The sequence below is a fragment of the Pholcus phalangioides genome, unplaced genomic scaffold (assembly GCF_987345545.1).
Source record: "Pholcus phalangioides strain wild (caught in Gottingen) unplaced genomic scaffold, Ppha-v1.0 ptg000022l_1, whole genome shotgun sequence".
In the NCBI taxonomy this organism is placed as follows: Eukaryota; Metazoa; Arthropoda; class Arachnida; order Araneae; family Pholcidae; genus Pholcus; species Pholcus phalangioides.
Genome location: NW_028301615.1, coordinates 22,968,265 through 23,112,443, shown reverse-complemented (window position 1 = coordinate 23,112,443; position 144,179 = coordinate 22,968,265). Strand labels below are relative to the sequence as shown.

The 144,179-nt window shown below is 36.1% G+C and overlaps 3 protein-coding genes across 6 annotated transcripts; 2 read left to right on the top strand and 1 right to left on the bottom strand.

The window, feature by feature from the left end:
• The first annotated feature begins 35,476 nt into the window (after positions 1-35,476).
• Btk (tyrosine-protein kinase Btk29A) lies at positions 35,477-91,025 on the top strand. Of its 3 annotated transcripts, none has more exons than XM_089249703.1 (13): positions 35,477-35,952; positions 83,889-83,969; positions 84,850-84,914; positions 85,274-85,339; positions 86,496-86,624; positions 86,867-87,066; positions 87,154-87,218; positions 87,443-87,549; positions 88,237-88,325; positions 88,432-88,630; positions 89,005-89,123; positions 89,830-89,987; positions 90,771-91,025. In XM_089249703.1, exons 1-13 carry the CDS (start codon positions 35,824-35,826, stop codon positions 90,846-90,848), a joined length of 1,485 nt encoding a protein of 494 aa, XP_089105829.1. In that variant the 5' UTR covers positions 35,477-35,823; the 3' UTR covers positions 90,849-91,025. The 3 variants fall into 3 exon arrangements, with proteins under 3 accessions (XP_089105829.1, XP_089105830.1, XP_089105831.1); XM_089249704.1 differs by lacking the exon at positions 35,477-35,952 and adding an exon at positions 43,687-43,879; XM_089249705.1 differs by lacking the exon at positions 35,477-35,952 and adding an exon at positions 63,630-63,857.
• An 842-nt stretch (positions 91,026-91,867) lies between these two features.
• On the bottom strand, positions 91,868-118,714 carry LOC149070019 (polyprenol dehydrogenase-like). The gene is made up of 7 exons (XM_089249463.1): positions 118,465-118,714; positions 118,160-118,267; positions 112,681-112,752; positions 110,995-111,096; positions 100,958-101,165; positions 99,691-99,883; positions 91,868-99,588 (listed from the first exon to the last, which is right to left on the bottom strand). Exons 1-7 carry the CDS (start codon positions 118,580-118,582, stop codon positions 99,364-99,366), a joined length of 1,026 nt encoding a protein of 341 aa, XP_089105589.1. The 5' UTR covers positions 118,583-118,714; the 3' UTR covers positions 91,868-99,363.
• Positions 118,715-123,048: 4,334 nt separating this feature from the next.
• Positions 123,049-143,775, top strand: pix (ATP-binding cassette sub-family E member 1 pix). 2 transcript variants are annotated; one of them, XM_089249205.1, is made up of 17 exons: positions 123,074-123,123; positions 125,067-125,126; positions 126,648-126,779; positions 126,897-126,982; positions 129,230-129,327; positions 129,458-129,575; positions 131,534-131,671; positions 131,821-131,890; positions 132,066-132,162; positions 133,410-133,499; positions 134,349-134,470; positions 134,947-135,096; positions 135,351-135,482; positions 135,581-135,750; positions 137,457-137,722; positions 140,221-140,332; positions 143,541-143,775. In XM_089249205.1, the coding sequence occupies exons 3-17, from the start codon at positions 126,671-126,673 to the stop codon at positions 143,586-143,588; spliced, it is 1,806 nt and encodes a 601-aa protein (XP_089105331.1). In that variant the 5' UTR covers positions 123,074-123,123; positions 125,067-125,126; positions 126,648-126,670; the 3' UTR covers positions 143,589-143,775. The 2 variants fall into 2 exon arrangements, with proteins under 2 accessions (XP_089105330.1, XP_089105331.1); XM_089249204.1 differs by lacking the exon at positions 125,067-125,126 and having other exon boundaries at positions 123,049-123,123.
• Positions 143,776-144,179: the final 404 nt, after the last annotated feature.

The following is a 144,179-nucleotide window of genomic DNA, read 5'->3' as shown; positions in this document are numbered from 1 at the left end:
CCCTGAAAATATCAAAATTTTACCAGAAGAGCCATCTTCGCTTGAGAAAACTGCTCAGAAGAGATTCGCTTTCTATCTGCTCTCAACCATATTTACCCAAAGCCTAAACCTCATGTATTCCTATTTCGTCGTCCTTAAGACACTGCATTCGTTAGCGAAGATTGTGGAAATCCTCTTCAAGAGAGATTGATCGTGTATATATATATATATATATAACGTTGTTTATGCAGAAAATAATCCCGCTTGTCGGAATCGATTCTTGGAGAAATATTTCCTATCTATAGTTAAAGCGATGTTGTTGAGCAGTGTGTTTTCCGTTTCGATTAACATCCGTGTAATGATCGATTTAAATGATGTACGTACTGATTTTTTTTTTTTTTGAATTGGATTGGTAGTCTTCATAGTTCGATAGTTTTCTATTGAATAACCATGGGGAGTATCTACAGGTTGTTCTAATATTGGACCGACAAACTTCGTGGGTTGTTAGTAGACATCAGGAGGGACAAAAACTGCAATGGAACACGGTGTCGCAAACCCAAACCACGTTGAGAGGGTGGAAATCGCGAAAAACGCATGCAGGCTCCAAGTCCAGAGGAGACGAAAGGTAGATGTCAGTTGATCGTGGAATGCGTTCGTGGGTTCGCTCACTATATCAGACGTAAGCAGCGTCCGCGGAACGCTTCTTACTCTCATACTGCGGATTGTCGTCGCTCCGGCAGACATTAAAAGCATATCTGGTATATTCGTGCGCGTCCGGGAATCGTTTATACATCGTTGTAGACTGTACAATGGCGTCAGCTGCCGCCACTTCCAACAACTCTTGCAATAATTAATGAAATAAATCCTTTTATTGTTATTATTGCACTTTTTGCCGTTCCAGCATGACGTCGAAACTTGCATGCGTTTTTCACGATTTTCACCCTTTGAACGTGGTTTGCGACACCATGTTCCATTGCAATTTTTGTTCCTCTACTAACAACCCTCTGAGTTTTCGGTCCATTATCAGAACACCCTGTATAATCCAAAATATAAATATTTTTAAAAAATACTAGAAGTTATGATACTATTGAAACAAAGGCCTCCAATGCATGGCATTTCGACTATATGTGACCCTCGAAGCTATTTATAGTGCCCCGCTAACAAAAAAAACTTACATAGTTGCACCATTTGTAGAAATGGTGGGAAAAAGCCGCTATATATATATATATATATATAAATTTTATTTCAGAAATTGGTGAAAGAAAATTTCAATTTTTTCAAATTTCTGATCTCAAGAGAAATAATTTCAGAATTAATGGTAGATAATTTATAAAATTTTTGAATGACATAATTTTAGAGTTAGTGAGAGAAGTTATTTCATAATTGTTTATGAAGGAAAAATTTTAAAATTGATGGTAAAGTTATTTCGAAATTCATTAAATTTTTCAGAAGTATTGAAGGAAATAGTTTCATAATTAATTGCCATATAATCATATACAATAAAAATAATAATTTCACAATTGATGAAAATCCATATTTAATAGAAAAAATATTCCTGGAATAATGAAAATTAATTAATATATAATAAATTTTCAATGGGAAAATAATTTTAGAACTGCTATTCGATGGAAGGAATAATTTCAGAATAAATAAAAAAAATGGAAATCAAAAAGTCATTGTGGAAACATAAAAGAACGAATTGCAAAAATTCAAAAATAAATAAATCAATGAAGACAAAAAAAAATCAAAGAAAAGAGGGGGAATTTTAAGAGAAAAAAAATAGTGAAGAAAAAGGAGGAATTAAAGAAAGAGAAGAATAAGAAATAGAAGAAAGAGAAAAGGAGGAATTGAAGAAAGAGTAAAAAAGAGTATTTGGAAAAAATAGAAAAGGGGAATTGAAGGAAGACTAAAGGAGGAATTGAAGAAAGACTGAAGGAGGAATTGTAGAAAGAGAAAAAAGAGGAATTGAAGAAAGAGAAAAAAGAGGAATTGAAGAAAGAGAAAAAAGAAGAAAGAGAAAGGGGAAATTGAGGAAAGGCAAAAGTAGGAATTGAAGAAAAACAAAAAAATTAATAAATAAAAACCGAAATCAGAGAAACAAGAAGGAATCGAGGAAAAAGAACTATAGAAAAACAAGGAGAATGAATAAAGAATAAAGCCATGGAGAAATCGAAAAACAAAAATAAACGATGGAAGGAAAAGGAGAAATTCAAGAAGAAAAGAAAGAAAGAAATGAAAGAAATTAATTAATTTAAGAAAGAAGAAAAGGAACTGGAGAAAATAAAAAAAGGAAAATCAGAAAAAATGAATAAAGACATAGAGAAATCGAAAGGAAAGGAAAGAGCAGAAGAAATAACAAGAATGAATTGGACAAAGAAAGAATCAAAGTAAAACAGAATAAAGCTATAGAGAAATAATTCAAGACAGAAAAAATTGGCTGAAGACAAAGAAAAGCTCAAGAAAAAACAAATTACAGAAGGACATTATCAAAGAAAACAAAATGAATAATAACCGGAGAAAATTCAAGAAGTTGAACATTATCAACATAATCACAATTAAACAAAAGTGTAGAGGATCTGCTGAAAAGATAAATAGGAAATAAATAAATCAAAAGAGAAATATTCCTATTCTTCTAATCCACATTCTTTTCATCCAAAACAAGAATCTTGAGCATACGCAAAATTTGTTAACAGAAAAGTGTTGAAACTTTCTGGATCTCGTCGGAAACCGCATCTTTTGAGAAGAAACGAGAACTAAACGCGTTGTAGTTATATAAAAGAAAAACAGTGGAAGGTGAGAAAAAAATGAGCAGAATACTGGAAGAACTATTCGTATCTGACAAAAGTCATGGTCTTTGAAAGAAAAGCTGCTGCAGCTATCCATCATTCGGTCTGTGGAACGACAGTCATTCTTTCTCGAGCATTAATGACTCCACCAAGTTGATTGATGGTCTCTCAGCATCGACCATTCCTCCTTTTACGGTACGAAATCCGTAAAAAAATACACTGTGAGGTTTTTTCGTGGCAAAATTAAATATTCTGTGATCAAACTTTTGATTTAGAGAAGCACTTAACGAATCTTTTTCGTCGTGGACTCCCTCGGACAACTTGGTGTGTGTCATGGACCCCCATTTATAGCAGCAGAAACTGCAGTCGTCTGACAGCGAGAATGTTCTCGAACAATGGAGGACATTGTTCGGCCAGTACTGTTCCATCCAGTAATAGTCATAGGCGGGGATAGATTTTAAAGTCTGGGAGGAGGGCATGATGATGTCAATTCACATATACGCATGTACAGTAGATCAGTCGGCTTCACTTTTGACATTTAGGGCATAATCCCCACCCCCACCCCCACCCGTATCTCCGCCCACGGTACCAGTGAATACTATACGATAGCAATGCCTTCTGCTGGACTACAAAAGTACCAAAGGAGCTAAGAACAACGTTTCATACTCCTATCGAGAGATGTCGCACAAGTATAATTTCCATCGAATCAAAAATATTGCTACTACAGTCCACTGACGTTGCCGCGGTGCTTTTGCACGTTAATTTAATTGAAGCTTTTCTTTTTACGTAATTTACTTATGTTTTTTTTTTGGTAATTCCACAATTGGGCCATGGAACCCTGGGGGGTCCAGGTACACGCATTTTCGAACCTCTTATTTAGAGAAATGCGTGTTTATAACATATAATCAAATATTCTTGAAAACATGCTCTGAAGAAAATAGATCTAACTTTAATGATTTTTTTTTTGACAAAATATACGAATATGTAGGCTACATACATAGTTTAACAACAAGCTTTGTAAGTAATTTCGAAATTCTGTCTGAATTCAATTAAGGCCATACGATATTTGTTTTTCAACTACTTTTACGTCATCCTGAAACATGTCAACATCATTCTGGCTTACGTCGTCGTCTTCAGAAAAAGAAATATCGATTGCCGGATAAAGATCATTACGCATGCTAAAATACTCAGCAGACTTCATTTCATTACCCACCCCAATTCGAAACAACAGAAACAACCTCAGATCACGACACATCCTCCTGTGGCTTGCACAGTAGGTGCAATAAAATGGGTTACAACCTTTTACGGCCAAGCAATGCATCAACATTCACATCGATGCCATTTTCATTTCCTTAAAGAAATACATTAATTTCTACCAATCGTATTTCATTCATCTCGAGCATATCTTTGATTCTCTTTCGTTGAATTCTAATGATACATTAATATTACGTTGTAGTCTCAGCTAACAAAAATGCCGGGTATTTAACATGTCCCACCGGGAACGACCGCGTGTATCGCGTCAATTAATAAAGATGAGCTCAAGATGAGCTTCCACATTCTCCATTAACGAATTGCTGGCGGAATTCTAGAAACGTCTGGCCTCATGAGACGATCGTGATTCATACAAACTGGCATCATCCTAATACAGTTCTCCCCCCGCCATCGCAGTAGACGCAATAACAGCGTGTCGCACGTAAATGAAAATCATACACTCGGCATTTGTTCCTGACCGTTGCTCCATTAGAGGAGAGCAACTTGAAACTGCCTTATCGTATTACTCGAGCGGCATTCGGCTCGGCTCGTGTTTAGTGTGTGGAAGAGCGTGTTTGTGTGGTTAGATTAGTTAACTAGCAACTTACTCCGTGTGTCATCTTCGCTCAGAAAACTTGCCTCTCACGTTACGTTATTTTTGCCCATTCCTAGAGCTTTAGTTGCATGCACACGTCCTTGTATGTATTACATCATCAACCAAGCAAGGGATTAATGCTTTAATTCGTTGAGTGCATGTTAAAGAAATCCTACTGCCGCAATTGTCCCGTTTTATCTCGGCAGTGTAGCAACCTGATTAGGTTAGAGTGCATTGTATAACTTGTAAGCAAGATTTTTTCCTGGAAAAATACAGGGTGAATATAATTAAAGTTCCCGTACTCTGAGTAGTTTTCCTCAGAAACTGCTTATCCGAATGCAGCCAAATTTTAAGGACATCTTAATGGCACCATAGGGAGAGTGATTTATGAAATTGAAAATAAAAAAGTTCAATTTTCAACTACCAGGTGAAAAAAGTGGCGCTTTTTTCATTACATTTCCTTTTTTTTCCCCCATGGTCCATATAGCGGACATATACAAATTTTCAATGAAATGCGTCCTTCAGAATGGGCTCTTTATAGATCTGAGTAGTTTCAGTATGTTTGTAGTTTTCGGACTAATGTAACACACGTCAGTATACTAACACTACTCCTACCTATGTAGCACCCGTTCTGGAAGGCGTATTCCATTGAAACTTGGTATGTACGCTGTATGGTCCACGGGAAAATGTAAAATTCAATAAGAAAAATTCGCTACTTTTTCATCTAGTGGTTGAAAATTGAACTATATTTTTTATTACATAAATCTCTCTCCCTCAGTCTTATTAAGATGTCCTAAAAATTTGGCTGTATTCGGATTGGAAAAACTACTTAGAGTACGTTAATTACATTCACTCTGTATATCATGCAAACAGTTCCAAAAATTGTGACTATAGTTTAAACCATGTCAATGAATACCACCATAATTCTTTGCTACAGCTTCGGCTATTAACCATTTCAAATAGTTTTCAAAAAAGTGTCTGGTACATGATCCATCCACAAATATGTTCCAAAAATATGAATCCTTCTAGTGCTGCTAAGAAACGTGTGATTTTGGTCCTAAATTCGTTTTTTTCAACGAAGGAAGTAATTTGGTGTCTGCAACTTAATGTAGGCTTTCACGTAATTTTCAGAATAATTCTGAAAAGATTGGTTCAGAATCAGTTTCTAGTCTCAACCAAGACGAAATGTGGCAATTAATGGCCACTTTCGGCTGCCAAAAATATTGCAAACGGAGAAATTTTCGCATGCAACGGTAAAGTAAGTGTCGAAGTATTTCTCAGCATTTAATATCACTGACTCTCCGTTTATTCGTACATTTTTATTCTTTATTATGTTTTATAAACTAATTTTTTGTGCACTTTATGTTATCATTATAACTGTTATCCAACCCTGGCTGCGTTATTTTTGCAATGAGAATGATTAACAAACAACTAGGTAATTAGTTACATACTATCAGAGTCATGACGATATTTTCTTCTATTGCTCAAGTTATAGAAACCAGAGTAAGATATCACTCGTAGAAAGTGTATAAGAATCTAGCATATTTATATCACGCAGAGAAAAATATGCAAATATTTTTAGAGTAATTTAATTTTCTTCCATGCAAATATTCTTATGAATAACTTTTTTTCTAATATTTCGTCTGAAAATATATTTTTCGTATGCCTGATTTTGAATGAATTCTTCCATTTTTCCCAAGATCCCTAAAAAAGGAGAAGATGTCTCTCATGGTAGGCTCAACGTCAGCGAAACATCATAGTATCTGACATCAGATGAAGAGGGGAAAAAAAGTTAGAAAAAAACAGGAAAAGTTCTTGATTTATCCCCCAAAAAAAATCCTAAAGAACGGAACTAGATACACCGTTGCTGTCAAAATGTCATTTTGGCTGGAATACTTTTCTTCTCTTTCTAGATCTATTATAAGACTTCTTTATAATTTCAGTACATACGAATATTACGTTATAAGATTTATTCAAAAGAAGTATAAATTTTAATTAAATTTACATAATGAACAGTCGGCCTCTATATAATGATCCCTGATTTAATGAATTCCTCTATTTTACGAATAAAAACGTCTATTTGACTCTCCTAGTGATTCGTTAAATCGGGGGTTTGATTGCATTATCAGATTTGTTCAATAAAATATTCTCCAAATAATAACATATAGTATAGCATGTACAGTGTAGTCCCGTGGGGAAGATGTCTGACTCTCATCAACCTCGTTACTTCTTCTTAACAATTACGGAAATCAGTCCAGTTACCAAATATCCTTGAGGTTTGTATAAGATTTTATATTTATTATATATATCTTTATTTATTATGTAAACCGTAACAAATAATAACATATATAGCGTATGTATAACAAAATTCTTAACATATTCTTACGAAAATTATGTAAATAGTCATTATTCATCATTTATTATGTCATCTTCCACCTGTAAATAGCAATTAACGCATTTCTTTGTAGATCCGGCCAAACTGACGACAAACTTGGCGAATTTAGCTACAATAGAATTTAGCTTGGCGAATTTACCCGATGATTTGGCGATGTCATGACGCCAAAAAGTATTCCCAGAAGCTTCCCGACTTTTCTCCTGCAAAAGCACCAGCAAAGGAGAACTATGGAGAGTTTTGATGAGTTTTTTTAAACCCGAGATGTCTTGGATGTGAGAGAAGTCACTTATTCAGCGTATTTAGTCAAAATCATATTATCAAATCAAATTTGCATAAAGCATTACGTTATGAAATTTATAATATTTAAAAATATATATTAATATAAAAAATAATAAAAATGTTATGTAATAAAATTTATTCATAAAATAATAATTAAAATTATTATCATGAATTAATATTATTAGAATTATTATCATGAATTAATATTATTAGAATTATTATCATGAATTAATATTATTAGAATTATTATCATGAATTAATATTATTAGAATTATTATCATGAATTAATATTATTAGAATTATTATCATGAATTAATATTATTAGAATTATTATCATGAATTAATATTATTAGAAAATTATTATCATGAATCAATATATTATAATTATTATTAAATCATTAATTTATCACGTAAATTTTCAATCAACCAGTACATCACCAAGTACAGGCATCACAGCCTCTAGGTGATGAATATGTTTTACAAAACTAATGTTAAATCTCTGTATGTTGAAAATGAATAAAATTTGATTTGATTTGAATTCACGTAAGATATATCACGTTATCAGATTACTTAAAAAAAACTAATTAAAATATATATACAGTCAAACCTCGTTAATGAGTAACTCTTCGGGGAGCAAAAATATGACTTAGTAAGCGGAGTGACTCGTTAAACGGAGTAAGCCATAGCTTGCCAATTCCTGTCTGAGGACAATTGGGACTTCCAAAAAAGTGATACGGTAAGCGGAGTGACGTGTTAACCGGGTGACGCACTAACGAGGTTTGACTGTATATACCTTATACAACGTCATCTGATTTATTTAAAAAATACTTAAAGATTACATAAAATATATTGCGTTATCAGATTTATTATAAAATTTAACGGTAACTAAAATTTACATAAAGTAATTACGTTATGCGCTTCACTCAGAAAAAATATTGATCACAATTTACATAAAAATATACGTTACTACATTTATTCAGAGAAAAAGAATTATAATTTACATAAAATACTGCGATATTTAATTTATTTTTTAAAAATTAATTAAATTTTACATCAAATATGTTATCTGATTTTTTAAAGTGTTACCTAATTTATTCAAAAATTACCAATTTGAATTTACATGAAATATTCATAAGATAACAAATTATACTTCGATTAAGTAACTTAAAAAAATAATATACGAGTTACAATTTTTAAATAAAATATTACGTTATCGGATTTATTCAGAAAATATTGATTGTAATTTACATAAAATATTGTTATCAAATTTATTCAAAAGTAAATTTATTAAAGTTTACGTTAAATATTATGCTAACAGATCTATTCAAAATTAAAATTTACCTTTTTATATTATCGGATTTACAAAAAAAATGGAATTAAAATTTACATGACATATTAGATAATAAGATTTATTCACAAAATTAAAATTTACTTAAAACATATATTTATTATTTATATTTATTTATTATTTATATTTATTTATTATTTATATTTATTTATTATTTATATTTATTCAAAAAAATATAGATAAAAATTTACATCAAATGTAATGTGTTGTCAGTTTATTCACAAAAGAATAACGTAATATTTATATAAATTTTAATTATCAGATTTATTGAAAAATAATAATTAAAATTTGCATAAAATATTACGTTGTGACACAGATTTAGTCAAAAATATTATTAAAATTTACATAAAATATGGCATTTATTCGCAAGAATTAAAAAAAAAATTATTTACAAAATGAAAATTTACTCTAACTTCTTCAAAAACGCAAAAATATCTTACTTCTGCAACACCAACACGAGAGGGATCTTCGCTTGTGTAATAACTGAACATGACTTGGCTATTACCGAAGATGCTGTAACTGAACTGTCTGTCTTCGACAATGTTAAAATATCGAATTTTCGGTTATAACTTGCACTTCGTGGATAAACTTTACGTCAATGGCAATCAAGTTATGCTTGCAACTTTTAAGAAATGCTTCAAAGCGTCCCAACTAATTAGGTTTGCTGGAATAATGATAATCTCATGATTGTCCAAATATTATTTTTCGATGTTGTTTCACTTTAGATTATATATTAGCTGTTAAACGCGGCTTCGCTCGCATGGATTTGGTAATCTGAAAATAACTGGGCTATGATTCACCCATATAGCATTTGAACTTATCATAATCCCCTTGGGGGTTGAATTTTCAGAAACACCGTCTTAATGGGTGTCTACATTCTATAGTATAATACTGAGACCAAATTTCATATTTATAGCTTCAGCGGTTTCAGCTCGGTGCCATGATTGCCCCATATGGTCTTCGAATCACCTTATAACACGCTTGGAGGTTGAAAGTCCCTCCTTATTGAGTCTTCATATCATAAAATAAAACAATTGACTAAATTCCATATTTACACCTTCAACGATTTCGTCTTAGCGACTATTCTCTATATAACCTGTGAATTCCCCTTAGGGGTTGAATTTTGAAAAATATTTTTTCAGTGAGCCTCTACTCTACAAAATAAAAAATACTGACCAAATTCCAATTTTTCACTTCAGTGTTTCGGCGCGGCATGATGCCTCTGTATAGCCTGTAACCCCCTTGTGACCCCTTTAGGGGTAGAATTTCGGAAAACCCTTCTTTGATGAGTCATTGCGTCGTGAAATGGGACCAATGACAAAATTTCATATTTGTAGCTTCATCGATTTCAGCTCGGTCTGATCTCTTTGTGTAATCTTTGAACACCCTTATGACCCCCTTATAGGTCGAATTTAGAAAAAAAACATGCCTTTTTAATGAGTCTTTACGTCATGAAATAGAACTACTGACCAAATTTCATGTTTATAGCTGATAGATTGTGATCTCGCAACTGATTTTATTCTTAGATTGTGATCTCGCAACTGATTTTTTACTTAGATCATGATTTTTCTAGTTCTTGTGATTGTAATGTATATTTTGTAATGTATGCTTTTTATGAATAAATTGCCAGTGGTATCCAGTCCGTGAGGACGAGCCGATATTGCCATATGGCTATGTGGCCTGGGTATCTTTCGGTTTGACGGTTTCGGCTCGGCGATGATGAATCAGTCAGTCAGTCGGGACGTGTTATTTTATATGTATAGATTACATCGTTGTGATCTTTCTATATAAATATTTTGTTTTGCCTCAATATGAGGGTAACCAATACTTTTATAATGTAGTATAAGTTAACTGTTAGTCATAAAATATTTATTGCAAATGACCATGAGCCTGCGTAAATGATACCTCATAGAGGTTACTGTCAATTTTTCGATTCCGTAAATAATTGGTTATGTTACGAAGAACGAAATTTTTCTACAAAGACGGCAAAAAAGAGCTAAAGACAAAATCGTCCTCCTCAGAGGACTACGTACGGGAGTAGGAGGTATGCGTACCGGCACAGGAAATTTTCATACCGCCTAGCTATGTACATAACACACTTGTTTGGGCTAAAGCCATGCACATAGTGAGGCAACCAGGAGGTACGGGAGTGTATAATAGAGATCAGCGGCGAAAGCAATTTTTTGTATTGCTTTGTTCCACACAGCACATACTTGAGAAGCGATGCGGAAAAAGAGAGAAAGAGGCGCGGGAGTTGAACAAACACGTTTGTTTTCACCTCGATCTGCTGATTTTCACTACTTGTGCTGATTGATTTTCTCTACCTGCCTCTTCTTTTACTTTGTACGGACATATTTTCTTAAACCTTCCCCCCCCCCATATGCATTTTTAGTTTAAAAACCCATAAAAAATTACAGAAACGGTATATTTCAATGTGATTCGCAAAAAAATTAGGGTCTTTTTTTTTTTTTTTTCGTGAAAAAATGAATTGGTTGGAATTTTCGTCGATAGTGAGCGCTGCACGAAAACAAATCATTAGAAATATGCAAATCAGAATCCTATAAAATGCGGAGCGTACGATAAACAGCTCATTTTCTGAATTTTTGTGTCACTGGCACACGCATAAGGTTTTCATTGTGATGTTGATATTGGTTTATAAATCAATACTGGTTGAAGTTGTTTTACAGCAGCCACGAATCTCCAACTGAAGCTTCACAAACGTTTCGGACACAGAACAGATATAAGAAAACTTCACGTCCTAGCATTCCTGCCACAGGCATTGCACCGCCTTCTATCGCAAAATTTTGACCCGAAACCTTAAGTATGCGCCAATCACAGTTAATCGACCACCCTGCATTTCAAATCCACCGATTTGCATGTGTCCAAAGATTTGTTTTGTGTGGCGCCCTCTGTAGACGAAAATTTAATTGTTTTCTTTCTGTGCCAAAAAATACACATTTATGAGAAAAAAAAATTCACAAACCCCATTAAAATGTACTAATTTTTTTTAATTTTTATAAATTATTATACTATTTACAAATTTATGGGACACCCTTCATATAATCACTGATTATTTAGATAATATATTTAAAATGTAAAAACAATTTATAAATAATTATGAATGTTTTTGTTCACTTACGTATGTAGTTTTCATTGACTCTTCAATGAATACTTTGAGCAAGTTACTTTAGTCCATGTGATTAAAATAATGAGTATGTACGGAAAAGGGGGGGGACACCTCATGCACCATGAGACATATTATTGAATGCCGGTTATTACAGGTTTAAAAAAATTGAATTCATAAATAAATTTCAATAGCATAACCGCAAGAAAAACAAATATTTTCGGAGAAAAATCTTGAATGAACATACATATTATTATAAGTAATCGTCTTAAAATCCCATGAACATAACTCATGTCAGAGAATGAATTTTTCCGAAAAATTTCAATAAATTCGGTAAATTTCAAAAAACAGTTCATTTTCTCCCCACAAAATTAATGGCATTGGCTCTTTTTCTAGTTTTTGAACGATTATAATAATCTCACTTTTGAAAAACATGTGTTCATATAGCGAACGAGTATTTAATTAATATCAGATTATTATCAATTCAACTGAATATTTTTCAGTTTTAAAAGAAATTACGGTAAAATAGAAAAATCGAATCAAAGACGAGGAACTAATGACGTCGAAATTTTTCTTGTGAAATTTTCCTCTTACACCGTTTTATTAAATTTTTATTGGAGAAGTAATTTGTAGTGATTAATGGCAAAATGGAACTGGACATGGAATGATAATCAGAAAACAAGTCGTGATCTGAATATTAAAATAAATATTTGTTTGTTGTTTTTTTGTCTTTAACGACGAATGAATCAAAAATGAATTATAATGCTATTTTCGTTTGAATTCAATTTACATATGCAAACCATAATCAGATCCTAATGGTCATGTTAATATAATTCCTATGACTTCATTTACATTTACGAGGATAATGGATATTTGTGTCATAAATTCGTCATTTAAAGATTTAGATATTTCGATAATTTGTTTGTGATTTTGAAAAATGTATACTCTCTGGGTGGATAAGATCAATTTTAAGGAAGATTCTTAATTATATAAGAAATTTTTTATAACATAATTGAGAAAACTGCGTATTTTTGAACACATTACGGGATACACAGAACGGGTAAAATGTTCGTTAAAGCTTCAAACATTAATTTAAAAGCAACCATTGATAATTATATCTTAGATAAAGTTTAATATGTAGTAATAATTTAGAAAATAATTAATGATATAATAATTAACAGTTAATAGTATATTAAAACTAAGTAATTGATATTAAAACTAAGTAATTGATATTAAACAGTAGATTTAAATGATAAATGTAATAATTAAATATAATAAATTGAAATATAAATTGTTTAATTAATTAGAGTCACAATGTTTAATCCTTCATTTAACAATAATTGTCATTTGTTTAGAGACGGATATATATTTTTGGCGTTTTTCACCAACTTTTATTTTGTCAACAATTGGTAAATTATCATTTCTCTTCCAGTTTCGATGTAGCTTATCTGGATTAATTTGTGTTATCAATCAGTAAGGCCATTTTTAACTTCAATCGTTTATATAATTTTAAAGTTTTCCTACAACGCTAATTGGTCGATCAAAATTATAAAATGAAAGTGTTGGCATTGCAGCATACCATTACCATTTTTGTACTTTTTCAACCTTGAAGTTGCAAACAATAAAAAAAACAAATTTTTGGCAACTATAATCATCATTAATGATTTAATTCAATATCAAAATACATTAAAAAGTCATTCCTTATAATTAAGGAAGAAAATTTTTGAGTCACATTTTTAAGTCAACAGTAAACTGTTTGAATCGAACATTGATTGTCATTATTAATAATTATATGAATTAATTAATTGAACTCGCCAATTATTTCTCATGGTTTGAAATTTATTAAATGCATTTTAATTCAATGCATTTAAAATAATTTTTTAACCCATTTAATTTTTATTCATTGAGGTTCTTATTCATTTCCCGATAATTGGAAATTATGTGGTAGCATTTCTAAATATTCGTGAATTTCATTCCTCTAATCACAAGATAACATATATATGTACGTTTCGCACACCTACAGCAAAAAAAGGGAAAAATAAATTTGCATAATTTTACGAAAATCGCAACTCGCGATAATCCCAACAGGGTAAACTACTAATATTTTAACATTGTTACAGCTAAATTGGAAATCTCGTGAAAAAAGAAGAATATTAGCAGATTACAAACACAATTACAAACAAAATGATTAGCCCTTTCCTCGGCATAGCTGAAATCACAAAAACCCACAAATATAAAACGTTTATTTTGTTATGAAATAGCTTTTCTTCCCATTATCAGCAGGTGCATAGTAATTGCAGAATGGAAAAATTCATTCCAATGGGAAATCAGCTTTGCAAAATGTCTGGGCTTGTTATTACTGAAATGGAAAAGCTTCCAAGAGACGAGATATCTCGTCAGTGTGGTTAAACGGTTGAGGATTATTTTTATCATCATTTAATTGTTACAATATCAATAAACCAATCTTTATAATTTAGGTTAAAACGCATTTAATGCGCATTGAAAAATGAATTATTATAATATAATTAAATCAAGCGTAAAAATGCTGCGATTGAAATTTAATTGCGTAATTATTAATTATATCAAATATTAAATATATTTAACTCGTAATTATATGGTAATTCATCGCACTCAGATATAGTTTAATCCTTCATATCGTCGTAATTGTCGATTGTTTGGTGACGCTATAAATTTTGGCGGTTTTTATCAACTACAATTATGTAGACAGCCGGTAAATTAACATATCTGCCAAATCAAAATATCTATTCCAGTTTTCATGCCTTCAAAATAATTTTAAAATGATTAAAGTCTTTGACCCTTGAGATATACCACTATCATTGTTACGCCGTTCGAGCCTTAAATTTGGAAATTACAAAAATGGAATTTCATCCTACCGCAATCAACAGTAATGAATGATTGAATATAATATGAAAATATCAAAGTAAAATTATCTTTGATGATTAAGAAAGATTTTTATTAACACTGAGTTGTTACAATATCATATTTAAATCAACCATGAAATATCTTAATTAAAATTGAATTCGTCGTCTTTATATGTGTTTTCTTAGAAGATGAATTGCCTAAGTAATTAATGTTTCAATTTATAAGAATTCCACCTGAATTTGAATTTACCATTTTGTTTCCGATTCGTAGTTTTATTCCAGGAGGAAATTTAATAGATTTTTCTTCCGTCTAAAATTACTTCTCACTAAAACTAAGGCAAAACTTAATCATTTTCGTGTTTCGATCCGTTTTCATCTCCTTCGGAAGGAAACAAAAATACGACATATAACTCTCAGAAAAACTGGATGAAATTACGAATCGAAATGAAGGTATTAGTATAATTGCTCTGAGAAAAATGTCATGTAATTTTTCTCCATAAATTAAGATCAAATCATACTAATGAAAATTTTTTTCTTCTCCTATTGATTTTTGCATTTAAATCACCAAAAACTAATTAAAACGATGATCAGATGGGAAATGAAAATGTCGTTTCTTGTCCCGACCACAAAAGGATATTAATACACGCGGAGAAATGTTTTGACATTTTAGTAATTGCCTGAGGTGTGACATTTACAAGAATCCGAAATTAATTGCCGAGGAAGAATGATTTAAGAAAAAAAACCTCATTAGAAGAAATTCCAGTTTTCGGTTGAATTTAAAACTGCGATGTTTCGGTGTAAATTTTTTTTTATAATTAATTTATATTCGGAATGGTCATTTATTAATTGTCGATTGTTTTCGTAATGAAAATTGTTCATTCATTATTATTCTGTTCTTAATCTTTTCTATTAATTTCGATTGTCTTTTTTCGTCATCGTGGTTTCAATTATTGTTCTTAAACGTAATTAAATGTTCAAATTTATTTGAGATTAAACGTTTTAAACAAAGGTGGTTTTTATAGATTCTGCTTTTCTCAATCAAAAACAATCCTGTATATTTCAAAGCACATTTTATTCTGATTTGAAAAAAAGAATTCTAAAGCTACAAATTGTGAACTTCGATGTAAATATTTCATGTAAAGTAAACTATTCTAGAAATCAACGATGTTAAAAAATATAGCCCATGTTGAAACCCATCTTGTTTGATGACGGATATCTGAACTTTGATCTAACAAGTACTACTTACCTGTACATGCCATGCACCTCGTAAACAGTCCTCTGGGGAAGTTCCAAATTTTAATAGTTTATAATATAATTGATCTTAGCTGCTTCATTGTTGATTCTATTATTCTGGAATCGGCATCACTGCAGAATTTCCGGACCATGTTCAAAGCTTGATTTACGGAAACAGTTAATGAGATCATCTGTTATGAAACCGTTTTTGGCAAAAAAAATATTGCTCTTTCTTCGGATCCTCTCCGAAAATGATCTTGGCTTTTATGCATTTTTGGCAAAATAGCTCTTATATGCACGAAGATATAATTGTTTCTTATAAAAATTCCGATTTTCATCCCATGTTTCGTGCTTATAATATGTGGAGTTTTGAACCAAACTTGCAGAGAATTTGACATTGCAAATGAGACACGCCGTAAAGAAATTTGAAAGGCAACAATCTAGTATTCCGCGAGATATGAGAATTTTTCAAGTAAATGATTCTTAATTACGCATGAGCAGGAAATATCAATTTTATATTCCTATAATTTGGTTGCCAGATTACGTAAACATTCCCGTTGAATATCGCGAAAATTCAGAACGATATCGATGATACAGTGAGCAATAATTTCAGTTACTTTCTGGAAGTAGCTGAATTTGATTTTCCAACAAATCAATAGGTATTTATATCACATTTGTGAAAATGTGTAAAACCTCGTTAAGTCGTCACTCCGGTTAAGCCGTCAGTTTTCTTCAGATCCTTCCAGCTTTCATAGACAACAATGTTATTAAATCGTCGTTTACTCGTCGCTAATTTCGGTTAAATCGTCACGATGAAAAAGTTTGAGAAAGAGGAACAGACTATTTTTATGGCTCACATTAAAAAAATAGCTCGTTAACATCATTGTCATATGTTTAAAAGTCACCATAAAATCCTATATACCCAAACGGAACAGTTTAAGTAACGAAAATTATGCTGTGGAAGTTCATTTGCCAACTAAGATTTTTGGAATGTTAGGAACTGTTCGAGCTAGATCTCATTTCTGCATGGGCCCTACTAATTTATTGCTTCAAATTTAAACAAAATATCTTCGTTGAAAAAACCAGACATTCTTTCCCAAGTTGAGGTCTTCTGTTTACTTTCCCCTGCCCAGGGCCCCCATCTCAAGTCAAAGGTGTTCGAGATTACCTTGTAGTTGTATCATGAACTACTGATGAAGAATTAAAACACTAAAATATATATATATATATATATATATATATATATATATTAAATTTGATGTATATATATGTAAAATTAATGTGCAATAGAGAGTTCTGTTATGAAGAAAAGCTACCTATATATATATTCTAATAGTTGCTTTAGTCTATAAATTAAAAATTACTAGTATAAATCAAAGTGTACAGTGCATTTTACCACAATAAGTTAAGTAATAAGAAATCAAAAAAAGTAAAAAATTGCTATTACTTTTGCAATCTATAAATTTCATTAATATTGTTATTTTGATTCATACTTCAAAATAAATGTCATATTGCTTTAAATTTATACGATTTTCAAAAGATTGCACACTAAAACCGACAGCACTCCGCTTAAGCCGTCATAATTTTTCGATAACAAGGTGACGACTTATGGAGGTTTTACTGTATTTTGATATCCAATAATGAGCAATTTAAAAAAATGATAATATCCATTCAAATACATTACAAATAAATGTCAATCCAAATTTTTATAAATTTAAAAAAAAAATACTATCATAACCATAGAGCACATAATGTATTAAAATTTTCCACGAATTGCTGCATTTCTTCCAAATGTTCATAGATCATATAACCGAAAATTTTCTATGCAGATATTCAGAATAACTGAAAATTCTAACAGAAATGCGATAAAAACGATACTTCCATCACCATCGAGATCAAAAAAAAAAATGCACTGATGGTAAGTATATTTGAGTAAGAAGTATGCTGTTGGCAAATGAGTTCAAAGGAAATTGATATCTCCACCGTAATCTCTTCAAGATACGTACTGTTTGCTTTCTTATATCAACCAAATGCTTTCTTCCCCCCCCACCAAGGAAATATGAAGCAAAAAAGATCGTGAAATTCCTTGTCAACTGCTCCGGTTCCATTACGTTTATTAGTTTTTCACTTTAGCGCAGAACGATCATAAAAAAAAGCTCGACAGCAACGAGCTCTCGTATCAACCAAAGTGAATTATAGGCTACCGAGGGGAAAAAGAAGTAAAAGTTCATATAATGAGTGGATCAAGATGAAAGTTAGTTCACATATAGATACACTTCCATCTACGAAAGTATGAGGAAAAATATTCCCGGCATCCTATGGTGACAGCCTGTCAGAACTGCCAAAGAAAGTTCCATTGGACTTGGTCGGGATCAAGAGCAGATATGAACTTCTCTTTTTATTATTATGTCTTGCTATACCACATCGCCACTGAAAATTAAATCTATACCCCATTTTCTCTCGAATTAGAATTCGCGGCCTTATAATACGTCTATTATTTAATTCCAGCCAGTCAATTTAATTAGTTTCCATCAATATCAAAAATGTATTCAAATGCACATGATACTTGAATTAATTTCTTGGATATTTAATATTTATCATGAATATTTAATATATTATATTTAATATTCATTATAATTACATTTAATATTCAGGAAGTCCTGACCTCTTTCGGAAAAAAATATCTAAACAAAAAAAATATATTAAAGATAGAGGCAAACGACTTGAAGCGGTGGTTCTAAAACTGTTTGAAGCGCGACCTCCCGTTTCGACAAATTTTATTTGGCGACCGTCAAAATTTAATCGATAGATGGCGCCGCACGGATATTATTCATATTTGCATAATCAACTCTGCATTTTTTTTTTGTAATTTTGTTTTGAAAAGCCGGCATTTTGATCGTGGTTGTATATGTGTTGTCTATGCAGCGGATACACCAATCTGCTTTCGCCAACCAATGAAAGCTGAATGAACGTAGGGCTTTCTATCATCAAAATCTGCAACTTTGTGATTTCGTCAAACATTTCAACAGGGGCGGCTCGTGAAGGAGGCGCGACGGCAAGCCCCCCTCTCTGAAAATTTCAAAAGTCACTAATTTAATAATTCAAATGCACTTTTCACCAATACCATTGAATTTCTTTTTTTTTTCAAATGAATTTGTTTTTGTGGCTCCGACGCCACTGTTTGGAACTGTGCCGCGGGTCATTCAAGTGATCTGCAAATATGCTGCCGATAACTTGAGAATTCTGTGGGTACTCAGACCCGTGTCACAAATTACCGTGGGTACTCTCCGACTCCAACGCCAATGTCTGGAACTGTGCCGCGGGTCACTCATGTGATGTGGAAATATGCCGCCTGTAACTTGAGAATTCTGTGGGTACCTAGACCAGTGTCACAAATTACCGCGGGTGCTCTCCGACGCCAGTGGGTGAAACTATGCCACGGATCATTCAAGTGATCTGCTAATATATCGCGGATGACTTAAATAATCTGCAAATATGGGCTGGCCGCTTGTATGATCTGGAATTGTGACGCCGGTCACAATTACTGTTCTGGAAATGTGCCGTGGAACAACGCAGTGATTTGAAACAGTGCCGCCGGGGTCATTTACGTCATATAAGTAAAGATGGCACGTATATGTGTGTATATATATATATACTAGCTGATACCCGGCGACGTTGCCCGCCCCGTAAAAAATTTATATATGTATAGCTTATTAATTACTTCTTAATCAAAAAAATTTCTGCATCAAGTAAGAAAAAATTACTTTTATATTTAAATATTTTAATTAAAATCTTCAGGCAATCGCTTGTGGATACACTATATTTTTTCTTTTTCCATCTGGTGTGTAGATGTACAAATTTTTGCTATTACCCGAACAGGTGACGAAAAGGTGTCCGCGTGAAAAACAGGGCTCAAGTAGCTTGATTCCTGCCACTGCTAACAACTGGCCTTGCACTTTGTTGATTGTCATGGCAAAAGCTAAACGAATCGGGAACTGTAACCGCTTGAAAGTGAATGGCATTTCTTCGGTGATGAGTGGGATACGTGGAATGAAGACTTCTTTTTCTTTGTAACATCCAGTTAGAATCGTTGCTTCAATGATGCAATTGTGCAATTTCTTCACGCAGAGTCTGTTGCCATAGCAGAGTATCGGTTTCTCCAAGTTTCTTAAAAGCATTATAGGTGATCCGACTTTGAGGGTCAAATTGTGTGGTGGCACACCCGGAATATCCAAAGAGTTCAGAAATTCTGCAGGATACAGAGCTGTCTGCGCTGTGTCTGTGACAGTGTCAACCGATTTGTAAGATGTGGAGTCTCCCGGAATAATTTTTAGGATTTTTCCGTTGATCTTGTACACACTCATTTTTCGGTGCCAGAATCGCACTCTCACAAAGCCACTCATGCTATCGGTGATTTTGTTGAATGTTTGGGAAGACTTTGTCTGCAAGTTCTTGAACTGAGTTTATATATATAATAACTGGCAGAATCCATTTGGGAACGTTATCAGTCCAGTGCTTGGGTCTACGGGAATTCTTCCATTGCCAAGTTTGATCAACTAATGTGAAAATGGTAGCAGTGCTGAGTCATTTGAACTCGCATGTTGGTGGATAATGATAATTTTTTAGCTTCCTGCCAGAGTGTTGATGTCCTAACAAACTCGAGGCGACCACCGATAGACAGAACCTTCACTTCCAACCCATCTCACTAATGGCAGTAAATTGCAATGTAGCGATATGGCCAGAGTTGGTGTTTGGTGAAGTAGAGTGCTGATGATTTGAGGCAAGCATTGAGTTCATCAGCTGGCGTAGAACATTTTTATTCCCTGTTTTATCGTCGTAGTTGTTGTTCTCTGTTGTTAGTGACGTCAGATATCCAGCTTCTGCAGCGAATATTATTCAAACTCCTTTTAAGCACTTTTTAAATTGAAACTATACCTCAACGATGGGTGGTTGATGAGATAAAGGCCACATTAGCACTTACAGGACACCCTGTATACATGCAAGCAAAAATATCTGGCGCTTCCAGGGTTTTCTTCAATTACTGGGAGTATTGGAAAAGAGCCAAACCATTATAAAGGAATAAACTGTAATGATGGCAGCGTTAAAGATGTGACAAACCATTGTAAAGACATATATTCCCGTCTGAAATGCATTGTTGGGAACCACGGTAACCAAAGTAAACGTTCCGAAAGTGATTGTTGAGGCCCCCAAAACCATTGTTGCCCGACAGTTTTTCGCCCATTTCGGGCATTTGCCCAGCTCTGACGAACTTTTAAAGTAGCCTACGGCTCAATCCCGGTCCTGTTTGGTATATATGCAAAATCTGGCGACGATCGGTCTAAAACTGTAGATTTGTATAAAGAGCATACATACATACATACATACATACATACATACATACTTTCACATTTATATATAAGATTTATTTATTTATTTACTGATGATAAGTGAATATGGCGCAGGCCGCATGGAGAGAATCTGGAGATGTGCCGCGGGTCACTTAAAAGATCTGTGTATGAATCGATTTTTTTAAATTTTACAAAATTAGGTTTGACTTAGCCCACGGGCCATGGGTCGAGCACGTATGATTTAGGTTATAAACTGGAAGAACGGATTTATTGGAAAAATTCTTAGAGATTATATTCCATAAATGACTTATTTATATACTCGCGACAGAAAACTAGTAAGTTTCTCTGACAGAGTAGTATTCAAAAATTATTTGTTCATACCCGCCTTTCGGATCTTAATATGGAAATAATTCAGTTTTAACGGAAGTAAACTCGCTGCGTAATGACAAGATCCCAGTTTGGAAACTTTGTTCCGGAGACTAAATAGATTCGATATCGGGGGGTGACAAAATGTGTTCGAACATAGACAGAGAGAGAGAAAGTTCAAAGTTCGAAAAACTAGAGAGAGCGACGGACAAAATTAATTTCGGGGATTTGCAAAGTGCATTAGCATATTTCCTTTAACGAAACAGGTGTCTTCAATAGCGTCGAAGCGTGTCCTTTAATTAGTGAAACTTCGGAGAAGACATAGAGATTGTGTTTGGACACTTGCATCTGCATATTGCATTAGTTATAGAGGAAAAGACGTTCCGATGTTGTTTAACGAAAATTTGTATAGTAGGAAGCAAGTAAGTATACATGGTGATTCAGGGAGGAATAGGTAATTTTGAAAACAACAATTTTCCTTAACAGTTGCAGAAAGGAGGGTAACGTAAGTGGTATGTTGATGGATAGGCCGTAAATAACAACATTTTCGGAATTCAGGCCATTAGTAAATCCAAAATCATGGATTTAAATATTTAAAAAATTCTTGTAAAGGAAACACTTAATCGGGTAACGGACAAACGGATATCCCGCTTATAAGGATTTCTCCCATCGAGACATTATTGAAGATTCCCGCTTAATTCAATAATTTCAAAAAATACATAAAATTCCATGCTAGATCAAATATTGGAATTCACGTCAAAATCAAATTATATATGTTGCCCCGGCTTTAGAAATTACACTAGAAATGATATATTATTTGCCTCCCTCCCCTGGAAAAAGTTGAAATGACGGCCCTGAATCTTATATCTCTTCCTCGAGAGAGAACGGCGGGCCATGATCTGGTAAGCAGGACGTAACCCTAAATTACCTGGTACAGCCGACGCTTGTTTCAACAAACCTGCCACGGCATAATCAATTAGTTTATAAACAGGAATATATTCTGGTCTATGTGAAAGACGAAGTTGGCTATATTCTCAGGGTGAACAGGAGACTAATTGTTGGCTATATTCTCAGGATATTGCATTTTTTGGGACATGCCTGTATTTTCGCGTAATTTCGGCCATTCCACCTTTTTTGGTAAAAATGGCCCATTTTTTCACGTATTTCCAACAACGCCCTTTTAAATATTTATTTATTTAAATCAAGGATAGAAATTATTTCCCAACTCATAAATGAGATTATGAAAATTGCAACTATAAATAAGAATATACTCACATCTCACATATATTTGTCATATATACGTTTTTTTTCGTGCAATTCATTTCAATCCACCGCAATTTACAATAGCGGTACCTCATTACCCGCCATTTGTGGCTTTCCAGTAATTTTAACAATAGTTGGCAACTTCACTCACCTACGAGATCATTTTTGGTGGTAATTGGGAATGTCTGGTATTTTCCCTTATTTGAAAATCCGTTTTTCCGTCTTTTTTTTTTTGCCTAGAAGAAATATGGTCAGCTCAGTAACTCTTGTCATCTTGCCTGATTTCCTTTTAGGCATGGGTCATACCTAAAACAAGCTGACCATATTTCCTTGAGGAAAAATACGGGAAATTAGGGTTCCAATACGAGAAAATGGGACATCGCCAAACCTGACAAAGTTGCTAAACATTGCTGAAATTACGGAAATATCTCAATGGCGGGAAATGAAGCATTACTGCAAATTGCAGTGGATCAAAATGAATTCCACGAAAAAAAAAAACGTTCACTAAGACAAATGTGGGAGATTAATATTCTTATTTATAGTTGTAATTATAATATAATTATGAATTGAAAAATAAATTCAATCTGACTTCAAAAAAGAATAAAAATTCATGTAGGCTTCGTGTAAAAAACGGAAAAACCCGAGACACCTTTGCCTAAAAGTCGGGACGACGAGAGAAACAAAAATGCCGGGACTGTCCCGGAAAATACGGGACGTATAGTCACGTAGCATACGGGATGGATAGTTGCAATTTTTTTTTTTAAGAACTAAGCACAGTGATGTGAAATTTAAAAAAAAAAGGAAAATTTTTTTTTCTCCGGAAAATGAAAAGATCCATCAAATAATTTTGGAAAATCAAGCTGTGAAATTCGATATCACGTGAAATTCCCCTTTTCTCTATGTGCTGCCATCTAACGAAGAAAAACAGAAACTATCATTCAGTAAATTACTCCACGATATTTTAATGACATTTTGCGATTCTGAATATATTTTTAATTCAAAATTATTCAGAAAAATATTTTTCATTACATAACATAACTTTTAGCTGTCACGAAAATAATCTTATTGGAAACTTATCTTTTGTGTGAAACAAAAAGGAATATGACGAAAGTTTGGTGCTGCCATCTACTGCTAGTAAAATCTAATTAAAAGTGATTAGTTACGTTTCTTGACTAGAACAGCGTTTCTTAACCTTTTTTTGCCTGTGGCCCCCTTTAAAGCATATTTTTTTTCTCGTGGCTTCCCCTGTCTTACCCAGAGTCTTCGACCCTCATCTAGAAGCAAGATCCTTTATACGTATCGAATTGATTTTTTCAGTGAATTTATACTGAATGAAAATTTTGCAAATAAAATTGGCCTCCAGACCACAGGCCTAGAATTTATTGAGCTCTCCGCGAATCAGAGTTCTATTCAGGACCGTCTCAAAATCATGCCCCTCCCCCCCCCCCCCCATCAGCCAAAGTGACGCTATGGTAGTCCCATACTTACAGCCGGAAATAAACAGCCTACATATTTCCTACTTATTTTCAAAATTACTATAAAATATCATAAGGTGGGATCACTTATGGACACGAGACCCCAGGGCATGACCCCTCACAAGAGTGGGGAACCTGCTGAAAAATGTAGGTGGTGAGGCCCGGGTGGGTTCATGCGCCCTAAGACGGCCCTGGTTTTGTGAGTGTGTTTTGTTGGATTCTGTAAGTGTATAACAGTTTTCATATTAGTGACTAATATAAAAGCATCATTTCTTCACACCTTAATTTTTCTTCTCAGCTCTCTGCAGCCCTCCAAACCACCTGTCATGGCCCCTTTCTAAATTTACTTCCGTGGCATCATTGAAGTATCCCAGTACCACTAGGGGGGCAATATGGCCCCCGGTTGAGAACCACTCTACTAGAAAAGTAAGGGGCCGGGAAACGACGTAGAAGTTAAATTAGGTACGTAGAGAGCAACACCATTTACAGGGTGATTCAAAATTCAACGTATAAACTCTTACGAGAGGTATAAAACACAAAAACAAAACAGAAACACATTGGAATGTACGACCGGAAACGATCAGCTACGTCTTTAACAAACACCAACTCTGGCGCCATATCGCTCTATTGCAATTTACTGCCTAATGAGATGAGTTGGTAATGAAGGCGCTGTCTATCGATGGTCGCCTCGAGTTCGTTAGGGGTCATTCAAGCATACGTCAGCATCGGGGGAAGAAGGTTTCGGATTTGCTGACTTTTGATGACAAGTGGGGGGGGGGGGGGGTTTGAAGGTTGCTTACGTCATCAACCACCCCTTTTTGAAGATATGAAATATTCTAAGCTGCTGACGAAATTTTGCTGACGGGGAGAGGTTCAGAAATGGCTGAAAATCCGCTTGCGTAATGCTTGAATGCCCCTTAGGGAAAACCTCTAACCTGTATCCACCCTCGGGTTCGAATCCGGGGCAGCAACCTTCACTTTGGTAGACGAGCATATTACCACCACGACACTAGGGCGCTGATCAGCTGGAGGATAAACGAAGATGCAGAAATGACAAGCCAATAATGGGCGGAAGAACTCGTTATTTAGCGGTACTTTACACGAGGACAGTGCGTGTACACGTTCCAATTTCGTTTGTCCTCCAGCTGTTCGAGTTGGGGGTTTCCGGTTATACATTCCTATGTGATTCTATGTTGTTTCTGCGTGTTCTACCTCCCCTAAAAGTTTGTACGTTGAGTTTTTAATTACCCTTTAGAGCAGATATTATAGATGGTGTTAGTCAGACACGGGCATCCGCATCTTCCCGAAATTGACTTGTCCGTCCCTAGCACGGGCATCGCAATATTTGCCTCTGAGGGCGCTAACGAAAAGTAAACATTTAACTAAATCTGCACAAACGATATGGCTTCACTAAGCCACATCGTTTGTGCAGATTTTGTTGAATGTTTACTTCCCGTTAGCTTACTTCATTGCCCATCTCGACCTGTTTTGTAAAATATCCCGTTGTTCGCTGTATTTTCAACAGGGCTGATTTGAATTTGTATTCGTTACTGAAATCAAGAAATTGGATTATTTTCTTCTTTTTTATGTCCAAGTGTAAACACTCCGAATATTATGTATGAATCATGTTAACACATGCGCTGGATGTTCCGGCTTTCTTGAACATGAATATTTTATTTTAGTCGGAGATAACTTCCCATTTGCCGTTGTTATGTGTTACGGAGAGCAGCATAGCGTACATATAGCAATTGGGTCATCGAAGCCATCGGATGGGCGCAACACACGGTCCATATTGAGTTACCTGATCATTTTCACGACTTATAAATTATATTATGATAATTATTGACCCCTCTAATTATCATATAAATATATTCATGTCATTAAACATACTTTTTTTTGGTCACTTACATTTTTAATCCATTGCGAATTGCACACACAGTAGCCCTAGCTCCTACTTTCTCCGTCATTGGCGATTTTTCAACAATTTTTAGCGATAGTTAACAACTTTAAAAAATTTTGGTAATTTTTTGACTGTAATTTGCAACTTTACTTACCTTTGACAATGTTTTTGATTATAACAAACAACTTTATTTGAATCTGACAATTTTTTTTTTCTATAAGTGGAAATTTTGCTTAAATTCAACAATTTTTTAGCTTAAAATTGGCAACTTTACTTTGCCTTTGACATTTTTTTTTTAATTACTGTAATTGGAAACTTGACTTTCCTTCCAGTTTTAAGCTGAAGTTTGTAACTTTACTCAAATTTGACAATGTTTTTCGCGATAATTGGCGATGCCTGGTATGGAGACCGATTTTCCCGTATTTTTATGAAGGAAACATGATCAAATTAGTTTTTTCATCGTGGCATGTATTGTTATGTTGGAATGTGTTGATACTTTTCTACCAGAACACTATTCATGGGCCGGATGGAGCCATTAGGCAGCCCGCATTCGGGCCGCGGGCCAGAGCTTGTGTACCCCTGCTGTGCATAAACACTGAACAGGACTATGCAGTGCCTTTCTGACTAATATTGTTTGTCTTGATGTGTACTGTCACCATTCCCATTTTCACGGTAGAGATCGTTTTTAGCTTTTTTTAATGTGTATAGACGTTTGTGAAGCATAAAATTCAATTAAAAAATTAAAAGAAAGAAATCAAAATCATAGATATCTAACATTCAATGTCACTAGCATGTAACCAGTATGCAATTGGACTTTGCACAAGTGGCTCCTATATTGGCAAAGTTATTTTACGACCACCCTGTATGTTGAAAAATATTTTTAATAAATAAATGAGAGAAATAATTTGCAGGCTGGGAAAAAATGAATTAATGGAAGAAATATATTAATAAATATTTGGGAGAAATATGTTAATAAATTAAATGCGAGAAATACTTTCATGATAAAAATAAAATAAACAATCGATTATGAATTTTATCTGATTTTTATTATTGATTTCATTATGTGATTTAGGACTTTATATTCGAATTAAGATTTAATATGGAATATATACGATTATACAGTATGCTTGATTTCCGATTGTATACGTAGATTTGTGATCTCACAATTGATTTTATACTTAGATTATGATTTTACACTTAGATTATGATTTTACACTTAGATTATGATTTTACACTTAGATTATGATTTTTCACTTAGATTATGATTTTACACTTAGATTATGATTTTACACTTAGATTATGATTTTATAGTTGTTATGATTGTAATGTATATTTTGTAATGTATGCTTTTTTATGAATAAATTGCCAGAGGTATCCAGTCCGTGTGGACAATGAGCCGATATTGCCATATGGCGATGTGGCATGGGTATCTTTCGGTTTGACGGTAAAAAATAGAAAAACAGGAGAAATAAATCGCAGTCATGCGCTGACAGAATCAGGGCTAAGCCAGAAATAAAAACCAATATAGAGACAGTATAATATTTATTAAACTAAAATTACATAACAGCTACGTAAATCGGTTGAAATGCTTCGAGGACCGGTAGGGAATTTCCACGGACCTTCACCGGTCCTCGGACCATCGTTTAAAGAACACTGTTCCAATATACCATTATTACCGCACAAGTGCGCTACTACGCGTGCGGCTGGTACATTGTTTTTGCGTTTTTTAAACCAGTTTTGTTATTTTTCTTTAAAAAACAGAAATAAATCTTCACACACAATCACTTTTTTTTCAAGGATCTTTTAACTTAAGATTGAGTCGAGCTAATATAATGGAAGACAAAAAAGGAACTCTTACGATAAAGACGGCGCATAAAACGGTCTTCAATGGAGTCATCGTCATCGTCGTCGCTTCACTTCCTTGAAAAAATGGCTTTTAATTTTTTTTTTTCTCCTTTTGACCTGGTTTTTCCTTTTTCACAATACAAATAACAAAGAAAAATAATGGACATGAAAATAAATATAAAAGAAAACCACTTTCTTACATTATGGTCTGCTGTCAGCTCTTGGAGAATAAGGGGAAAGGAAAACGAAATGGTCTGACCACAATTTCTTTTCTTTTGTTTATGGGGAAATGAGATGACCTTTGGTCTCTCAGAACTCTTTTTTAAAAAAAAAAAAGAGGCTCCGTCTGGATGTGGTGAATGTGGTTTAAAGGCATCCCATTTATGAAAGTGTTCGTGAGTTGTTTTTGTGCGTTCCTGGTAGCCTCCACCATTTCCTGCCGTTGTGCTATATGGCGTGTTTGTTCGATACCTCCTAGATGCGAGCACCTCGTTCACTACGAGGGTTTTTTTTTTGCGTCAGACCAAAGGGACCTCTAGACCAGCGCCACTCAACGGGGGCCATATGCATCCACCCCTCGAAGTCCTGGGTAAAAGTCAGTTGAAAAGGGAGCCATGACACAAGTGGTAAAGGTAGGCGCAGAGAGCAGTATTCCAGTGTGAGCCAATATGATGAGATTTCTCAGTAAAATTTTCGGCACTACACATAACAAGCATTACACAGAAACAATCTTCATGTTAGGTTCACAACATGTACCAGTTCGTTAGAAATTCGGTAGAGCCTCTACGGAAAAACTGTTCTGTTGTGCGGTTCCCAACTTCGAGGCGCGAATGCGAACAGAACTCTCCGTTAAAAAGTCCCGCCACAGAGAGCAACAGGACTACAAAGGCTCATAGTTCGAAAAGTAGTCGGCAGCACTATAACAACAATTACGCCGAAACAAACTTCACGTTACTTTCACAACACACACACGCACATTCCAACATGCTCGCATTCGTAAGACGTTTTGCAGGGGAATGTGGACGAGGTGCGTGGAGTGGTTTAGCAGTAGTAAAAATTTTGTTGATCGGCTGCAGTTCCCCAAAGAGCAAGCAGACCTTCAACACGCTACTTACGTAAAATTAAAATTCAAACACACACACACATATACCATCTTCAATTCAAAATGTGGAAAACAGATGGCAGACCAGCAATGGATACGAAATAATCACAGCTCTGACAATATACATATACATACGTGGAACACACATTCTGACATTTACAGATTTCTGAGAAATGTACGATCGAGTAGTAGTGATATAATTTTTGGGGAAAAGGGGGTATGTAAATGTTTAAGCTGTTACTTTCAGCTTAAATTATGTTCTGGGTCCCCAAAACGTCATTTTGCCTAAAGGTCCATGATGTTGTGACTGCATAAGAATAGGACAAAAAGAGGGAGAGAGAGAAATTCATCGAACTCTACCCCTGGGGTCCAGAGAACCTACCTTATTCTCTTAACAAAGTTTTTGCTCTCACTATAAATTTCCTGAAAAAAAATCAATGAGTAGGGAGGGTTTTGCTCCAGGAGGGGGGAATCGACCCTGGAAAAAACGGAGGGGGCGAAAAGAAGATATGGTCCGGAATGGGGCATGAGTGAAAAGAGATTTAGAGACACTGTTCTAGAGACTAGAACATCTGGAAGACCATCTAGCTGACAACTCGGAGGAACTAAGGCATCCTACATTACACCATCTAAGAGATAATGCAAGGAACATCTAAGAATAATCAGCCTCCTACACTGGGGTGGGGGGGGGGATTTGTTAAGGACAGCTTGGGGTAGTCTACTTAGATTTCATGGGGTCCGTAAGCTTGTACGTTTAAACAGTTTACTCATTGTTTGAAATAACTAAATGCTGAATATTACCTTGTGAAGGGGTCCGTGGCTTTAATGCACAGTGAGTATCCGTGGGTTTCATTTTTACAAGGGGTCCATGTAACGTAGAATATTAAGAACACCCAGTCTTGCAGCACCATCTAGGAGGCCATCAGAAATATATAACCAAAGCCTCGTTATATAGAACGAACGTATCTTGAACGAACAAAATCCTCCTAGTTTACAAAAATCTTGGAGATAATATGGTTTCCATGATTGCCTTCCAGGTTGATCTCAATTAAATGAAATGATTACAGGAAATCGAATATGATTGTTATTGATTATCCATAATACGAAATCAGAAGTGATTGATCACCAGATGGCAATAAATCTTTTCGAAGAAGGCTATGATTTGGGTGAAAAATGAAAAGGCAGTTCCACCTTCCATTCCTTTTGAAAGAGCTACGTCAAAGAAAAGAACCAATTCGTGAGACAGCTGGAACGACAGGGACTATTCAGCAACCACGAAATAATTCCCAAGGAACGACCTGGAGACCTTTTTATTCGACTATATCTATTTTTTTCTGATCAGCGCACAATTTTACGACGATTGTCATAAAGATAGATAGATAGATAAAATCGCTCACAACTTCGGACTGATGCAAAGCACCATACCTCAAAAGAGGCAGAGTTGTGTCGGAAAAGTTAGCAGAGATTTATAGTGGTGGCTCCCCTTGCTCGAAAGTATCGAATTACTCGCGTCGTTCTCCCCATGAAGACAGCCATCAACTTGATGCAACGCAGAAGCCATTTGATTGTCATAAAGGTCTAATCTAAACGCATCATGTGAAAGACTAACGTGACGGTTAGAAAAATTTGCATAGACTATCTCGCGGTGCCCTATAGCCCTTATCCTTTCAAAATCTACTCTCTTTCAGCCAGAACAGCCCTTAAGAGTATGTGGCAGGTGCGGTCGCTCCGGGCCGCGTGGTTCGCAGGACATGTATATTGTGGGCTAATGCATGGACGCCGATTCCCCCCAACAAAATATATAAAATCGGAGCTAAGGCGCCTCGATATTATTTTGGCATCGGGCATCGCATCTGATATTTCGGCTCTGCTTGCTATCAGCCTGTGTTATTCCCCGGAGTGAAACATACGGATGGGATTATGATTACACTCTTCGTATCACAATTTTCATGGCAAAACAAAGGAATGTAAAAACAAATCCAAAGGAATGCTGGATGTACTGTGTCTCCAGATGGGTGCAATGATGATAAATTAGATGACCTTGGAAAACGACAAACAAAAAAAATTCCTTAAGCTCCTTTAACCCCGAGTCCATTCCTTTTAAGACTTTTTCTCCCTTTAAAAAGTGAAGATAAAGGAGAAAAAATTCCTAATGGGGTTAGAAATTTCAACGTCGCCCATCAATTTGATCTGCTTCGTTTTCTTTTTCCGTTTGTTTCCCCCATTTTCAAATACCGTCACGTTTCCTGCGGTGGAAAAAAACTTTTCTCTTCTTTCCATCTTGGGCAAATAATTGGAGTTTATTTCTTTTATATATGTTGTGATGGCAACAACACAAAATGTTGAATTCCTTTTGCTTTTCCCCTCCCCTAAATTGCACGTAAACATATAAATTTTAAAAGATAAGTATATCGCATTTTAGAAATGTTATTCCGAGTTAATGAGTAAAGAAATAAAAGTAAATTGATGGCAATAATCTTAATCTCAATGACAGGAGGAAAAAAAGCCTTTGAACTCTTAATTCAGGGGACGTGGTTGAAAATCTGATAATCAACGTGGTTCAATGATCCAGTTTCTCGGTGTTCTGTGGTTCTGTTTTCAATTTTTATTACATTTTAGGTATTTACTGGACTTGAGTTCAAGTTCTTTCAAGTTCGAGGTGTCCAAAAAATTCATAAGAAATTAAGGAGTTGGTATATCGCAATGCGGTTTGAGTATGGGAAAAGTTATTATCACGAAAAGGTTTTCTTTTTGGTACAGAAAAATAATTAGTTCACGTTTTTGTCGATAGAGGGGCGATGCACGAAAGTGAATCGCTGGAAATATGTAAATCAAAGTCATAAAAAATGAAGGGTGTACAATTAACAGCTGATTTCTGAATTTTCCTGTTACTGGTGCTTGCATAAGTTTTCAATTGTGATGTTGACATTTGGTGTATAAAGCACTGTTCTTCTACCTCAGCCACGAACCACGAATCCCCTGCTGAAACTTTACGAGTGTTTGGGACACAGATATGGATGAGAGGTTCAGCTCCAATCACTACTGCATGGGCGGAGATACGCGCGCCCCCCCCTCCTAGCGTCCAAGGTGGAGTCGACTGATTTGATGTATATATGTATATAAGAATTGGCATCATCATCATCGGAGTATTGCCCCCAGAAATAGTGGCCGTGCCCCCCCCCCCCAGACCTCAAAGTCTATCTCCACCTATGCACTACTGTCAGACATGCTGAAAGAAAAAACACTTGAACTAATTTTCTTTTCGTTGCAAAGAATCCCCCCCCCCCTCTTCGTGAGAATAACTTGACAGGAACGTAAACCCTATTCCAATGTACAAAGTCCTGCATTTTTTTTGGAATTTGTAAACTATTTATGAATTTATGGGACACCCTGTATACACAGTGCTTTTCCACTTACTTGCGGACCGTTGAAATTGATTGAATAATTTTTGCGTAACGGCTCACATTAAAGGGAGAAATGATCTGCAAACCAGAGATAAACATCAATGTAGGAAAAAAAAATTCTAACCCCTTCTAAAACTCATCATACATTTGAGAAACGAAGTTCAGTTCAGACTTGTGCTGCCACCCATCAAACAAAATCAAAACTATCTGTTATAATACTTGGAATTAAATTTGGTTGTAGATTTAGAAAAAAAAAATCAGTATGCAGCATCAAGGTAAACAAAAATTCGTCTGATGTCATACAGTCAAACCTCATTAATGAGTCACTCTTGGGAGAGTAAAAATATGACTTAGTAAGCGGAGTGACTCGTTAAACGGAGTAAGCCATAGCTTGCCAATTCCTGCATGAGTACAATTGGGACTTCCAAAAAGTGACCAGATAAGCGGAGTGACGTGTTAACCGGGTGACGCAATAACGAGGTTTGACTGTATATTGTTTACTTTCATGCTGCACACCGGTGTTAATTTATAACCCGATAGTAACGGTTGATATGTTTTTATGTTTTCCGCACAACTTCAACTTTGCCATTGGTTTGTTGTCATATTTTTATATTGCGCTATACATTACTAAATTTAAAAAAATATATTTTATTCTTTTTGGTGCGTCTGACATTATGTAGTTGGAACTACCGTGAAATTGGGTATTATTTATGTATAACTTTTATTTCATGTAGATGGCAGCAATACTCCAGAATAGCAATAATAATATCAACTATTAAACACGGATGAAAAAGCGTTGGACTTTTGCTGCCACCTATCAAATAAATACAAAACTATTTTTACAACTTTGAAAGTGAAACTGAGCTGGTTGCTCTTTTGAAACAGGTGCAGAGTCAAAATGAACAACGCACGGTTTGATACTTTTTTTTAATGCTGCAAACCGGTTTAATTTTTTACCGGTTACTATGATTTTATGTTTTGCGTAGAACTTCAGCGAGAAAAACCATCGTTGAGCTGGGACTCCTGCTGCCATCTGTTATTCAGTACAAATAAAACTATCTGTTACAATTCTTCAAATGCAACCTGCTTTTGTGGTTTAAACCGGTGCACAGCATGAAAATTAATTTATGGTACAATAAATCCTTACTTACTTTTGAAAATTATAGTCAGATCTAGTTGCCATAAGGCCCGGCCTTACACACTTGACACTAGACCTAAGGGCCTCACAAGACTAGTTACTTAATTTTGTAAAGTAACTCATTGTTAACCAATCACTGCAGTTTTGTGTACAGTAATTTCCATACACGACGTTACTCTAAACTTCTAAACCAAGGGTGACCAACCGTTAGGAAAGTGTGGGGCACGGTTTGGAAACGTGCCGCGGGCCACTTAAAAGATAACTGAAAAACACTTCCAGATCATTTAAGTATTAAAACAGATCACTAACGTGATCTGTTTTAATACTTAAATCTGGACGTGTGTAGCGGGTCACTTAAGTGATCTAGAACTGCGCCGAGAGCCGATAAAATGCTACAAAGCTGTGCCGCAAGTCACTTAACTGATCTGTAAATATGTTGCTAGTCACTTGAGTGGTCTTTTACTGCAAGGGTGCTCAACTGCTCAAACTTTGGGAAAGTTCGAGTCACTTCATTGGTTTGAAAACGGTAAGTGGGCCGCTTAATTGATTGGGGACAGTTCCGCAGATCACTTAAGTTATCTGTAAATGTGCCAGGGCCACTTGAGTAATCTGGAACTGTTCAGTGACGGGTCACTTGAGTAATCTGGAACTGTTCAGTGACGGGTCACTTGAGTGATCTGTAAATGTGACGTTGGACACTTCGGTGATCTGGAACAGCGCCGCAGTTCACTTCGGTGATCTGGAACAGCGCCGCAGTTCACTTAAGTGATCTGTAAATTTGCAGCGTGTCATTTGAGTGATCTGAAAAAGTGCCCGGGGTCACTTGAGGGACCTGAAACTGTGCCGAGCTTCACTCAAGTTATCTGGTAATGTGCCGCGGTCTGCTAAGTAATGTAAGGTTGTTCAACTGTACTGAGGGTCGAGATGTATATGTGTATGTTGCACGTTACTAGAGTGATCTGACTCAAGTGGTCTGTAAATATGCCACTGGCGAAAAATTAGGTTGTGATCACGAGCCACATTTGGCCCGGGGGCCATGGGTTGAGCACGTATGCTCTAAACCAACAACCATTAAAAGAAACTGTCATTCTAATTTACATTAAGCGCACCAACCGAACTGAAAATTCCATTTCTTCCAAAAAAAAAAAAAAACCCCAGACACATAATAATTAGCGAAGCCTAACCAACGTTAGTTAATTAGTTAGAACCTTAGTTATTATTACCATAATCATCATCATCATCGAGTTCTTCCTGAATCGTCAAGGAGAGAAAGACAAAAAAAATCTCCATTAGAAACCGTCACTACGGCATTTTCTCCGCATATCATTAACCTCCGGGCTTTTACGGGTTCAGACCCAAGTCACACAATCCCTGGGCAAGGTTGCCGTAGAAGAAAACTTCGCAAAATAACCGGGGCGGATATATTATGATGTATTCACATACCCTTTACATGTGATGGATTCCATAATGACAATACAATACGCAACATACAGTGTATTTTCCAAAGCCACCCTTAAATACAATTCCTTTTCAAATGGAGAAAGAAACGACTCATGTTGAAGAAAAAGAATAACAGGTTTCTATTTTTCTCATTTTCTTTTTCAGAATAACATCGAAGCGGATTTAAAGTCGACCCTAACATGGTACCCCCACCCTTGAACTCTCGTGGAGATGTGAAAGTGGTCATGCAAGATGCCATTTTTTTTTTTTTTTTTTTTTTAAGAGATACACCCCGTTATAAAGGATATGCAACTAGTCTTCAGTTTCACCTTGATTCTCTGGAATATACGCACACGCACCACGAGCACACGATGGACCGAACCACTATTGGGTGATGATGATCCTTTACTAGACGAACTGCAACATGCGGAGATCAGTTGGTACAAGAATCCTGTAAAGTGGAACAATGAGAATATATATATTTTTGGTGGATTTGTTGTAGCACAACTTGATCATCATCCATCACCGAAAGCGAACGATTATTGAACGTTTATTTTTTGTTGTTCGTATTAACTGGTATTATCCGAAGGCCGTTTTGGTAATTGAACGTGAACTGTTGTGAGTCGGAGGAGGAGGTGGAAGACGAGAGCACAAATTACATCCGTCGAAGATGGTATTGACGTTTATGGCCAAGTATGTGCCGGCTGTTGCCAAAATGATGTCCAAGAGGAGATCGTCGAGAAGCCCGAAAACTGTGACGTCTTCTCCGGCTGTTGACGCGAGTATTAGCGATGCAAATGTAAGTCTGAGATTTGAATTTACTTAAATTTTATAGTTCGTCTTATATTTGAAAAATATTTCATAATCATTTTCATTGATTAGTCATTTACCCTTTAATTGGCAAGCATTGAAATATACAGAGGAGAAATATTCGAGGTTTGTTATACAGTCGACGCCGCTTATATTAGAATCATGGATAACGTTATCATTCGGGTATTGTTATCGCTTTTGCGACGGACGGAACAGATCAATGTTAAGAAAAAAATCGTTTTTCGTTGTCGGGACTTCGGATAATTTCATCTTTTGATACAAAAATTGATAACGAAAATTTCTTCTGAACCTAAACCAAACGTATTTCTGTATTCCCTGCTCCCCTGTATGCTATGCACCCTGTATAATGCATAGCACAATACAATAACACGAAATAAATATACAGAAAAAACAACACAAATATTATATATAGAAACCTCTCCAATGTATGGAGGCACAACATTCATAAAAACAAAACATTAATGCACAAATGCAAAACGTAAAAAAATATTTATATACACAGTAACGCAAATGTATTACAGACAGGACCGCAACTATTAGATGCTTGGTGCATTCAGCAGGGGCAGGCTCGGATTTAGAAGCCGCCTTGTAATGTTGAAGGAGAGGTTGGGGGATTAAATTTGCACCCCCCCCCCCCGTAATTCAGTGGCCGAGGCTTAAGACCCACCGACTCCTCCCCCCTCCCAGTTGCGGCTGTAATTACAGAACATTAGTTCATTGTGTCTGACCAACACCCCCTATAGATAAGGGGTTATCTATAAAGGGGATGTTGGTCTGACACGCACTTGTTTTTGCTTTGCGCTTGTACATGAGGACATGAGTGGAGATACGGGGGTCATGGCCCATCCCCAGCATCAACTGTGAAGCCTACTGTTCTAATGTATATGCGCATATATGAATTGACATCATCATCATCATCATCATGCTCCCCCCCCCCCAGCCTTTCACGTCCATTTCCACCTATGTACAGTGTGGGCAAAAAGTCCATAGAAACTTTAAAAATTAATAAAAACCGGAAAAATAACCGAAATAAAAAACGGATTTGCACAGGATTAGCATCACTAAAAAGGTCACGGGGATTTTTTTTAAGACAGGAAAAAAACTGGTACGAGCGACTTCGGTGGAAATATGAAAATGAGACAGTTATAAGAACTTTCGCTCCTAATCCACGACCAGTTCACCGTTGTAAACCGTGTATGTGAACAAGGATGCTGAGTGCGAAGGATAAAGCTTTGTTGGGGAAGTTGTTTTACGTGAACCAGGAATCAGCGACCATTGCCTCGCGTAAATTCCGAGTTCAGAAGAACGTGAGGGCTGAAAAAGAGCCTTTAACAGCGACAGGCCTCATAAAAACTCGTTTAGCGGTTTGAGGAAACTGGAACCCTGAAGGACCGTATAAGAGCCGGGCGACTCATGTTTAAGAAAGGCACATTCGCCGCGTGTTGCATCCGAAATGGAAGCGTTAGCTTCCGAACCAGCTGCAGGGACCAGCAGTGCTCCTGAAACTGCCAGACGCTTGAGCTCACCACCATCCTCGATACGCAATATTCTTCCTGGAATCCTCTATCTGTACCCATAAAGATTGCAGTCGGGCCATGAACTTTTACCAGCGGATACCGTACAGAGGGAAGCATTTGCGAGGTGGGCTTGCTCCAAAATCGAACAGAATCCCACCTGGGACTTTAACATCTCGTGGACAGATGAAGCTCATTTTTCGCACCTTGGCGACGTTAATACCTATAACTGTCAAATCTGGACGACATCTAATCCACGCAGACCCATTGCATTTTCTAAAAGTAACAGTGTGGTGTAGGTTCACAGGTTCGTTCATCATAAGATCCTTCTTTGAAACACAATGCCCAGGTGGAAAACGGCTACGGTGAATGCGCAGCGTTATTTAACGCTTCAGCGCGAGAATGCCGTGCTATGTTTGCGTGAATTGATGCGCTTTTTACCGTCACGTTTATACTCCGGTCAAGGCACTCCTGGTACAGACGTTCGGGGGAAGACAAAATCATTAGCAGGCATTGTAAGTTCCCATGGGCCTCCTCAGTGTCCAGATTTGCCACTGGCAGGCTTCCGGTTATGGGGATATTTAAAACCCCGGGTGTATTGATGTCAATCTGTCGGAACTGAAAGATGCGATCCGCCGAGAGGTGTCATGCATACATCCGAACCTGATGCGCTCTGCCGTTGCTGGATTTGTGACTGGCCTGCAATGTGTTATCCCCTAAGGTGGTGGTGTTCATGTGTGGAACACATACTGCTATAATAAACGATTTAGAGGCATTCTGTTCGTTATTTGCGTATCTTTTCTTCGACTTGTGTACGTCAGCGCTACCTATCGGCTGTTTTTTTAGTCATTTTTTTCCTGTCTAAAAAAAATCTCGTGATCTCTATCGATGCTAACCCGGCAAACCGTTTTTTATTTCAAAAATTTATAAAAACCGGAAAAATAATCGAAGTTTCTACGGACTTTTTGCCAACCCTGTATGTATATATATAATTTGGTCAATAGTTTTATTTTGTAATGTGGAACTCACTAACGATGGATTTTTCAAAATTCACACTATAAGGATGACATAAGGGGAGGGGCATCGCTGAGCCTAAACCACTGGAAGCTATAAATATGAAATTCGGTCAGTATTATATTTTTTAATATAGAGAATCGCCAAGACTGGATTTCTGCAATTGCAACACCCAAGGGGGGGTCATGAAATTATTCAAATGTAATTGGAAGGAATCATCCCCAAGCAATTTTCAGATTTAGAGAGATATAGATGGCTTCTTTCTCAGCCATCTATATCTCTCTAAACCGTCCCACCCGGGGGCCATTTCCTGAAGTTAAGAGAGGCTACTAATGCCTCTACTTCAGTGCCTCACGACACAGTGCGTGAAATTAGGAAGGCAGAGTCATGTGTCTCCAGTGGTGTAGATGGTAGCATGCTTGCCCGGTATGAAAGTGGGCCTGGGTTCGAGTCCCGGTGGAGACATGATGACTTTTCTTTCCGAGCTCACCTCAGCACAATATCCGGAAAATAATTGTTTCCTGAATTTTCAGATTACCAAATCCACGCGAGCGAAACCGCGGGTAACAGCTTATCCCTCATATGTGACTAAATTTTTAACCATGCCCATTGCCTTGACAGAAGTTTATGCATAGAAAGTAAAACTGAAATAACTGCTAAATATTACGATATTGTTTTTATTTGATAAATTCCGTTTTAATGAACTTCGATCACCAATGAAAGGGATTTTTAAATTAACGTGATATAGGAAAATTCATGATTTTTTTTTTCATAGTGAGTGTCTGGTAACTCATGAAATTTTAATGAATTTCGATCCTTGTCATGCGATCGATTGCAAAAAAGACCGGGCACAAAGAATCATCTTATAACGGTCACACACTAATTCTTTCATCATGGGTACATTACATCAGGGTCCATCCATCAACTGAAGTCAACGCCCATCGTAATAATACACTACAATATCCTATCAGTTCAATATCCTGAGAAACAGTTCTCTTTAACGAAATTTATCACAAAAAATCAGTTTTCTGGAGAGACTCTCTTAACTTTCCCCTCAATGCTATGGGTGGCTTCATGCGAATTCATAGAAACTGAAAACACAGAAATCATCCTAGGACTGTAAAAACCAAAGATTTTCGCACAGTTCATTCAAACCAGTTCCGGTTGCGGTTTCTTTTCTGCGATTTCTCTCGAAAGCAATTTCTTCAGATTCCTAACAAAAAAGATGGATCAGCATGAACATTGTCATCTTGCAAATATTGCACAGGAGGAATTAGCACGAAAATTGTAGAAATCTATGCAACGAATCGTATAGCACCAATGTTTCACGCTCAGCCTGGGACTACTGAAGAAAAAGTCTAAAGACTAAAGAGAGGGCATGATTTTTTGTGAGGACGAGCGCAGTCGTGTAGCAAAATGTCCATTCGAAAGCATGCTGAGTCTCCTAAATCATGATTTACAAGCTACTTATATTATGTAGCTTTCTAGTGTGTCACTATATTCTGTGGTTTTCCAACTTCTAGGTACGAATGCCAACCTTTCTCTCATTTCTGTGGTGTTTGGTCAGAACATGATACCTCCAAAAAATGGCTTTTTTGATATAAAAGTAATTCTTGCTAATTATAACTAATTAGAAGTGAGATAAATGCACAAATACGTGTGTACGGCTAAACAACATGCTGATGTATGATATGTTTATTTGTATTTGTGTGTATGCTTTATTTTTGATTTTTAAATGACAATGAAAATGCTTATATCTCAAAAATGTGATTTTGGAGTCACCATGTTCTGACTAAACACCACAGATTTGTTAAAATCTCTCCAAAACGGAAATTTTTCGTTTCTCAAATAGATTGAAAACAATACAACAATACTCTCCTCTACTGATTCACAAAACAGTTCTGAAAGAAGCATTCTACTTATCTCATCCCAAAAAAAACCTCTTTAAAACCCGATATTCTTAACATTACTATTCTATCACCCTTCAAAAAACACATGAAGCAACATCTGTTTTCAATCAGAGATATCGGAAGTTTCTTTTGAGATCTGTTTTCCATGCTTCTTATTAAGAAATCTACATTTTTATACGGTCCCCCCCCCCCGTCCTCTCATATCCAATGGGAAAGTTGTTGCGCGCTGTCTTTCATGAGGCCAACAATAAAATTCCAAATTTCTAAGGGCAATATTCTTTCATAACTTTTCTCCGTTTTTATAAATTCAAATATCTCAGCGAATATCGCACTTGGAAACACAAGAAATTTTTTTTTCTCTTGGCCTCAGGAGATACGGGGAATATGAACGGAGTATGAACGACGTGCGTGTGCGGTTTAGTAGTAGCAGTGTGCCGCTATAGAGCAGGCATCTTCGACCTGTTGCTCACGAGCGCCACTGTGCTCCCTGAAGCACCCAGAGTGCTCGATGCCAGTGTCCGATTTCGTGCTCGCGAGCACTTGATCGACGTTCCGATAAAATTCCTTGTACAGATTGTGTTCTAGGATTGAAATCACCCTGATTTCATGCATTTGTATGTCAAATTTGCTGAAAAGGGTGCTCTTTTTCTGATGATAATTACAGGGAGTGCTCGCGACTAGAGTGTAAAAAGGTTGAAGATCTCTGCCTCATGGAGAAGATCTCTGATCTCATGGAGATAGAGGGACGTAAATCTTACTCCATGGACGGTATCCAAACCAAACACCGATCCTAATACCGGCCTCTTGTTGGATAGCAGATTACTGCCGTTGAGTTGAGAGGTTTGAAAAAACTACGTGACTGCCCACTAGCAACGAACAAGGATTCAAATTGGTTCTCTGGTCCAAAGACCGTGGACGGGCCAAAATTTAAATTGGTCCACTCTGCAGCGTCCGTGAATGACATCCCTTGAAATCGGATGCCTGTCTAAATTCCTCTGCGTGTACTTCTTCTTCTAAGGAACTCATTCCGACTTCCTCATCCATCGCCTTGTTTAATTGTGTCGCAACATCGGATACAATCGAACCCCGATTTAATGAGTCAGATCAGACGGAGATTTTTATCCGTTAAATTGAGGAAAAAAACGTTGAAATCGAAACAAATATGACAAACTGTACAACAAAAAATATATTAAATCGAGGACTTCGTTAAATCGGAATTTGTTATATCAGAGTTTGACTGTTTAAATTTGTCTGCCGTACTAATGGGTTCCGTTCGATCTGCTCCAACACAGAATTATCAAAACGCATTTCCATAACTCAGAAGACTGTTATGCACATTCAACGTGTCCAAAAATGACACAAAATTGCAACCTCTGACTCTTGAGATGATGAGCTCACCATTTCACAAATAACAATAATAGAAAATTTTGCAGCGGATGATGATTCGGCACCAAAAGTCATTTGGTGAATTTTGGTCATTTCATGAATATAGTGTTTCTATATATTTAATATCGGTGACATTTACTATGACAAATGACAATTCCATACATTTTTGTAATACAGTCGAATCCCGTTTTAACGAACTCCAAGAGACAGGAGAAATCACTTCGTTATAAAGGAATTCCAGGTTTTTGTATTGTTTCTATGTGAACTTATATCTGGTGGATTAGAAAAGGGTTCGTTAAAACGGGATTTTCGCTATAACGGTACTCGTTAAAACGGGATTCGACTGTATTTCAATTTATGAATTTTTTTTTCTGAGTATTTCAATTTAACAAACGGTGAGTACACATCATATGAAGTTTTTTGGTGTTCGAAATCGGTGTCATTAAAGGACCCCCCAATCCTCTCGTACAATACCCTCTGCAGTTCTTCGAATTGGAAAATTTAATTTAGTTAAATTTTTATTGTGAAATACATTTAAGGTTTCATGGCAAAAGCTGTATTCAAAGCTTGTGGATCAATTATCTCACACCTACATTCACTACCTGAATTCATTATTGAAACGAAGCTATGAGTAGCTCTGTAATCTGTTATGAAAATGGATTTTGTGTATGTCTGTTCTCCATGAAAATCTGCAATTTTTAGACATCTTTTTTAACTGGCCGGCCCAGTTGATCCGGCCAATGTCCGAAATTCGGGCTTTCGCTGATTCCTATATGTCGATACCTTTGCATCCCCATATATGGATCACTAAGCTATCAATATTCAGATGCCTTTGATCGTTAGGGTTGTCATAGCTAACCATAACAATTATGGTTATTATATTGCCATCACTCTGATTTTGTTCTTTTTCCTCATAAATCAGCCTACAAGTTCGATCATGTTACTCTTGGTAAAATTGCGCACGAACATGACGGTGATGGCAATCATAGCAATTATGGTTAGCTATGCCTACTTGTAAGTGACCGTAACTGTCACAAAATATATATATATATACGGATCGATATATAGGGGTCGCCGAAAGCCCGAATTTTGGACATTGGCCGGGTCAACTTGGCTGGCCAGTCCTCGAAGCGTCCAACTTCGGGTTTTGGCAGTAACATATATCAAAAAGGACCCGACTTGAACGATAGGCTAATTTAAAAGTTCGTCAGAGCTAGGCGAACTGCCGAAATGAGCAAAAAAATCTGTGTGTTGTCGGTAGCAATGGTTTCCGTTTCAACAATGACTTTAGGAATGTTTGCTTTGGTTATTGTGGTTCCCAAAACAATGCGTTCCAGACGTGTTTATCCCTTTACAATGGTTTTACAACTTCATCAATGCTTCCAGTAGATGGAGAAAACCCGGGCAGCGCACCGGGTATTTTTGCTAGTAATAGTTATAAAATAAAGACAGAGAAACTGAAATATTTGGAAAATGCTCTCAAGGAAATGACACACATTATTTTTAAAAATATTTCTTATTCCAAGCGTATCCTTCAGTAATAATACCAACGGAATCGTTAGGCACTTACGCAATCGCCGATATGCTTCTTAAATTATTCTCTCCGAGACCTAAGTACGTGTTACGCCTCTTTTTGACGACTGCTCGAAATGTCCATTAAGAACGTGACTGCTCATTTATCCTACGAACAGTCGTTTATTAAACAACAGCAACAAAAAAAAAACCGTCCATTGTCACACGTATATAACAACAGCCTTGAAATCAAGGTTAACCGGCCAAGTTCTGTTTTATTATAACATTAGTTGCACAGCCCGGAGGCATATCTGTCTGTCTGTGTGTCTCTTTCCATCCACTAAATGTGTTCTCGGTATTTAGTTCGGGTCGGTAATAATCTGCAGTTTGCATGTGCGTGAGTGTGTGTGTGTGTTGTTTCCTCTCCCGTGCATGAGAAATATCCGAATATAGAAACATGCTCAAGCTTTTAGGTTCGAGTTTTACGGCCAATTGGAATACTCAATCCTTCAAGTTCCCCACGGAGATCCCGACTTTGAAACGGCAAGACATCCGAGAGGTGATTTTTTTTTTTCTATCATCAAACACTATTGAGAGATTAATATCTATCACGTGATCTTAATATTCTACTGTTAAGGTCTTTCACAAGTCGGAGAACGCAGTCGCACCCCGATTTAAGCGATTTTCAGTTCTTGAATTCAGTGCAATTCGTAAGCGTTATGGGATTATAACCGGGATGGAAATGATATCTTAATTATGATATTGATTGCCGGATAAGAATATACAGTTGAACCAACGCCATCTATAGGTTAGCAAGAGAGCAAGGTTACTCAACATTTTCGATAGTGTGGGCCACTTATGTAAGGCCGGGATTACGCTATAAAACTTTGATAAAAGTTCTTTCATAAAACTTGAAAAATGCATTCGGGCTAATGTAATTAATCAATAAGCTTATTGGCTGGTTTTTCCTAATATTGTAAATAATCTTTTATCAAACTTTTATAGTGTAATAACGGCCTAATCTGGAAATATCCCGTTAGTCTCGTAAGTGATATTTAAATGTGCCGCGCGTCTCTCAAATAATCACAAATGAGCCACTTGAATGATCTGGAAGTGACCTGGGAATGCATCGCGGGTCACTTAAGTGATCTATAAATGTGTCGTTAACTGAGTCGCATATGTGATCTGGAAATATGTCGTTAAATGGGCCGCTTAAATGATCTGGAACTGTGCCAAACAAATCAGAGATGATGATAATTTGCATGTAATTAATGATTTTTTTTTAATTGATATGACTATAAATATCAATCTCATATCTTCGCCATGATTTTTTTTCCGTACCTGCAGACTTGCTGTTGCGCTTGTTTTTATTAATTTGTAAGCAATAATTTGCAATTTCACCGACGATTGGCAAAATTTTCAGCAAGAAGTGGCAATGTCCCGTATTTAAATAATTTTTTAAATTTAAAAATTTAAATAATTTTTTTAATTATAAGTTTGAAGCCTGCTTTTTTTACTGTTTTACTGTAATTTTTTTTCGAAAATACATGCTTTTTGGAGGTATTGGTACCATTTATCCAATATTTAATGTAATAATTTATGAAAAATTGCAACACCCCCCCCCCTCCTTCCTGTTTAAGCGCTTATTTTCAATCTCACCCATCGCGTAACTTAAAAATAGCATTTTTAAGTGAAATATAGGGGGAGGGCGGGAAGAGTGACTGCTTTTTCAGAGTGCAGAAGAACTGCCCATAGAACCAGAGCCATCTTAACGCACCGGCCTATTCAGGCAGGACCTGGTGACCCTAAATGATGTGATCTGGTACTGGAATTTTTTAAAGTAAGTAAATGAAATGTAAACTTTTACTTCCAGCTAATTTTCGGGCCTCCGTGAATCCTTTTGACCGAGCGGTCCATGATGTTGAGAAAGTCCTGTATAGAGTCCTTACAAGAGAAAAACTCACTGAACTCTAAAACACATTGTCGAATGGTCATGAATTCTTGAAACACTGTTGAATTGTCACGGCTTCTTGAAACCATTGTTGAGCGGTCATGCCTTTCCAGAACCCCGTTATTGAATGGTTTTATTCAGTGAATGTGTTATTCAGACATGATTGAAGGATCATAAAAAATGGGGTCGTGTCTTTTAAAATATTGTTCGAAGGTCTTCAATTCCAGAGAAATGTGCAAGAGGCAATTTTGTTTGAAAAAGCATAGACAATAATAAATTCAATAATGAATAAATCACAACTAAACAAAACTAAATTAAATGATAAGTAAATTAAAAATGAACACTCATAAAATGAATGATAAATAAGTTAAAAATAAACAAGATAAAAACAAAGAATAGTAAATAAATGATAATTATAAATCCATAAAAACTAAACAATAATATAAGTAAGTAATAAATAAAGATGTCTTTGTAATAAATTGAATAAATATTGAGTAATAAGTTGAGTAAATAAATTGAAGCTAAATAACTACTACTAAAAACTAATCCTCTACTAAATAATAACAAATTAAATCGCATACAAATTTAGCAGGAAAATTACAAAATTAAATGATGAATATATATATATATAAATTAAAAATTAACAATAACGAATCGAACGGCAAATAAATTATAATTAACACAAAGATTTTGAAGGATTTGAAATTTAATTAACACAAAGACAAATGCAGAACACAGATACATAAACACATAATACATTGCGATATTAATCTAAGGGATCATGCAAGTCGTCCAGGGTTCATTTATGCATAAAAACAATAATAAACGATAAACTGCACAAAAGCAATAATAACAATAATATAAGTGAAATTATAAATAAATTAAAAGTAAAGAATAATAATTTGGATGATAAATAAACAAATTAAATTATGAATAAAATAAGCAAAAATAAATTAATCGATAATTAAGTTCAAAATTCAATAAATTGTATTAACAGATAAAAATAATAGAAATGTATATTATTTTACAAATATATATTTATTTATAAGAATATATAATTTTATCAACTAATAAAAAAAAATTTAAAATTGAACAGTAACAAATTAAATAATAAAACAATTAAACATAAACAATAATAAATTGAATGATAAGTAAATCAGAACCAAACAGTAACTAATTAAATATACAATAACCAATAAAAGAATTAGAAAAGAAAATATTTGACATTATACTATATATATCAAAAGTTATTTTTAAAAATATAATTTGAATAATGAGCGATGGAAAGAAAATTTTTTATGCATGAATAATTTACACAAATGGAAATTAGCCTGTGAATGAATTATCATTTTTGGAAAAAAAAAACCAATTTCTAGCGTAAAATACGCATTTTTCAGCTTAAGACGCGTTAATAACCTTAACGGTCTAGTAGCTGTTAGACAGATTAATAAAATAATCCATTAAATCCCCTGATAAAGAAAGTAGAAATTTCCAAAGAAAATTTTAACGCTTATACGTGAGAAATACGTTTTTGATTTCAAGGAAACTTTCTTGATTATATATCGGCAATAAATTTCGAATTATCAAAAAAATTAGCAAAGTTTTATTGAGTTTTCTTCAAAAATACCCAGAAAGTTTTCCCCCAATCAAATAAAATTAAGAAATAATTTTTCCAGAAAATTTCGTAATTGTGGTTTTTTTTTTTTCTTTTTTACACAGTGTGTCCTGTAAGTGCTTAATGCGACCTTTATTTCATCAATCGTCCGTCGTAGAGGAAAGTTGGGAAAGGAGCGTTGTCCATACGTTTTTCCTGTTTTTCCGTGATTTTTCTCAGATTTTTCAATTCAAATATAGGAAATATTACACTTAGAACCGTGGAATTTTTTTTCTGTTGGCCTCAGGAGATACCGGGCAACAACTTTTTAATTGGAAGTTCGAGGACAAGGGGGATCGTATATAAATTAAGATTTCTATTTCTTCTTTTATTTTGTGACACACTGTATTTTCACTCTCAAAACTGGTAAAAGGAAATTTTTGAAAGCCTTTTGTGTGAGCATTTTTTAAATACGAATCATAACTCTACACCGAACGATTGATGAGATAAAGGCCGTGCTAGAACTTACGGGACACCCTGTATATTACAGCCTTGTGATTGGGTAACTTTGCTGTATTTCTTTTTTAGTTTCTTATATGCAAATTTTCTTCTCCTTTTTTTTTTTTTTTCTCTCGATAATGTCGTTTACTACGTGGACGGCATAAAATTAAGATCATGTCTTTGGTTAGCAATAACTCAGGTTAATGGCCATCTTAGGCGTGGTCGTGGGCTTTAGGGTTTTCTGTATCAGGACATGCGTAGTGATGATTATGGGGGAGAATAATCTTTTTTTTGGGATGTAATAGATCCTTATGTGGGAGGGGAGAGGTTTGTATTTTGAAGGTCATGTTCATGTACCTACGCATACGGGGAAGCGGAAGTCGAATATTTCTACCATGTAAATATTGCTAAAATTACGAACATTTTTATAGGATGTTTCAAAAAGAAATGCTTTAGTTTCAGAGGTGATAAAACACATTCGATAAGTATTTTTTTGTCAGAGAATGAGTGGCTGAATGTGAAGCGATGAATGTAAGTTCCTACGAGGAATGTTAACCATGTGCATGTGCGATTTAATGGTCGTAGCAGTCTGTTTATTTCTACGAACCTCCACTGCGTCGGTCTCTTGAAATATTCGGGGTCACGACCAGGCCTACGAATTTACGGCCCTTCAATTACTTATTCGTGCTGTTCAAACCAGGCATGCAGCAGTGATGGACAAATATATTGCCCGACATGTCCGAGACATGTAAAAATTTTGACTGAGCATTTATTTTTTTCGAACACATTCCCAACGCGGATAAAAATTTAAACACTTCCGTTTTATTATTCTTCGCATCGATGATGATGCAAGTGTTCCTGCAAACATGCGTGAAATTCCATAGAAATGTTTTCTTTGGCAGCCTTGATTCAAATTATCAACGTATTTTGATCTATTTTTGCGGTCCTAACGTCCAGCAGCCCACTGTAGTCATAGGAACTCATATACTGCAACCGGGATTACAGGCCCTCATATACTGCAACCGGGATTATAGGTCCTCATGTACTGCAACCGGGATTATAGGTCCTCATATACTGCAACCGGGATTATAGGCCCTCATATACTGCAACTGGGCTTACAGGCTGAAATCTTTAGCAGTCAGGATTGTTTCCGGGTTTTTTTCTAAAGTTTCTCGGTTAATTTTACCGCTTTAGTTAAGTTTAAAAAGTTTGGTAAAAATACTAAAAGGATTCGCCTAGACTAGTGTGGTCAGACGCCCGGTTTCCAGAGAGAGTCACGGTCCCGAAAGCTTTCAGGACAGCTGTTTGTCCCGGTTCTTTCTCTGTTAATCGAAGATTCAATAAAATCAAATTAGTTTTAGGGAAAAAAATGGAGATGTGGTAGCGAAATATATTGAGAGGGAGACGGTGCTCTTTCCATACCGATAATTTTTGTACGGGATATTGCTTTCACGCTGGTATTTCCGCTGCCACCTATCGGATAAAAAAAATACTGTCTGTTATAATTCTTAAAATAAAATGGTTGCTGGTTTTGAACCATGCAACATCAAAACGAACAACATATGGTATGAAACTATAATTTTTTTATAGCTTTTATGCTACATACCGATTCATGCGCCAAAATACCGGTTCTTATGTTCTGTAATCAGGCTGCAGGAATCGATTTTTCCGTGAACTTAAAACTATAGTGATCGATATTATCGCACATAGAATAATTCTGATATGTGACATAAAATACCAAATTTATAGTTTTATAACATATGATGCTCATTTTTATGATCACATTGGTTAAAACTACTAGTAATTTTATTTTAAGAATTATAACAGATAGTTTTGTTTTTATTCAATAGGTAGCAGCAGTAGTACCAATTAAACGCAGTTTGTTATATATATCGATCGATTTATTTCACATTTATACCAAATGCTATCCTATTCCAGTATAAAATTTTAAATATCTTCAATACTCAATTTTTTTAAAAACTTGTCGAAAAAATGCATTAAAAACAGCTTGTGCGCATGATAAAACTGCATCGAATCAATGTAGGCCTGCCTATATACATGAATAAATTTTTATTCAGTTTTATTGATGTCATGTTATTTTATAATGCAAGTTATTTTTAATGCGGTTTTTTCCTTTAATCTGTAAAAAGTTAAGTACAGTACAACCTGTCAGTGTGGATACTCTATATCCTGGACACTTCCCTATGTTAGACAGTTTTGAATGGAAAAGGCCATTTTTCTGTATCAAAGCATGTCCACAATACTCTATATCTTGGACATTGGACAACCTTTGGGTTCTTTTCTTAGACAGGTACAGCTTATTGTCTTCTGATTATCTGCTTCAAGTGTTGAATACTTGATAGTGTACATGAAGTTGTTGTTGGGAGAGTTCGTTTCCCCGTTTCTCAGGCGGATTAAAAAAACAAGTTTATTGTTAAACTGCAAAATAGGGTGTAATAGCCAGATTATGGTGACTTTTTACAACTCTCTAACATGCACAAATTTTAATGAAACCGTAGGTGTCCAACTTAGACAGGTTTTACCGTATCAGAGATACGTAATATTCCGTACGATAGCATACACAATCAAATATATATATATATATATATATATGGTAAAAATTGGAAATAAATGAATGGATAAATAATATTTTTAATAATATTTCTACTTTAGAAAGTTTTTAAAATGTTAATGGTAGTAGACCCTCCCTTAAAATTTTAAGGGAATAGTTCTTCAAGACATTGTAAATAACGAATTTGGAAAATTTTGTGCAAAAGTCGTTAATTAAAAATAATTATAATAATGAAGACAACCATCACACCACTACGTGATTTGAGACATAATAGGTCATTATTGGTCAAATATAGTTGGAGATGACAAGATAGCTGAAAAGAACTGAATGTAGTAGTTACATTTCCCTGTAATAACAATTGTCTAGTCTATTACAGCATCTTCCGATCAATAGAGATTAGAGATTGTTATTGGAGTCATAATAATAATAATGACCTTCATTATTTTCATTATATATGAAATGAATCTCTGCCATTCCGTGATAAATAGTACTTCCTATATTATCAGTGTTAAACAATGCCGGTAATTGTAAACACTAAAAAAAAAAACGGTTGTCCTACTGATACACGCAGTTGTAGGTCGGCCATGTTGTGGGCGCCAAAACGAGTCAAGTGTTTCTTTACACGTCGATTGTCATTATCTTTCTTCCACGGGGCGTCCTTCGTCCTAAAAGTCCTTTGTTTCCATCACCATCAACCTGTTGTGTTTGTTATTGTGAGGACGTGTGGGAAATGATGACCCATTTCCCCTGTAACCCAGCGGGGACTGCCCATCGAAATAACAATAACAGGTATGTGTGCATATCATTATTTCGGAGGGGAAAAGAAAAGCAGTATCACACAGCGCAGCGTGTGGACCCGCAACACAGTTTCCTCTAATGGTTCTTTTGATATTACTCTTTCTCACGCGTGGTTTCTGGTCCTCCCGGCATTGTTGTTGTTGTTGTTGTTGTTTGCACATTGCTACACTTATGCCGCATAGTCTTTTGTAGAAATTTTATACATACGCAATTTTGAATAATTCAAGTAACTTCATTTCAAAACAGGTTACGGTCGAAAAGTTATCTATTAACATTTAATCACGTGGAAAATATCGTTTGCTATATAAAATAGGTGTACCACCTGTACGATTAGCACATTCTGCACGATCGATCACAACGCCATCTCTCTTAAACAGTCAGAGTTCGTATGTCTGTGTCAGGAGAGTCTCTGACATGAATGTAGTTGTCATTCAATCGCACGAAACTTGGATGGTCTTTTTACTCTGTGACCTAATCTACCCGCGATCATGTTTAATGGACAGAATATTACAAAAATGAGCTCCTCCTCATTATAGGTGGGGTGGAGATAGACATGAATAGCTGGGGGGGGGGCGGCCCGATGATGATGATGATGGAAAGGAGGACGAAGAAGGAGTCCCTAAACCTATGGGTCGTGACCCACGTCACAGGGGCTTTCGAGATGGGTCGTTCAAATCCAATGACAGCGAGCGATTCTTGAACTATATATGTTGTGCCCGACACAAACTACTACTAAGGGGTCATTCAAGTATTACATCAGCATCGGGGGGGGGGGGTTTCGGATTTTCTGACTTTTGATGGCAAGAAGAGAGGGGGTTTGAAGGTTGCTTAAGTCATCAACCACCCCTATTTATATGAATATGATATATGATAGATATGAAATATTCTAAGCAGCTGACAAAATTTTGCTGACAGGGGGGAGGGGGGTCAGTGTTTTGCTGACAGGGGGGGGGGGTTCAAAAATGGCAGAAAATCTGCTTACGTAATACTTGAATGGCCCCCTAAGCCACACATGCACCTCGTGCTCATGCCGCTGCGAAATTTCTAATGAATTGGTATATGTTGGAATGTGCGTGTAAGTGTTGTAAACCTAACGTTAAGCTTGTTATGTGTATTACGGCCATGAATTTTTCTAACTATGAGTAAAGCGGAATTATTGAATAATTGTACCGTTGTAGGCCGATTGCGCTCTGTTGCGAGACTTTTTTAAGGGGGAGAGATCTCTCGCATTCGCACCTTGAAGTTGGGAACCACAGAAAACCAACTTCAGATGACCACCATTATGGTGACGGTGGGGTCCGAAACCGGATCCTAGCGATGCGAGTATATCACTACGACCCGACATGAACTTTATTCGCGGGAACTTCGAGATGGGTCGTGCAAATCCACAGGATCCTCTGATTATAGTTCACGATGCAAACGTATTGGTACGAGGTGGGCCGTACAAATCCATTTACTTGAGCAATGGGTTGTGACCCAAATTTGGTGCTTCCGAGATGGGTCGTTTAATTAAACCCACTTACGGAAAGGAATCCCCCCCCGTACTTCTGCCCATGCTCCTCGGACATGGAGTAACACCCACCACACATTAAGTTTGAAAAGGAGGAAAATTTCCTATAACCTTCTTTTTGTATTTTATCATGGAGAAACTTCGTTGAGGCGGAGCATCTTCTGCCACCTTTTCCATGATGAACACCGGTGCACATTTTCTCAGTCATATAAAAACCAGTTACTATGCTTTTATGCTGACATTTTTGACACGTAGAAAAAATGTTAAAAAACTATTAAGCTAGGACCCCTGCTGCCACCTATTAGGCAAGAACAAAACTATTTCTTATAAATTTTTCAAGTAAGATTGGCTGTTGGTTCTATACCAGCGTGTAGCATGAAAATAAATAGTATAGATATTATAATATCGGGTTTTTTTTTCCTTTATTTTCGTGCTACATATTGGTGTTAATTTTATGCGCCATATAATACCGGTTACTTTTTTAAGTTTACCATAAAGTAATTTTACGGCAAACACACTCACACATAAAAATATGGTAACCGGTAGGTGCATAAAATATTTACTACGGTACGCAGCATGAAAATAAACAATATATGGTATCATACCATATCCTATTTATTTTCATGCTTTACCCCGGTATAAAAACAGCACTCGATTTTATTTGGATAATTCGTAACAAATAGTTCCGTTCTAATTTTATAGATGGCAGCAGGGGTCCCTGCCCAAAGATTCCCTATTGCAATTCATATGTACGCGCATTTCTCTTCTATAAGAAAATACCGGAATGGGAAAGCGAACAGAATCTTTCTCATCCATCAACAATGCAGCGTTCTAATCTTGTAGTTTCAAGCACTTGGCAAAATGTTTCGGGGATGTGGCGAGAAATTCCCCACGGACTGTCACCGGTGCGCAAACCAGCGGTTGAAGAACACTGGTCTGGACTACTATTTAACCGTAGATGCACCTTGTACTCTTTCCTCCTTCGGAATTTCTAACGAGCCGGTGCATGCCGGAACGTGTTGCGTGTATGTGTGGCTCTAACATATTTATGATCTCAGAGTTGCGTTACTTTCGTTTTCTTGTAAGTGCTGTCATCTGTCATCTGTTATTTCGAAGTGGATACTATAAACGCTTGAATTTCCATGTTATGTAAGTATCGTTTTGCTGGTGATCGACTCGCATTCATGCCTCGAAGTTCGAAAGACCGCAAAACACCAACTCCAGCCGAACATCACTGTGCCGCCAGCAGGGTTCGAAAGTTTGTCCTCACTAGAATGGGCAAGTACAAGTACTAGACTATATAGTACTCAGACGCGGATACAGGACAATGTGGAGAAAGGGGGTGAATTATGTGAGTAAATTCGATCATCTCCTATTTTACGGGACAGGTTAATTTTTCCTTATTATTTGACTCTTGGGGGGGGGGAAGCCGTTCCCATTGCCCCCCCTCCCTCTGGATCCACCTCTGCGAGAAGGCAGAAATCTCCAGCTTCGAATGGAACGGATCCAGGCATGTTCGGCTTCAAGTGAAGCGGAGGCAGAAATCTTCAGCTGCGAATGGAACGGATCCAGGCATGTTCGGCTTCAAGTGAAGCGGAGGCAGACATCTTCAGCTACGAATGAAATGGAGGCAGACATCTTCAGCTGCGAATGGAACGAAGGCAGGCATGGTCATCTTCAAATGGAGCGAAGGTGGACATCTTCATCTACGAATAGAATGGAGGCAGACATCTTCGGATGAGCCGAGGTAGACATCTTCGTCTTCAAATGGAACGAAGGCGGACATCTTCGGCTACGAATGAAATGGAGGAAGACATCTTCAGCTGCGAATGGAACGGAGGCAGTCATAGTCATTTTCAAATGGAGCGAAGACGGACATCTTCAGCTACGAATGAAATGGAGCGAAGACGGACATCTTCAGCTACGAATGAAATGGAGCGAAGACGGACATCTTCAGCTACGAATGAAATGGAGGTAGACATCTTCAGCTACGAATGAAATGGAGGAAGACATCTTCAGCTACGAATGAAATGGAGGAAGACATCTTCAGCTACGAATGAAATGGAGGAAGACATCTTCAGCTGCGAATGGAACGGAGGCAGGCATGGTCATCTTCAAATGGAGCGAAGGCGGACATCTTCAGCTGCGAATAGAACGGGGACAGGCATGGTCATCTTCAAATGGAGTGAAGGCAGACATCTTCAGCTGCGAATGGAACAAAGGTAGGGGGAGACATGGAGATGAGCCAGAGAAGTGACTTAATGTGCAAGTGTATCGGATCATCCCGTATATTACTGGGCAGACAAACTTTCCCGTATATTATTCGGCACTTGGGAAGGGCGATCAGCACTTGATAACACTAGAGACGTGTGAATTGCGCTCATGTTGAATTTCAGGGGTGTAATTCTCTCATAGGATTGAGTAACGGTTTAGAAAGTTTTACGCTGCATGGGTAATGATCGAAACAGGAAACTATTCTAGTAATAACAGCAATATATCAGCAATGCTCAGGGACATAATAAATAGTCCCAACCCTGTAGGTCGATTATTTCGTCCGCCTCTCACGGCCTCAGTTTCAAAACAAAAATATATGCATGCATGGGAAGTAAAAGTTGCTCAATTTCCACGCAAGAAAATAAGAGACGAAGAAAATAACGTTATTGGTCAATTAGTGGAGTTGATTTGCCTTAAAATGTGGACCAACCGCTGTTGCGTGCGAGAAAAAATAGATATTATTGGAAATTTTAGTGCTTTAAAATAAGGTCTTTTTCGGTCAGACCTAGAATAGAAGGTTGGTATATTTTAGTGGTTAAAGCTTTGGCTATCCATCAATGTTGCAAAAAAAAAAACAGCGCTATCTATCATTTTATTTTCCTTCTTCAAATACGCCCTATACGGATGGATAGCTCTAGAGATAGCGGAAAACATTATGTTGCAATACAGTTCCCAAAAATATTGTCCATGTTTATTTTCAATATATTGTGCTGTATAGGATGCATTAGAGCGTGGATCCATGGGGGCGATCGCCCCTCCCAAGAGCCAAATAATACAGGGAAAATTTCGTCTGTCCTGTAAAATACGGGATGATCCGATATACAAACACAATGAGTCGTTCTTCCGACACTTTGCCCTGTGGATCCTCCTGCATCAGCTTCATTCGCCGCTGAAGATGTCTGCCTTCGCTCCATTCGCGGCTGAAGATGACTGCCTTCGCTCCATTTGAAGCTGAAGATCGCCATCTCGGTTCCTTCGTCACTGAAGATGTCTATCCCGGCTTCATTCACAGTTGAAGATATCTGCCTCGGCACATCCGCAGCTGAAGATGCCTGCCTCCACCCTCAGCTACAGATGCCTGCCTCCACCCTCAGCTACAGATGTTTGCCTCCTCTCCATTCGCTGCTGAAGATTTCCATCTTCGTTCCATTCGAATCTGAAGATGGCTGCCTCCGTTCCATTCGCAGCTAAATATATCTGCCTCGACTTCATTCGCAGCTGAAGATACCCGCCTTCGCTCAGGCGTCGATCCAGAGGAGGGAGGATGAATACGACTATCCCTCCCAAGAGCTGAATAATATGGGAAATTTGTCGGTTCTTTAAATACGGGACGATCAAACTAACTCACTCAACTCGTCCCTCCTGTCACATCGTTCTGGATCCGGCCTGTATACATTTTAGTGTAAGAGGCCTGTTTTTTTGGGCACGATCGTTAACCTCTGGTTTAACAAATCTCGAAATCTAGTCATGGCCGGCGACTTTGGTGCTTATCAAACAATCTCAATGAGTTTTGATTGGTTTTCAACCAATCTGCCACGAAGCTGCTGTGTGATCATGTGGGCATCATACTGGACTCACATCGCCAGCAATACAGGTTCGAACCCTGTTGGTGGCGCAGTGGTTTTCGACAGAAGTGTGTTCTTTACGGTTTTCATACTTTGAAGCGTCAATGAGAGCCGTTCTTCCATTTAAAATATTCTCTTCACATAGAGCAGGAACACGATAGTTTCATAACATGAAAATTCAAGCGTTTGCCAGTCACGCTCCGAATCACTGTGGTGGTTGAGAGAACACCACTGGCGCTGCAGTGGTATTCGGCTGAAGTTAGTTTTCTGTGGGTCCCAATTTCGAGGCGTGAATGGGAGCAGACTTCCCCATTGAAAAGTCTCGCTACATCTCGCTACAGAGAGCAGCAACATTCCTACAAACGGTACAAATATTCAATCATAACACTTCACTTCTGAAATATAGATGGCAGCACTGAAACAAACCAGACACAACACTAGATACCCACTCAGACTCTTAGGTACACACACACTTACACTTCCGGCACAACTCAATTGGTTGTAAATTGCCTATGGCGATATACCTGGGTTAAGCTTCGTTTTAAAGAAAAAAGAAATTCCCGCATCGAAATATAGAAGACAGATGACGGTGCCATTATAACACGAAGAGGCGTGAGTGGTGCAGTGGTTAGATATCTGTCTACCCCAATGAAGGCTACCATCAAGTCAGCTGGTTTGAACCCGGGGAACAACATAGATGGGTCCTTCCCCGGAGTGAAACAACGTACAATTGTTTCATTGGTTGCAGCAGCCATTCGGACATTTGCACGGTAGAACATTCACAAAAATTCGATATAAAAAGAATAAAAGAATATACAAGGCATTCAGGGTGCGTAGCAAGCGGGTGGAGGGGTTATGGCATTTTACTGGCGAACCGTTGTTCCTAGAGGTATACTTCCACTTAGAAAAAGTTCCCAACTAACGTTCAGTACTCAGATATGTCATCCATGTTTCAAGGGGTTGAATAGTTATTAAAATGAAAAAATTAACTTTTTATACGGTCCCCGTGTGCCCCGAAACCAAAATTAAGAAGTTGTTGCCCGGTCTTTTTTTAGTTTCTAAGTGATTGATATTCATTGATATTCATCATCAATATTCATTCATATCTGGAAAACGGAGGAATTTTGGGGGGAAAACTGCGTTAAATGCTGGTAAAAACGGTTTTTCTGTAAAATTTCCTCCGTTTTTCAAATTTGACTATCTCAGGGAATATCTCATTTAGAAACATGGAATTTGGTTTTTTTTTTGGCATCAGGAGAGATAGAGTAACAACTTTGTAATTGGGTTCTGGGCACACACACACACACACATACAGGAAATGTATGAAAAGTTAATTGTTTTTATTTTAATAACCATTCAACCCTTTACTACATGGATGGCATATCTGAGTATTACACGTTATTTAGAAACTTTTTCTAATTGGAAATATACCTTTAGGTTCGCCAGTAAAATGCCATACCCCCCCCCCCCCCGCTTGGTACGCACCTTGTTATTAGAGGTAGAAAGAACACATTATTAAAAACACGAATACACCAACATAAGTTAGCGGCATGTCTGTGCGGAGATGCTTATACACAGTGCACGCCGCTGAATGTGGAGACATCGGGACTCAGGGTTTCTGGCAACAATAACCGAATGATAATTATATCCGGAAGACAACCAAATACGATCACCATATATCCAGTTTGATTGAACGGGACGTATGAAAACGATAATTTATCGAGAAAGAAAGTCTGGTTCAACCTTATCGTCAAAATACGGAAAAAGAACTTTTGACGTGGGGGAAAAAAATGATAGCATAAACTGAAACTCTGATAACTATAAACGAATTTTTCCAATGTTATGATACTGAGCATAAAGAGCTTTGTGGTGTATATGTTGACGGTGTTCCAAGTTCGGATTGTAGCAGTTACTTTAACGATATAAGTGCTTTGCAACGAAAAAAAGAAAACATCTTTACATAGAATGAGTTGAAATCTATCCAGATTGAAGCTGAATTTGAATAGGTTCATGGCGACTTCTGCACCACCATTGAAGACCGTTTATTTTTGAATCAAAGAATATTAATGATTCGCACATCCACAGCAGAAGAAGAAAAGCGTCCTGGGTGCCCGATTTAAGACACCATTCTGGAAATCATTGAAAAAAGCCACGGTATCGTCATGGATTATCGCAGATCGAAGTTGCTTGCGGTAGCTGAATATTCTCTTCGAATTTCAGTGGAACCAGTTTACAATATTCTCCACGAGAAATTAAAAGTGAAAAAGCTCTGTCCAAGGTGCCAAGATGGGTGCCGGGGTCGGTCATGATCGATCAAAAGCGAACGCAAAAGGCATTTCAAATGAGAATTTGTCAATACTGGCTCATACCACTAGACACTATCGGCGTCACTTTTTGGCAGTGGGGGGGAACATGAATTCATTACTGTACACTAGAGTGAAAATACTTTTTTTTTTATACCGAGCACAACTCAGGTCTATCGCCATAGGCAATTTACTACCTAGCGAGTTGTGCCGGAATTGTAAGTGTGTGTACCTAACAGTCTGAGTGAGTATCTAGTGCTGTGTATGATTTTTCAGTGCTGCCATCTATATCTCAGAAGTGAAGTGAGTGACGTGTAGTGACTGTATATTTGTACTGTTTGTAGGCCTGTTGCTCTCTGTGGCGAGACTTTTTAACTGAGAGATCGACCCGCATTTGCGCCTCGAAGTTGGGAACCACAGAAAACCAACTTCAGCCGACCACCACTGTGGTGACGGTGGGGCTCGAACCCGGGTCCCCGCGATGCGAGTCCGTCACTATGACCACTCGACCACCACAGCGGCGGTGAAAACACTAGATGGAACGTGGTAAAACGGCATTAAAGTGATGGCCATATTTTTTGAGATAGTGAAAACACAATCTCTATAGACTACTTCCATGGCCCCTCACAAGAGGTGGTCTGGCAAGGCTCCAGTCCTGGGGCCCTGGACGATTTTCATCATTTTTTTTGTTTTTTTCACGCTATAAATCCATCATAAAGGGGCCCGTGAAAGATTCCATCCTAGGGGCCCTACTTCCAGAAGGGTTAGACAACAATTGCAGAACATTTTGTCATTCTTTAGGGAAATTTGCAAGAACATCTACAAATGAAACGGATGAAATCGACGCTAATTTAACTAACTAACTATGCTAATCGACGTTGATTTAATAATTTTATTAAATCAACTTGAGAGCAACATTGTACGTGACCGACGATTACAACAATAAGAAGCCGACTATAGTGAATATTATACAGGCACGTAAGAATCTCGGTCTGGCACGAGAGCCAGACATGGTGCGCGCGTCACCGCAGCAATCTCGAGCATTATTGCGCCGCCACAAAATTTTTCCATAAAAACAAAGGTATATAAACACCGTTTATTCCTCTTATTTTATCAACCGGCCCTCGTATAAATGTTATTGGGCTGGAAACACAATTGCAAAAGAAGTATTTTATGATACATACGGGTATTTGCGAAGAGATAATCGTCTATACCAGTGTTGCCCAAAGTGGGCAATATCGCCCCATGGTGGGCGATGGAATGGTCCAGGTGGGCGATAGAAGATACGGACTTAACATAGGATCTATGGGTTCACTTGAGTTAGGGGGCGATGAGAGGAAACAAATTGCTGATGAAGGGGGCGATGGAACAAAAAGTTTGGGAGACTATGGTCTGTACCATAGTTTCCCAACCTTTTTTGTCCCATTCCCGCCCCCCCCTTCTTCAGAAATTTTTTTTTCTCCCATCACCCCCAACGCAATATAACCCATAGAATCTTATGTTATACTCGTAGCTTCTACCGCCCCCCTGGAACATTCCATCACCCCCCCCCCGGGGGCGTTAACGCCCACGATGGGAATCATTGGTCTATACTGAAGTTAGATATGATACAACATACAATTCTAATTTCCATGGTGGCGCCGCGGATTTATCGTTCCTAAGGCAAGGTCATCATGGTGAAGAACATAATTACAAACTCTTTTGGAATCAAATGTAAAAATGTGAAACTCATACAAAATTCATATTCTCGAAATTTGTGCGTATACAGACGCAACCCATTATTACTTCACTATAACAGGCAACATTCCGGGAATAAAATTCGGTGCCAGATATTTTCGGACAAGGTAATAAAAAGCCGGCACATCCCTTGATTCCCCAATAAAAAAAACTGGCTCTAAATGCGTCTCATACACCTATTTTATGGAGATTCGATTCGATAACCATCTAGAGATTTCTATCAACGATAGCAGACATGGCGTCTTGGACATCTCCACGCACTTCCATCAATTATTTACGTGGGCGATTGACTCCTAGAGAAACACATACAATATTCATACGCATATTGCCACATACCGATAACGACATGAATATTTTTACGCCGGCCCACAACACACTTCCAAACGGACAGGCCTTTTATTATCGGAGGCCTATAAGTTACATCACCGCAACTAACTATGCATTATTTCAGGTTTCGATGAACGTGTTGGCATCACTAATGGTTATTTTTCTCCATCTGGGTCGTATGCCAAGAGATCATCATTATCAGAAGGGTGCCAATTTCACGAATAAAGAAACGAATATTTCCCTTTCTATATTACATTAATACATACATTAATCTCCAGGTAAGAAATTGGCGCCCATGGATTGTAAATGGATGTAATAAAAATAAAATAAACCAGCTCTTGGGTTTCTTAGAAACAGGTTCGAAAAAAAAAGCACTTTTCCTTCTACATTATCTCCGTCTGGAGTTTCGGTACCTGTAGAATCACTTCCGCGGAAACAGGTTCGAAACCTTCTTCAACCTGCATTCAAGATAGCAAAAACAAAAACCAAGGTAAAAAGACAACTTGCGTGACTGGGATGCTATAAGAAATTGGAAAGCTCCAATTTGGCGACTTTTGTGTAACCTTAAAACTTTTGTCAAAAACGCGGCTTCTTAGCCTTATTCGTGGTTTGTTAGAGCACAAAAAATGAAAAAATTAAAAAACAAAAGTATTGCAAAAATACAAAAACAGCGCGGAAATACAAACATGCAAAAATACAGAAACAATAAGAAGAAATGTGAAATACAAAACAATGAAGAAATGAAAAATACAAAAATAATAAAGAAATGAAAAAAACAAAAACAACGAAGAAATGCGAAATACAAAAACAGTGCCAAAATGCAAAAATACAAAACTCTAAAAATACAGAAACAGTGCAAAAATACAAAACAATTAAGAAATTCGAAATATAAAAACAATTAAGAAATGTAAAAATGATATTTAGATTAATGCTCAAAACATCTAGCATAAATTCAAAAAACACAAAAGCGGGAAAGGTACAAAAATACACACAAACACACACACACAATAGAATTAGCCCCTAGGAACCGCGACGCACACTTTGAGAAACGCTGCTTCGAATTTGACCAAGGCCGGTATTACACTGTAAAAGTTTGATAAAATCCCTTTTATAAAACTCGAAAAATCTAACCAATAATAAGGTTGTTGGTTACATTCTAGAAAATGCAAATTGGCTGCATTTTTCAAGTTTTATAAAATGACTTTTACCAAACTTTTATAGGGTAATACCGGCCTAAGACTAGTATTACACTATAAAAGTTTTCTAAAAGTTCTTTTATAAAATTTGAAAAATTCAACCAATAAGATTATCAGATGCGTTTGCTCGAATATAACCTGTGAGCTTTATATTGGTTGGATTTTTTTGAGTTTCATAAAAGTTTGTTGATAGATCTTTTACAAACCTTGAAAAAAAACAGCCAATAAGCTTTTGGTTGGTCACATTCACTCGAATGTAACCGATACGCTTATTGGTTATGTTTTTCAAGTTTTATAAAAGAACTTAAATAAAACTTTTTCAATGTAAGTCCGTTGAGTTTTTGGTTAGTCAGAGTGAAATAAATATGTGTTGTTTGAATCGAATCGGGGGGGAGGAGGGGCGTCTAAACAATGGGATCCTGTGAATTCGCTATTTGCCATATAGAAAGAAAGCCAATGAATATATACGTCCCGTATTTTACTGGACAGAACCATTATTCTCATAGGCGTACACAGGATTTTCTCACAAAGGGGTGTTTCATCATTTTTTTTCTTTTCGAGGGAGGGGGGTAATTTTTTACCATAAAAAGCACAAAAATCTCGGCTCGGAGTGGAATACTCCTTGCGTACGCAAGTGATCACTTCCCATTGCATTTTTAGCTCTTTTTGGAGCTATCCCCCATTGCTCATTCCAGATCCGCCCCCGATTGGTATATAGAGCACTTCAGCGCCCGTGCCTTTGGGACATTGAGGCACTTTAGCGTCTGCCTGGAGAGTGACGTAAAAAATTGAGATACTAGACAGCATATTACTAATTACAATGTAATTTACCCCGAAAACGGGGGACGGGACTTAACCAGGAGTCCGCGATCTCCTTGGGTGGTCCTTGGAGAGTGGTCTGAGAGCTTGGATAGGAAAAAAAATTAACTTATTATTTTTATACATCATAATATCAGCCATTTTTGACCCCCTTCCCCCCCTCGTCAGCAAAAGTCAGCAAAACACTGACCCATCCCCCGTCAGCAAAATTTTGTCAGCAGCTTAGAATATTTCATATTTTTATAAAAGATGGTTGATGACGTAAGCAACCTTCAAACCCCCCTCCCCCCCCCCTGTCATCAAAATTCAGCAAATGCGAAACCCCCTTACCCCCCTCGATGCTGACGTAATACTTGAATGACCCCTTATTGGCACAAAGTGTCCGTGGGACGCAAAAGGTTAAGTTACTCTTTAAAATATCGCGCACATTTTATTGGAATCACGCGCCTGCAAAATCCGAACATTCAAATTACGAATGATAATTTTACGTGTAATGAAAAAATAATTTCTTATTTATTTGAATAATTTTTGAATTACATTTCATTTTTTTATTAAATTAAATTTCATTTTTTTATTAAATTAAAATTCTGTTTTTATCAGATTAAAAAATTGCCACTTTGAATTAAATTTAAATTTCTATTTTTTTATCGAATTAAAAATTTTGTTTTTTTATTAAATTTATACTCTTTATGAAATTAAAATTTCCATTCTTTTTATCAAATTCAAATTTCAGTTTTTTATCATTACAATTTGTACTTTTTATTAAATTAGAATTTTATTTTTTAATTAAATAAAAAAAATTTATCGAATGAAAAATTTATTTTTTTGTCAGATCAAAAATTTATTTTTTATCGAAGCAAAATTTTTAATTTTTTTAAATTAACTTTGCTATGAACGTTTAAAAAAAGCAAACTAAAAATTATCACGAATAATTTCAGAGTTTTTATTTGTTTTTTTTTTTTAAATAATACATAATAATTCTTATAATTAATTGTTTTTCATCTTTGTTGTTATTATCTGGTATTCTATGAATTGTTTGCGTATGATTTTCGAATGGGACCTAACTATATTTGGCGAGATTTTTTGGCGAGAATTAATCCAAGCGTGTTTGGATTATGGCAGCTCTGGCACGAAAAAACATTTTTCTTAGGGATTTATTTTGGTTTTTGTTTCGTTCGAAAAGCGGCTGGTGCTTTTTTATTTATTGCTCGTGTGGTCATTGCACGAGAGCCCATCTCACTATTTATTTTCCCCCCTAGTACTAGCTATTTTTTTTTTCAAAACAAAATAAACAGAAGCTATGGAATCGATGAAAAGCAGCACAAAATCCAAGTACTAAGACTCCCTCACAGACTATACTAAATAGGATAGTGCGTACGCAGCTGGCGACGTAAGTCTTAGTTATCTGGTTTATATATGTTTGAATAATTATCGGCTACTCTATCAATATCTTAAGGGGGTGTCATACCTTTTAACAGGGTGAAAACTGTGCTCTAGTAGAAATATCATAAAAAAATACTTATTAAATAGTATTCAAATTTTTTACACACGTTATTGATTTTATACGGCATCATATGCCAGTATAATGTTTTTACATATCTATGGTACTCAATTTTTTTTCGCAAATTTTCAAATAACTGCATCAGAAGCAGCTTGTGAACGTAATAAAATACCATGACATCAATGTAATTGAATATAAATTGATTCACGATAAAGGAAACGGTTCAGTTCATGAAATAGAGCATAAGGTTGAGATTCCATTGATTCAATCTTTTCTGAAATTTCAAATAATAAATATAAATATAAATTTCTTTTAATTTCTAAATTTAAAGTTTAATTTTAATTAAGATTAAGTGAAAGAAATTTCTATCTTTTGCTTTCTTTCATGAACTGAAGTTTTCTTTACAGTTTGGATGAGTTCTTATTCAATTACATTGATGTCATGGTATTTTATCGCGCGCGCTAGCGGTTTTTGATGCAGTTATTTGAAAATCTGCGAAAAACTAAGTATTAGAGATGTATAAAACTTTATACTGGCATAGGGTAGCGAATAAAATCATGAACATGTGTAAAAAATTTGAAATAAATCAATGGTTATAAAAATTGTATTTTTAATGATATTTCTGCTAGAGCGTAGCATTCACCAGTTGAAAGGTATGAGACCCCTTAAACTATTAATCGATTTTAATTGTGGTTGTCATCTTTCCAAATATTTTCGAACGTACTTGAGATAATCGGTACACTCGTATACAAATACAATACCACAACAGATAAAATGCTCAACGAGGTGGCTGAGGAAAAAGATGCCCATAACAAATACGGATGCCGTATATTTCTAACATATAGCAACCCAATTAAAAATAATTAGAAAAACTAAAAACAATATACGTACATGATGAAATAATATATAATGTCTATAAAAGATATTTATGGTTGTCTTATTCTAAATATGGATAGCTTCTTGATTTACCCCATTATGATTATCGTATTTCTTTTTTTATGGTTAATATTTATATTATGTTAATTATTATTAACTTATTTATATGTTTGGAATTATTTAATTTCTATATTTATCAGCTAATTATTTTCGTAAAGAATAATCATTATGTTCGATTCGGAAATAATTGAAAATTCTATTTTGAGGGATGCATCGTGTAGTTTAAGTATTTTCAAAATTAAAACTTCAAGATTTCACTCCTCATTCGAGTTTTAAAACTTAGATGAGAATAAAATATAACAAATATTCAATCATTAATAATTAATGATTGAATATTTGTTATATTTTCTTTTACTTCATTAAGTTTTTCTTAAAATTTGAACAAAAAAAGTTTTTTATCAAGTTCGTGTGGAAAATATACGTATATAAATGTTATATTTAGATAATGTGTAAATTGTAATATATTATTATAAAAAATAATTTTTTCTAATAATTTTCTCTTTTTTGAAGTTATAAATTTGTATCTTAACATTTTCTTGTAAAGTTTTTAGTGGTAATGTGCGGTTTTATTTTTGTTCGGAATTTAATTTGTTTTCAATAAATAGTGCAAAGGATCGTACGTGATTTTGGTAGTTTGAAGGCAATGCCGGGATTTTGACCATTTTATTAAACAAAATTGCTCGTTTGGTATTGTTTGAAGCAATTCTGTGCTTTTGAGATTGTTTGGAAACAATTCTGGGGTTTTGAGATTGTTGGAAACAATTCTGTTCTTTTGAGATTGATAGAAGCAATTGTTTGCTTTGGTGACTGCGGTTTCTATGGTTTTTTTTAGCATTGTTAAAAACGTTCTATTCTTTGAGGCGATTCTGTGCTTTTCAGATTGTTTGAACCATGCTTCCCTTTTCAGGTTGTTTCAAAAAATTCTTCACTTTTTAGTTGGTTCAAGCGGTTCTACAATTATGCACTTTTGGGGAACATTTGAAGTGATTCTGTGCTTTTGAGGCTGTTTGAAACAATTCTGTGCTTTTGGGATTGTTTGAAATAATTCTGCGCTTTTCAGATGGTTAGAAGCGATTCTGCAATTATGTGCTTTCGGGGATTGCTTGAAGTAATTCTGTGCTTTAGAGAGATTGTTTCAAACATTTTTGTGCTTTGGAGACTGTGTGAAACAATTTGGTTCTTTGAAGGTTGTGATTCTAGAGGTTTTTGTCATTGTTAAAAATGGTTCTATGCTTTTTTGCGATTGTTGGAAATGGTTCTATGCTCTTACGATTGTTGGAAATGTTTCTATGTTATTGCGATTGTTGGTTCTATGCTTTTGACATTGTTGGAAATGGTTCAATGCTTCTGACATTGTTGAAAACGACTCTATATTTTTGACACTATTTTGAGCAGTTATGAGGTGTCGGTACTGTTTAAAATAACCGGGTTTCTACATTGTAAAACGATATTTCGTGCTCTTAACATTCATTGGTTGTGGCTTTATTTGAAGCTATTCAGTACTTTTGAGAGTGTGATTTTAGAGCGAAATTTTTCACATAAATTTCGCTCATGAACATTTGTTGATAAATATCAGTTGATTAAATCGCAATTCCAATTTTTAAAATTGATACTAAAAATAATTCCGAGTATAAAAATTTCGAATTTTTGGTACAGGAAAATAGATATAAAGTGAAGGGTTGGGCTTGAGTTAAATTTAAAAATATATTTTTGCACATGCACCGTATATTTATTCTTTTATGTTGCGGTGCTTATTCCGAAAAATGCGGTACTTGCTGTGTTTGGAATGGAGTATAGAATTCCCTTCTTTACAGTCATTGAACAATTGTTGTCATAAATATATATTTTTTATAGTCTCAGACGCGGTAAGCTGGACACAATCGTGATATTATAATCATCTCGTAAAAAAATACCATTTGTGCGGAAACTTCAAAAGGGGGAGGGTGTTCTTACTAGTATTCTAAAAATTAAATAGATAAAATATCTTGAATGAATAAAAGATTTAGTCTTGTGTGACTATATAGTGTTACTGATATTCATTTTCTCTTCAATCATGAAATTTTCACCCTATTTTTATGAAGGGGGGAAAAATGTATAAGAAAATATTGAGAGAGAGAGAGAGAGAATTATAAACTGAAAAAATTAAATGAGAATTTCATTTGTGAGAATTTTCGAACACTGAAAATTTTGATTTCGCAAAATGCTGCAAATAACTCAATTTTTGAAAATTTACTGTAGAGAAATGAGAAATGGTTGAGATCAACGTTCACGTTCGAACAATGCAGACAACGGAGAATTTTCAGACAATGCAGATAACAGAGAATTTTCAGACAATGCAGATAACAGAGAATTTTCAAACAATGCAGATAACAGAGAATTTTCAAACAATGCAGATAACAGAGAATTTTCAAACAATGCAGAAAACGGTTCCGAACGATGCAGAAAACGGTTCCGAACGATGCAGATAACAATTTTTAAACAATGGAAATAGCAATTTCTAAACAGTGGAAATCACAATTTCTAAACAATGTAAATCACAGTTTCTAAGCAATGTTGATAACAATGTCAATGTTGATAACAATTTCCAAACAAAGAAAATAACATTTTCCAAACAAAGCAAATAACATTTTCCAAACAAAGCAAATAACATTTTCCAAACAAAGCAAATAACATTTTCCAAACAAAGCAAATAACATTTTCCAAACAAAGCAAATAACATTTTCCAAACAAAGCAAATAACATTTTCCAAACAAAGCAAATAACAATTTCCAAACAATTCAGATAACTTTGAGTATTCAAAAGGCGCTGGAGATAAATGTGATTATTCAAAACCAAACATGTCCGAACATCGCAGGTAACAGAGAATTTCCAAACAATGCCGATATTTATCAAAAAATTCCGATAACAGTGAATTTCTAATCAATGCAGATAAGAGTGAATTTCATAGACGATGCTAAATACAGTGAATTTCCAAACAAATCAGATATTAGAGACTTTTCAAACGATACAGACAGCAGTGAATTCACGAGCTATGCAGATAACAGTGAAATTACGAACAATGCAAATAACAGTGAAATTACGAACAATGCAAATAACAGTGAAATTACGAACAATGCAAATAACAGTGAAATTACGAACAATGCAAATAACAGTGAAATTACGAACAATGCAAATAACAGCGAATTTCGAAACAATGAAAATCACATTAAAAAAAACAATGAATTTTAACGTGATTCAGATAACAGTGAATTTTAACGTGATTCAGATAACAGTGAATTTTAACGTGATTCAGATAACAGTGAATTTTAACGTGATTCATATAACAGTGAATTTTAACATAATTCAGATGACAGTGAATTTTAACATAATTCAGATGACAGTGAATTTTAACATAATTCAGATAGTGAATTTTAACATAATTCAAATAACAGTGAATTTCCAAATGATATAGATGACAATAGTAAGCTTTCAAACCATTCTAGAGATAGCAGCGGTGAATTCCCCCCCCCCCCGTGATTTCTATTTTTTAGTGACTTGGTGATATTTATGTTTTCCTCGTGATTCCATAGTAAATTTAAAAGCAGTTATACATTTATCAATAGTGATTTTTATCCCAACTCATTCCTGTGAAACCTACAATGAGTATTCAAAGAAAGTCGAAATTCCTTCATCAAACAACACCAAGAGAACAATGACTTCCCGGAACATTTCTATAATCAAGAATGAATTTTTCAAACAATAACGAACGATAACAAAGACTTCCCAAAACACTGTTATAGGTATGTATATGCATGTTGAAGCATTTGGTCTAAGAACATGGCTCAATGATCGTTTGACCACAACGTTAACCTCAGGTTCATCAACCCATTCATTCAACCACATACAAGAAAAAAAAACAGCAATAATGGTATCTCGGACCTTATAATGCATCACTCAAAGTAAAAAAATCGGCATGAAATGGGAGAAAAAGTTAGAGTGTGTGTTATTTCACGGAGAACAAACATGAAATTGCCCGTGCGAATGAGAATCCATCAAACCGTGAGTTTGGGTGAAAAAAAATATATATATTTTTCAGGGAAAAAACAATGGTGGTCAGTCTTGTGTAAAATACACCAGAGTTTTTTGGTCAGAGACCTAAAGAGGAAAATAAGTATTTTTCCAAAAATATACAGTACCATGGTCGGCTTGGCAATTTTTTTTTTCTTTTCTTTACACTTTCAAAGACCATTTACTTACTTAATTTGTTTATTTTCTATTACATTTTCTTGGAAACTTCTACTGAAACGCGTTTCAAGATATTCAAATTATTAAGAAAACATATTTTCTGGATATTATGCCGAGGTCAACTCCGAAAGAAAAGTCACCCGTTTTCCGCCGGGGAACTTTAACCCCACACCCTCTTGCAAACTGAGCAAGCATGCTACCATCTATACCAGTGGTTCTCAACCATTTTTAGCCCCCTTTGGACAATATCCCCCCCCATAACCAGGGCCCCTTACCCTCATCCAGGAGCGAGACCATATATTCTCATTGAATTGAATTTAGTCAACAGATGCAACAATTCAGTCAACATCAACAGATGCAACAATTCAGTCAACATCAACAGATGCAACAATTCAGTCAACATCAACAGATGCAACAATTCAGTCAACATCAACAGATGCAACAATTCAGTCAACATCAACAAATGCAACAATTCAGTCAACATCAACAGATGCAACAATTCAGTCAACATCAACAGATGCTATTGGGGATATTTGGAGGGTAGGGGGGGAAATCTGATTCCCCCCCCCCCAGTTTCTCTTCAATTTCAAAACTTTTAGATGTTCCCGAAAGCTATCAATAATGTTTCTGCAGACAACACACACACGCATCCGCTTTTTCCTCTTTATTCATTTTTTTTTATTATTATTATTATTCTGAATTTCATGATATCAAATTGGCCTATCCCACTTTTAGCACACTGACTTCACCGATATAATCAATACGCTTCATACTTTTCTGCAAGACTGAATGGCGAAAACCAGAATACTGAAGATTGATTTCATGTGCGTCATCAGTTCTTCAATATTCCCAAGGAAATATAAAGTTTAGGTAATCTTGCTACATGCAGCATTCTTACGATCAAAATCATTCAACACGAATTTGCAGATTTCAAAATTCTGTCTGTAGTACATGCAAGTGCAGTTCCCATTTTAAGTTGTGAAAATTCCTCTCTATTATAGGATCAGAATTTCTTGAATTCACTTTCATTTACTGTTTGGTTACGCCACAACAGGCAAAATGCCCAACGAGGTGGCTGATAAAAAGATGCCCATAAAAATATGGATGTCATATATTTCAAAAATACAACAACCCAATTACAAAAATGCAATTAATAAAAATTATAAACAATATATAAACTTGATAAAAAATTATACCGCAGCCTAATTGCCAGTGGCATGAAATAAAGAGCTTCTCTAAAAATTAAAATACATTTCGCTAAGAAAACGTTGAAAATGACAAATATTAATAGTCATAATTTTCATTATATAACTTTTAAGCCGCGAAAATCACCTTCAGCCGTGACTTCAGTAAATATTATAAATTAATGAAAAAAAAAGCTTTATATTGAAAAAAAGAGGCAATTTTCTAAAACAAATTACAAAAAAATCAATCCATTTCTTCAATCTATTGTTTCTTTCATAAACGTCTGAGGAAGTTGCCATGTTGGTTACCATGGAGACGACGGTAAATATGTCCCTCAGACCCATCGCTTAAAGACGAAAATATCACGTGATCAAAACAGCCTTATTGGCTTTTAATTAAGACCCCCCGGACACTACAATCCTTTCCAATTGTGAATTAGAACTTATTCAGAAAAATGATTGGTAGCCACCTATTGGCGCCTCTACACATCTTTGAAGATAAGTAATAAATTAAATTTATAGCCACCGAAAATGAATGCAGAACGACTGGTAGGCTTAGCAAAAAAAAAAAATCAATATGATGCAATTTTGCTTTACTTCCTCAAACTTACGCAATAAATGATTAAAAATTTATTTCAGAGAGGAGTTGTGTTGACCTCTCTCATCGTCATGATTAGCCAATCACGATCGATCGTTTCCGATGCGTCGTATTGCATTATGCATCCAGTTAGGAGAAGCATCTCGTCCTCTTGCCCTCTCTTTCGCGGTGATTCCTGATCTCAATTAATTTCACTTTCCGCGATTGATGACACCTCTACTAACATGGGGAACGCGCGATGTGAATCCTTAGGTGGATAATTCATTTCCATATTTTTAAGATTCAGGTCGGTCACACATTGATGGAAGATGTTACAAGTATAATTATCGATTTATCTATAGAAATCGCCGTCTTTACAAGTATGGATAGATTAATATTCCGTAGACAGTGTTGCGATAGTTCGTCCCGACCCTTTCTATCCAGTGCGTGTTGCTGCGTCCGTAAACTATGGGAATAAAAGTTGGCTTTCTTTTGTGATGGATTTGCGTGTGCGTGTCAAGGAAATTACGGTGGAGAGTCATGCTTGGCTTGGCCAATTTTTGGGTCAGTGCTGTTTTTGACCGCTTGGTCTTCGTTGTTGCTTTTATTATGGGATTGTGTTTGACCCTGCGCCGCCGCCCGGTCATTTTTGTTATTATTTTTAAATTAACTTTAAACCATGCATGACCAGTATTTGGTTACGTAAATTTCCATGCATATAACTCGAAACTGTCTTGATTTCTTCTATATTTTGGTGTGTAGTGTGTGATATGTTTGGATCACCAAATATCTTGCTGGTCTTCAAGCGGTGATAAAAAGAATACGAGGTTATGGTGAACAGTTAATTTTGTATATGTTACGGTAAATGTGATAAATTCGGTTATTATGCATAATCACCTAGCATTTTGGTAAGTTTGTTAAATTTCCGTAAATTTATCACTTTTATCGGTGGTTATTCATAATACCCAAGCGTTGCGACGTTGGTTAACATGATAAATCGTACTATATGATATACAATACATGATAATTCATGCATATATTGTATCATTATATCAGAGTATGATAGTAAAATTTGTTATCATTATATCGGGGTCCGACTATATTCATCGCACATACTTGGCTCATTTGGAATTTTTTTCATACTTGTCAAATTCACATCAGTTACACTAGGGTATTGATATAATGCATAATCACGGAAAAGGGCGATAAATTTCAAGTATTTATCAAGTTTACCAACGACACTTGGTTGTTATGCATAATCACCGGAAAAAGTGATAATGTTTTCAGTATTTATCGACTTTAGCAATGACACGCCTTGTATTATGCATAATATCCGGTAAAAGTGATAATTTTTTTTAGTATCTATCAAATTTACCAACGGTACTTGGGTATTATGCGTATTCACTAGTATAAGTGATAAATTTATCAAACTTACCGAGATGATCAGTAAGTATACATAATATTTATCACATTTGCCGTAACATATATATTATTTGCATGTTTCAAATCTATTTATCTTTGATGTACTTAAGTGTCCCTTAATTAAGATGAAAGTATAGCGAGGTGTATGGTCCTTGATTTTCGTTTACAGGGAGATTAAGAAAGAATCATCCGATTTCAAAATGGTTCTACACACTTGCGGCCTTATCCGTGCCTACCCTGGGCTAGAGTACAATGAAGTTTTTTTTCGTGGGGCTTATATACATTGCCGTCTCAAAATTATGGGTGACGCATGATGTTATTCCTGGGCAAAGTGATGTTCTGTGGCCCCCATACTTAGTTGGAAGTAACAGCTTACGTGTTTACATACCTACACTCAAAAATCTACTAGGAGTTGGGGAAAAAACTACTGCAATTACCGTTTTCACTGTTTGGTCATCCAAATTGGTTTGAATTTGTTAAAATGTGTACCACTTTTTCGTCAAAATGCAAAATAAAGAGAATAGCATCATCCGTAATAGAATTTTTTTTTCATTGCAAGCTCTCTAGGTTTCAAAATTTTTTTAGGAATCCGTGACGTTTGATTCCGCGGAACCCCCCAAAAAAAGCTCCCGGAACTCTGGAGTTCCGCGGAACACCGGTTGGAAATCTATGTTCTAGACAATATTCAGCATAAATTTATGGATAACGGAAGCTACCGTTTAAATTATTCTTCTTTGAGCAAACACGTCTTGGTTTTGGGTTGATTTAATGTATCAACATATAACATCTAAAAAAACATGTGATAATAAGCTTTAAAGCATAGGCCTTCAACCTTTTTTCTAGTCGCGAGCACTGCCTGTACTCATCATCAAAACAAGAGCACCCTCAAGGCAAGTTTGGTTTAGAAATGCATGAAGTAAGGATGATTTCATTCCTTATTCAATTAAAACGTTAATCAAGTGCTCGCGAGCACGGAATTGCACACGAGCATCGAGCACTCTGGGGACTTAAGGGAGCACCGTGGTGCTCGCGAGCAATGGCTTGAAGATGCCTGGTTTGAAGTAACGAGCTGTAGAAAAAACCAAACGGCTTCGAGGCTAGTCTACGCTACGACCACTGAAAAATAGGTTTTTAAAAAAAGCGTATGAAAAACCAGTTTTTAATGTAATCAATATATTTCATTTGCAAACAAACCTCCGCTTCGATAACGGAAGGAAACCTCGAGGCTGAGTATCGAACCAGAGCAGTAAATAGATTAGGTTTGTGCACCTAATGGTTGTACCGAGAGAACGCAATGATGACAATAATAATTGTGCGCGACGTGTGTCTGCGGGGCTCGTAATCAGACATTCTTATTTTCCTGCTTCCTCGTTCAGAGATCGAAAATAAGCGGTATAAACAAATTCGATTCTGTCTTGCCGAGTGGAAGCACTTTCACTGTGATGATGATGGTTTTGGGGGGAATGATACTTTAAAATAAGGAGGAAACTCAGCGGATGTCCAGATTAACACTCAGAATGATGCTGCAGGACAGGAGTGCACAAACCTCCGGTCTGCGGGCTAAATGCGGCCTTACAAGGGATTCCATTCGGCCCGCGAAAGTTGTTCCGGTGGAAAAGTATCAATACGCGCAACACGATAAATACCAAGGGTGACCATATTCTTTCATAAAAATATGGGATATTGATTATAAAAAAAAAAAAAGTGGCCAATTACAGCCAAAAAAATTGTCAAACGCCAGCAAAGTTCCCAGTTACATACAGTCAAAAAAAAAAAAAAAAATGTCAAAAGCAGATACAGTTTCCAGTTAGAACCATTTCATTCATTTCATACCGTGCACCACCCAGGCTCTATCGACCATTGTAAATTTTAACCATTGCCCCGGATGAGGGGGGCTGGGCGTTGTCGGGTGCTTTATTATGCATATAAAAATATAAAATACATGAACATTGAATATAAAAGCACATTATTAATAAAAGTATATACAGATTTAAATATTTCTATTATACAATATACAATTTATTCCGATGAGCTCTTCTGATGTCTTTTTAGCTCTATTGAGCTTGAGCCCTTTTTTTCCTCTCAGTGGCCAAGCGCCAGGTCTTGAACCACGTTTTCCCTCATTGGCTTGTTGGCTCGGGTGAGCCTCCACCGTGGTCAGGCCAAGTCCACGCAACTTCCCTCGTTGGCTTGTTGGCTCAGGTGAGCGCCTCCGCCGTGGCCAGTCCAGGTCCTGGACCACGCGTCTTCCCTCGTTGGCTTGGGTGAGCCCTCCGCCGTGTCCAGGCCAGGTCCACCGTGGCCAGGCCAGGTACTGGACCACGCGTCTTTCCTTGTTGGTTTGTTGGCTCGGGTGAGCCGTCCTTCATGGCCAAGCCAGGTCCTGGACCACGCATCTTCCCTCGTTGGCTTGTTGGCTCCCCAGTTAGAACCAAAAAATAAAATTGTCAAAGGCAGGTTAAGTTGCCAGTAACAGCCAAAAAATTGTTCTTAGATTTTTTTTGTAAAATGTTGCATGGCCAGTAAGAAGATCTATGCCAGTGATTCCCAACGTGGGTGTTAACGCCCCCTGGAGGGCGATGGAATGTTCCAAGGAGGCGGTAGAAGCTACTGGTATAACATCGGATCCTATGGGTTAGATTGCGTTGGGGGGGGGGGGGGCGATGGGAGAAAATAATTCTGAAGAAGGAGGCGATGGGACAGAAAAGGTTGGGAAACTATGGTCTATGCGGTTTTATATGAGATTTCGGAAAGTTTAGCGGAGAGCGTTGATGAGTACATACTTCTCATTCGTAGTATAAGGATTCCTTAGACAGGGTGGTTATAAATAAACTGACACTGCTAAGACATATGTAGAGCCCATTCTCATGGAGGTATATTTCGATAAAACTTAGAGTATAAAGCATATGGACCATGGGGGAAAAAAGATTCAATAAAAAATATTTAATTTTTAGCCACCAGGTGAAAAAGTGACGCTTTTATCGCAGTTATCTTTTCCCCATTAACGTACACACCAAGTTTCAAAGAAATGTGCTTTTATAATACAACGAGTTCTCCGCGCGCGAACAAACTCTCCAAAATCTCACCAGTATCTCTCAACTACTGGACGTGAAACATTTCGCCAAAAAATTTAAGAACAATTCTTTGGCTATTACTGGCAACTTTACCTGCCTTTGATAACTTTTTTAGGTTGTAATTAGAAACTTTTTTTTGGCAATATCCCGTATTTTTATGAAAGACATATGGTCAGAATAGGTATATTTATCGTGTTATGTGTATTGAGATACTTTTCCACCGGAACACTTTTTTTTTCCACTTTCGCGGGCCGAATGAAATCCCTTGTAGGGCCCATTTGGCGCACGGGCCGGAGGTTGATCACCCCTGCGCTACGGTGTCATAGCATGCGTCAATCCGGACTTCCGCTGAGTTTCTTCTGGATTTTAAAAAGCGATAAAGAGCGTCATTTTTTCACCTGGTGGTCAAAAACTCAACTCTTTTTTTATTGAATCTTCCCCCCCCCCCCCATGGTGCATGGTTAAGCGAAGTTCCGACAAAATTCCTCCATCAGAATGGGCGCTACATACGTCTGAGTAGTGTCGGTCTATTTATAGCCACCCTGTATGCACCCACAACCTTGCATAAATTTCCATAACCAGAGATCTTCAAGAGCCCGGAGCTTTTTTTCTTTGCAAGAAACAGTCGCATATGCGATGATATACTTACCTAATATATTATGATGCTCGTGACGATGTGATTTTTTTTCTCGTATTCTTCACGAGATTCACGTTGTCTCAAGAGATTACAGATTCCTATCTGTAATTCGTGTGTCTTCAATGCATTCACTCGAAGATACGTACGCTTGCATTACTTACTTGTTTCGATGACAGGCGACCTCGTGGTTGGTAATCGATATACACACCATTGTTCTAGTGATATGTATAATTTAGATTCTCCTTCAATGATCGTGTGTCATCTGTTTATTGATCTTATATACATTCTCGTATATGAATTATGGCTGATTAACTCGTTGAATTCCAATGACGAATAAAGGTTTATTTTGCGGACACAGTTTGGATCGTCGTTGTTTGACAAATTCGATCGTTCGTTTACCGAACTTTCCATTCTAACTATAGCCCGCTTGCCCCCCCCCCCCGTAAATACGCCTGTGTGTCGGTCAGTGCGTGAAGGCTCGAGCACTCACTTTTTTTGGTTATCCCCTTTTTCTTCGACGAAGCTTTTATTCTTTACCGAATTCAAGAACGAAAAATATTTTCTTATCATAAATTATACAGGGTGGTCCAGAAGTCTGAACCTGTTTTAAAAAAGAAATATAGAATACGACGCTCACGACTGTATTTTCTTACAACGACCCAACGTTAGATTCCATTATAACGACCGGTAGGATAAGTCCCAAATATTTTCGTATAACCACTATTATATATACTGTATATTTTACTTTCGATATAACGACTCTCCTGATATAACATCCGATTTTGACTGGACGAAGAAAGGGTTGTTATGTCAAGCGTCGACTGTATAAAGAAAAAACTGTTAAAAAGATAGAAAACTTTGTCTAGAAAGAGTGTTTCAAAACTTTTTTCTATATGTATCTTTTTTCCCCTGCTTATACAAAATCTCTACATGCGCACCAATGAAGCGAAAGTTATCAAGCCTATATAGCATTTCCTGTCATCTTATTTGTAACATATGTTACAAAATATAGGAGCAAAAAAACCTTTGAAACCTTCTCTTTCCGATGCCTTAAGTCGTTTGTCTTATCGTTAATAGCTTTTTTTTAAATATACCGTATATACTCGTGTATAAGCCGACCCCCCCCCCCTCCACTTCAGGACCACTAAAACCGCAATAAATTGAAAACCCGTGTATAAGCCAACCCCGAAAAATCCGTGCATTTCAGAGAAAAAAAATTCTTATATTTTCATGCAAAATGAATAGCTTACGGAAATTTCCAATAGAAAACGGTTCAAACTTTTTAATCCGTTTCTTCTAAGTCTACAACCTCATGGTAATCCACCAGATCATAATCGGGGATGCGGCATCTTCGTTTTTATCCTCATCTGGGCTGATGCAACACTTTTTGAAGGGTCATCCCTTTTTGTAGTTTCTTTTTCATCGGAACTCATCCATTCGATCTACAAGTTCGTCAAATAGTCTTTGAGAGGCTTGTTGATGCTCACATCTAAAGGCTGTATAATCGACGTTAGCCCACCTGATATCAAAGCCAATGATGTTTTCGATTTCTTTGCCTCGGCTTTGACATTATCGGTTCTGTGGGGTTTGAACATATCCCATTCCAATAATGCCGGTTTCTCGAACACTGCTACAAAAATGACTACTGAATGCGGGGCTCGATATTTTCTCATCAAAAACTGACTCGAGTATAAGCTGATCCCCCCTCTCCCCCCACTTGAGGAACGAATTTTTTCACAAAAAATGTTGGCTTATACACGAAGTATATACGGTATATGTTTTTCAAAATAGTTCAGACTTCTGGACCACCCTATATTATAATTTTGACTAGAAATACAAATGAATACAAATTCATCTCACATATTTGTCATGTTTTCTGCGTTTCATTCGTGAAATACTATTTAAATTCGGAAAACCAAGACTATCGAAGTATAGGTATCCCTCACTTCACGCGATTTCGCTGTAACAAAATTTCACTTTGAGATTTTTTTAAAGTTGATTTTGGGAATTCCAACCTGCAAATTTCAGCTTAGAGTTTAATCTTTCAAATGGGCTTGAAAATTAAGGATATAACATAGTTAAATCCTTTGACGACGAAATACGTTGGATTTGATGATGTAGCTGAGACAAATATGAGAAAAATTCTCGAGTACAACTCACCAGATCTCACTGATGAACAACGTTTGGTTTTGGTAAAGCATTGACAATGACATGCGAAATTTAATCGAAAAAAAGTGATTTCAGTGAAACTTGAATTTTCATATATGCGGAATTCTCTGGTTTCACTACTTTAGTTTTTACTTGCTGTAATAGCCGGTGCTGCCCGGGTTTTCTTAAATTACTGGGAGGAGTGAAAAACCATTATAAAGGCATAAACTATTATACATTAAGGAGTGACAAACATAAAGGCACATACATGTCTGAAACGCATTGCTAGAGAACCACGGTAATCAAAGAAAACATTCCGAAAGTGATTGTTGAGGCCGAGAAACCATTGTTGCTCGACAGTTTTTTTGCCCATTTCGGACATTTTCCCAGCTCTGACAAACTTTTAAAGTAGCCTGTCGTTCGAGTCTTGTCCCATTTGGTATATATGCAAAATCTGGCGACGATCGGCCAAAAGCTGTACATTTGTACAGAGTGCACACACACACACATACTGAAAATCGATTTTATTTACGGGGTATCCCATCAAGACCGCCCAAACTCTGCACAGCCAGATTCCTCGCATGGAATACATAAAAAATGGCCAAAGAATTTTTACCGCCAAGAATTGGCGATATCTCATTATATGGGATCGCAATTTTTTGTATTTTTCTCCATGAAATCTGTTCAGCGCCCTCCGAATTCGATCAAAACATAATTGCATGGCTTATTCACCGCACCACAAAATACCCAGAACGTAGGAGATGTTTTTTGTATATTTCTGGAGACAGAAACGAATAATTTCTTATATTGAATAATTCTCCCCCCCCCCCCATTTCATATTACATTCAAGAAAATCATGTACGGGGTAGGGAGTTTCGATATTACATGCGTACATGCCCAAACATGGGGGAAAAACCAATTATATTCGTCTGCATGAAAAACTACAAAGCTTTTTTGTGATATTTTCTTCAACTATTGCCTTTCTTTTTACAGTTCAATGGCCATCCGATTCATTAGAGCGTTGCATAGGCCTAGACCTATGAAGTAGCCGCCGTGTTCGTCCTCTACCCACGTGGTATTTCAGTAATTGGCTCAGACATTCTTCGATCGACGTACAATAATAATAATAATAAAATCGCGTCTAAGCTGGAGTATTAAGAAGGCGTATTTATATGACTCTTAGATTTAAGAGAAAAATCGGAATGAAATCGAGACTGGAATCGCAAATAAGTTTGAAATAACACACACGGGTTCTCGCGTTGAAGAATTTTAGACTTTTTATAAGTTTTTTTTTTGTTGCTATAATTCTCAGATAAAGATGAGGGTTGTCTTCATGTACAGAATTAGTCCTCGGTTCCTTGAAACGAATCTAATGTCATGGCATTTATCAAAAGGATTTGCCGCTGTCTTAAGCTGAGAATGTGTCTCAATGCATAGGCCTATCCGTCCACAATCCCAGGGCCCTCAAATGTATATGGGGCCGTTCAAGTATTACGTAAGCAAATTTTTAGCCTTTTTTGACACCCCCCCCCCCTGTCAGCAAAATTTCGTCATCAGCTCTGCCCCTCTGAATCCTAACTCGTATTTTCATAAGGGATGGTTGATGACGTAAGCATTATCCAAACTCCCCCCTTGTCATCATAAGTCAGCAAATCGGAAACCCCCCCATCGATGATGACGTAATACTTGAACGGCCCCATAATGGGGGTGGAATCGTTACAGCGAGATTATGTACTACGATTTTATAGAATAAGTGTATAAATAGGTAAGCTTTCGGCAAGGTCCATGATGCTATTATGATGACCTGGCCGTACAAGGTGTTTTAGACTTGTGGGTGTCACGTGGTCATAGTGACGGACTATGAAAATCAAAAAAGGACCGCGTGGAACCGGGTTCAAATCCCATCGTCAACACAGTGGTTGGCTGCAGGTGGTTTTCTGCGTTTCCCAACCTCGAGGCATCAATGAATGTGAGCCGATCTCCTCGTTCATCGGGGACATGGGAATGCCCCGTAAAGTACGGGTCATATGGTGACATCCCTCTTCGTCTAAGTTGTGGTCTGTGATGTTTTTCAGACATTTTACTGGTCCTCGTGTTAAGAAAGGTTGAAAAAAAAAACTGCTATAGAGAGGAATATGGAACGAGGTGTATGCGTGGTTTATTAGTTCATATCTCCTTATTAGAACGAAATCTCAAATTTTTATACTATCATATCACACAGATCTGAACAATAAGTATTGTTAACTATTAGGATTTATATCCCCATTATATATTTTCGTAATATATTTCCTTTCATCAAAAATAAATTCCCCTACAGGCCAAATAATAATACATGGATAATTTCCGCTCGAATTATTAGCTTTTGGTTTTTCTCATAAAAGACTGAAATCAGAGAATTTCCTCTGAATCCATTGATGCCGTTGTTAACTCGACGATTTTCGAACGTCGTTTCGTAATAAGGCTTAAGCTTTTTTTCTTAAGGTATATTCATTCTTAAAAAGGTGTGCGTGTTAAGATTTTTTTCAGGGAAAAAAATGTCGACAGAGTGTCAAAGAAGATTAAAAGCAACATGTGGAGAATTAGCTCACTGGCACGTAACAAGGGGAAAATATATATTATGTACAACGCACACACGAAATCGTAATATATAGAGCGTGAGAAAACACGCTCGATCTTCTATTAAGTATAAGCCGCTTCCTTTGTGTCTTTACATTAACTTTCGATTCTGAACAATAGGCGTGCCTTGAAACATGATTAAATTAATAATTAAAATATGAATCATAATTTCCGTTATAAAACATGAGACACCTTTTCTGCAATACCGTAGAGTGACCATATTTGATCCGCAGAAATACGGGGCATAGAGATTGTCAGTACAAAGGCTAGGCATCACTAATTACTAGAGCCCCCCAAGTTCAGGCACTAAAGTTACTCGAAATAGGCAGGCAAAAAGGTATTTATAATTTATGTCAGGAAGGAAACATAATTAAAAACTGAGGTACGAGCATTAAAGGTAAAGAAACTAGCTGAAAAATTGGTTGCACATATAATCCGTTTACTGTTTCAATTAGAGTTTATAATAACTGCCTTATTATCCAAGTTAAATTGATTTCAAGCCCAAAATAAGGTGTTTCAGGTCCCTCAGGATTAGATCAGTTTCAGGGCCACTATTACCAGATACGGAGCTCGAAGAGAAAATTATTTTTGGAGCTCCCTAGAGAGAGTTGCGCGTAATTCTCGCTTCTTTGATGAATTATTTACAATAATCATAATCATTTTTATAGTTGGGACATAACTACCTTTTGTTCTATTATTGTAAAAAAAAAAAATTATACATATTATCACTGAGGCAAAATATCTTGTCAGGGCCGCCTCTCAGGGACAAATACTGTGATTGGATTTTTTTAGAATTCTTAATTTTTTTATATATTTAGAAAAAAAAAACATATCTGCCTACGATATTTTGAATGGTACCCCCTAATTGGAGAATGCACCACAAAATTAGACTATTTTTTCCATCCGTTAGAATAAAATTTGCTTCACTGAGAAACGTCATCCATCAAATCAAAAATATTTGCTGGCTGTTCACGAACGCCCTGGAGTAAAATCCTTGTTTTCGTCGATTTCAAGTGGCACAACAAATTAAATGTCTCAAAAATTTTCCCGTGTTATTTCCTGTTTATTTCGTCCGAATCGATCCACAAACCGCATAGATCTATATTTAGAAATTTCTAGACAATATGTAATCAATCACTTTTTCTTGTCGATATATTACTCAATTAATTTGGTAAAAACGATCATATAATATCATTTTGATTAATATTCCTTATTGTATGAAATGGGAAACAGAAAATTGTTATTTGCACTTTTTGGAGACACTCTCAGATCCTAATTATTTCGGTCAAAGAATATAATCATTTCATGTTCATTTCGAAAGTTTGCGATGTGTTTGATTCTTCCTAAATGTCTCAGAATGTATCCTTATTTCATGGTAGAACGAATCGCGTAAATCCGCGGTTGCGAAAGTGGATTCGGAGTGTGACTCTAGAAAATATTTATTTTTACAAATGGCGCAATTTTTTGCTCTTTAACTACAGGGTTAAAACTTTTCCGTGAATCCATTCTGTTTGACATTTCGCTCGGATGAGCAAAAGTTGCTTTTGAGAAACTAAATCCCACTTATGAATAATTCATACAAGAAATTCTTTCTGATTTTTTCTACAGCTTTTGATGGTTAAAACGTGTCTTTCGAGTCTTTGCTATCGCAATTCGAAACAGGTTTCCATAACATTCTTGTTTTCTCATAAACATGTAAACTACAAATAGAAAAAGTATTTCAAAAGTTAAGAATTTTAATATTCAATAACACTGTTCAAAAAAAAAAATTCATGTTCTTAAGGAAATTTTAACGGCTTTAGGATATATTGGGACTGTTGATATAAAATCTAGTGTTGGTTTCGCCGAATTGGCTCTGGTTTTTGAGATGATGCATACTCTCAACAATCTTATATGTATGCAGCTTATGCATTACCATTAAAATTTAATTTTCACATCATCTCAAACACTAGAGCCAGTCTGACACAACCAATGCCAGATTCTGAATGAGCGCCCCAAAAAATACCCTAAAATCACTGAAATATCTTTGCCAATGATTTACTGTATTTACGTACATAACGAAATTTAATTCTCACTTTATCGTAAGAGCTAACCTGACAAAACTAATGTCATTTTCGAAATCAGCGCCCAAAAATCATCCTGAAATCACTGAAATAAAATCAGTAATGAGTAGTGTATAATCAATATAGTTGCGACCATCCAATTTTTTTTTTCAATGGAAGAGCCTCGTTTTGGAGCAAAGTCAAATCTCGATAAGTCGAATGTGCAGTGGCAATACCTTCTAGAGTAGAATACCTTCTGCTCTAGAAGGTATTGGCAGTGGCCGACAAAAACTTCGAGTTATCGTTAATTCGACTTATCGGAAATTCCGATTTCAGAGTAGGGTAAAGTAAGATTTTGGCATCTTGACAGTGCTATTTACGAATATCGTATTAGTAAACCATGTCAAACTGCTGGAGGTGAAATTCGAAAAGAAAAGTTATTCTAATTCAATTATCGATCGATTGAGAAGATTTAGAAATAAACTAGACGTGCATACTGCATTGTGGAAACGGACGCGTACACGATACTCGCATCAATGAAAGGAATTAAATGAAGTGTATACAAGATTTTCTGTCAAAAAACGCAATGATTTTTGACTGTCTCTCTATTTCTTGTCCTTCTATAGTGAGAAAGTCGGTCTTTTTTTTGAGAGAAGACAATTTACTAAATTCTATTGCTAAATGCTGAATTCTGTTGCAAAATGCTAAATCCTATTGCCAAATACTGAATTCTATATTGCCAATTGATAATCTTAAATTTCTCTCATACTCGAGAACTTCGACTTAAAGGAAGAAAACTCAACACTAAGAATTATGAGAAAATTTTAACGCTAAAATACGGAAAAAGTTCTGGAACTAAGTGAAAACTTCGACTTAAATAGATATTCGAGGTATCGGCGTTCGACTTATTGCGAATTGACTGTAGTTCCTTTCCTTTTTGTGATTTCAATGTTTAAATACAGATATTTGGACCAAAGATTGATTTTCATTTGTATCAGATTGAATCAACTCTACGTAACCATTATAATTTGATTAATAAAACATCGTATCTTTCTTTTAGATGAAAACAAGCACAGCGAAAATCGTAGTCGCTCTGTACTCCTTTCAAGCCATAGAAGAAGGTGATCTGTCATTGGTGAAGGTACGTTAGATATGAATTTCGTACAGATTGCGTGATGTAAACATGTGATGACGTCTATATGAACGATTGCATCATTAGCTTCATAACTTCAAGGCTTCTTTGAAACTGACTTGAGTTTTAATTATCTTAAATTATGTTCCTATACATAACATTCCAGCTAAGTGACAGGATTTAGAAATATTTAAATCAATATTTTGATCAAATTTTTCGACTTGAAGAAACACAAGTCGATTCAACGAAAACTAGTGATGATCTGTAAAATTAATTTAAAAAAGCAAAGATCCAAGTTGAGAAATTCCAGAATATGACAATCATGTCCAAGCATATCGTCCCCCTTATGCCAGACACATAATTGAGCAAATTATCACTTTTGGGTTTATCAAAGCTGATTTGATCAATTATTTTGCTGTTCAAGTTTGCCAGAAACGCAAGCGTTTATTCCATATCGAAACACGTTCTACAAAACATTCTTAGAGAACAACTTCCATAGAGTTGCATTGGCAGAGTAAAAGTTCAAAAGTCGTTTTCTAAGTTCTACAAATTTGCACATTCATGTTTCTGGAAAGGGGGGGGGGACGATATTAAATAGCTTCAAGCGGGCGACCTTTATTTCTTAATCTATTTGTATATTTGTTTACATCCATTCAGTGGATAGATGCGTGAAATGAATAGAATAAATCAATTAATGTTAAATAGTTACCAACACTCTCTTTGCTATGAATAAATAGCTTTTGAAAATATACGATTAAAATTTGATTAATTGATCAAAGTTATTTTATATTAACCAGTTAAAAGTTTTAATCGATTCTCTGTCCTACTTATTTCAGGAATAAGTTTCGTACCATAATTTAATTCCCATTTATTTTGATCTCATCGATAGGAAGAAGAATATGAAGTCATCGACGATACGCGAGAGCACTGGTGGCAAGTGAAAAATAAATATGGGTACGTTTTTGATTATAAGAGTATGTCAGTGTTTCTCAAATTGGGTTCTGAGCTTGCTAATTTCTTTCAGCCTCTCCCGATCAATCACATATTAAAATACATGAAACAACATTTAAAAAGTAAAAATCAAATAGTTTCGTCCAATAAACACATCGAATCTTGTAATACTTATGTCACAAAAGATAAATATTTTGAGTTATTTTACTGTGACTACGAGTGTGTTCCATGGCTAAAAGAAGTTTTAGAAACACTCATATGTATATAACAAGGTACTTATATCGATTCTCTATCTAACTTAATGAAATGAGCCAAGTGTTTATTTTTTCCCGATTAATTTCATATTCCTGGAATTTTTACAGAAACATTGGATACATTCCAAGCAATTATGTAGAAGAGAAGAAACCTGGTGGTCTTAGACAACATAGGTAAGTACATGAAAATTTTCTGCGTGTGCACAATAACAATCTATACTTGATGAAGATAATACACAAGATTTAGAGGTTTCCAAACGTTTCAATTCACTTTGGTGGTTAGGAGAACTGTTCCGCGAAACCCAAACAAACAAATATTTCTCAGACATTTTTATTGTAACACCAATGAAAATTATACGGTTTCTGATACTGCGTAAACCCAAAAAAAAGCACACATGGAACCTCAATGTTCCGCCGAAGAGCATCATCCTAACCGAACGGTGACCCAGTCCACATTCCAAGAAATTTCTAACTGAAAGGTCACCGCCGGATTATATTTTCCCACGGAGCCACACAGACAGACAAAGAACTGGACCCCTGCCCGTCAACACAAACCCCAGTGCGACCACGAGCACTCCCGAGCACCCACCACTGCTGAATCCGCTGAAGAGCAGTTGGGAACCTACGTACAACATCAGTGCGTCCCAAAGCGGGTGTGATATTGCCCCATCGGGAGAGATTCAATCACAGCCGTATTTACAGGGGGAGCTAAGCGGGCTATAGCTTAGGGCAGCAAGTTCGGAGGGGCATCAAAATGGAACAGAAAAAGGGCAGCAAAATTTTATTAGCCAGCAGGTGGCAAAGCCATAAATCCGCCTCAGGACGAAATGGATCAGGAGGGATCCTGCGGATTAGCTTAGGGGAACTTATAGGGGAAAAAATAATTTTATGTTAAGGGAGGGGATATGAGACAAAATTTTGAAAGACTGTGATCACAGGGAGTTCTTAAACAGGGATCCTTGGAAAGATTTCAGGGGGTTGATGAGAAAACAATTGACTCATTGTTTTTACATTGCTTTACACTGAATATTGTATTGTTAAGGAGTTTGTGGATTTCCATTAATTAGCACAAAGGTTCTCTGGAACACAAAAAGAATCATCACACTAGAACATAGGTTTCCAACAGACTGAAAAACAGCGAAAATTTCCAATGGCATAGCAATAAAAATTTCTATGTTGAAGAAGTGTTAATGCTCGCTTGGATTTTGTGGGACAAACTATCCCACGTAAGCATCAAGGGTTCTGCACAAACCAAAAACATTGGAAATCCCTGTAATAAATTATATATTGCAAGTCACTAATAAATCGACCAATTATTCGATTTTGGCAGTTGGTATGTTGGAGACATGTCGAGACAAAGATGTGAGGTTCTTCTCAAGAGAGAAAGTAAAGAAGGCACCTTCATCGTCAGAAACTCGTCAACGAAAGGGATGTTCACACTATCACTTTTCACCAAAGTGTGAGTATTAATGTCTTCACTATATATCTATTTATCATTTAAATACAATGACAAACACAACTGATAGCATTGCCAATAATAGCAATCGTCAGTGTTATATCCGTTTGACCATTTCAATTCAATTAGTTGTGCTTTTTTATAGCATTTATCTATCAGGTCCTTTATTTATTCATTATTGCGAATTATGATGCAAATCAGAGAAATCTGACAAAGGTGTATCATTACTATTTTTGCATTTGCAGGTCACAACCACACGTTAAGCACTACCACATCAAAACAAATGCTAAAGGCGAATACTATTTATCAGAAAAACACGCTTTCCCTACAGTCGAGGAGTTGATCTATTATCACAAGCATAACAGTGCTGGACTCGCTACTAGACTGAAGCTGACCCCTACCAGCCATGTTGCTTGCATACCGACGACTGCTGGACTTAGTCATGGTAAATTATTTCAACTCTGTTAACGTGCGTAGAAACATTTTTAGTTACTAAACAAGTTTATTAATTATTCGCGGTGATCTTTTTCAGATAAATGGGAGATAGATGCATCAGAGCTGTCATTGATGGAAGAACTTGGAAGTGGACAGTTTGGTGTGAGTTTTTTAAGTTTTGTTTCAGCAGACAACCACTGATATTTGCAAAATAAGCCTTTATAATTCATGATTATATGGAGATTTTATTTTTACATTTAAAACCAAACTTTGTTGAACAAGATGAACTTCAAATATATTCACCATGATGCCAATTTGAGGGTTAATTTCAGTAAAAATGTAGCACACATGTCATTTTCACACTTCATGATATACATTCTGTTCAGGTGGTAAGGAAAGGAAAATGGAGAGCTAGGATTGATGTTGCCGTGAAGATGATGAAAGAAGGTACAATGTCTGAAGATGATTTCATAGATGAAGCAAAAGTTATGACGTAAGTCCCCCTTCTTCATTATTTCTCATCGAATTCCAAATTTGTTCATTAGAAATGTTTTTAAGAAAAACTTCTAAAAGTAAAAATGAAGTAAATTGAATCTGGTAATTCTTTTGATAAATTTCCACCATGATTTTGCACAAAAGGTGTAAAAAATGATGACACCTCCCCGAGAGTGAGGGGTCGCCTTCCATGTTAGCCAATATTTCTTGGTCAAGGGAAATTTCTTGAGAAATTAGTTCACCTCTATCGAGAGGCCCTCTCTCAGAAGGGCTGATTTTCCGAGAGATGGCCTCTCGATAGAGGTGAACTAATTTCTCAAGAAATTTTCCAGACCAAGAAATATTGTCATCGTGATAGGCAGCGCCCCCCCCCCCCTCAGGGAGAGGCTTTACTGTGTTTTCACATGGAAAAAAAGCAGCAGCCTTCCAAATAAAACTTTGATTAATTTGCACATGAACAGACTCCAGTCTTAAAAAAATTCCTGTTTCTATATACTATTTTAAAAATAGTTGAAGGAAATTCACATATTGGAAGCAAAGAGGGATTCAAAAATATCTGTTTGATGCATTCCTAACTCTTCAACAATTGCTTTGAAAATTAAAACATTTAAATTTACATAACTGAAATTTTCACCTGAAGAAAATTTAAACTAGACCAATGAGATAAAAATTCTAAATATTTCAGAAAACTCCAACATCCTCATCTAGTACAGCTGTATGGCGTTTGCACAAAGCATAGATTGATATGTATAGTCACAGAATACATGAAACATGGTAAAGGGTTTTTCTTCATGTACATTTCCATAGAAGAATCTGAATAATTTTAAGGTGAATATTATAAAATAGTTTTAACAAAAAAAAAAACGCATTTATATTCTAGGTTCCTTGCTGAAATATTTACGCAAAAATGAAAGTAGACTTTCATCAAAAACATCTGTTCTTCTGGATATGAGCATTCAGGTGTGTAGCGGAATGGCGTACTTGGAACAACACAACTACATTCATAGGGATCTTGCAGCTAGGAATTGTTTGGTTGGCGAGGGAAGCATAGTCAAAGTAGCTGACTTTGGTTTGGCGAGGTAGGTGTTCTAATACCATACATTCCAGAGATATCTTTAAAAGGATGTCTGACATTCCTAATGAATCCAAGGCATTGCATATAATGAACAGACGTATTTTAAAAGAAGCATTTGAAAAAGCTAAGAAAATTAAATACTGATTATTTTCATTTTATCACTGTCAATTCATGCTTTGCGTTATAATGTAATAGACTCAGTTTCAAGCCAATTAGTAATGACTGCTTCCATGCCACTCCAGGGATGCAAACCTGCTGAGATTGGTGCAACAAAACTCAGAAACAATATTTTTTTTATTATCGGACCATATTGTTCATTAGTTCTTTTACAATAATGGAAAAAAACAGAAGGAAAAAAGATTAACTTCTATTTCATAGGTATGTCATCGATGATGAATATACAAGTTCTGGAGGAGCCAAGTTTCCTATAAAATGGGCTCCACCTGAAGTTCTTGGCTATACAAGGTTTAGCAGTAAATCAGATGTATGGGCATACGGTAAGCGAGACATAATTAAACTACTATATTGACTTATTCGTAACATAAATGGCAGAGCCACCTTTAGAAGGCTGCAACAGGTGCGACCATACCAGACCCAGGGGCTGGTAATGGTAGCCCTGATATAAGGCTATCTTACCCTTCAGAACAAATGCTTATTTACCCTGTTACTGTATGAAGATATTTCTTGGGCCACGAGTTGGGGTCCAAAAGTGGGAGCACAACAACATACCAAGCAACAGCCGACTAGACATTCATCGTCATGCAGGCAATTGTATAGTGGACTGAAACCAGGATTACACAATAAAATTTTTACTCAAATGTAACCGCTTCGTTTATTAGTTGCATTTTTTTTAAAAATTCATTTTGAAAAAAAATTCAAAAAATTGAAAAACAACCAATAAGATTGTTGGTTACATTTGAGCAAATGTAACTAACAAGCTTATTGGTTGTTTTTCAATTTTTCTAAAATATATTTTATAGAGTAATCCTGGCCTTTGATCAATCCTAGAAAAGTCTCTGCGTTGGTTTTATACTTACTGTGATTTGCGTGTCTCTATACAGGTCCATTTGCTATCATGGAAGCATATACAATATATTAAGTTGTCTTGTCATATTAGAAACATTGACAGAGAAATCAGATTACTGTAAATTGATTTTCCTTTTTTTCCATGCAAAATAATATCTTATGCATCTTCTGTTCAAGGTGTTTTAATGTGGGAAATATTTACCTGTGGCAAAGTTCCATACGGAAGAGCGACAAATGCTGAAGTTGTTGAAATGGTGCAGAGAGGACAGAGGCTAGATGTACCTAGAGCTTGTCCTTGGGAAGTGTACATAGTGATGAAGTCCTGTTGGGAACAAGTAAGATTGAGAAGCCATGATTGTCTAATAATATAAACTGTATTTCTTGGCCTATCCATAACACACAACACTTATCTTTTCAAAACCATAAAGCCTGAGATACATATGCTATTTAGCAGAAACTAGTGTTTTGCACTGCTAAGTAACATGTGTATCTCTGGCTTAATTTTAGAGGTTTTGGCGCTCACATCGATATGATGCCTACGTTAATTTTTGTTTCGAGAAACCCAATTTTCAAAAAATTTACTACATGAAAATTTTAGTATATATTCCTGCGTGTACTGATTGGACAAAAATTCCACAGAGGAATATGTATGAGGTGCACGTACGGTGTTGTAGTAGTACAACATTCGAATATCCAGGTAATTAAATAGCATTTCAAATATACAGAATACAAGAAAGCATTGATTTATGAGAGGTTTAGTTTATATAGGAAAGGATGCAGCAGATATTCTAACATTGTATGTGAACTATGTTTCTTTTTCGGTACATAAGCTAATAAATATTGTATGAGTGATATAAATATACTTTGAATTTCATTGATTTACTAAGTAATGTCATTTTAGATGTAATAAGTCAGGCGCTGCAGCTGTTTTATAAATATCCAAACGCTTTTATGTTTGCTGTAGAGCAGCATTGGTGATATCATTCGTGGTCTTCAACCACCATATGCATATACAATAAATATTAACTTATTTATCATTTGCATGATCAAAAACACATTTTTCAATTCAATAATGCTGTGACACGAATTTAAATCACGTAATATTTTCTCCCTCCTAGCTTCCAGAGGAGAGGCCATCATTCCGAGTGCTCAAGTATCAGATGGAGAAAATACTGGAAGAATGGGACATCAGTTAAGAATGAACAAAAACAATTAATATGGATGATATACATACCATAAGTCTTTCAAATCCTGGCAGAGCTTGTTTAGATGTAATGACGTGTGCGTGAACTCAAAAATATTTACTTGTGACTGAAAATATCAAAACTCTCATTACTCTAGAAAATGTTGTATATTAAAGAGATCTGAATCGATTTCTGATTGGTTCTTTTTTTGCTACGAAAATTACAGTCTATCGATCCTATGAAAATTAATGTATAAAAAAAACATACAGGGTGTCTACTCTTATCGTTAGCCAATAGTTAATTTATAAATTGTTAGTCTTAGAAGATACTTCCAAATATTTTCTTATGATCAAAACATGTTGTAAGACTATGAACTTCATTGTTTAAAATCTCAGTGTACAAAGAACTTTTCAGTAAATATGGCATTTGTAAGACCCAAGGGACAAAATAAAAAAATTAAATTCCTTAGCTTTTGAAGAAATAATTTATTTTTTTAGGATAGATTGCATCAGTTGAAATATTTTTTTTTGTAGTTGGAGATTTTCTTCAAGACTAACAGTTTAGGAATTAGATGTTAGACAATGAGAAAAGTAGAAATCATGAATAACATTCATTTGGCCATTGAAGTTCAACTTCCCAAACATCTGATGAGAAGCAAACAAAACAATAATCATAATTATTTTCAAAAAATGAACGGCACATGAAAAACCGAGAAAGCATTGAGAGAAAAGAAAAAAGCATTCTGCTCAATTACCAGGTACAGTGAAACCTGTATAAGATGGACACTGTATGAGACGGAAACCTGTCTTAAACAGAATCAAAATATAGTCTTTTCAATAATTAGTGCTTTGATTTTCACCTTCATAAAACGGAAATCTGTCTAAAACAATATTATTTCAGTCCCTTTACGTTCCGTCTCGTACAGGTTTCACTGCATATTTATATACAACACAATTTATATTCTGCCTCAAACACTTGACTGAAGATGAGATTTTATTCAAAAACCAATTAGGAAAATTGAAAAGTGGTCCAGTTGAATCTTTTTATTCAGTTTAAAAGTGAAGGGAAAAAAAAGACATTACAAAGAGTGAAAAAAAATTGCAATCATACAAAAAAATAAGCTTTTCACATTTTCAAATATCTTATTGTAGAAACTATAAATAATTTTTAACAGCGTAGTAATGAAATAGCATAGAAAATAAGGGTTTGAAATGCCTCAGTGTAAAATTCATTCTTTATTGAACTCTTTTCATCAAGTTGAAATTATTCATTAACTTAACAGCCTCAAAGAGCTCTCTCAGGTCAAAGTCGTGCCTTATACACAGCTGATGCAAGCGAAGCCAATCATACATCTAATATACAAAAAAAGTGCATTAAAATAAGAAATATCCCATACAGTTGGAATGGAATGTTGATTGAAAGAAAAATCTTGGAATGTCAGAAAGGGAGAAAATGTAGATATTCCTCATTTTTTAATTGAAAAAAAAAAAACTCTTGTACTATGTAGAGTCTAGTTCGAGAGCACAAATTGTAAGAGTGGCAAAAAAAACCATGCTAAACAACTAATTGTTACATATTTATGATAAAAAAAAAGGTCTGTTCACTTTTCTTTTACATGAAAATGTTTAATGCAAGGTGCCCTTAGAAATTACTTGAAAGACATATATATCAAAGCCAAAAAAGTGCTTAAGTAACTAACTAAATAATTGAAAAGATGCCTAGACACAAATTACTACTCAATTCTTTTCCCAATTCCTTTTTCAATACCAAATTCCTTTCCTACTCAATTCCTTTTTCAATAATGCAGTGATTCTCAACCTCTTTTACTAGGCACAACCAATGAAAATAATCATCAAATAATCAATCTATCTTTAGCTGCAGGAACATCCCACATCTCTTAGGAGCTATTGGGAATGGGGTGATCTCATTTCATAGCTGCCGACTTTAGAGAATGAGAATTCGGGAGATTTTAACATGGATTCAAATTCCATACAATAAATGTGAAAAGGATTTTTAAAATTTTTAGGGATTTTTCATTAGTAAACGGAAAATTTGAGATATTTTCCCGTTGAAAAAAACATGACACTGTGCAAGCAATTGCTAATCATGACCGATGAGTATGTTGAAGTCCTTGGGTAAAATTACCTGTCATTATTACTTTCAAAAATCAAGTCTCGCAAACCAAAAAAATCTTTGTCAGATCCGAAACGGGACATATGGATATAGCAGATACAAGCGATCATGCCAATTTTGGATTTCGAAAGGCCAGACTGACTCTCGCTGATTGGCGAATTTTGTGTTTTCTCCCCAAAAATGAAATATTTTTTGTGATTTGACAGAATGGCAACAATTTACATAATGCTTACGAAGCAGCAGTTTTTCTTTTCGGGTAAATTCTTTGGAAATAATTTTTTCCCTTAAATATGTAAGGATTTTTTACAATCACAGGTTGGAAGAATATAAGAATTTCTCTGGAGTCCTGGAGATAGAATAGAAATTTGGGAGACTTGACAGTGATGTCATTTAATAATTCATGAAAATGAGCTCTTCTGTCGAGTGTGCCCTTGATTCTTCTATGTACAGGCAAACTACCCTCCACAATGCTTCTTCATGTGGGTTCTTCTGAATACATCATAAAAATGACCTAGCCAGTTAACTTTCCGACCCGCCCAAATTTCTTTTTCGAATCCCTGATTAAGAACCTCTGCACTAACTTATGAAAATGCTAAGAATCAAACAAAGATCTCTAGCACAAAATGTCATGTCTCACAAGCAATGACAACAAAGCTGGCAATAAAATGCCAACATCAAATCTGGATACTAAAATTCTACAACACAAATAGACAGACACATATTTTCTTTAAAAAAATATGCATCTAATATAAATGCAAGTAAATAGAAATTAAAACGGTTTGTATACAAGTGTATAAATTATGCTTATCTCACAAAAAAATAAGTCAATTGGCACTCTGATCACAATTGAGCAAATTATCACAATTGCTGAAAGTGGGGGCTGAAATTACATGTACATGAAATTGAATAAATATGCATATTATTCACACTAAGATTTCACAACTCAACATTCAAAATGAACGCTATTAACTGCTGTGCAAAATTTTTTAAATTAAAAAAAAAATTAGTCTGACAAAGGAATACTTTCGCTTCTAAAAATAAAATTTACCAAATAGCATTGTATAGATATTAAAAGCAATATAGGTTTTTCTAAAATCATATTAATTACCCTGATTTGGCAATCGTCACTGAGATCACAACATCTGAAAACTATGATTTAACATGAAACAAAAATTAATGCCACAAAATTTGAAAACATCATATCAATCCTTCAGAATTGAAAATTTAGTGAAATGCATGTTATGATACATATATCAAAACTAAGTCGAGGTAATCACAGCTTCATTTCGTGAATTTGAATTTACATGTTTCACAAACAGCACATTTCTTTTTTATTGCTGCCAAAATGGTAGCTGCAGTATCTTACTTTCATGCAAAACATACAACAGGAAATTACGAAAATAAATTTGCGAAAGACATGACATCACTTACACATGATTTTAAGGAATATTGCATTACAACAATGTGTTAGACATAAACTCAGCATGTACGAACAACCTATTGGAGATATCGAAATTGAAAATCTTATTGGCCACACCAACTCGCAGATTAATTAACTTAAATTCTAAATGTTATTGTACTCTGTCTCATTGACTAATCTTATCTACATATTTATTTCGAAATCAACTAGAAAAACTGTTCAAAAATACCCAAGATAAGAAATCATAGTACTTAAAGGCACAATAAATATTCAAAAATTTTCTTTTCAGAAAATTTCACAAAAATGAGTAATCTAAGTTTTCATAAATATACAAGAATGCATCCAATTAACAAAGCCTCAACCTCTAACACCACGTATGTTTCAATATTTCAAATTAACGCTCCCACTAATAGCGAAACTGTCTGAGTAAAAGCTTGCAAATGATTTTGATGAATGTGCCGCATTACTATCATGACATGCCATAGTCAAGTCATGAAATCAATGATATGAGGAATATTTTTAAATGACAGACTCTCCAGCAATATCTTTTCCAAAAGATGCATATTCATATTTTTAATGTGCACAAATGTCTAAAGACATCCCTTGCACACAAACAGACAAATTTTGATCAGCAGTGTGAGTGTGTGTTTCATATCATGGAATACAGATGCATGGTGATGAAAGATTGAACTGCCTGCTGCATAAGAGACAAAGTTCATTACTTATTTCCTAGCAGCATGACATGTGACACCAGCATTGCAACATCACTTAAATGTATGATTAGAATGCCACGAGTGATGACAAAAATTTGCAAATGGTTGAAATTGTTTAACCCTTTGGCTGTGCAAAAAGTTGGAAATATTCCTTTCTGTATGTCAGAGGGAAAACAAATTCCCTTTATGATCCATTTATTGCGAATGATTGAGCAGCCTACTATACTAATCATCTGTAAATGATAAGAGCAGTTTAAGGGGTTAAGGACTGCATGATATGTTACAAGATATTGTGCATGTGTAATATTATGAAAGTGCATATTATAAAAAAAATATTAATAAAAGAAAAATAGTTCTCATTCAAATATATTCCTCATTCATAATATGCCAGTATATCCAACATATATTTATATTTTATGTGTTTTATACATACGGTAGAACCTGAATTAATTGAGGCTGGTAGCCAGACCAGGGTCAGTAAGAATCACAATTACGATGCAGTGCTACATTACTTAGGGGGAACAGACTCAATCTGCTGCTGAGCGGAAAATCAACGAGATCATCAAAACATGTCCACATTGCATCATTGCCAGTCATCAAAACAAATGATATGAATGTACTTTATCACCCATCAGAAAGTGCTTGTCTCACGAGATGTAAGAGATTGCGAACATGTGGCATGATAGATGTGGCATTCAGCTGATAGATCATCAATTCTGTTAATCAGGGTTCCCTGCATCTAAAGTGACTCTGGATCTATTTCTTCCAATTAACAAAGGTTCTACTGTGATATATTTTTTCAATCTAAAAGCTATGATTTATAGAAAAAAACGGAACTGTCTATTTGATTGCATGTATGAGGAGAAATACATAATGGAAGATGCAGTAGCTAGTGAATGCAACTAAAAAAAAAGATGCCATAACTTAAAGTGTGTGCACAGTACAACATACAATAAAAAAAAATTGCAGGGCACGGTAGCCCAGGTCGATAAGATACTCGCCTAAAGTACCAAAGGATGTTTAGAGGAGTCACGAGTTCAATACCTGGTTCGTCCTTGTCAGAAAACTTTCTGGACACAGGGGTACAACAGAAACGGTGATGCAATCGCAGAAAATATTACTACCGAAGGGAGTCCCACATCGAGGGGTTAGTGTACCAACCTCTCGATGAGTATAAAAACAAGCCTGTCGTTCGGAATCGACAATGAATTGTAGGTCCTAGTCTAAAATTATCCCTCGTGTACAGAAAATGACTTTTTTGCGACAAAAATGATCAAAATGATTTGAAAAAATTGCATGCATGTGATACCATTTTCCAATGCATTAATATTTACATATACTAGTTTGCGATTTCAAAAAATTGGGAGTATATACAAGTATATACAATATATTCAGTAACAGAAACCTAACTGCTCAGAAAAAAAAAACCATAAATCAATCAATATCAATCTTTACACAAAAATCAATAAATATCTTCTATTCAACCATTTCATGAACATCATAAGTAATTGCAATTGAAGTTCACAAAAAATAAAATAAAAAACTCCATTATACTGAGCTCACGATAGTGGTAAAAATTGCATTATGACAAAAATTTTTGTAATGAAAATTAAGTATCAGCATTAGCTCATTGAGAATGTATAGCAATAATATTGAGATTCCCGTTATAAACCAGACTCATTATATCGAACTTTTATTGTACCACAAAAAAAAACCTGGAAAGTAATTACTCAAGTAAACAAACTGCCTGGAAAAATATTTGATACAAGATAGTTTCTGAAAGCCAATTCACACAATATAAGAGAAAGGCCGGAGGGATAGAAGTACCCACCTAATGGATTTGCGACTATGAAAATGGAACTTGAATAGATAAGTTCAAAACTTTTATGACACAAACTTTATAAAACCAAGAGTAACCATGCAAGAATTTAAAACAGTAGCTTTATAAACAAATAAGTTATAAATTTTCTATTAAAAACTGAAAAACACACATAATTTATTGCCCTCTCAAGTAAGAGTAATTGGGTAAGAATAATTAAGTGTGTGTAATTAAGAGTATGCATCCAAAGATTTCACAGTAGTCGTAAATGAATGTCCTTGTAATTTCATAACTAGATAATTTCTCATGCCATCAATCCTTACATATTTCACATTGAACTCGACCTTTATTATAGGATTGTTCACAACCTAGGCAGATGAATTTCTAGTTGCATGGTCAAACTTATTAAGAGAATCACTTTTTAGATGCCGTTTAGAAAGTAGTCTTCTGTGATTTCAGAAATAAAACAAATTGAAGCATTTCAATGAGGAAAAATACAACTGCTTCAAGTTCTGGGTAAGCAAAGCAAAATACATTACGCCATTATGATTAAGAGGTATTTCCCTATTATACTGGCTTTGGCAAGAAACGGTGGGTGAGAAAGCGAAATTCACATATTTCTGCCTTGACTATTATTATCAGCTTTGATTATTAAACACACACTAAAAGCACTATTACATGTAAGAACCATTTAGAAGTCATAAATCTAGTATGCATCATGGGTGCACAAAAACTTCAGCCTATTGGATATACAGGGTGAACGTGACCTGTTATGCCAAATGAAAGGGGGTGATAGACGAGCCCATATGGATCATGAAGCACCCTACCAATCCTGTCCTACCTCGAACTGTTTGAGTTATTATTGATAATCGATTGTAGAAAAAAATGTGTCGAGTCTGAAAAAAACCAAAATTTGTGAGAATTCTGCAAGACCTAAATGCAAACTAATCTCATATTTGGAAAGAGCAGAAAAAATCCTATAAGGTTACACCATTTTCATCAAATATTTGGATTTATTGGCAAGCTACAAGCACTGAAGATTGGCTAAGTTCAAAATTGAATTTTTGCCACTATTTTAAATCACTGATTCCACAAACACCTTTACAGCTACAATCGGCCAAATTTAGTAAAAAATTGACCATTTCACCAACTTTCAAAAAAAAAAACTGACAGCAAACCATATCAGTATTCTGGTTCAGGAGAAATTTAGCCTTTTGTTTGCAATATATCACTGAAATCAACATTTGTCGAAGTGAAGTAGATATTCACTGAACATTCGAATTGCCGGTTGCAGATTTTGGCAACACTTTGATTTAGCAGAAAAATCCCCTACAAGGTGACACCACCTTAAACAATATACTTTTATTTGATAGCAAGCTATAAGAGCTGCGAGATTGGAGAAGTGGAAAGTTGAATTGTGGCCAAAAATCTACTAAAATGTCTACGACAAACACTGATTTCAGTGATGTATTGCAAACGTAAAAAAAGCTAGGCCTATATTTCCCCTAAATTAGAAGACTGACATGGTATGTTGTAGACATCTTCTGAAAGTTGGTGGAACAGACAAGTCAAATTGATACATTTTCCTGATCGTAGCTAGAAGACTGTTTACGGAATCAGTGATTGAAAATATTGGCAAAAATTCAATTTTGAACTTTGCCAATCTTTCAGCACTTGTAGCTCACGAATGAATCCAGATATTTCAATGAAAATATCTGGATAGGATCACCTTATAGGATTTTCGTATTTCAGAGTTTGTATATAGGTTTTGCAGGATTTTCACAAATTTTGGTTTTTTCAGACTTAGGCATTTCTTTCCCCATTATCTACCATAACTCGAAAACAGTTTCAGATAGGACAGGGTTGTTCGGGTGTTTCATGTTCCACTTGGGCTCATCTATCACCCCCTTTTGTTTGGCAGAATAGATCACTTTCACTCTGTATATAAACTGGCCCTTTTGGGAAAAATTTATGACCCTTCAGAAATAATTTTAAACACTTCACGACATTGAGATACCATATAACAACATTAAATGTAACACATGCAATAAATGGAATAAAGTGAGCTGTGAACATCAATTAACACACATAACAACCTACAAACCTATCAGAGCAATGTTCAAATAGATTTTGTTAATGTTTTGTCATCCATATTTGGCCCTCAAAGAAGTACTTTAGCTGTTGCAGCTAATAATTAGCACAAAATACTATTTCTGGACAAAAAATTATCCATAAGCTGAAAAGTTAGTGCATCCATGATGTAAATGCTTCGGTGTTGTATTTTTTTTTTACATTTCATTCCCCCCAACACACAAAAAACTAACATTCTTGAACTAATTTTTACAAGAAAAAGATAACTAAAATTTAAGTTTGATAATAAATTACTCAAACATCTAATAAAAACTCCCATTCATCGGTTTTTCCCCCAATTTTCTTTTTTTTTTACGGCTTCTCCCAATCCAAGTCCAATTTCGGTTCATCAGTTTCATCGAGCCATGGTTCAAGCATTACCCAGGATTCATTCCATAACCTCGTTTGTAATGTAACATCTTGGGCAGAGGTGCTCGGCTTGACACTGCGGAAATTTTCTATATATTTCCCTCCAGAATGCTCCAGTTTTGCTGAAAGTGCTGCAAAGGCACACGCTTCAGCTCCTCTAACTGGTTTCTAAAAGATGAAATAAATTAATATTTAACTCGATTGCAGATAGTAGTACAATGCATTACGAGTTCTCAAAATGCAATGATTGAAGCTAATCACATCATATACCTGTAATATAAATGGACCAAGATATCGTGCCCACCAGACATGCCTATAAAGCCTTGTATAGATGACACCTGGATGCACTGCGTTTACAACAACTGGAAAGTTTCCATTTTTTAGATATCTGCTGAGAGACAGAGTGAACATGACCTGGTACAACTTTGACTGCATATAACTTTGATGAGGACAATATGATGAGCTGTGAATAAGAATGAAAACACAAATCATACACATCCATGGAAGAAAATTTGTATAGTATTAAAGTTGGGACACTATAACGTTCTCCCTAAAATATTTTTGCAGGTTGACAGGGAGCTAGTGAGCATAGCATAGTGAAAATTGATGCGCATTGCAATCTGTGTATTGATCAATGAAATCCTAGTGCTTAAAAGTGTTGTTAGAGCCCCAGTTGTTCTTGTGTTTTGTTTTATTGATGGCAGCATCTCATTAGCATCGATATAGTTGCTTGTTCCTGTTTTTCCCTTTTTTTAGTGCTTGTGTTTTTTAGTCTTTCTGTGTGAGTACAGGTGTGTGCACCTGTCTAAAGTGTTCCTGCGGGAACCGTTTCACATTAAGTTCTCTTTATAATTAAATGTTGAATTTCTAAGTGAGACACTTCTGCTTTTATGAGCTGAAACCATTCAAATACAGTCCACTACTTATTGTGCGCCAACAGGTGTGAACACAAGCCGAACACCCACATTTAAAAATGTATCTCCACAGAAAGTGATCAGGACTAAAACATTCAAGATTTACACATAATATGACAGCCAAAATAACCTGCTGACTCATTTACTTATGAATTTGGAAGGCTGTTGGTAACACTTCTTAAACACATAACAGGCATTCTTCCGAAACAAACCTCATGTCAGGTACAAAACACATACATGGTACATTCCAAAATCGGGCAATGTGTTAGAAGTTCTTCTGAGCAATATTTGACTAGGTGTATGCGCGGTTTGGTGGTACTGGTGATGAAATTCTAGACAGGCAGTTAATTAAATCACAGCGGGATCTACTGAGTGAAACGACTCTGGAGAGACCACTGGCCATAAAACTAAAACTCAAAAACATGCTTTGGATATGCCCAAAGAAAAAATACAACTAGACAAGAAACATTCCGATAAGAACTTTCAAGACAAAAAAAAATGAATTAAAGCAAATGCAATAGTATAGAAATTCATAAATGAGCAATTTGAGCAAAATCTCGAATAGATCAAAATGAATTCACAGTTTCTGTGTACGTGAACGAAATAAAATATAAAACTCTTACATATTTTTTGATGCGAGAAGATCCATTTTTCCCAAATAATGCAGACAGGATGATACATTTACAATTCTGGAACAACAATTGGAGCTTGCAGACTGCTGCAGGCGAGGCAGAAGCAATTTCGTAAGAAGGCAGTGCGACAGATAATTTATAGCGAAATGTGACTCAAATTTATCTTTTGTTTCACTGTATGGAGCAAACATGATACCAGCTAAAAAGTTGGATAGAAATTATTCTATCAAATATCAGTCATGAATATTATTTAAGCATCAATTAAGTTAGAAACCACAATTTATTAATGAATTCTTACTAAACAGCATTTTTTTTCCCGGTGTTTTCACTTAAGCATAAGTATTAATGAATGATGAAATGGCACCTTCACTTACAAGTAATTATAAGCAAAAAAATAATAGCTGAAAATTCTTAAACCTCTGAGCGCATATTCAACTATCATAATTTAATTCTTATTGAAGAGAACCTTATTGTTCCTGAACAGTGGTCAAAATATTCAAATTTCAAATTCAAATTTCCTTTATTTAAGATTTTTAAACACAGTTACAAAACATTTAGGGGCTAAACAAGCTTGTGAGCCCACAAAACAATATCCGATACAAACCCTCTGATGGTAACATCATGTGTTGACATTTTTGTTCTTGAGCGCTATAATTTTAATTAATTTATATACTTTTTGCTGTTGTTTTCGTGCTTTCATGTTCGTTTTTTTGAGTTTGGAAGTAAATTGCGATATACTTCGATCTATTACGGTCTTTTTTATTTCACGAACATATGATACTGAGAGTAAATTGTTCTGTTTTTATTTAAGCCTAGCTTGCAATTGCAGCGTAAAGTAGTGTTTAATATACATATACTGGAATAGTTAGGGTTAAGATCGAGATGACGAATGAGTGCCCTTTGTCGCCTATTGGAAGCAAGGTCTTCAATGGTGAGTTCTACAAGAATTTGGATGAAATGACCCTCCTGTTCACAAGAGTCTGTGATGGGAAAAGGGCAGAAGCAGCCGAGAGAGACCGGTTTCTCGTGCTGAGGAATGAAATGATGAAGCTGTATGATGAAGTCCATGTCGTAGGAAATTAACGTTCTTCATCGGAGGTTGCTATCACTGAGCCGCCGCCTAGTATGAACGAAACTGCTAATATTTCAGAGATTATTGAGAGAAACTTTCAGAAGTTTGAGGAACGTTTTAGTAGACTAGAGAGCATTGCCCAGATCATTCCTGGAATGCAGTCAGAGATAGCTAACTTGTCAAATGCTATGCGCTCAAACGTGAACTCATCTGGAGCAAACAATTGTGAATCATTGCCAGAGCCTGTCGCTACCGCTTCGTATGCCCAAATATTGACTGATACTTTGAGGGGAAAGGAAAATTTGTCAAATAACAACACGTTTCGGGCAGTCCACCCTTGCTTGAAAGTGGATGATATTGATCAAGTACCACCTAACAGTTTACAGCGATCCAACGTCGCAACTGGGACTGATCGGCGTAATGAATTCAGAGTGGGAATGTCTACGAAGTCGCAGGTGCGTGTAGTGCCGACGATTCGCAGACGTCGGTTGCTGGTGAACAGATTTGCTCCAGAGACATCTATCTCGGATGTACATCGCATACTGCAGGACACGCAATTCGAGTACGACTGCATTAGCTGAATACAAGGAACTCAAACAACTATGCATCTTTTGTACTAACCACTGTCGATAGTAATTGGGATTCATTGAGTGATCCATTCCACTGGCCATCTGGTATACACATCAGAGAGTTTTTTGGTATTCCCAGATATCTTCTGGAGGATCCGGCTGGAGATTGTACTATGACGGAAGCATTGCCTAGTCAGAGGGACACCTCTAATCAACAATGACTGTACGGACAAGAGTCATCGTCAATTTCTTCAACAAATGAACACGCATCCGATTCTAAATCAAGAGTTACAGGTATATTCATGAACCCCAGAAGTATTGTGAATAAAATTGACGATTTGCATTGCTGCATTCAGTCATACGAAGTCGACATTCTGTGTATAGCAGAGACTTGGTCACATCAGTCAGTTTCGTCTTCCTTGATATGTCTACCAGGATACGATATTTTCCGATACGACAGAGAAACTACTGCAGGAGGAGGTGTATGCATTATTATTCGAAGCAGCTTGAAACCTAAGCTGGTGAACGTACATAATGGAAATCAAGATGTTGAGATAATATCGGTGGATATAAAAAGATGAAATAGGAAGTGCAGGCTTATTACGGCGTACGCTCCACCAAATAAAGCATGTAATTTAGATCATTGGTGTGAGTTTTGGAGAGAACTAAGGCATTACTGCTGTGTGTGCTTTCCGGTGATTTTGGTCGGAGACTTCAACATGCGGGGAATCAATTGGATAAACTGGAAGAGTTATCTGGAGAGAGTCTAAAATTGGGAGATTCTCATCTGAATTGGAGTCACAGTTCATGTCAATATCAGCAGAACTAGGCCTTGTTCAGTTGGTCGATTTTCCCACGAAAGGGGAAAACTTCCTAGATCTTCTGTTTGCTACCGATCCTTCGGTGGTCTACGACGTATATGCACTTCCATCCTTCTGCAACAGCGATAATCCACCGCACTTGCTGATACACTTCTCATTGCATATTACAACAGGATTAGATTGTCAATCAACACTAAACTATTACAATGCAGATTATTCACGATTAGCAACTATTGTAAAAGATCTGCAGAACCAAGTACTGGCTGGAACTATCTCAGCTGCGGATGCTTTGCCAGCTCTATTTCTGTGGTCTCGTGAACATGTTCCCCGTCAAATGAGATTTAGAAAAAAAGATAAGGTTTTACGAATGCTAAACAATAGGAAATTGCATGCTTGGCGTCAATATAGATCAATACCTAGTCAAACCACTAAAGAACAATACAAGGCCATGGCTAGGAACTATGCAAATTACATCCAAGAGAAAGAGAGTTTACATCTCCTCAACCTCTGTAAAAATCAAGATCGCAACTTTTTCCACCGAAATGTCCGCAGTAGACTTCGTGTATCCCGGGACATACCAACGCTAACTGTGAATGGTACCACGATAACGGAAGATTATGAGAAAGCAAACGTTTTTGCGGACATATTTTCTGGTTCATATAATTTCAGTTGTTCCGGTTACGACCATCATTATCAAGGCCTTATGAATGATCAACCCGTCTTTCGTGACATGTTCCAAACTCAGATGATAAAAGCCATTATTGCTTCTCTTCCTGGTCGATCATCTCCGGGTCCTGACGGAATACCCAGTTGTTTCTACAAACGTCTTTCAGACCCGATATCTTCTCTGCTTAGCTTAATCTTCACATCCTTCTATGACTACGGATCTATCCCATGCTCTTGGAAATCTGCAGTTATTAGTCCAATTTATAAGAATAAAGGCTCCAGAGCAGATCCGAATAATTATCGCCCGATATCGTTAACTGATATATCCTGCAAAATTTCCGAGAGATGCATCGTCAATCAGTTACTTCCATTTGCCAACGAGATGGGCTTAATCCTCTCAGTTCAGTTTGGCTTGGCTTCATTATTGGCCGCTCCTTACCAGTGCAGCAGTTGATATCTCATGATATATGGGAGAGGGCTATAGACTCTGGACAAGAGATTGATGTAATTTACGTCGATTTCAAAAAGGCATTTGATAAAGTAGACAGATTGCTACTACTGAGGAAGCTAGCTTGCATGGGGGTTCCGGATAAAGTTGTGAGGATAATTCAAGAACTGCTGTCAGACAGAGTTCATCAGGTTCGCGTAGCCAGCGTGATGTCTAGAGAATGTCAGGTGCCAAGCGGAGTTGTCCAGGGATCGGTGTTAGGCCCGATCTTATTTACTTTGTACACTTACGATATTACTCAGGCTGTGTCACCCATCTCTCTATTGCAATTCGCTGATGACGTTAAGTTATTCTCTCCAGTGGAAAACACTAGGGGCCTAAGAATTGCATGCCAACAACTTTTCCAGTGGAGTTGTCAGTATAAGCTACCTATTTCATCATCAAAAAGTGGATCAATGCATTTAGGTAGACGCACCGATCCTGAATATTACCAACTAGGTAATGAAACGTTACAGCAATTGGATACATGCGTGGATTTGGGTATTGCAATGAGCCGCATCCTGTATTTCCCTGATCATTATCATGGCATAGTCTGCAAAGCTAATAGAATTTCATATATGTTACGTACGCATACCGTAAGTGTGATGCACATACGTTGTCATATGCTTTCTGTGTGTACGTTCGCCCGACTCTGGAATTCTGTTCGCAAGTATGGAGCCCTTACAAAATCAAGGACACAAAGCTCCTCGAAAAGCCAGAGGTCGTTTACTAAACGAATACCTGGCATGAGCGGTCTATCTTATTGCCAGAGACTTCAATTTCTGGGTATACACTCGCTGGAATGGCGTAGAATCGCTGCAGATCTGAAGATGTGCGACAAACTAGTCCACCAAATTGTTTATCTACCATCGAGAGAGCCTTTCTTTGAGATCATAGACAGGCGAGTTAACCTACGTAGGCATCGCTTCCAAATAAGAATATCAACGGCTAGAAGGGATTGCTTTTTCCACGGATATAGATGCCGTGTGGCAAGAATATGGAACAGTCTTCCATCAGAACTTGTATGTGCCTCCTACGCAAGATTTGCTTCCGCTATTGGGGATTTCGACCTGACTCCGTATGCAAAGTGCTTCCCGTTCTGACTATTTTTTTTTTTTTTTTCTTCCAGTATAAGTGCATTTCATGCCTTCTGGGGTTATTGTAAATATATAAATAAATAAAATCTGTCGGCATAAATAATAACAAGAGAAAAAAAGAAAGAAAAAAACACACATACATATAACACCAAGAAATAAGTGGCAACAGGAATGGAATTGATAAACAAAAAATTTTGGCATTTAGCAGCGTATGCAAGATAAAAGAAGATTACATTACAATATCAAACAGATAATTTAAATCTTCTTGAGTTAACAACCAAGATTTTAAATTGATAAAAAAAGATGTACATGAAGATTGTTCTTTTATTAACTGAGGAAGTAAATTAAATATTTTGGGAGCTAAATGAAGGAAAAATTTTTGGAAACGAGTTTTATTTGGCCATGGTACCTGTATAGTATGACGTCTAAATTGCATTCCAGACTTATGTAATTTCAGATTGAGATGGCCACTTCTTTTATAAAACATTTTTAAACTTTTATAAACGTACAGATGTTGCAGAGGGAGTAGCTTTAATTGATTGAAAAGTGGAAATGTATGCATGAGTCTATTTTTACTCAGAATGATACGGATGAAGGACTTCTGTGTGACAAAACATGAAGAAAGATTGCTGAAGTATGTCCCACCCCAACATGTAATGCCATAACTCAATCTAGATTCTACTAACGCAAAATAAAGAAGTTTTAAAATAGATTGGGAACATTTATTCCAGGTAAAATAAAATTTCCTAATGTCCCGATTTCTACACTCAAATAATTAATATGTGTTTTCCAGGATAGTTTTGAATCTAAAAAAATCCCTAAATACTTAAAGGTGTCTACTCTATTTACAACTGTGCACATACAATCCGAGATACACCCATCTGTCACACTATGATATTTTAGGACACCAAAATCATCGAAAGTACCAGAACCAAATAACATATATTTAGTTTTATCTGTATTTAATTTTAAATTATTATTTTTAAACCAGATATTTATTGAGTTAAGATCATTTTGCATGTTATTCCTCAAGTTAATTGAAGAGCTTTCAGAGTAACAAAGAGCTAAATCATCAGCAAAAGCAGTGATTTTTCCTTTCAAATTAAAGTTACACAGGTCATTTATATATATATTAGGAATAAAATAGGTCCAAGTACTGATCCTCGAGGTACACCAGATGTAATTTGTCTTTTAGAACTCAAAACGGAATTTACTTTCACACTTTGAACTCTGTTAGTAAGATATGTTTTGAAAAATTTAAGTGGCAAACCCCGAATTCCTGCATATTCTAGTTTGGTTAGATGAATACTATGATTCACTGTATCAAAAGCTTTGCAGATATCTAAAAATAATGACGCAACTTTACAATTATTGTTATCTGCTATATACACATTTGAAAGAAAATTAACAAGAGCGTCCTCTGTACTTTTTGCCTTTCTGAATTCAAATTGGTTCTCACTAAAAAAATTAATGCTGTCAAGAAATTTAATTATTCTGGATTTAATTATTTTTTCTATGACCTTTGAGAAGACAGATAATAAAGAAATCGGTCTGTAATTATTAACATTCTTTTTGTCCCCTTTCTTGTGTATTGGAGAAACAATTGCAAGTTTCAGGCACTCTGGAAATTCGCCAGTGATAAAACTTAAATTAAAAATAAACGATAAGACATCACTTACATATGATGCAATGCACTTCAATGTTATGGAATTAATTTTGTCAAATCCTGACGAATTTTGGAGTGTAAAGAATTTATTATACTCAATACTTCATGACTATCCGTAGGGTATATAAAAAATAATTTCTCAAAAAAATTTAAATTTGAACAACTTAATGAATTACAATTATTAGGAACATCATTGTTACAAAAATTAGAAAAAAAGTCATTAAAACATTCAGCAATATCAATTGGATTCGTTATTTCACCAGTTGTTTCAGTAAAAACCGTGTCAATGCTGCTATATTTATCCTCACCAATTAATTTGTTAATTAAATTCCATTGAGATTTTGAATCACCGTTTGCTTGAATAAATGCTGCAGTATAATAGTCATTCTTATTTTGTTTTATCTCATTGTTTAACATATTTCTAAATGTCTTGAAATTATATCGCAGCTCAATATCAAACGGTTTCTTTTTAATTTCTTTCAATAATCTATGTTTAATTTTAATTTTTTCATAATTTTTTTTCGTAATCCAGGGTTTTCTTATTCTTTTATTATACTTTACTCTAGTAGAAGCATCAACACAATTCTTAATTAAATCCAAGAAAGTATTCATTGCCGAGTTTGGAGATTCACAACTGTAAACAGTATGCCACGTAACCATTTTTACAAGATCAATCAATTGATTTTTATCAAGATAGGTAAAGCACCTTGTTTCACAATTTGAGTCATTGCTGTCACGATCTGTTTCTAAATAAAATAAAGCCATTTTATGATCAGTTATGCACAAATCGAGAAGTACAGCTTTTTTTTAATTTAAATTTCTGGATCTGCAAAAAATATGATCTATGCAAGTTGACGTTTCAGCGGTTTCTCTAGTTGGAGAATTAATTAACGATTCAAATCCAGATCTTGACATCAAATTCACATAAGAAAAAATATTTAAGTCTTCAGATCTTAAAATATCAATGTTTAAGTCACCGATCAAATACATATCTTTATCTCGTTTATAATCAAGCAAATAATTAATTTCGTTTATGAATGTGTCAATAGAATACATGTGATACCTATAAATTCTTAATAAAATAAATTTGTATTTCCCATAAGTACAATCAACCAACAGCGAATCAACACATGTCATCTCATTTAAATGCAACTTATTAAAAATTATACTTTCAGAAAAAAATAGTGCTATACCACCAGAGCGATTTATGTTTCCACATTTATTGATTCCACAAATATTGATTAGAATGCTCGGTTTCATCCTCAAAAAGGTTTCTTTGCATTCTCCTAAAGTAATCCTTCCACTTTTCCGGGGCTTAGTTTGTCCTGCATTGGAGTATTCCATCAGATTTTAGAGACCATACTTACAGAGGGACATTGACTTGGTCAAGGGGCTGTCAGAGAAGAGCCACGCGTGCTCTTCATGGCACAAAGGGCTTGAGCTATGAAGAGAGACTTGACGTTTCGAAAATGTTAAAATTGAAGGACCGTAGATAGCGGGAGGATATGATTGAAGTGTTTAAAATTTTCAATGGAATGGATTAAATGGGCCACGAATTATTGATGCATCATCAATCAGCTGCTTCTACTAGGCAACACAAGTATCGCTTAGTAAGCGACAATCCAGGTTGTGGTGTTGAAAGGGAGTTTTTCTCTAATAGGGTTGTGAATAAATGGAATAGCTTACCTCTCAGGGATTCATGAATTTCAACACAATTGACATTTTTAAAAAGAAATATGATAAATATACTGGGATAAATCAATAAACTATCCATGCTTAGATGAGACAACCATAATTTTTCATTGGAAGAAGTATATTTATATTTTATCATAATTATTGCCCCTATTGGATTGCTATATTTTTGACATAGTCTATAACGTATACGTGGGCCCCCATAAAAGTCTGAGATCGTCATCACTTAAAAATATAAATGTTTACATTTTGTTGTTTTCCGTTGGCAATCTGCAATGGTAGTCGTGTAATGGCGATCAAGGCTGATCGTAATGTTGCCAGTTTGCGATCACGATATGTAAATGAAATGACCTTGAAGCCAATTGGCTTGTCTAGACATGTGTGGCCGGGAATTTCTCCCTTAAATACCAGTCATATGCTGTCACGATCGCATTTTCACAATTATTTCAAATACGACTGACATTACTATTTAAGTAGCTTAACTCCGGGATTCTCAAACTTTTTCCACCCACGGTGCCCCTTTTTCCTATTCAATGCTTATCAGCGAGCTCCATCGGTTCCCCAGAGTTGTTTAACAAAGCATATTTTTGAAAAACATTTTTCATGGTTACCCCTCCATGGTGCCCCTGACAAAGGTTAGAGGCGCACCCGGGCACCGCAGTGCACAGTTTGAGAGAACCCCTGTTTTAACCTATCGCTCCTAGCTTAGGACGTTTAACTAAAGTTATGTTGTATAAATCAGATAACCAGTTCTATTATTCCTGGCTGAACCAGTTCTATTATTCCCGGCTGGTCCAGATGAATTGATTTTAAGTGAAAGTCTAACAGCCTTGTATTGTCTTACAGTTCCAGACTGCTTGTAGCTGTTATCTCTGAGTGAATTCTTGGTGACAAAACCTCAAGAGGTTTCCCGATGAAGGTACCGACATGTTGCTGACTGAGACATTCAGTTCTCATCCATCATCCAACGTTGATCTGGCTGAACTAGCGAGTGCCTATCACTGATAATCGCTGGGAGATCTACCTGAAACTGGGTTCATGGTGAGTTCTCAGCCATATCTCTGAGACCTTCTTTGATCCTTTTCTAAAAGGGCACCGCAGACAGGAGCAGCCTCAAATTTTCTGATATGGCTTTACCGGTTGTGGTTTTCCATAATCTCCCATATACAGAGATTCAATATAATGTGGTAACAGATACCATAACTTTCGTCCCCAGAGCAGCCACCAAACTCTGGGAATTTCCACAGAATAATGTTTCTCTTCATTCTCACATGACCTACAACTCATGTTAAACCACTTGGTGTTAGAGCAATGGGCAAAATCTGCCTAGGCTTTTCCCTTATGGGATGCCAAATGATGATGATGATGATGATGAAACTGGGAGCTAGTGACTTGCCTTGAACAGTGGGACTCGATTCATTGGTTCGTTCAATCGACGTGGCCAGATCTGAATCATGTTTGCAACTAGAACACTGCCTTGGTTTATGACCGGAAAGGTGATATTCTGATGAATATGGACTGCCATTGGTGACACCCACCCACTTCTAATTAAATGAATTTTTGAATTGATGACTTGAACTGAAAAATTTTTTACACAAAAAAAAAAGAAAAAAAAAAAAGAGTTAAACTGTAAATGTAAAATTACCAAACTATCAAATACAATAAAGTAACCAATGTGGAAAAAAACACAAAAAAACTTGCTTTTATTTCTTTCCTGTTGTCTGCTTTAACTAAGGATATTTCAAACCGAGCATGTGACAGATTTAGGGAGATTATATCTAGATATATATTCGACATCCATATCTTTTATGGGCATCTTTTTTCAGCCACCTTGTTGGGAATTTTTTCTGTTGTGGTCTTTGTATTTGTATAAGAACTTTAAATTCAAGCAAGATACATGTTTGTGAATTGGTAACATGAATTTTAAACAAAATGTGAAACAAAAACGCCATGCTTACCATTATTTACAAGGATATGAAGAGGAAGACCCGAGAGAAGGAACTTTTCTGCAAAAGCCTTCACAGAATCCATCAAAGACATATCAACATACCATATTTCGACTGTCAAATAAAATTGCACAACGAAATCAATAATGATCCATGATGGTTATAAAAATTGAAAATAAAATTTAACAAAAAAATTTCAACACATGGCACTTTTCTTCTGAAGTTGAAAAATAGGTGGCAATGGCAGCACTTTTAAGCCTGGTTCATATGTGCGAGAGTGGGATTTGAATTTCCTTCGTGGGGGGGGGAATGGTTTCATGCCTCTTTCCCATAATTTTTACAATTTTTCCTTGTTGCAGAGTGAAAGATACCAGTATTTTCATTTCTTGTGTAATTGAGGTTTTAGAGCACTTTCGCATCTTAGAAATTAACACTAGAATGATAGGACTTTTGAATAACCTAGAACGACGGAAGCTGTCATTAGCAGTCATAGAAAAAATTCAACATAAATTATTTCACCCCAGGCACCCACAGTTAGAGTCCTGTCAGCCTTGCTCTTGAAGGAGCCATGGGCAAATTGTGAGAAATAAAGGTCCTGTCATTCTTGCGACATTTTTTCAGTGAATGAAATACAGTATAAAGTGTCAATACCCATAAAAACGTCAAATGAATCTAATAATGTTAGGCGATGAGATTCTTTGAATGTGTACCTTTAAATGTTACAAAATTTGTATTGGAAAAAAATTAATACCATGTGATAGAACATCTGTTATTTCAATATTTCCATTTTCATAAGAAAATTTTTCATTTTAGGAAGTTTAGTCAAAATGATCACTACTGCCACTCTAGGTAGAACTTTGAGTTTTAAAAACTTTCTTTCAGTTCTTCTTTAAACTAAAGAAAGTAAAAAGTTTATTTTTAAGAATTCAAATACCTCAACAAGATAAGAAAAGTCATGAAATTTCAATAACCTGAGATCAACAATTTAGGTGTAATAACATGTCAAAGTTGCTTTGCGGTCAAAATAACTGCATTCATCGTTCTAGTGTTAAAAATATGTTAGAGACATGTACATACACATACTTTCTGATAAACACCGATTTGTCAGTAATTCCTCTGGAAAATTTTTAGGTGTATATGTGGCTTGAACATTAGCAGTAACAAATTAGATTTTATTAGACAGTAAGCGTACTACATGGTGTCATTAAGTAATCTGCTAAGCTCCCACATAATGTGAACAGAATGAGAAAATGTATAATTTATTATGAAACAAGCTATGTGCACCAAACAAACAGGAAGTTCGTACATCCAATCACTGTTGGTAAATGAGAGATTTGCTCCACGCCTTCCGAATCTTGTAAGGCAGATAGCTGCAGTGATGCAATCGCAACCAGTTTGGGTATCGATTGGGAGAGAAAAGCAAGACCGAGACATAGTTATTCACTAACTACCAGATCACAAGCAGTGAGGACCCACCTGTCATGCAATCACACGCATGAATTTCCAAATAAATATTTTTATTTTGTGTTTGACCCCCTTTCGGTCGCAAGGTGGACATATATTTCCCCCCAAATGTGTTCATGTCTACTATGTTACACCGCCATATAAATTAATCTAGGTACGTCCCATTTCATAATTCATTAATCTTCGTCACACCACCATATAAGAATCAAGATGAGTAATATACTGCATTAATACCTTTGCATCGGGGAAACTGGATCCTAAGAGTCTCCAAGCACTTTTTAGATTCTTCAACCGAGACATTCGACCCTGCAACAATACACAAGTCAAATAATCAAATTCATTAAAAACAATGATATCACAACATTCTTAAAAGACTGAGGTCGCATTTAATTTTAGGCACTAAAATATTTCAAATTTCACTTCTCAAGAATTTTTTTCTCCATTCTAAATACAAGACCTTTTTTTCACGAATCAGATTCCTTCTAGATTCAACTGGAATCGGTAAACGCAATCCATAGTAAATTGAGAATCTGAATTGGGGACAAAACTGTCATTAGTCCAAGGAAAATGCTCTGAATGATTGTTACAGAAGAGCGGGTAGCAAAATGATGATTGCAGCTTGACAAAACTGTACTGTATCTGTACTGACTGTACTGCCATCTTCGGGCATCTTGGGCAGTAAAGAGTTAACAGGGCCGATTGATTAACCTAGAGGCTTGGTCAGCCACAAACACACATTTTGCCATCCCCGTTTCAATGTTAAATGAGAGTTAAAGGGTGAAATTTGCAAACCTCTGGTCCAGTGCTGGGAGCAGCAGACCCAAATGATCCCCCTCTAGTTGTGGTTCTGTTGATTAATTAATTTTATTATAATATTACAGTATCAATATAGTCATACATTCTGGTATAATTAACTATATAATTATCATAATCAATTACAGATCTTAATTTTACGTATTTGTATAGATCACAATTTTTTTAAGAAATAAAATGGCCACTCCTACTAACGACCACTTCCGAACAGCAGCTACATTCTCATAGTACTGTTAGTGGCCGTTGTTGGAAGTTTTTACTGTATTTTGAAGTTATCTGGAGGATAGAAAAAAAATATTTGTTGAAGACCGGTCAGAGCATTTTTGCTGATATGTCTTTCATGTGGGTTGGTTGTCAACAGAATACACCCTTCTTACTCAAACATTACTGTTCCCTCTTTTAACCGAAGCATCAAGATTTTCATTATTATTATTCCTGGTCACAAACAGATTTGATACTTGTATATATGCTTTTCTAAGAGTTCTCACAAAAAGACATTTCTTTTCTATAGTTTGATAACACATAAATTGATTGTGTGCATGTCTATCTTGTTTAAAAAGACATTTAAAAAATTATTGCTCTTGCAGCTGCTCCACAACTCCTTGTTGAAACTTGTTAAGCAACAGGGATTCGTTGCTGTAAACACACTTTTTTTCTTACCCCGCACAAACACCAACTTACAATGGATATGAGGAGGGGAGAAGTCTCACTTATCGTGGTGAATATATATTCTTTTTTTTTTCAAATACCTCACTGTTCTGTTTTAGCAGCTTGTTGAGAAAAGTAGGAGACAGTGATAGTGTTCTCATTGGTGCCTGAGTGGGACGTCGTAAGATGCTCGTCTTCCACTATGAACGTTACCATCAAGGTCCATGGGTTCGAATCCAGGCATAGAACATTAGAAGCGAGTTCTTTACCTACCGAGCCTGGGGTGACCACCGATGGATGGAGCCTACATTTCCCACCCAACTCCTCTGGTTGGAAATTGGTGTATGGCGATATATGACCGGAGTTGGTGTGCGGTAAAGTAGTGTTCTCATCGAAAGTAACCTACTGTTATTCAAGTCACAAAAAGTTGAGGATTATCACAAGGACATAAAAGAGAATTTTGAAAATCTGGTTCGAAAGTATACTGTTCTCCAATAGTCTCATTGTGCCAGACACTTTTAATTCATTATGGAGAAAGTCTGGCATGGGGGGAGAATCACCAAAGATCCCAACCCAGGGTGCTCTGCTGCTGGATGTTTTGGGGATGAGGGAACATGAGCCCATATCACAACGGGAGTGTGGATAATAAACCGAAATTGTCTTGCAAGAAACAGGGTATCATTATCAGTGTGAAATAAAAGAATGACGTACTGGGCAACTCCTTCATAAAATTGGAACTGCTACAGCCCATGGAAAATTATGTAATAATTAAATATATAGACCCTTCAGAAGAAGAAAAAATGGCAACACAAGTGCAAGTTATTTATAACTCATTTTATGTTATAATTGGCAGCATATTCAACCCAGAAAAATTGTATGGCGTAAATTAGCTCAAAAAAGAAATTAAAAAATTTCAAAGAAAAGAAAAAGGAATTATAGAAAAATTAGTGGTATTTCTCAGTATCTATCATAAAATAGGGTTTCACCAGTTTTTATAATGACCATGCCCCCCCCCCCTTCTACAGCAAGATTCCTAGGCTGGAATCTTTGACAGGCCCTACCATAGAAAATTTGTTACGTGAAAAAAAAGGATATGAATCATCCCAGGGTCCCCGGGCTGGAGTCCTGTCATCACACCACTCTTATAGGTGGGGAGGGGGAGATGATAAAATGTTTTCATTTGAACGAAGGCGAAAGCATCAGTTCGTATATAGCTGAATTGCGACATCTCGCAATCGCGTGCGATTATAAACAAGAGATGTTGAACACCATGCTTCGGGATGTTTTCGTTAGTGGGCTCCGAGATAGAGCGATCCTCGATCGTTTATTTCAGGAAGACGACATCGAGCTAGACAAAACAATAAAGATCGCGCTGGCGATGGAGAAAGCTGTTCAGGGGGGCGAATGAGACTATCAGGAAGCCGGCAGAACTGAAGGTAGTGAAAGCGGGGAAGAGGAAAACGAAACTGCCCACGCAAAACAGAAACTACTCTGCCGCCGCTGTCAAATATCTGTCGTGTATACGATGCACAGGGAACAGGGACAAATCACGATAAAGACTCCTGCAGATTTATTGCTAGCAAATGTCGCTTCTGTAAAAAAATCGGGCATATAGAAAAAGCCTGCTACGCGGCAAAGAAGACTCAATCGGCACCTAACAAACAGAAACAGATTTCAGTTGAGGAAAACAAAAATGATGTTTCCATGTTTGGGTTAGAGTGGGTATTGAGTGAAGAGCCGAAAAAGCCTCCGATGATGGTTACTGTCAACATAGACAATAAACCAGTGAGTATGGTAGTTGATACGGGTGGAACAGTATCAGTAATGAGCTTACAGAGATTCAGAAAAATCTCGAAGAAAAAAGTTCAACCTACGAATTTAGTATTCCGAACATACAATGGAGAAAAAATTGTCCCAGCGGGATATGTCACTGTGAAAGTGGAGTACGAAAAGCAAAAGTTGCACTTGAACTTATATTTGGTGAGGGAAAATTTAGACACGATTTTTGGCCGTGAATGGCTATACAAAATCAATCGAGACTGGAACTCTCTTAAGGCTGTGAGGACCGCTAATGACATGGATCTCAAAAAATTGTTGGATGATTATAAAGAAATTTTCGAGAACAAATTGGGTGAGATAAATAACCATGAAGTGGAACTAAAGCTAAAACCAAATGTTACCCCAGAGTTTTGTAGAGCGAGAACTGTGCCCTTCGCATTAAAAGACCGGGTTGAAAAAGAAATAGACCGGCTTGAAAGAGAAGGCATTATCGAGCGAGTTGAAACTTCAGATTGGGCTACACCAGTTGTTCCCGTGGTGAAACCAGACGGATCCATAAGGTTATGTGCAGATTATTCTGTCACATTAAATCCTAAGCTAGAGGTGCCTCAGCATCCCTTACCAACGTTTGAGGAAATATTCTCATGTTTAAATGGGGGTAAACGATTTTCAAAATTGGATTTCAGTCATGCATATTTGCAAATGAAAGTGCACCCTGACAGTCAACGACTCCTAACCATAAACACTCATAAGGGGTTATACGCCTGTAAAAGATTGATGTACGGCCTAAATGCAGCTCCAGCAATATGGCAGAGGTACATTGATGGGCTATTCCAAGGAATAGATGGTGTAAAAGTTTTTATGGATGACGCCAGAGTGACCGGAACAAATGACGAGTCACATCTCAGGGCTTTGGAAAAATTTTTCAAAAAATGTCAGGAGCATGGGCTGAAGTTAAATTTGAAAAAGAGCACATTTTTTCAAAAAGAAATAAATTTCTTAGGTCACAAAATTGATGAAAATGGCCTAAGTGAAACAAATGAGAAAACTGAAGCAATTTTGAAAGTTCCCGCACCGAAAAACGTTCAGGAAATAAAAAGTTTTCTGGGCATGGTAAATTTCTACGGGAAATTTTGTCCTAATCTGGCAACCATTGCCTATCCTCTCAATGAGCTGACAAAAAAGGACGTTCCGTGGCGTTGGTCTAAAAAGTGTGAGACTGCATTCAAGAAGATCAAAAAGGAAATTTGCTCAAAGCGAATCTTGATGCACTATGATTCTACACTACCTCTTACTCTTGCTTCGGATGCTTCTCCAGTGGGAATAGGAACAGTTGTATCACATGTCTTACCAGATGGAACAGAAAGACCAATTGCCTTCGCTTCTCGTACGCTGACAAAAACGGAACAGAGATACTCCCAGATTGACAAAGAAGCTTTGGCAATTATCTGGGCAGTAAAGAAATTTATGCTTTACTTGAAAGGCCGAAGATTTACTCTCATAACAGATCACAAGCCTTTGGTAGCGATATTCAGCTCGAAGAAAGGTCTACCAGTGTTGACGGCTACTCAACTTCTGCATTATGAACAAAATTAATAAAAAATTGAAAATGTTTTTATATCTGTGAATTTGTTGCAGAATTTTCACATAACACAGTTAGCTTTGTTATGAAAAGACAGGGTGATAACTAGGCGGTGTCTGGGGCAAGCATGATTTTACTGCACACACACCCCCCCCCCCCCTTTTAAATTTGATAATTTTATAACTGTGTTCACAGAACAGCTATAATATAATCTGCCGATTGTTTTAGCGACTTTTTTTTCAAATGACCCAACATGATTGAGAAAATGGCACTGAGAGTTGGCGTTTTCTCTCTTGATTTCTAGAAGGTTCTATACAATCATGTGTGTGCAGGTGGCGCTAGTTCTGCAGGGTTTTCAAACGGTTTATTTTTTGGTTCACCCACATCTTTTCCAAAGGTTTTCCATAATGGAACATGTTACAGTTGAGTTATTTCATTTTGGATATCATTGCCTCTCAGGTTGTACCTTTAATATATCTGTTTTTATTATTTTATTGCATACTAGCCATTACGGAACAGCTTTGGTATAAGGGACACGCCAAATTGGCAACTTTCTTTCTGGCGATAAGTTGCCATAGTTGGGTATCAGAATGCTCTATATCCTATTCTAAAGCTGTTCTGAATTCTGCCAGGTGGTGGCGCTGGTTATTGTTTTTTCGTGTTCCTAGCACGTCTTTCAAATGGGGCATTTTCCTGGCCCCCCGCCCAGTTCCAGCGCTGTGAAAAAACATACACATTACTTTGTAATGAAATAAAAGGGTGGGCATAATTACAGCTGATGGAGGCAAAGGATGCGGAGTGATATCAAAAATTTGTACAGTGGTTTGTTTTGATGGGTAATCAAGCTAGAGTGAACAGAGCACAGTTCCGAGAGAATGTCCCATATCTCACCAATGATGATATTCATTCCAAAGGACAGTAACTTCCTCGCAGTCTCGAGACCAATCCCACTTGTACCACCAGTTATAACAGCAGTTCTTCCTTCACCTTTCATGAACACTACAAAGAATTACAACACAAATGTGTTAATAGCCATGACAAATTATAATAAATGAATGAATTCCGAACAAAATTAGCAACACAACCACTGACATGAGAATTCCGCTAGTTTCGAATTATTAAATTAATTGTTTTAAGAAGCGCTTACAAAAAAGTACTCTTAACAAATGATAAATGAGTGAATTTATATCCATTACATTGTCCGGCGAGTCCGGGTTTGACCGAGAAGAGCCGATCGAAAAACTCTTTTATGACGTAACAAGCTGAGAAGACGTACAACACGATTATCTCGAAAAAGCCACATTTGCTCTTCATTTTGTCTCTAGACTAATAATGATAATTTTCTCATCAATTATCTCTGGTAGAGATTCTTTACGTGTCACTGATTATAAATCGGATCAGCATTTGTTTGTTTTTATCCACTCAGCTGAGTAAACAGTTCAATACATAAGTGAGGAGAAAGCCCTGGTGTATGCGATTGAGTTTTGGTCACAAACAATGACCGAAATTGTCAATTTGTGGGGGGGGGAGGGTTAGAAATTCTCGATGGAAATGCGAAATTCAAAGGAAAAACTTACTGTCAAATAATCCGTATTTGGCTATTTTTATATATTTCTGTGGAAATTTGTTGATTCGGTGGAGTTTTTTTGTGGATTGCGCCGCAGTTCTTGCTGCCATCTATCCAAGAATTTTAGAACTTCATTGATGAAACAGAAACAGGGAATGGGACCATCGAGCTTGTATTACTGGAGAGCGGGGCTAACTTCCTCTTTCTCGTTGGCTCCGACTATAGCCACTAGAATAAGCCACTGAATAATTATCTCATGCAAAATAAATCCTTATCAAGCCCCCGTACAGTGCCGTCTTAACGAATGGGCCCTAAAAAAATGAGTAGTTGAATTTTTCGAAAATTTGCCAGGTAGGACCTCAGAAAAATCACTTGGCCCGGAGGTCCATGATGCTCTTAAGTCGGCCCTGGTTCTAACTCCCACCCTCTTTAGAAGAAAAAAAAATGAAAAGCCCTCCCTCGAGAAAATTCTGCATACGTGGGCGACTCATTTAATGTATGTATAATGCACATAGGAATATACGCACAGGAGTTTTCACATAGAAATGAGATGAATTGACATCATCATCATCGTGCCGCCGGCCTACCGGAGCAGGTTCCCCCAAAAATTTCCTGAGGGAACTAAAATAAGTTGAAAATAAAATCTTGTGTTTATTAATTCAATATTTTTGGTGGCATCCGTTTGGTCCGGGCCCCATTATAGGAGTCCTTGGCACAATGTTACTGTGTGTGTGACTGCGAGTTTCAGGGTCCATAGATTATAAAAATATATAAGTATGCGACAGTTTTGGGGAGGGGCGCAGGATTTTTTTTCTTGTTTCGACAATGTTTAGTTGTATCACACGAAATTCAATAGTGGAAATTCTCATCTCACCTGTCCTCTGCTTCATTTTCAGGTTCTTCGTTTTTGACGGCTCCTTACACTCCGAAGAAAGAACTGAACTTGCCATTCAGTTCAGTTCATTTCTTTCCTCGTAGGGAGCTGTTGTGAACGAAAACCTCAGCTGTCGTCTGCTTCATTCTGGGTACTTTGTTTTTGATGGCTCCTTAAGCTCTTGAGAAAGAGCTGAACTTTCCATTCAGTTCAGTTTGTGGGCTTGAATCGTAGGGAGTTGTGGTGAACGAAAACTTCTGCTGTCGTCTGCTTCATTTTGGGTACCTTTTTTTTTATGGCTTCTTATGCTCTTTAGAAAGAACTGAACTTGCAATCCAGTTCAGTTTGTAGGCTTGAATGGTAGGGAGTTGTGGTGAACGAAAACTTCTGCTGTCGTCTGCTTCATTCTAGGTACTTTGTTTTTGATGGCTCCTTATGCTCTTGCGGAAGAACTGAACTTGCAATCCAATTGATGTCCAGTCAAAAATGACTTTTTTGAAATTTTCGTGCCAGAAATGCCTATTTTAACATAGTTTCAAGTTTATTAGTGAATTTCAGAAGCCATAATCTATAAAACTTGGGTATTTTGGCCATCGATAACTCCAAAGAATTTCTTTTCAAAAATTTTCCAACACTCGGTCTTTACTATCAATCAACCCGACAAACCAGTCACGGCCCAGGCTCTGTCCTTCCAGGGATATAAGCCTTTTACCCTTGCGGGTTGGGTCGCGCTGGGGAGTTCAATCAACCCCCAGCCCTATTTTTACGTAACTAAGTGATCCGAGAGATTGATGTTGACATGAATTAGCTTCGCTTTGACCGGATGGTGTTAGACGAGAGCGATTTTGTTTCAGATGAACCAACTTGTGTTAGAAAACCAGAGGAAAATTAGAAATTTGTTTCTGCACAGGCTTCACATATATGCCTCGCTCAGGCACTGGACTGCGTTGTATGTGTATAGATGACTGGTGATTGTCCCGAGAGGTCTTGAATTGATGTCATAACTCACACAAGGCGGAGTAGGAGCAGACAGGTTATGAGACCCATGTTGTTTTGATTTCATTTTTTTGCTCAGAAAACTATCGTGGCTATTTATTAAACATGCATATTTAGCATTCCATTAAATTGGCAAGAGTCACCCTCAGGGGTATGGGACAGATGCGGTCACACAAGACCCCCGCGCTCGAAGGAGTCTCACATACGTGGCAATATGAAAAAAAAAAAAATTTCTCCTTTTTACAAAAATGGAACAACATAGCCATGTTTCAATTATCGATATGATAATGAATATTCCAAATAATACAGCCAATAAACGAGAATTATTCGCAAATCGAGAAAGCCCCACAGATCATTTTCTCCCACCGACTCCGCGTTTCGTGATGGCGGCCCTGGATTTGGCCTAATCCTGAGAGTCTAGTAACATTCTATTTTGTACTTGAAATCAATTTAATTTGGATTATAATACAGTTATTATGAACTATAATTAAAATAATAGACGGATTAAGTGCAACCGATTTTGGTCGATTTTTGTAGTGGATTTCAGCTAGTTTTTGGACCCTTAATTCCTTTGTATTTAGTTATTTTTCTTCCTTCGAAAAATTATGAATTTTTTAGTGCCTATTTTAAGCATTTCAGTGCCTTCTTGCCTGCCTATTTCGATCATTTTTAGTGCCCGAAATCCCGGGGTCTAGTCATCAGTGCCGTCGTAACGCATGGGCCCACCCGGGGGCCTCAATAGAAAAGGGGCCTCAAAAAAATTGGATCCAGTAAAAAATTTCTAGAATTTACCAGTTAGAGCCTCAGAAAAACCACCGTGGGCCCGGGAACCCACGATGCTCTTAAGACGGCTCTGCATCATCTCTAATTTTGAGAATAGATGACAGCACCAACAATTGAAATCAAACCGTGAAAATACCCATTTTACGAGTTCAAGCTAGGATCAATGCCGTCTTAACGCGTGGGCCCACCCGGAGGCCTCAGAAAAATGAGAAGTAGTTGAATTTCTCGATAATTTAACAGGCAGGGCCTCAGTGAAATCACTTGGCCCGGTGAGCCCATGATGCCCTTAAGACGGCCCTGCCCTGGCCCCGACTAAGGCAAATTGGTAAGGATAGCGGGCTCGGGAAGCCATTTTATTCTCTCGCTAGGAGGATTGCTGACGAGCCGTTAATTCCCAATAGGCACAGTGATACGATTGGCTGGTGAGGGAGTGCCGTAAGCATTAACTGACTTATCAGTTTATCATATTTGGCAAGAAATCATACTTTTTCATCATTCATGTTTCCGACTACTAGTTTTATTAGTAAACTAATAACTAGTAGTTTTATTAGTATAGTATTTTTTATTAGTATTTTATAGTATAGTTATATTATATAGTATAGTTTTATTAGTATAGTATTATATAACTACTAGTTTTATTAGTATAGTATTATATAACTACTAGTTTTATTAGTATAATAATTAGTAATACTAACTACTATAGATACACCCATGGAGGAAAGAATATATTATAGGTTATTCTTTCGTCCATGGGATACACCTGTAGGCCGAAAGGAGTTCGGCGCGAGCCTGTGGCCCGCGAACGGCTCCGCCACTTCGTTCGGGCTTGGACGTCGCTTCGCTCCTCCGGCCGTTAAAAGGGGCCCCCTGTCCCCGGACTGAAATTATAAACTCTGTCTTCACCACAACCAGAAACATGGCAAAACTGATAAGTTAAAACATAATGTTCCAAAACCCGGCCACGGGCAATACTTATATCGCGGCCGGAAATGTTCCAAAGTTCCAGTTTTTACTAGAAATATCCGAACCAGAAAAATTAAAATTAATTTAAGAGATCAAGAAATGAAGATAGAAGGGAGGACCAGACCAGACCAGAATTGAACTTTGAGCCGATTCCCAGCCCGCGAGGGCCAACTACTAGAAGGGAGGATGTATGGCTGTGACCTATATATATTCCTAGCGAAAATAGTTTATCTTGATGAAGAGTTCACTGCCATCTAGTTTTCAAGAATGATACTAAATTAAAGTTTCATTTTATATCAAATGGCAGCAAATGTTTCATTAATTTCATACTTTTATGATATTTCCCAGTCTGTCAATAGATGGCAGTAAAGTTTGAATCATAATGTCCCGTAGCTCTGTCGCTACAGTATGGTTATGCTCTGAGAATCAAATGCTGTTCTTTGGAGGGTGAAGAATAAATGTATTGACAAATTAATTTTTCTCAAATTTTCTCATTTAAAAAGATGTAAAATTTATTTTACATTTTGAATTTCGGCTTTTGAATTCTATATCATGAAAAATTTAATTTTGTTAGTTTTTTTCATTGCAAAAAAGTTTTTCGTCAGTGGCAGCAGTTGTCCATATTGTTCACGTGTGTGCCACCCGGTAACCTGAAAATAAAAAATAATAAAAGTAATTAAACAGGTTTTTGTTTTATAAATTCAATTTACATATTATAAGTGTTTATATGACAAATGTCGTCAAACACATGATAATAATAAATACTGATAAGTTTCTATTTTCTAATATGGTTCATTCTGTGTTGGTGTCCAAGGGGAATTAGGCATATGGTCAAGATCATTAACCTGTTTATCTGAACGTTCCTGAAATTTAAATTTTATCTCTTAATTATCTCATTTATGATAATCTTAAATGATTATGAGAAGTCTTTGTTTAAACTTATTTGAGCATGATCATAATTGAATCGGCTTACCATTGTTTCTTGACTACTCATTTCTTGCTGCTTTGGGCTATAACCCGCTGGCCTCGGACCCTGTAAATATACCTATGTCTCTAAGTCACCTATGGTCGCTCACTGACCTGGTCCCTCAATCTCTAGGTACATTATTGCTCTATTTCGGTAGCTCTCATGTTTACACACACTCTTTGTAGGCCACTCTTTTGATTGCTTGCTGCCCTGTTCCTTCAATCTCTAAGTATAATACCATCGCTCTCATGTGTACTCACACTTAGTAAGCCATTCGTTGGATTGCTGACTGTCCTCGTCTCCCTGGTTCAGGTCATTCAAATGCTTACACACTAGGTCACTCTTTTGATTGCTCACTGTCCCCAAAGTAGAATATGCCGAAATGTGTGACGTACGTCGCAGAACAACCAGTGCTGTTACAGAACAATCTGGAAGAATTTTAAGAAAAGTGTAGAAAAACGCTATTATGTATAAGTGAATTTTTGCCGCAGATTTTGCCAACATTTTCAGTCAGCTGAGGGCTCGTTGCAGAACATCGAAAAACATTCTGCTTTGCGGCTCACTGTCCTGGACCCTCAATCTCTAGGTATACTATCACTATTTTGGTCAACCCCTATGCTTTCACACACTTTATACGCCCTGTTTTGATTGCTTGCTGCAAGACAGTAGAAGGGACAACTGTCCTTAGGCGGAGATGGACTTTGAAGTCTGGGGGGGGGGGTGCGGCACGATGTCAATTCATATACACACATATACATTAGATCTGCCCACTCCACTTTTGATGCTGGGGACAATGTCCCCCCCCCGTATCACCGCCCATGCAACTGTCCTGGTTGGTGAAATTTAGGGTCTGCAAATTTTACATGAGAACGCAGGATACTGTTTTAAAATTATCAAAGTGTAAAGTGGTGGGGGAAGGGTTGGCGAAAGATCCTAGTTCCAAGATCCTGGCTTGCTGTCCTGGTCATTCAAATGCTTGCACAAACTCTGTAGGTCTCATTTGTTTTTGTTTGCTCACTGACAGGGTTGGCAAAAACTTGTTTTTTTTTTTTCAAGAAGGGTAAAAACCAACTCACTGGGTTGGGGTTTTATCAGGTTTATTTCCCTAGCAGTACACGAAAACCTAAAACAGCAGTCGAAATCGTTGGTGGTCCGCTAGTCTGAGACCAATGATTAAACAATCCGACTGCAGAGAAAAAAAATTGTGGTGGTCCATAGGACCAATAGCAAACAACGTCAGCAGTCCTTTTGACACCTGAAAATATAGTATTTTTTGCTGAATATGCTGAAAAAACATTATCATTGATATGAAGATATTTTGTTTTAATTATTTCGTAATCAATGCTGGTTGAATCTTAGCAAAAAAAAACAAAAAAAAACTATTCATTGTATTATACTTTCTTAGTAGAAAATATCCTTTGCAATATGTTCTCTGAAAATGTAATTTAAAAAGAAATGACTCTATTTTTAACCTCCACACTTGTTTATTGATAGAGCCACAGAATCAACCGTGGTGTGCTTCATAAGGTTTGACTACAGTTATTATTGGTTTTTCAACTGCTTTTTGCACTCCTTGGTGGTATACCACTCTTCTACATGACAATATATTTTAGAAAATTATTATTTAGAAGATATTTTTTTCTTTTAGCAGACCACTCATGATGTCTGCGGACTAGTAGGTTCTCATATTCACTGGTCTGTGGGACAGGTGACTTTTATTTTTGAATTCTAACACTGCTTTAAAAACATATCCATACACTCTTTCTAAGCCGTCTTTGGGTGTTAAAGGTTGAAATGGGTGCTGTTATGTGAAAACCTTATCACTTGGTGCATCTTGGTAATTTTTATTCCTCCTGTTTAGTGTTAAATATTTTCTTTAGTGTAATGCCCTTTAGTTTGTTCTTTTAAGAAAAAAAAAAGGCTGCAAAAACAGAAATAAGTCTAAATGTGCCAATTCGGTGTTGAGAATGAAGGGCTATGGTTATATCACAAGAGCACCATTGAATGTTAGGCCTATCTCTGGAAGAGCATTGGAATCATGCTCGAATAATGTAGGAGGCATCTTGCTAACATGTTTATCTCTAGAAATGTGTTGGAGGTGCACACAGGGTTTGTGGGGAAACGGGGATAGCCCCTTCCCAAGAACCTGGCAGAAAAATGTGTCTGTGTCTTGTATTTTGCAGGACGATCCCATGGACCTACACAATAAGTTGCCCTTCCTGTCACTTCGCACTGGATCCACGCCTAGTTACAATGCTTACTTTCCGCTAGATTTGCCAATCTATACTTACTAAGCTGTCTTTGTTAACCTGCTAATTATTTTCTGAATTTGTTGATGAATATAGCTTAATACCAATTAATACCGTTGAAAACACTTGATCAGTAAACTTGCTGGCCAGCAGACTTCATTGAAATTTTCAGTGTGTGTGTGAGAAGAATGTTTCAAGATTTAAGTTAGCCTTGTTTACATGTGCAGGATTGGGGTTTTAATGTGGGGTGGGGGGGGGGTGGGTGGTTGGTGAATAAGGAACTTGCTTAGCAAGTCCCCCCCCCAGTAGGAAAAGAAAGAGAATATTTATACCCTCTTTTTGGGACTTTTCAGTTACACCCCCCCCCTTTTTTCTCATAATCCAGTATTTCTTAAAGTGTGCGTTTGCGGCTCCTAGAGGCTTTGCCAATGTGTTAGGGGCATCATGGCTAGCAGACCTATACATATGCCACTGGCCCCTTAATTGATCAGGAAATTACCACTTTACTTCAGTGATGTGTAACTGTACTACAGGCCACTTGAGCCATCTGTAAAGTGTCGCTTTCGCAAATTAGGTTTGAGGTCAAGGGCCACATCAGATGAAACCACATTTCGTCTGCAGGCCATGGGTTAAGCATGTATGTACTAAGGTATTTTGGGGAGCTGCAGAAGAACCATGAATTGTATAAGGGAGCTACAGGTGACAACAGTTTGAGAATCACTGCTATAATCCTTTGCATTTTTTCCCTGTTGCAGAATGAAAAAAAACAGTTTTTTTACATTTCCCATGTTAAAGGGGGCTTTTGTGTATGAATTCAATAGATTTTATGGATATTAGCCTCAAGCAACCGCAGTTTCATATTGTGACAATATAAAAAAATTTCATTGAAATTCTTTTCTTTTAATCTTGAGGGGCTATTGTAGCCAATGTTTACCCTTCCCCCCCATTTTTATTTCATTTAATCAACGGTTCCTTTATAGGTGAGGATATCTAGGGAGTCATAATGGCCACTCAAGACAAACTAACACGTATCGCTATCGTGAATAGCGACAAATGTAAACCAAAACGGTGCAAGCAGGAATGTAAGAAATCATGTCCGGTTGTACGAATGGGTATGTAATACAATCCATGTACCTCAAAATATTTCTTATAAACAATGTGCAATTATAATACTCTCATGCATATGAAATCTAGAAAGTTTGAATGTTGTATTTGATTGTCTGTCGCAGGTAAATTGTGCATTGAAGTTACACCGAATGATAAAATTGCAGCTATTTCCGAAGAACTCTGCATCGGTTGTGGTATATGTGTAAAGGTGAGATCATCGATATATTGGTGATTAATGATCGTTGTATATCCTCCCTTCCCCCCCCCCCTGTTATCAAGTTTTAATCTATTTATAAATTTATTTGTGTAACTCTGAATATATTTTTTTAACATTTTATAATTGCATGGTTTTGATTTTCTAGAACCTTTCACAAAAGGTTTCAGAGGTAATGACCTAAAAATTATATCTTTGGCGGGGGGGGGGGGGAAAGATTGACATTTGTCCTCCCCCCCCCCCTTCACAATTCACTATGCATACTCTCAATGATTCTCTCTTCTTTGTATAAGGAGCCTATATCTGATATTCACACCAATAGATCTTAAATGAGAGCAATACTTTAATATTTTGATGTAAAATGGGACTGGGAAGATGAAATGGGGAGAGAAAAATTATGTGTTTGCCAAATTTCTTTAACTCTTCACAGTCTAAGATGACCCAGATAGGGAGTATGTATAGAAATTAGTATAGAAAGAAAGAAAAAAGTCAAATCTCTTGGAAGAGCCTAGTTTGAAAGGTAAAAATTGGCTGTAGAATGATTTTTATTCAAATTTCTCTGAGGACCTATTTCTCCTAGATTTGGGGACTTTTTTTTTCAATGTTAGTATGCGTGCTGACATGAATTTTGAAAAATGTTGTGCTGTTCGCAGACCAACTTTGAAAATTTTATAAGCTGCACAGTTTATCGTTCACATATAACGTCACATACAGTAAACTGCTCAGCAAAACTAAAAGGCAAGGCAGACCAGATTAATAAGATACTCACCTACTGTACCAAAGGATGACCCTGAGGTACAACAGCAATGGCGAAAAGATGACCCACACTGTAGCTCTGTGATAATGACTGCATTTCTACCACGAGAACTCTACCAATGAGAGGTCTTTCTTCCTTTCAAACCGATCACAACTCGGGTCTGTAGCCATGGGCAATTTACTACCTGGTGAGTTGTATCAGGAGTGTAAGTGTATACCTAACAGTCTGAGTATGTATATGGTGTTGTGCATGAATTAGTGCTGCCATCTATATTGCCAGTAAGAGATCTATGCACAAACCTCCTCTGTAAGGTAAATAGGGGAAAAAATGTCAGATGCTGTTCTTTGGATTCAGCAATAAACTGTTGGTCCTGATCTAACTAGCTCTCCTGTGCAAAAAATTACCACAGCTACAAAAATGATCGAATGATAAAACTAGAAGAATGTAGGGCACCTTTAGATACCTGACCTCTTTTCTTATTAGAGTTGTAATCAAGTATTGCCATATCTGTGAAGTCTTCCAGATACATTTCCCAGATTTCTGAAAAATTCTTGTGACCAGAATTTTGCCCGTGATTGTAAAAAACACATTTAGGGGAAAAAATTATTCCAAAAGAATTTAGACAAAAAAAAAAGAAAAAAAAAAAAGAAAGACTGCTGTTTTTGTTTTTAATTCGTGAAATTACGTCATAAGCATTGTGTAAATTGCCATTATTGCGTCAAATCACAAAAAAATATTTATCTTTTATTTTTTTGGCGGGGGAAGACAAAATTTGGCAATAAGCCAGCATCAATCTGGCCTTTCAACACCCAAAATTATCATGATCACATGTATCTGCTTTGACCACGTGTTTTGTTGAAGTTGAGTCTGTATCAGGGTTTACAGTACGGTCAAATTTTTCGCAAAATGCAAAAGAAAATCGTAGAATGCGAAAGAAGTAGTAGCCACTTTCATAAAAATGATACAGGAGGTATGAAACGAGTAGAAATCCAACCATCAATCATTACATTAGCATTGTAACAATTTGCTAAAGCTTCCCCCCCCCCTTTTCGATTTTTTTGCGGAAGGAGTTTTTTATCCAGCTTAAACCCTGGTCTGTATATCCTGTTTCATGCCCGATGGCGATTTTTTGGTTGGTGAGATTTGATTTGAAAGTATTAGTACTTTCAAATTTTACTGACTAGTTGGCTATGATTAGCGATGGCTTGCAGGATTTCACATTTTTGCAATGGGAAAAAAATTCCTAAAATTTCACTTCTAATGAGAAATTCCTGCAATGTATTTTCAAATCTCTTTTTCAAGTTTCTTTTACATTTATTTTTGTATGGAATTTGGATCCGCACGAAAATCTCCCAAATTCTCACTCTCCATAGTTGGCAGCTATGCATTGCAAAAAACTTCATTTAAAAGACATGTTGCTATTCACTTATTTTCTATACTGTTTTATGACCAGGTATCTAAAACAAATCTGACTTTTGTTTCAGAAATGTCCTTTTGAAGCCATTTCTATAATCAATCTTCCCAGTAATTTGGAGAGAGATACTACTCACAGATACAGTCAGAATTCCTTCAAATTGCACAGGTTTGTAAAAAATAAAAACAGTTTAAAATCCTTAACTTCCATTATTTTGATCTCATTTTAGCTGAGAAAAGTTTGTATTTGATTAAATCAAATTTATTAATTTGTTTTAATATATCATTGTCAATATTAGATTACCGATCCCCAGACCTGGAGAGGTTCTTGGACTCGTAGGAACCAATGGTATAGGAAAATCTACTGCGTTGAAGATACTCGCTGGAAAATTGAAACCCAATCTTGGACGTTATTCGGTAAGATTTGTTTTATTCCTCTGATTGAAAAATTGAAGTTGATTCTTTCATCATGAAAACATAATGGTAATGATTTGTTTTGTTTGTGTTTGTAATTTTCTTGTTTGTTACTATGTTTTGAATCAAAAGAAATATCTGTATTTACTTGCTTGTATTTAGGATGATGTGGCGTATAGGATGAGTTGAGATTGCAGAGATAAAACTGAGGAATATAATAAGAAATACTAGATTTATTAATGATATCACGGATAATAACATAAAATGCACGTACTAAGGCGAACAACCACATTTTCTTAATGCTGCCATCTCTTGTCTACTCACTCTCCCTCCAAAGCTTTGCTATGATTCTCCTCTTTTTTTACTCTCACGACACAAAGCATCATCCTCTAATCTGTCTAATGCATTTGAAATGCAGTTTCCTCATACAATTAAAAAAAATTCAACAAATTCTTCATTAGTGCATATAGGATGGCCTAGGGTTTTGAAGCAGTAAAAATTGAATAAAAACCTTGTCCTGTACACGAGTAAATACAGTAAATTTTTTTTTTTCAAATGCCTTCGCTAAAAAAATACACAGGGAAAAAAATTATGTACAGGAATATTAATTTCATGCACAGGAATACAAAGTTCACAGAAGAAAAAAAAAATTAATGCTCACTAAAATTAGAAAATCTGTTATGTATCCCGCACTTGCAGCGTTTATACCATTTTTTCCCATAATTCTGATAGATTTCTATGTAAAATAATTTAGTTCCAGAAACTGCCCAAAATTTAAAGATAAGTTTTTTAAAACACCAAGAAGCGCTATTAAAAAACTGACTGACTGAAGGCTAAAATGAACAGCTTCAAAATAGCAAAAAATGGAATTTATTAGTCTACTAAAGCTGGTGTTAACACAAAGTCAAATTTGTAGGTATCCATTGGTCAAACACACTTTTGTGTCTGATGTGTGCAGACAGATGGAAAAGATAAGCTCCTACAATGCACTGTTCAGTTTGATGCTAATGGCCTTGCACTGAAAGAATATTTGTTCTAAAAACATAGCCTCCTCCTTTTTTCAATGCATTTTCTATCAGCTGAATCCTTCATTTTATGTGAAATGGTTCAAAACTTGAAAGAAAAGGGGAAGTACAGCTGGAAAAAATTCAGAGGGGGTGAGTGAATCGGGCTCAACTGCCAGTAGTCCTTATTATGATCGATTTGAAAATTCAGCTCATGGCATGGCTTTTTTATGTTAGCATGTGTATCCATATCAACAAAAATCTTCACCAGTTGAATCTTTTTTCATTATCCGGAGGCAGAAAAATCATCAAAATATTTTCGTTAACCAAAAAATGTGTAACCCAAGGCGTTTGTTAGCTGGATATCATTGTATTGGGGTAGGGCTGTGTATCATTTCTCCCAAATGTGTAAGTTTAAGAAGGATGAGCAAAAATTAAAATAAATTTTTGAAATTAAAATTTCTTGTCTGTTTTTGAATGGAAAATATCATCCGCATCATTATATTGCCAGAGCCAGAATTGGAGGGGAAGGGGCATGTGTGTGTATGTGCGTGCGCAAGTTTTTTCCCTACAGCAAAGTCTAGGAAAGAACAAAAATACTATTAGAAAATCATCATTTGAATTTTTTAATGGCCCTTATATTGCCCACAGAACATACAGAAAAGCAACTCATTTTCTTGCATAGCTTATGCATAAGAAATTATGGTACAGTGAAATCTATATAACAATACACTGCAGACCAAGAAAAAATATTGTTGTAGGGGGATTATTATATTGAGAGGCAGCAGTTTAACATTAGACTATAAGCATCTCCAAACAAGAGGTGAAAAAATATGGTATAGGGATTTATTTGTATAGTAGTATGGGTATATTATTGTAATGAGGCTTCACTGTAATTTAATAATTTGCTGTTAATCTGTAGAATATGTTGCAATCGTTTTGTGATTTTTCCCCCAGGATCCCCCTGACTGGACTGAAATATTAACACATTTCCGTGGCTCTGAACTTCAGAACTATTTCACAAAAATCTTAGAAGATGACTTGAAGGCTATAATCAAACCTCAGTATGTTGACCAGATACCTAAAGCTGTCAAGGTATGAAATAGATCAAGCCTTTTTATATAAAATTTCTCAGATGTGTGATTACAAATGGTACTTTATTTGCTTGTTTTTTTTGTTTTTTTTTAGTGTATTTGAATGTTATTGTAGATATTTGATTGTAAAAGTTTTGTTTATTTATTCAGGGTTCTGTTCAGCAACTCCTAGACAAAAAGGACGAGATGAAAAACCAAGACCTGGTTTGTGAAATGCTAGGTATATTACTTCACATTATTTTTTCCTGTTATTTTACTTGCCTATTGTATAAAGCATGAAATACATTAGCATTTTAGAAGATCTTCAATTCTATAATTCTGTGATTGATGGGGTCAGCCGATTTATGGTTTGCGCTGTAGGATAGTAAAAGCATTTAACCCAGTTTTTTTTTTAGATTTGACAAATGTTAGAGGAAGGCAAGTAGAAGATTTGTCTGGTGGAGAACTGCAGCGTTTTGCCTGTGCCATGGTCTGCATACAGAAAGCAGATATGTATGTTTTGTTTTGAATGAAAAGTTTAATTTTATGGGTTTTTTTTTCGTCAGAGTAGGTTCTCAGAAATTTGTAAAAAATCCTCGTTACACAGAATTCGATGTAAAAAAATGAGCCACTTTTCTTTGCATCACCCCCATGCTTATGATTGTATCTTGTGTACTTGCAATTTATTGCAAATTAATCGTTGTATGAATCAGAAGAGCAAAGTTTCATGTCTTATTAATGTTCAATGAGATGGGATTCAAAACATTTGCTTGGATTCGATTCAAAACATTTGATTAATAATGATGCAAATAATTGACTCGTATTAAAATTGATGTGCAAGAACTTTATGCAAAGCAGATTTCATTAATGTAATAAATAAACAAGTACCTCACCAGTCTACTACACTATTGAGAGGTCATTAATGCCAACATGTAATTACAAGTTGAGAATGCCAAATAGTTGCCATATTTTTTGTAAAATTGGTGTTTTACGTTTCGATCCCTTACTAAAGAGAAAAATCTCTGTTGTATAGAAATCCAACATTGAGAAGAACATTGAGTGCAAGCAAGGAATCATTGTGGCCAAGATGCTGAATTTGAATAAACAAGAAATGGATATGTTACTGCCAAAGCCAGAAGTTGGCCACTTCCTGAACTGGGCAGCCCAGTTGACCTGGCCAATGTCTGAAATTCAGGCTTTCACCATTCTTTGTCTGGTCCATATATATCGATCCCTATGATTCAGAGTCATCGTTGTAGAGCCATATTTTTTGTGATAATTATGGCCATTAATAATTAGCCATAGTTAACAATAATTAGCCATAGTTAACAATAATTATTATGGTTATCTATGGAAAACCCCAACGATCAAAGAAATCATAGGATTTATATTCTAGTGATCTATACATAGGGATATATATAGGGATCGAAGTCAAAAAGCCAAACGAAAGCCCAAATTCGGACATTGGTCAGATAAACTGAACTGGCCAGTTCGTGAAGTTTCCAACTTCTGGCATTGGCAGTAACAAATACGTGATATGAATCTTTTTTATTCAATGGAGTGTAACATTTTAGTATGATTTTATCACATCATTTCAGAATGGATTGCTTTTCATTATATGAGTGAAATTGTTTGTGTAGAAATGGTGAGGTATCTAAAAAGTGTTTATTATAATATCTATTTTCCATTAATAATGATAATAACATGGATGTCATTTTTATTCTCGGTTCAAAGATTTACATTTTCTTTTCTTTCTTAAGATTCATGTTTGATGAGCCCTCCAGTTATTTAGATGTGAAGCAGAGATTAAAAGCTGCCGAGGCGATTCGATATCTTATACATCCGGACAAGTATGGTCATTTTTTTTGTTTTCTGTATCTATCTAATCTTCTATCAGATCTTTTTGCTAGCGATAATTTATAATACAGTGAAATCTGTATGAAACAATGTGAAGAGACTGAAATGCTTCATTTACTCGCGTATACGACAAGGTTTTTTATTCAGTTTTCACTGCTTGAAAAACCTAGGTCATCCTATATGCATGAGTAGAGGATTCATTGCGTTTTTTTAGTACAGGGCATGCCCTGTCTAGATCATATCTAGACTCAGATTTCTGATAAGAATAACCAATTTATTGCCATTGGATGGAAGAGTAGCTTTTACCTCAAGAACTGATGTCAAATTCATTCAGGAAATGTATTAATGCACTCAACGGATTGATGTTTTGTGGAGTGAAAAGAGGAAAGTCGTTTCGAAACTTCTTAGGGAGAGTCAGAGTAGACAAAGATGATAGTGTTTAGAAAACTTGGTTGTTTGCCTTAATGCGTGCATTTTATTTTTTTTCTTCTTCTTTTGGTCTCCAAAACTATATACCTTGTCCTAAATTTCGGTGAGATTGCCCAATATACAGGTAAATATGGTAATCCTTTTTAGACAGATTTCTGTTTTATAAAGGTGCACATCAAAGCACTAATCATTGAACAGACTGTTCTTTTGATTCTGTTCAAGACAAGTTTCCTTCTCAAGCAGTGTTCGTCTTAGACAGGTTTCATTGAATATTTTAATTTATAATCAATATACAGTATTTCGTACTAGAAAATTATAGTTTTACATGTTGGCAAAAATGAATTTTTTACTTGTACCACCACGATTCGTCAACTACCATCAATACCATTACCTAAATATTTTTCCTATTTCAGGTACATCATAGTTGTAGAGCACGATTTATCAGTACTAGATTATCTGTCAGACTTCATTTGCTGCCTATATGGTGTGCCTGGTGCCTATGGTGTGGTTACTATGCCTTTCTCTGTTCGAGAAGGTTGGTTTTGGTTTTTCAATAATATTATCGTGATAAGTCAATGTTGTTCTATTTTTTTTTTACTTGCATTGCTGAGTTCTTATTGCCTCTATTTGTTGCCTATATGCATACTGTTAGCAAAAGTACATTTTGCTCACCTCATAAATGAGCTTATCATAGTACTTCCACCACTGAGCCAATCAAATAGGTTTACGGTGCCCTCCCTCAGAAGTCAAACCAAATTGCCATTATTGAACATTTTTATTTTGTTTCTTATGATGAACTCTTTCACTTAATTTTCATTGGTATGGTAGACTAATGTGGCCGCAGCTGGACAAAATTTTCTTCCCCTTCTAAGATGGTCAAACAAAGTATTTTATTACTAAAACAGTTTAAAAGTTTGCGATATTTCTTTTTTATTGAATGTTCGTATTATACTACAATCGTGCATTTTTTAAAATATTAGAAATGATGTATATGTGTGTTTCTGTTTTCAGGTATTAATATATTCCTTGATGGGTTTGTTCCAACTGAGAACCTGAGGTTTAGGGACACATCTTTAGTGTTTAAAGTAGCGGAAACAGCTGCGGAAGAGGAAATAAAGAGGATGTGCCGATATGAGTATCCTAGAATGCACAAGTTTTTAGGTGAGATTCTGCGAATCTAAAAAAGTTTATATGGATTCGCAACATATTTTAAATTGAGGCTGAGAAAAGTCTAGTTAATTTGAATTTAAGAAAAATGATGTTTGCTGTCTTTGGTTAATCAGTCATTTACATTGGAAGATTTTTTTCTCAAATATTTGCAACATTATAAACAATTGCAGTCACTCACCATCATCCATAGATCCTTTGACTGATTTATTTTCACAATGGAATTTTTATGTTTCTTCTGTTTCTAGGGGAATTTGAAATGTCTGTTGATCCGGGAACATTCACAGATTCTGAAATTATAGTTATGCTTGGTGAAAATGGTACTGGCAAAACAACGTTCATCAAAATGATGGCTGGCAGGTTAAAGCCTGATGACGGAGGTGAGGAAAATTTTCATGACTTCTTTTTTTAATACTCTAAGCAATTATTGCCGTGTTGGGGCAGACATCTAAATGGTCCTTGCTTTCATTTTTACCAGGAACTGTGCCCTCCCTAAATGTGAGTTACAAACCTCAGAAAATATCTCCCAAATCGCAAGGCACTGTTAGACAGTTGTTGCACGAGAAGATCAGGGATGCTTATATACATCCACAGTTCATAGCAGATGCAATGAAACCTCTCCAGATTGACAACATCATTGATCAAGAGGTTTGTATGAATGTAATCCAGTATTATGAATTAAGGCATTCACATTATTTTATGTATTTGTGTATTTTATATTTGCTAGGATTGAAGCTTAGATTACAAATAGGCGATGAGATGAAGATGGTTAAGCTTAACATTTTGTTGCTAATTCCTGCATGCATCTTTCAGATCTTTCAACTTTCTGGATTTTTTGCCCTTTCAGCTTCCGAATTTGTTAAAAATTTCTTTGGATTTTAGCAGAAAATTATATTTGGAAGGAAATTTTTCTCCACTTCTTTTAGATCAAATTTTTTTAGTTATTTCCTGAGCTTTCCCGATGTCCTGGCATCAATGACTATGGTTGCTGTTTGGGAAAACACCTATAGAGGGCAGCCATAGTTCGCAGAACCTACCTACTTGTTTGAAGACGTCACTTTTGTCAAGTAGCCATCAAAAAGTCTTGGTGACCACATTTAAGCCAACTGGCAACGACAGTCCATTTACTCTAACATAACAAGTTGAAGAGCGACGATCCTCGGTAAACGTGCACCGCGGATGATAACGACCTAACCTTGGAAGGAGCTGGTAAGGTCATGGCCCAGCATGTTGCAGGAAAGCACCCCGAAATCTGCAGGCAAGAATCAAGTTGACAATCGATGAACTATGATGCAGCGGACGACCAGGAATTAAGATGCCGACCGGACTAGATAGCGGATAGCAATCAACATTTGGAAGATGGAGGATGACTAGAATTATATTGCGATGATCATGAAAGATTCAGGTGGTCCGGAACCAGCCAGCAACGCACCCTGTACTAGTGATTATCACGATGACATACTGTCGGGCGGAAACTTTGTAGTATCAGTGTGACAACAACAATCAAAATGACGACGTGATCAAGATTGCACATTTTCAAGTCTGTGAACAATGAAAATATCACAGATTTTTATCTAACCGTGCATAAAAAAGGTAGAACTATGCAACAATTTGTACATAAAATGACTATATTAGGACTCTTACCACCAGGGATCTATGGGTAATGTTACACATCCACGATGATTATACTACCCATGACCTGCCTGTGAGAGGGGAACTTTTTCTCAATCTCAACTGATTAAACAGAAATTTTTTTGATCTGGTTTGAGGGGCGGGAGAAAGTCTTGGGAGAACGTCTGTAGTATAGGTTCTTATCATGGCAAATAAAAGGACAAATGTATGACGTGTAAAAGTATGTTTGCCGGATTTTTGTGAGAAAATTTCGGGATTTTTACCTTTTGAAGTTTGCCAATGTCTGTCTGTCTCTTTTTTTTCAAATGGGCATGGTGAAATACACTTTTTGGCTGTGCTGCCAAACTTCTCATGGTGCCAGTGATGTTCAGATGATATAAACTGGCTGTCAACAAAAGAGTGAGGATGTCCCAAAGACAGTTAAGAAAAAAAAATGCCAGGGCAATCAGTTTTAATCCAGGACTAGACAAATCCCAAGTTGTCTAAAAAATTGGCAGTGGCTCCTAAAATGTTTGTGTGGTTGCTAAATTTGCAGGTTGAGAGCAGCACAAAATGTTTGGAATTTATAGCTGCATATCTGCCAACTTATGAAAGAGGGTCACTGTGCCATGAAAAAGTCAAAAGAAGCATTATTTTGGACCTTTTTCCTTTTCCGAACTCCCTTCTGTCCTGATGTGTTCGAATAATCGAAGTTATGTCATATTTATTTATGGTTTATATAGGTTCAGAACTTGTCTGGAGGTGAATTGCAACGAGTAGCCCTTGTTTTGTGTCTCGGAAAGCCAGCTGATGTTTACCTGATTGACGAACCTTCTGCATATCTGGACTCTGAGCAGCGTCTCGTGGCAGCTAAAGTCATCAAGAGGTTCATTTTGCATGCAAAGAAGACTGGCTTTGTGGTTGAACACGATTTCATCATGGCTACGTACTTAGCGGACAGAGTCATCGTATTTGAAGGTGAACCATCTAGGAAAACAAAAGCCAACACGTAAGTATTTCTGATGGCATTATCATTTTTCTGAAAATTCTGGGGAAAAAATACATTAATGTCAATTTGATGACTTTTTCATTAATGAAAAATTCTTTCATCTCCCGAATTTTGACAGTGGTTGTAAAAGATCTGTACTTTTGCAGGGAAAAATGATTCCCAAACAATTTGCTTCCAAAAAAAACAAAACCCTTGATTTCATTTTCATCCCTGAAATTACATCACACACGTAATGTAATGTTGTGCATTGTTGCCATTGTGTTAAATAAATATTTTATTTTGGCGGGGGGGGGGGAGTTGAAATTTTCAGAATGTTGTGCATTGTTCTGCAACGAGCCCTCGGCTGACCGGAAATTTTCTACATGAAAAATTCCCATGATAGTGCTTTCTACATTTTTCGTAAAATTCTTCTAGATTGTTCTGCAGTAATACTGATTGTCCAGCGATGCACATCACAGATTTTAGCATATTCTGTTTTTAGGGGTAATGAAAGGTTGCTTGCACGATGTTGCGTTTTTGTAATGGAATGAAAAAATCCTACAATTTTACTGTTATTTATGAAAATCTCGACATTGTTTTCCATAAATCTTTTTTGCATTAACTTTTGTATTGAATTAAGATCTGCATGAAAACTTTCCCAATTTTCATTCTCCAAAGTTACCAGCCATTTAATTGCTAAAGTTAGGTTTCTGTGGTTTCAAACTTTGAGGTGTGAATGGGAGCCAGTTTCCTATTTGAAAAAAGTGCCTACCTCAGAGAGCAGGCAAACGTGCAAAACAATACTTACATAACATGAAAATTCAAGCATTTACCATCTTTGTTTCAGAATATGGGAAAGATATTGCGGCACCAGCTAGATCACAAGCACAATTTCAACAACATAAATAAATACTTTAGGGCTAAACATACACTCAAAACATGCATTATCCGGCATGTACTGATTCATTAGAAATTCCATAGACGAATGTGAGAAGGTGCAATGAAGTTGTAGCTATCAGGGCTTGACAAATTTCTAACTTAAAATAAAGATGCCAGAATCATAATTTTACATGCCAGAAAAATACCATTGAATATACTAAAAATAACTTCAAATTCTTGAAGATGTACAAAAATGACAAGGAAACACTGTCACCAGTTAAAACTCCAAAATTAGCCAAACTGCTATTTTGTGCTGTTGGTGTTGGAAAAGTGAATATTTTTGCAAACCATCATGAATGGGAGAAATCATGTGCAAACTTACAAAAAAAATGTGCCAAAATAATGGTTACAATGTGGATTTTTTTTTGTGCATGTGTGTTTACAAAGTGATTTTACAGAAAACTTTAAAATATAGTAATCTGTATTTTGGTGCATGATATTTACACAAATATGCTGCATAAAAATTAAAAAAAATGCAGTTTCTTTCATCATGTTTATTTTTATGCTGTGTGTTAATTCAAAATAAACAACCAATTTATTTTGGGAATTATATCAGATGGGGTTTTATTTTCATTCAATAGGTAGCAGCAGTGCTGCAATATATTATCTTCTATACAAAACTTTTATCTGCACTGGAAAGTGAATAGAATTCCAACTCATTCATCAATGTTCAACGCAACCTAATTTTTTCTTATTTTATTTGTTTATGATAACCTGGAAGGCATGAAATACACTAACACTGGGAAAAGTAATAATAAAATAATAATGAATAAAAAATAAAAGTAATCAGAAATAATCGTCAGAAGGGAAAACACTTGGCAAATGGAGCCAGATCGAAATCTTCAATAGCAGAAAGAAATCTTGTGGAGGAAGTGCATAAAAGTTCTGATGGCAGATGGCAGACTTTTCCATATTCTCTCCACGCAGCATTTGTATCCGGGGAAAAAGCAATCTCTTCTGGCCGTTAGTATTCTTTGGAAGGGATGCCTCCGTCGGTTAACTCGCCTGTCCATGATCTCGAAGAAAAGTTCTGCTGATGATAGATAAACCATTTGGTGGACTATGTAGCTTGTAGCACATCTTCAGATCTGCAGCAATTCCACACCATTCCGGTGAGTGCAAACCCAGATATTGAAACCGCTTGCAATAAAACCAGCCGCTCATGCCAGCTATTTGTTTGGTAAAGGACCTCTATGGCTTTTCGAGAAGCTTTATGTTCTTAATTTTCTAAGGGCTTTCTACACATACAAATGTTCAAGAGTAATCTCAAGAATTAAAGCAACTTTGTCTTTTTATATTCCCGTGTCTGCATGTTATAAGGAAAAATGTTCCTGGCCCAAAAGTTTTACATGTTCTGAGCATTTCGGGCAATAGATTTGTCCAGCCCGGTAGCTATGTAATTGATAATTGATTTATTTCATCATAGGTTTCGCTTTTTTTTTTTTGGTTTTTATTTGAAAGTTTGTATAAAGGTTGTAGCAGAGGGCGAAAGTGTAATCTTGATAATGATTTTGAATTGCATGTAATTTTTATGTTCAATTTCAATTCATATGATGATTTTTTTATTTTCTGTTTTCCAGTCCACAGACTCTATTAGCAGGCATGAATAAATTCTTAGAACTCTTAAATATCACCTTCCGTAGAGATCCGAATAACTTCAGACCTAGGATCAATAAATTGAACTCTGTCAAAGTAAGTGTTATTTACTAGGTTATTTTTTCGGTTAACGTTTTTGCATCATACCATAATTTTCTGTACAAAACTCACAGGCTGATAAACATGGTCATCAAGTTATTGAAATTATTTTGCTACAGGGGGAAAACTTGAACCAGATATCTTAATGAGTAATAATAAGATGATAGCAAATACTATGGGGAAAGGGGGATTTAGTCAAGCTGTTTTTACTTACAAGGAAAGGGGGATTTAGTCGAGCTGTTTTTACTTACAAGGAAAGGGTCCAAAGGTGGCCTCTTCAAAAAGTTTTGAAAAAAATAGCCTCTGATTCTACTCATCAAGATATGCACAGAGTAAAAATAAAAATCTGGCAGAGAATTATTATGGGTCACTCAAAAAAGTAAAAAAAAATTATTTTGATCGTTAATCGGGGTCGTTTGGTTTAAACCAGTTTGGTTTTTTTTCAAAAAATCAAATAAAAGTGGCCTAAATATAATTTTTTTTCCCTGAAAAATATCACATTGGTTCATTATTAGCCAAAATGTTATTTTTATTACATTTTATATACTTGGGGTACATTCTGATGGTATATTTTTAAATGACAAAATTTTATAAGTGGTTTTTTTTTTTTTCAAAAAATCTCATAAAAATGGCCAGAATATATATATTTCTTCATATGAAGTTACAAATTCATGAATAAAGATTGCATCACACATCTAAATGTAGTGGTGCATTATCACACAGGTTTCTTTTTTCCTTCACAAAGAAGCAGCAACAGTAGTGACACCATCATGCTAGGGGCAGGTGGTCCTATAATGTAATAAAGACACCAGCTGTCCCTAAAAAACAAAGGCTAGTGTACTATAGTAGTTACATTACCTCATATACATTTTCATTTTCTTTCCCATAAGAAGTATCACATCTCCTACTGTATATCTCCCAGTCTATTAAATACATTATATTCACCTAATTTTTATTAGTTTTGGCAAAATAGTTTCCTAATTAAGTATACTGAAAATAACTGGAGAAAAAACCTTTATATATTATATGATTAATAATAACATGAAAAGAATTTTCAAACACACAGTAATCCATTGAGTTAAATTGCAAAAGTTGGTTTTTGTTAAAATGTAAGAAATATTTATTGATTAATCAATATGGGAATAGTGTTAATTACATTAATAAACATTTTATTTTAATTATTATAAGTTTGAATGATTTTTGAATGTTTTTAATGTTAATACTATTTAAAACAAAAAAAAACCGGTTTAAACCAAAAAACCCATTTTTTTTTAACCAGTTTTTTTACCAACCCTGACGCTAATAGAGGCCAAGAATGAATTTAAAAATTCCAGCAACCATGCTGTCTTGGAGTGATGCCTTTCTAAAAACATATGATCGCACACCGCACAAAAAAAGAGAAAAAAAAAACTAGTTTATAGAAGAAAAAAGCTGGAGGAGGAAAAAAGAGCTAGAATTAAAAGTTTAAAATTAATTTTTTTATAGATCTCCCCAAAAAGCATGAGAGGCAATGAGCAGCCAACGGCTGTCATTTTTATTCATTTTTTGCGGCTTTATTAATTACACTCCGCCACTAATTTTTTGGTTTTTATGTGTTTGAGTGAGATGAATGTACTTAAATTTTTAATAATTTTTTGAAGATGACACCTTCTGATTCTTTCCTTGTTAGATCTGAAAGCCCTTTTCTGATGCTTAATATCATATCATACTTGACTCGAGCACTCTTACAGAAAGACATAATTCAACTTGCAAAAAGTCTCTGTGAGGCGAAATTCACATCATAGTCGGAGATTGATTTGGAAGTCTGGGGGGGGGGGGCACGATGATGATGTCATTTCATATATACATATATACATTCGATCAGTCGACTCAACCTTTGACGCTGGGGGGGGGGCAATGTGTGTGGTTCCCCCCCCCCCCCCCCCCGTATCTCCGCCCATGGTTCACATTGGATTAGGCAATACCAATTCTTAACCAATTCGTGTAGAGTTACAGGTTGTATCATTTGGTGTGTATGCAGCATAATAGCTACTTGTAATAATCATGCATCCTTACTGCTTTCACAGTTCTTTGCAGGTAACTAAATTTTGTCATGGGGATTCATCAACACATTTGCTTTCAATGTGCTTTACAGTATTACTGTGTTTGGCAATAAGGTTTCTCCAAAGTCTGCTAATTATCAGCGTGTGATAAAACCGCTACTGCTCCCATTACCTGGAGAGCAACTAACATATGCTGCATGATAAAAAAGGTGGCTACCAATGAATTAAACTTACTGATGCTGACTACACAATGTCCATGCACAGATCCACTATTGCACATACTTATAACTTGAGGTCACACACAGGCATAATTAGCAACAATTTCGTGACTGGAATAGATTGTATGTTCACAGCTGTAGCCACACAAAAATGTAATATATCAATTAATTATTGTATGCATAACATATATTGGGTTTGACTGTCCTCAAATTTGAGACAATTTAATTGCAGCAAGATTATCTAGTAATTACTTCTATTTCTGCAGGAACTCAATTGCGTAAGATTTTCATTTTTATTTACAATGGCCAGTGTGATACCCGATTATGCCACTGCAATTCCAGATTTTGCGGTGCTAAAGTAGCAGATCAACTCATTATAGATGCGTCTTTTTGTGATATTAAAAGAGGAATGAAAACATTTGATCTAAACTAGGATGAACGCCATTGCGGCTGGACGTCCAACCTCTCTAACAATATAAATTTCTGTGCAATAACCTGGACTGATTATGGAATGATGAATGGAATGTCATCATTCTAGGTTACGGTTCAACATAGAATGCTCCTAGCTCCAAGAAAGGAGCTGCAAGTATATATGCAAGATTTCATTGTTATATTTGGCCTGAATGCCTTAAATCTATATTTACATTTTTTGAAGTTTACGATTGTTGAAATGACTTATCAATTTACTTCTGTTGCCTTCATCAGAGGTGGCTATATTTGTTATTTAACAAAATTTCCAGACACACCCATGCTTTGGGAACACTTTGATATCTCTCTGAGGTGTGAGTTTTCCAGTCTTTCAATATCCAATGTGTTTGGCAATGGGTTGGATAATTGGGACAACTTCACAATGAAAGATTGCTTTCTTAACTGCCCTTGTATTTCAGAAGCAGTTCTTATTTTATTTTTTTCCCCTATATTAATAACTATTTGTTTCAACTTTAGGATACCGAGCAAAAGAGAGGTGGTAACTTCTTTTTCTTAGAAGATTAATGAACGTGCTGTGTCATAATAGGTATGCAAATGAAATTCTCCATCTGGAGTTGAAGAGGAGGGCAGGTGATGCAAAACTGGTGGTTTTTCTGTAAATCAAACCAGCTTTTTGTTACTGCTTTTGATATTTATTTGTATCCTCTTTTTTTTGCGAGAGAAAACATTAAATTTCTTTTGCTATGAACAATCTCTTCAATAAATGGATCACATACATATTTTTAAAATAATATATCTGTATATGTTATCTATTATTATATTATAAATATGATTAGGAGGGTGGGGGGGGGGGGAGTTTCATTCATGGAAAAAAATGAAGTTTTTGTTATACAAACTTAAAGATCAAATAAGAGATGATTTGCTTTGAGAAATTACAAAATTGAGAACATGATGCTGAAAGGTATGTGTATCCATGAAACAACTCGTTCAATGTACAGTCAGCCCTCGGTATTCACTGGAGTTACATTCCAGGGGTGACCGCAAATAAGGAAAATCTGCAGATAACTCAAACCCTAAAATTTTATTCTTAGTTAGACATTTCATTTTTATCGTATCTGCTTATGTGGAAGAAGTGGGCGGGGGGGGGGGGGGGAG

Excerpts from the sequence above, each read along its gene's own strand:
- pix (XM_089249204.1), top strand. The coding sequence starts at position 126,671 with ATGGCCACTCAAGACAAACTAACACGTATCGCTATCGTGAATAGCGAC. Across the intron at positions 131,891-132,065 it reads CCTGGTTTGTGAAATGCTAG|ATTTGACAAATGTTAGAGGA; the intron begins GTATATTACTTC and ends TTTTTTTTTTAG. Across the intron at positions 135,483-135,580 it reads GTTAAAGCCTGATGACGGAG|GAACTGTGCCCTCCCTAAAT; the intron begins GTGAGGAAAATT and ends CATTTTTACCAG.
- Btk (XM_089249703.1), top strand. The coding sequence starts at position 35,824 with ATGGTATTGACGTTTATGGCCAAGTATGTGCCGGCTGTTGCCAAAATG. Across the intron at positions 84,915-85,273 it reads CAAGTGAAAAATAAATATGG|AAACATTGGATACATTCCAA; the intron begins GTACGTTTTTGA and ends GAATTTTTACAG. Across the intron at positions 86,625-86,866 it reads CTATCACTTTTCACCAAAGT|GTCACAACCACACGTTAAGC; the intron begins GTGAGTATTAAT and ends TTGCATTTGCAG.
- LOC149070019 (XM_089249463.1), bottom strand. The coding sequence starts at position 118,582 with ATGAAGAGCAAATGTGGCTTTTTCGAGATAATCGTGTTGTACGTCTTC. Across the intron at positions 112,753-118,159 it reads TGGAATGAATATCATCATTG|GGTCGAATGTCTCGGTTGAA; the intron begins GTGAGATATGGG and ends GTATTGTTGCAG. Across the intron at positions 99,589-99,690 it reads TTGGTCCATTTATATTACAG|AAACCAGTTAGAGGAGCTGA; the intron begins GTATATGATGTG and ends TTCATCTTTTAG.